The following is a 144,179-nucleotide window of genomic DNA, read 5'->3' on the forward strand; positions in this document are numbered from 1 at the left end:
ATTCTTAGACCCATTTGTACATGCTTTCCAACCTGGATGTTTCACTTTTCTAGGTATAAACATAGTCGTTTTCTTTATGTTCCCAGGCTACCCAACCTCTTTATCCTGACTAAGAGAACAAAGAAATTGGATAGAGTTGGGTTAGCCATAACTATTAAAATTATTTAAATTATTATTGTTATTGCAATCGCCATACATTTTTTAATAGCAATTTTAATGAAATTGTCTGCCTGTTAACTCGGGTTTCACCATCTGAAAGTTAATTCTGTTTTTTAAAAGCAAGTTCCTATGCCCCTTGCAGCATTTTATTGACAAAATTATACAACTTCTGTCCCACTCCACCTGCAGTCAGGCCTGAGGGGTCCCACCTGTAAGAATGTTCTACACAATGCCTTGAGCAGAGAAAGTAAAATGAATAGTTATTGTCTAAATTTGAAGGAAGAATTTTTTCTTTACAATTCTGAGAACAGAGGAAAATTTTTCCTTCCTAACGGGTATTTAGTGGTGATATCCAAGCATGTACTATTCGAAATATCCATTTTCCCAACCTCTTCTTTCTTCGTGATTACTAGTGCCTAGTGGTCACGCTGACTCTGATTTCTTCCTTCAGGTCTATCCTCCAGACTGGCAACAGGATGTTATTTCTGCAATGTAAATTGAATCACACAATTATCTTCCTTATAATAGTTTCACCCTCCTCAGGAATAAAAGCCCAATTTCTTTGTCTCTGCACAGGTTCTTAGGGCTCCTTCCCTCACACTTTTTACACCACACCAAACTCCTGGCATTTTCAAGTTCAGCACTTCTTACTTTTGCACATGCTATTTGTCTTACCTGAGAAATTTCTTTATGCCTAGATGACACCCCGTCTCCTTTCAAGGCTCCTGAAGTATCAGCTGTCCCCCGGAGATGTCCATGAATTTGTCTGCTCAGAAAAACTTAATCACTGACAACACAGCCTTGGCTCACTCCTCTGATGCGCTACTTCGTGCACAGTCGTTAGGAAGCCAGATGGAAGAGCACACTGATTGCCGCGGAATTCCCAGTTACCGCTTACTGTGTAAGCTGTGCGACCCTGGGCAAGTTCCCTAACTGCATAGTGTCCCCGTGTCCTCACTTATCAAACAAAGATAATATAATAACTATTGCAGAAAAGACTTGGGAAGATTAAATGAGCTAACACAGGCAAAATGTCTGATGCCTAAGATGATGGATAAATGATGGCTATTATTATTACTAAGTACACTTTATATTGAGGCATAACAGGCCTGAAGTATACAATTCGTAAGAGTACAATTTGATGAATTTTCTCATAGTGAAACATACCTGTATATCCACTCAGATAAAAAGTAACAAACAGAACTTCACCAGCCCTCTAAAAACCTCCCTTGTAACCCCCCAGTCATTACCGATCCCTTCAAGGTCACAGTTCTGACTTCCATCTGCTTAGGTTGGTTTTGTTTAATCGTACCTGTACAAACAGGTACATATGATATGTAATTTTGTGTCTGGCTTCATTCCCTCAACATTGTACTTGTGTGGTCTGTCCATCTTGATACATACCATGTAGCAATAATCCATTCATTTTTACTACTGTAGACCAGTGTATAACATCCTTTATCCGAATACACCCTCAACTTCATCGTTTATTCTAATGGAGTTTTGTGGTAGGGGGTGGGGGGTAAAAAAAAAGCAAACACATAGCATGAGAGCCACCATTTTAACAGATTTTTAAGTATACAGTACATTATTGTTAGTACATTATTGTTAACCTTAAGCACAATGTTGTACAAGCAGATCTCCAGAACTTTTTCAGCTTGTATAACTTAAATATATACACATTGAACCACAACTCCCCACTTCCCTCAAACCTCAGTTCCTGGGAATTTACTTTTTGTTTCTGAGTCTGACTTCTTCAGATATTTCATATATATCTGAATATTCTGAAATATGCTTCAGATATTTCATATAAATGGAATTATGCAGTATTTGTCTTTCCGTGACTGATTGCATCTAGGATAATGTCCTGAAGATTCATCCATGTTGTCACATCTGACAGGATTTCCTTCTTTTTTTTTTTTTCTTAAAGATTTTATTTATTTATTTGACGGAGAGAGACACAGAGAGAGAGGGAACGCAAGCAGGGGGAGTGGGAGAGGGAGAAGCAGGCTTCCCGTTGAGCAGAGAACCTGATGTGGGGCTTGATCCCAGGACCCTGGGATCATGACCTGAGCCTAAGGCAGACACTAACGACTGAGCCACCCAGGTGCCCTGGATTTCCTTCTTTTTAAAAACAAGTAATATTCCCTTGTGTGTATATACTACATTTTCTTAACCCGTTCATCTACTGATGGACTCTTAGGTTGCGTCCACATCTTGGCTATTGCTAATAGTGTGCAATAAACATGGCAGCACAATAAGCAATGGATAAGTACCAAGAAGTGGGATTTCTGGACCATATGGATGGCAAGTTCTATTTCTTAACTTTTTGAGGAAACTTACTGTTTTTCATAGCGGCCATTTTCCATTCTCAACAACAATGCACAAGAGTTTTAATTTCTCTACATCTTTGCCAACACTAACCATTTTGTGTTTGTTTGTTTTTAATGATGGTCATCCTAACAAGCATGAGGTGATAGCTCACTGGGGTTTTGATTTGCATTTCCTCATGATTACTGACACTGAGCAGCTTTTCATATACCTGCTGTCCATTTGTAAGTCTTCTGTGGAAAAATGTCTGTTTGGGACCTTTGTTCACTTTTTAATTGGGTTATTTGGGTTTTGCTATTAAGTTGTAGAATTTCCTTACATATTGTGGGTATTAAGACCTTATCATCAGGGGCGCCTGGGTGGCTCAGTGGGTTAGGCCTCTGCCTTCGGCTCAGGTAATGATCCTGGGGTCCTGGGATCAAGCCCCGCATCAGGCTCTCTGCTCAGTGGGCTGCCTGCTTCCTCCTCTCTCTCTGCCTGCGTCTCTGCCTACTTGTGATCTCTCTCTGTCAAAAAAAAAAAAAAAAAAAAAAAAAAAAAGACCTTATCATCAGATAGGTAGTTTGCAACTATTTTCTCTCTCTCTGTATGTCATCTTTTCATTTTGTTGCTGGTTTTTTTTTTGCTGTGCAGAAGTTTTTGGTTCATTTTACTTTTGTTGCTTGTGTTTTGGGAGTCATATCCAGGGAATCATTGCCAACACCAATTTCATGAAGCTTTTCCCCTATGTTTTCTTCTGGTAAGTTTACAATTTCTTACATTTATAGGTCTTACATTTAAGTCTTTAGTTCATTTTGAGTTGATTTTTGTGTATGGTCTAAGAGCGGTTTGATCTCTTTCTTTTCCATGTGGACATTCATTTGTCTAAGCACCATTTGTTGAAGAGACTATCCTTTCCCCCTGCTGTATTCTTTATTCTACTATTGATGGACAATTGGCTCATTTTTAATTGCTGTTTCTGTTTCTGTTTTGTTTTTACTGGTGGTGGTGGTGGTTATAAAGAGTATTAACATTCTTGTACAAGTCTTTTGGTAAACACGTATACATTTCTCTTGTCTAGAAATAGAATTGTAGGATTTGGGGGCATTGTATGATCAATTGCAGTAATTGACAGTTTTCCAAACTGTATCTTCACTGATACTTGGTATTTTCAATTTTTAGTTTCAGTTTTCTTATATAGGTATCTTACAGTTATTTTAATTTGCATTTCCATAGTGACTAATAATGCTGATTACCTTTGCAAATTTGGTATTGATCATTTGGATATCTTTTTTGTGAACTGCCTATTCAAGTGTTTTGCACATCATTTGTAATTATGTTTTCTGGAGTATTTTTGTTATCAATGTATAAGTCCTCTGAATATAATTCTTTTCCAGATATATGTATTACAAATATTTTCTCCTACTCTGTGACTTGTTCCCTTACTGGTATCTTTTAATGAACAAGACTTCATTTTATGGGACCAATTTATCAATCTTTTCCTTTTCAGCTAATGCATTTTTTTAAGAGTTTATTTTTATTTATTTGACAGATAGAGATCACAGGTAAGCAGAGAGGCAGGTAGAGAGAGAGGAGGAAGCAGGTTCCCTGCTGAACAGAGAGCCTGATTTGGGGCTCGATCCCACGACCCTGGGATCATGACCTGAGCCAAAGGCAGAGGCTTTAACCCACTGAGCCACCCAAGGGCCTCTCAGCTAATGCTTTTGATGTCTGGTTTATAAAATCTTTTTCTACCCAAACGTAATGAAAATATTCTCCTGTGTAATTTTCTAGAAGTTTTGCTTTAATATTCACATTTAAATCCACAATCCATCTGGCATTTCTTTTTTAATATGTTGTGCGATGGTCAATTAGATAGACACTAACCCAGCACCACTTTTTAAAAAAATCTTTCACCCCCATTACACTTCTATCATTATCATATCACAGTCACTCTCATTAGCATTATCATCATCATTACCATTTGTATATAAACCTGTCTTCTTACTAAACCATGAATATCTTTGACCAAGATTGCTCTGTTCACTGTTTTTCTTCTATACCTAACTCAGCTGCCAGGTAAGAGTTTATGTTCAATAGATGTTTATTTAATGATGATGTCATGCCCATCTATAACATGGGTAGAGATACTGTGAGAAATCACATGACGATTTTCAGAATTCAGGCATTATGTCTCAGAATATTATAAGGAAAGGTGCTGACTGAATGTGGAGGGCAGTGAATCCATATTGCAGATCCAGAGAGAGGGGCTGAAATATTGCCAGTAGGTTAATGTTCTTTCGATTTTTCTCTACATTCTGGTGAGTATGATTGGATTCTCAGAAATACGAGCAAATGGATTTTAAGAACCATTTTTTTAAAAATAAGGTAAATAATCCTAAGAGCCAGTCATGACAGACTGAATTCAATTGTTCTTCTGTAGCATATTTAGCTTTGGTAGAGTAGGAAAATGTAGTTTATGTGTTTTAGAAATGTACTTGGTAAACCCTCTCATGATACCCCAGTGAATAAGAGCTGTGACTTCTAGACAGTAAGTTTCTCTGAGTGACTTTTTAACTATGTACGATGCTTGGCACCTAATGCACCTAAATAAATCACTGTTAACAAGTGACTCATAATTGAGTTTGGAGGACTTCTATAGAGCAGAGTGTCTCTGCTGAACATGAACTTGTACACAGAACTTGTACGCTATTTAATGACCTGATAGTCTAGCCTATTCGTATGAATCAACAATGCATAGAATTTTGGTGGCGTTGAAACAGAATAGTTTGAAAGACTGAGAAGATGAGGAGAACAGGGCTCAGTATGCCAGGGGATGGCTTAGATCTACTTCTTTCTGACTGAGGTCAGGATTTCAGTCCTGATGATGAGAGGGATTAAAGACAGAATTTTAGGAGATGTGTTTATAAAGGTCACTTGAAATCATGGGCACGAAGTTACTGCTCTAGGTCCAGGTGAACATTTCTCCCCAACTTGGCCATGGACCACTGAGGGGCAGGCAGCCCATGAGCCCAGGGAACCACCTTGGGACAGTCTCACAGAGAACACAGGCAGCAGAGGTTGTGGTGATGTGGCTCAAGAAGAACATAAGCCACTTGCTCCTGGTTGCAAGTGCCACACCGTGACGTCCCAGAAATTAGTACGGGCGGCTTTGACAGGGAACTGAAGAAGTCCTTCCGTATCAAAGATAGAGCCTAAGTCACTGTAATTCAGAAGTTAAGACTTCATTTTAACACGCTGGTGTTACCTGTGGAATTCTAGAACACATAGCTAAATGTCCATGTATAAAACTGCAATTTGAAATTCTTTTTTTTTTTTAAGATTTTCTTTATTTTTATTTGACAGAGAGAGATCACAACTAGACAGAGAGGCAGGCAGAGAGAGAGAGGAGGAAGCAGGCTCCCTGCTGAGCAGAGAGCCGATGCGGGGCTCGATCCCAGGACCCTGGGATCATGACCTGAGCGGAAGGCAGAGGCTTAACCCACTGAGCCACCCAGGCACCCCTGCAATTTGAAATTCTAATCAATCCCCAAATATTTGTATGCAATGTTTTATTTAAACTTTTTAATAATCCAACTAAGTTTCATTAGCAATAAATTTAGTTCTTTTTGTCTATTTTTCCCGAAAAACCTTGGAAATATATGTGTCAACTGTACTTCAATCAAATCAAAATAAACAAAAACCTTAGAAACATTTGTAAAGTTGTTGATTCTCCAATTTCTTTTGAATTTTCATTAGAATTATTTTTGCATTTGTATTTGATACTCATAATTCACTCATAATTAGAGCAAAAAATGTGTCTCCCAGTATTCCAAAGGCATATCGTCTGTTTATTTTAAAAAAAAATAGTTCACTTCATGTAATCCCTGCAATTCTTGATAAGGTTATTTCTAACTTATTTTGTGTATCTTGCTAATACCATAAGTGAGCTCTTCTTTCATTATATTTTCTAAATGAGAATTGCTGGAACAAAACACAGTTACTATTAAATGTTTTTCATATATGCCATTTCACTGAACTTTTAAAACTTACAATGCTTTTTTAAGTAGTCACATACATTTTCAGGTGTATCTTCACATATGCAGATAATAGTGTTGCCTTCACTTTTCCAAAATGTATGTCCAATTTATTTCTAGTTCAATCTTATTACATTAACCAGAACTTACAGAACATTGTTACATGATAATGTGATTGTGGGCAGAATCGTCTATTTTTAAACCCTTCCATGTGACAAAATGGAAATAATTTAAACAGTTCCTAACTCACTGATAAATTGAATTGAAAACCAGAAGAAAAATAACCCTAAGGGAAGAATGGACGGTGGGAAGGAAACAAGCATATTCACAAAGCTACATCTGGGAAACTGAGAAGGAAGGTAAAGGGGAAAGACTGTGGTCTGGTAATGTTCGCATGAAATGAGTATACCAGACCCTTCCCTGAACTCAGATCTTGCGAGAGAGAAGTAAAGAAGGAACGAGAACATTAGACCCAGTGTTGTGAATGGGATGTGAGGGCAAGGCTGCAGGTGCCAAGAAAAGAGATGGTGGATTACACGGAACAAATTTTGTCTTCCTCATGAATTCACTTGGGGTCAAGCTTGAAAACACATATGACATACTGTATGAGGCTAATTTTAAGTTTAGCCAGAGCCATGGGTTCCCATATTTGATTCTCTATCTCTTTTGAAGTAAGAGCCAAATTTTATTGTCACCATCTTTGACATGATTCATAATTCATTCTGGGAATGGGATGGACAGTTTTTCTGAGGAATCTGCCGTAAGCATAAAGGTAATGTTTAGAGTCAAAGTGACAAATAATTGGGAGAGATGGAATGAGGCTTTCCCACAAGGACAGCTTGAATTTTTTTAAATAGAGTCAATGTATTGGCAGAATTTACTGGAAGAAGAGAGTTAATTAGAATTGAGTACATGATCACACTGACATATACTTTCATAATAGATGTCAAGCTTGCAGATAGAATCTGTACCCTAGATTTCTCTAAGATGCTCCCACAATTGACACGCCTCTGGCTCAGGATGGAAACCTCTTCTTTACATAAAAGTGTTCTTTTCTAGTCAGAGGTTTTCCTTTCAGAGAATTAAATTTTAGGAAAGAGGGGGTGGGGCGGGGTGTCAAGAACGATAGGTGAGAGAGGAAGTCTTTTGGAAGGAAGTGTCAGCTTGAATCACGGCGTACCCCTTATTATATTTAAGAGGCTGGACGAGTAACTTGAAATTCTGCAAACCTCAGAAATAAAACTTTCCATTTAACAGAGTAGTGTAAAGGTTAAGCCATATATATAAATTTCATGACCTGAGACCTGACACCCTTAAAGGAAATCAAAAGTGTTGGTTCTCTTTTATCGCTATTTATATAGCATTTTGAAATATGCTATCACTTTAATATTTGTATTTTTTTTTAAATCTTTGTTCACTATCTTCGCCTTATTAGCCAGAAGTATCCATCACCTCGGAGAAGTTTAATGTCTTTATATCTGGGATACAAGCATAAACAAAAACTTTATGTCCGTTTCCGGACTTGCAAAATAGTCGCTTAAGTCCATCTGTGGACTTTCCATTATAACTTTTGACTCTTCTTTTTTTTTTTTTTTTTTAGTGTAAGCTCCATGCCTAATGTGGGGCTTGAATTCATGACCTTGAGATTGAGAATCACATGCTCTACCCACTGAGCCAGCCAGGCACCCCTGGGCCTTTTTTGGGGGGCGGGTGTTATAAATCCCAAAAGCCTCTCTTTAAATATCAAGGAACAAAAGCTTAGAGACTAGAGCACAGTGTTTTTTGTTTTTTTTTTAAGATTTTATTTATTTGATAGAGAGAGATCACAAGTAGGCAGAGAGGCAGGCAGAGAAAGAGAGAGGAGGAAGCAAGCTCCCCGCTGAGCAGAGAGCCTGATGTGGGGCTAGATCCCAGGACCCTGAGATCATGACCTGAGCTGAAGGCAGAGGCTTAACCCACTGAGCCACCCAGGTGCCCTAGAGCACAGTGTTTTTAATATAAACCACAGATCAGGAAAGACACAGGACACAGCCCAAGCGCATACCCTGCAGTGAAGATTTTAATAGCTGAAACATATGCATTTTGTATTCTAAGTACTTTAGATATGTTAAGTCCCTCATCCTCACAAAAACCTTTTGTATGGATAAGACAACTGATGCTCAGAGAGGTTAAATAACTTATCCAAGTTTACAGAGCTTGTAACTGATGGCTCTGGAATTTGACCCTACGTGACCTGGCTTCACGTGTGCTCTCATCTGTTGCACCATGGTGCTGTGCGATCCTACGAGCCTACACAGAAAACCACAAGGTGATGTCCCCTGGTGTCAGGGAGGGGGCCTGCGGCTGGATCCCATCAGCTTGCATGCCCTTCCTGGGACCCCAGTCCTCACTGGCAGGGCTCAGTCCACAGCCACCCTCTAAAAGCAGTGGCTTTCCTAGAGGAAGGAAAAAAAGAAGGAAGGAAGGAAGGGAGGAAAGGAGGGAGGGAGGGAGGGATGAAAGGAAGAAAAAGAAAAGGAAACAAAAGAAAAAAGAAAGAAAAGGGGGAGAGAGAGAAACAAAAAAAAGAAAAGAGGGAGAAGAAAGGAGGGAGGGAGGGAGGGAGGAAGGAAGGAAGGAAAGAAGGATGGATTGCAGTAGCATGGGGGGCACTTCTGCTTCCTACATCCTAAATGCCCCTGCATGTCAGTGGGGCACCGGGTGCTCCTGGAATTCTGAAACAGAGGAGGTGTGCTGAAATGTTCATGCTCAGGGAACACTGGTCCGGAGAGAGCTGGGGTCTGGGCAAGGAGAATGCAGAGTTGCTGTCCTGGGTCCCTATCAGGTTGGCATACTGCATACAATGTTCACCATTTCAAGGGGCATAGGACAACCAGATAAGGTTTACAGGGAACCCTGAAGCTTGTAGGATTTGGGGGGTTCTGAGAGAAAACAATACAAGATGATAAATATAATGCTAGGAATGAAGTGAATTTTTTTTTTTTAGTATTTGGGAAAAGAAAACAAATGTACAAAAGCTAACAAATATAAGTACCATAAAATCTAGATAATAACAACTTTTAAAAATTACTTGTTAATATCTCAGTAAGACATTCCACATAAATTATTTGGTGCATACTCTGGTCATTTCTTCATATGATAATTATTTTACAATATTTTCTACAGAGGGAGTGAAAAGGTAGATATCCTTCATTAAGGATAGTTGATTGACTTTTATTTTATTTTATTTTATTTATTTGACAGAGAGAGAGAGCACAAGAAAGGGGAGCCACAGGCAGAGGGAGAAGTAGGCTCCCCGCTGGGCAAGGAGCAGACCCAGGACTCAACCCCAGGATCCCGGGATGATGAACTGAGCCGAAGGCAGAACCCAACCAACTGAGCCACCCAGGTGCCCCAATTGACATTGTTTTTTATAACTGATAGTTGGAAAGCATGAATCATGTGGCCACACACACAGTTGTACCTCCTGTTTGTGTCTGTACCTTACAAACGCAGGAATTCTAAGTTCTATTCTGCATTATTTCCATCATAAAACAATATTTGTATATCATAATTATCATTGTATATGTTGCATTACTGAATGTATTTCTGACCTGGAAAATTCCTATGTTGAGTTATCAACAAGAATTAAATCCTGTTTACCATTTTACCCATCTTGTAACTGGAAAACTCTTCCATAGGCTTCTTCCCAAGGCATTTTTCTCTTCCACGCCCCATTTACTTCTAGTGCCAGGCATGGCAGGCACATATCCTGATACCACTCCAGCCCTGCGAGATTTTGACTTGGTGCAGCAGATGTTAGGGATATTTCTGGAGACCATTCCTACCCCAGGTTGACCAGCATACAATTTAACTATTCATAGAAGTCACTATAAACCACATGAATACATCACACTAAATACAAACCGGATGTATCCTCATCTCGACTTTCCCTTAGTTACAGCCCCAAAATTCCTACCACCACTCCAAAGCCCCTTTATATGAAGGAGAGTTTGGTGGAGTGGAAATCAAGTGGCAAGCAACAGTGGTCTTCCTTGCTATTAAAATATTTTAATTCTGCAAGTGTTTCAAAATCAAAGACAATGTGAACCCTTCACTTCATCCTTTCTGAGGGCTCAGAAGAAGTTCTGTGAATGAGAAGCCCTGAAGTTTAAGCTTCATGTACTGTATTATGTATCCAACACCTCAGGTGACACCAAGGGAGACAAGATGTCAGAACAGGAACCCGTGGTCTTCCCTGGGGATCTGATCCCATCCTGAGGGCAGGGAAGGGAGCAGCAACACCGACTTACCCTGGAAAAGAGGAAAATTTGAACTGAGAGTGACCAAGAAAACAAGACAGGGCAACTTAAAGTCTGCCCAGTTCCCGACAAGACTAGGGAGCTCATGGGCAAGTTGAGTTCAGTCACAGAAAATAACATTACATTTCTGCGTTTCTAAGCGGTGACTTTAAATATAAATCCCAGGATATATGAGAAGAAAATGACCAAAACAGAAAAGCCAAAGAATTTAACCCTCGGTCCTAAAAGGATTGTGAGTTAATATGAAATGCTAAAAGAAGGACCAGATAACAGCTTGGACGGCTTTAAATAACTTCATGTGGTAACCTCTAAATCCCCAAGGTTTTGAATGATTTTGACAGAGACACGGGCCCAGAATGAGTTTATCTGGTCTTGGTTTGAATGTGATATGACTTGTGACTGCTCCTGGTTGAGAACACCACCTGGTGACTGGCAAGGACCCTTCTGAGTTTACCCCTCTCTCATCAGGAAGAGTGACAGACACAGTTGGATCAAATTACCCCACAAAAAAGTCATGTAAAAGAATAAATTCAGTCAGTCCCTGTTACAGGCTGACTTGTATTCCTCCAAAATTCTTGTATTGAAGTCCTAACCACCAGTAACTCAGCAGGTCACTGTAACTGGAGATAGGGCTTTTAAAGAGGTAATCAAGTTAAAATGAGGATGTAGGAGAGGGCCCTAATCCAATATGGCTGCTGTTCTTATAAAAAGAGGAGACTGATAAGAAAACAAAGCAGAGGGAAGACCATATAAGGACACAGTGAGAAGTCAACTGTCTTTGTGAGCCAAAGAGAGAGACCTCAGAAAAAACTTACCCTACCCACACCTTGATCTTGGACTTCCAGGCTTCAGAACTGTGAAAAAATAAATCTTTGGTGCTTAAGCCACCCAGTCCGTAAGTACTTTGTCATGGCAGCACCAGCAAACTCATGCAATCCCCAGTTCTGGGTAGAATAGAAGGTACCCTTTATGCTCACAGACGACCGTGCTATTCATGAAAGTTTGTAAAAACAGTTTCACATCTATATCTACCGTCCCTACCAAACTTTTTTCCCTTATCTACCAATCCCTGTAGGGCACTGATGGACTACTGTAAGGGGGAAAATGTCCTAAAAACTGACATTGAAATAGGACCTATACCCCTGCTATTGGGTGTCTTAAACACACACCATGGATCCCAGGGACTACTGACAATTTCTATATAGGAATTATCCTTTTTCTGTGATTTCTCTTGCTTTCTCTGCAATTTAATTTTTCTCTAGGAATTTAATATTTTTATCTTTGAAGTAAATTTCTGAGCCTACATTTGGGATGGGTTTTCTTCTATTTGTTAAAAAAAAAAAGTGTGTGTTTTGTGTGAGTGCATTTTGTATAAAATATTAACATTTCAATTTATGGCCAAAAAGAGTTGTCAGCATTTGAGGGTGGATACATATTTTAAACACCCTAAATCCCGTATTTTGCAAGATTTTGCATAACATGAAGTCTCCTTATCTAGAGGTAGGGTTATGATTTAAGCACAGTTAGTAGGACCATGGCTCCATATGCACTATAGAAACAATAAAGATTCTCACTGGTAAAAACCTATGCGGCCAGGCTATCTGTCAGAGCCTGCTATGTTTCCCTGCTTGAGCTTGTCCTGCTCCACAAAGCAGGAAAGAACGACCTCCCAAAGGAGCCTACATCTCAATCCCTGGGACCTGTGACAATGTTACTTAACATGGTAAAAGGGACTTTGCAGAGGTGATTAAGAATCTTGAGATGTGGGGGTGCCTGGGTGGCTCAGTGGGTTAAGCCTCTGCCTTCTCCCAGGTCATGAACTCGGGGTGCTGGGATTGAGCCCCACATTGGGCTCTCTGCTCAGCAGGGAGCCTGCTTCTCCCTCTCTCTCTGCCTGCCTCTCTGCCTACTTGTATCTCTCTCTGTGTCAAATAAATAAATAGAATCTTTAAAAAAAAAAAAAGAATCTTGAGATGCGGAAATTATCCTGGATTATCAGGTTGTATGATGTGATCACAAGGGAAAGAGGGAGGCAGGAGACTCAGAGATGTGACCATGGAAATAGAGGTCAGGGAGAGACACAGAGAGAGGCAGAGAGACAGGATTTGAAAATGCTGCATTGTTAACTTTGAAGATGGAGGAAGAAGCCCAAAGCCAAAGGACACAGCTGGAAACGGCAAAGGGATGGATTTTCACGGACAGCCTCCTAAAAGGACACAGCCCTGCAGACTTATTTTATACTTCTGACCTCCCGAACTGTAAAATAATACATTTGTGCTGTTTTCAGCCATAAATGTGCGATAGTTTGTTACAGCAGTAATAGAAAACTAATACTGATATACTGCAAGATCCCCCTGCCAGCCCGACCCCTTACCTGCCCTGAAAACGACATGGAAAGGCCCGGAAATGTGCTAAGACCCTCAGTTCCACTCTCTACCAGAACATGAATTAAATCGTGCCCTCAATGTGACCTGTTACAAGCTCACTGGAGAGAAACCCTATGATTTTATAGGCTTTGAATCCACAGCACTTCCTACACACTCCTCTCCCTCCCCTAATCCACGTGGCCCTCTTCTAAACCCTGAGCTATCTTGACCCCCATTGGTCCTGTCTTGATCAAGGCCCCCAGCTTTCAGGACCACGACTGCCATAACTTGCATAAACCTAGCCACAAAGCACCCTGCAAGAGAGGACCCCACAGTACATGCACGAAAGAGGAATGGACAGATATGATTGTGATGGGCCTTCTGCATCGAACCTTGCCCAGAAAACCTTTGTGTTACTGAGGTTAAAAACTGAGCTTTAAAGTCTAAAAGTTCCCAAGAAATGCGGTATTTTCACATTCTTGTCTCCCTGTAAATGGGAACAAATTAATATGTGTTAAATGGAGGGAAAAAAACCCACAAAAAAATAGTGCACTGAAAAAAGCAGTCTATAATTCATATATGCTAGTTAAAGGGTCAAAGAAGTCAGATGACTGAAATTTACATATTACTTCATAGTTTCTCAGAATTCTTAAAGTGCATGAAATAGGAACAAGGAAACCCTTGCCCAGAATCCTGGGAAATTGCCAATTCCTCCATCACTGAGGAGTCTTCTTCATATTTTTATTAGATTTTTGTTTTGTTAATTCCCAACTTAATATTGTATTTAGGAATCAAATACAGTCAGAAATTAAAATTTTTATTTCTTTGGTGGGGGAGGTAATAAAAATGTATTCAATGTATCTGATGTTAAAATTTAGAGAATATTTAATGTAAAAAATATATTGACATTAAAATGGGGAAGAGATTTAATGTTAAAAAAAAACTTTATATTAACTGAAAAATATCTCCATGATAAGAAGTACTATATTAAATATAAACTATTTTTTTTTTTTTTTTTTAAAGAGAGAGAGCACTGACCAAGAGCAGGGTCTGAAAAGAGATGAACAGAGAAGCTAAACCCTTTTAGGGAAGGACTGACATCACAAGCCACAAAGCTGGACTTCTTACGGTCTGGTTTCATGGAAGGACATAAATAATAGCGAACATTTCTTTGCTCAGTTTATGCCAGGAAGTTGACCTGTATCATCTCATCTGATCTTTGTGGCAATGTTGATGAGTGGGTATTTTACTAGCTTCATTTTACCAACGTGGAAACTGAAGATTCGGGAACATAGTTACTTGGCCTAACAGTACACAGCTGGGACTTGAGCGCAGGGAAATCGAACCAGACCGTTTGCAGAGACTTCTATCCAGCAGTGCAATGAGGTCTTGGGCAGTTTGTTTCAAGGCTACATGAGTAACAGTGTCAGCAGTTATCACTTCCCAGGGGAGGGAAGCTTTAAAAAGCTAAACGAAGAAAAGGTGAGAGTTTTAGGGCCCTAGCTAATGGGGAGAGAGTCGAGGACAGGGTTCCAGTCCAAGAGAAACAGAGAACAAAGGCAGAAGAGGAAGCCACAGAGATGCCATCTACAAGAGCACTGGGAGTAGAGTGAGGCTGCAGCCCAATGCTCACCTGGGAACCCAGGTAAACTAAGCTCTTCCAATGGGACCAAGGGGGAGAGAGGTTGTGGGAGCAGCAAACTGTGAGATTTCAAGTACAAGAGAAAAGGAAGTTCCCCCTCTATTTTCAGTGCTGTTTTCATTGACATGGGGCTCAAGAGGGGCTGAAGCTTTTGGTGTTTGGCTAGTTTCTGCTGGCCAGAGGAAAGGGCTAGAATAGGACAAGGTGAATAAAGAGGTATATGGTATAGTGATGATGAGGGAGGACAATGGAGCCTCTCTGCCTGGGTTCAAACTCTGCCCTACTGCTTACCAGCTGTGAGACCTTGAGCAAGTCAATTAATCTCTCGGCCTCAGTTTCCTGACTGCAAAATATAGAGGTATTACGGAACCTACCTGAAAAAGCTGTGGAAGGATTAAATGAGAAGATATATATAAAACGTTTACAACTGGGTACAACACGTAATATGCTTGCTCTGAATGTTAACCGTTATTATTACCTGCCTTTTGGAATGTTTCTTCTTCCTTACCCACCCTCCTTATTTACGTGTGGGATATCCCTTACCAGCAAACTCCTCCTCCTAGGTGCAGCATGTAAGATCAGGTTAATTCTCTCAAGCTCTACCCCCCATCGGGTTCTAGATTCAGCAAGGCCAGGCCCAGTTTCCATCTTTTCAACACCTGTGTTCACCAATCACCCACACATCGTGTGTATTTAGGTAGCATGCTTCTCCAGATTCCTCATTAACAAGGCTAGTCCCAGACAATAGAAGTGATATGAACTCTCAGATCTAGCACCTTGAGCTAAGGATTTGATTGGCAAAGTGCAAACAACCGCATCACATTGCTTGATTATAGCATGGGCTAGGACATCCCAACAAGCCTTAGGGAACATTGGGTTAATCTATCACTTTAGGAATCCTTTGGGGGGGGGTGTAGGGGGTGGGGGGTTGTTGATGTGCAGGAGAATTTCCTCTGTCCTTCAGCCTTTAAAGAAAATCTGAATAATAATATAAATTATTTTAAGTGCATTTGCCAAGATGATTCTATGGCAGAAGATCCTTACACTCTGCCCAGTAACACTGGGTAAAAAACTCCCCTCCTGGATAGCTTATATGCTTATGAAAATCCTCTGCCCCAAAAACACATATACAAACGTATGCTCAAAATTTTGCAGAGAATGTTAGAAATTTCATGGCACCCCCTGAAACTGGCCATGGACCCCAGGTTGATTTCTCATTGTTAGTTTACAATCATTTTCCTTTTTATTATCATTCTCTAATATTTCCTTCATTTTTCTCCCACCCCACTTCACTTATACTTACCCTAACTTTGTAACCAAACCATATACAAACATATATGCGTATTCCACATCCTCACCTCTAAACAAGTATCCTAGAAATTTTTAGTGAGCTGCTAATTGTAGGCTCAGCACAGGGCTACTGGACAGATAAAACAGTGAATAAGAAATACCCCATCCCATTAAAAAACTTACAGACATCTGTAAGAAAGAGGGGATCGAAAAGAGAGTCACACAGGTTCAGGAGCCTATCCATCCTGGCTAATAAAATGAAATTTGATTTAATGGAGAGCAACAGAGAAAGAAATCTTAGAAGGATGCAAATTTCGTGTTGACAACATTGCTAGTCTGACCTCGCTTTGCCTTTGGTTTATGTTAAATTAAAATTAACTTCAAACAGCATCAATACATTTAAAACTATTGGGGTTTTCCACAGAGCTGAATCAATAAGAAGGTCTAATGGCTTCAGAACAAATTGATCAAAATTTCATTTAAAGTCTGGCATTGAAAGTAGAGCATTACAGGTAGCTTACTTGCCCTCAAGGAAGACTTAAATGTAGAAGTGCTGCAACGTAAACTGTTCTTCTGTGAGAAAACTGTGAGAAAGGTTGAGAAAGGTTGAGGTTTTTTAAAATGATGATGATGACAGTGATATCTGCCATTCATTGAACATCAGTGAGATGCTGGACACTGTGGTGGGTTCTACACATGCCTTCTCTCTCATCCCTGTAACAACTCGCTGTTGGGGGGACTATTTATTTTACGTTTGAGAAAGGAGATTAAGTAATTTGCATAAAACCGTACAGATAATATATGGAAGGGTGCACATAAACATGCAATATTTGCATGGAAGTTAAGTCACTTCGATTTATGCACATATTTTATAATACACATCGTATAAAGACCACCTACTTCTGTTTTTTTCTTTTTTCTGCAACTTCTATTTTAATCTTTAGATTTTAAATCTCTATGTGGTATTTCTCCAACATTCTAAGAAAAAAGGGTAGACATCTGTTGTTTTTGCCTGCCCAGCATTCACACCCCCCGTGAGCTTCAGCGCCTCCATCTACGCTTGGTCCATGTGATTAAGTGGGCCTGACCCCATGCTTCGCCAGTCGAACACTGAATTATCCTGACGACAGCATACCTGGTTCCAATCTTGGATTGGTCATATGACCAAACAGAGTGTATGAAGATTATCTCCCAAACTTTTGTTGGAACTCTTGAGAAAGAGAACTTTACTTTCCACTAGGTTGCTAGAACGACAAGGCAAAAGCTTAGAGACAAAGGAACAACCTGCCTGAATTTGTAACTAGCAGAGGAATGACCTATCACATGATAAAGAAAGGCAAATTCCTGGATCCATCTGTATCTGAAGCCATTTGGGTTTTTCCATTTAATGATCTAATGAATATCTTTCTCTCCCCCTTATCTCTCTCTCTCTCTTAATTCAATCGAACGACTTTTAATACAGAGCATAATCTGAGTCTATAACTTTCTATTAGATGTTAGTCAAGGTTTTGGAAACACCAAGACAAGAAGAATCACTGAGCAGATCCTGTGGTAGGCAGAATAATGACCTTCCCCCAACGATGTGCACATTCTACTCCCTAGAACCTGAGAATATGTTATTTTCATATTCAAAGATCTTTGCTGATGTGATTAAGGATAAAGACCTTCGGATTCGATGGCCCAATATCATCACATTAAGTCCTTAAAAGCAGAAGAGGGAGGCAAAGAGTCAAGAAATGGAGTGAAAGAAGAATGAGGAAAAATTCTAAGTGTGAGGAGGAGTCACCTCTGCTATTAACTTGGAAGATGGAGGAAATGGGCTATGAGCCAAAGAATGTGGTATCCTCTAGAAGCTAGAAATGATCCCTAGCAGGCAGCAAGAGAAGGAGAAACTCAGTTCTACAACTATAAAGAATTGTGTTAGGTCAACAGTCTGAATAGACAAGGTGTTCTCCCCTAGAGCGTCCAAAAATAAACATAGCCTGCTGGTGCCTTGATTCTTGTCTGGTAAGATCCATGCCAGATTCCTGACCTATGAGCTACAAGGTGATAAGTTTGTGTTGCCTTGAGTCCCAACATTTGTGGTAATTTGTTACAGCAGCAGTAGGAAACTAATAAAGACTCTGATCACTCTATTGTCCTTGGAGAGTCTGGAAAGTCAGACCATACCACCAAAAGTTCCTTAGCAGGACCCGCTGGGCATTAGGGGAGGAATCTGTGGGCCTAATCTTCAGGCTAATTATGGTAGCACACCCATGCAAAGAGGGAGGATAGGAGGAGAGAAATATAGCATAAGAGAAGGCAGAGATACTAAGCTAACAAAATATGTGCCTCATTTTGTGTGGCTGAGCAATCATGGGGCAAGGAGTACATTTGCTGTGCTACGCTTGGGCTCTGGTCATCATGTTCAAATTTCCTAATTCAGCAGTAGTAAGGTTGAGTCTTGGGGATCTAGAAAACAGTAATCCATGATGGAGAAACTTCTCTCCATCACTGTTAGTACCCATGACAGAGATTCTGACAACAAGGGAAAGTAGTGACCGGAATGGAAATCAATGAGAAGGTTGAATGAGAACCACAGGCGCAGTCACACCGATGGGCTTAGAATGATCTGGTTTCTGTAGCAGGAAAGTACAGTACTTACAGCATTTATAGCAGTACTTATTGCAGCCACTGGGGAGGAAGAACATGAAGTCCCCAGATCCCTTAGTGAGGGTGGAAAGAGGGCCAGGGTCCCACTGAGAATTCTGGGGCAGGGCAGAGAAATCAAGGAGTAATAATTGGAGTTATTATACAAGTCCTCAGTGCTCCCCCAAAACCCCTCAGCCCAGCTGCATATGGGTTTCCACACACACTAGTTTATATTTACAGAACCTTCTCAGAATATTCTAAATGAGCTCATGCCCCTTTTTTTCAATGATATCCTTCCCTTCGGATGTCTTGGAGGCCTTCTCAGGGTCCAACAATCAAGGCTTTGTTAGTAATGGCTTTATGCTGCAAGGGCGAGACAGACAGGTTTCCAGCTCATGACCCATTTATGCTGATTTGACACAACGAGCAGAAGGCCTAGCTGCTTCAGGCAGGATGTTTGTCCACTCTCAGTTTACCTGGCTTCAGATGTGTCTTCTGAAGAGCATTCATCAGGGAATGATTTGGTCATAAATCTCTGAAGAAAGTACTGGAGAAAAAGACACCAAGTTTATGTGGAAAGTGGAAATCTTAAGCAATATTTTGTTCATTCAAGGAAAATAACTTTTGTTGTGAAAGCATCCAAGCCACCTTTCTCTCTTAGATAAATCACGATTTACCTAAAGATTCTAATCTTAAAATGAAAGGATATGTTATATGAAAAAATGACACTATATTTGAAAAATCCTAAGAATTTTGAATTTTTCATTTACACTTTTAAAAAATATTGAGACCCTACCTACAGACACTTCTAGCAATTTGGACTTTGATGTTAATGGGCAAAGAACAAAACAACAGAGAAATTAACAAAAGTAATAACAGCAAGAGTTCCTTAGACCAGTGCTTGCTATATGCTGAGGAATCATAGGAATTTATAGCAAATAAATACCATATTTTAAAAAGTCATACCCTAGAGATTTTATCCATGTATTCTTTTGTTTATTTACTCCCATATAGATACAATGTCTTTATCCACTAATGACTCAATTGAGCTGATCCCAGATAATCTATAATGGGGACTAATGACTTCTTGATACACAGTTTGGAAGAAAGCATTCAAGTTTCTATTTCTTACAGTAGTCTAAGCTTGGGAAATTTTAAAGAAGACAACTGGAAAGTGTTGGTTGTTTTTTTTTTTCTATAAAGCTATATTTAGTTTTATTTGTTTATCTTCCTTCCTGCCTAATTGAAATATGAACATAAAATAATCTGGTTTCTGGTTACCAATCTCCATCTACTCAACAGAAAACAATGGCATGTCCTTTCTAACCTACAGGATTTTCTGAGTTGGGAAAGGCAGTTAATTGCATTCATACAAATTACTTCATGGTAAAGAGCAATGCACTGCCTTTCTTTAATCATTAAGGTGAATTTTTCTCTGTAATGCTCAGAAATAGCAATCTGTAATGTTAATAATATACAGTAACACAATGTGGGTTTTTCTGCCCTTAGTTGATCTTAGCAAATAGGGGCCAATTTGAAGTAATGTTAAGTGAGTGTTGCTCGGTAAACTCATGCACTTAATACAGGTGAAAAAGAAAATAATTTTGTGGCTAAATCCTGTTTTTCTATAAATCACTTTGATTCCTGGCTTGTAATAAATCTATATTATCAGGAGACTGGATTTTTAAAATACTTTTAGGAATTATGTTCTTTTTACAGTCAGTCTTCAAAAAAACAAACAAACAAAAACTAATGGAACAAAACCCAGGAATTTCGTTTCCATAAAATCCTCATTTTAGCTTTACTTCAGTAATGGTAGACAAAATGTCTATGATAACTCAGAGAATTTAAGAGGTAGAAAGAATCTTGACATCATCTACTCTATGCTCTTCCCTACACCCCTCAGCCCTGCTCTGTGGGCAAGAAAGATGCCTGCTTTGCTTTCTGCTGAACCCCATTTCAGAAAAGAAGGTGAAGGCCCAGAGAGTGGTGACCATTATCACCCCACTAACCAGTAAAAGAGCAGGACTCCTAACTTCCTGTCCAGTTTTCATTTCCTGAACCCAGAGTCCCTGGAGGATGTGAAGGGTCAGAACAATAATTCAAATAATGATGTTGATATAATGTTAGGGCAAGAAGGAATGCAGTCATCTAGTCCAACTCCCATATTTTCTAAATGAAAAATATGAGACCCAGATATATTTTGAATTGTCTGAAGTCATATTCATTGTCAGAGGAAAAGCAGAACCCAGTGGTGTTGCTCGCTCACCCCCACCGTCATCAGAAACCAACAAGCTCCCTATCGTAGGACCTGGGAAAGCAAGGCCAACTGTTGGGGACTCAAGGTCTCTTTCATCGCTTTGTCTTTCATAGATGAGTCCTGTGTAAGCAAATTTCTCCAAATGAAGTGAGTAAAACTATTTCAAGATGAAGATCCCCAAGACGTTTCTAAATTCCTTGAGTTAATGATGACCATATAATTAATTGGCCTTTCAAAGAAAACACACTAACCTACCTCTCACTTCTCCCTCCCTGTTGTACATCAAGGAACAGAGCCATATTCTGCCTTAATTTGGCGTTTAATGTCATAATTACATCCTAGATACTCCAAGTGAAAATAGAGATTATCAGGTGCTGTTGGTGCATAGCTCTAACATGTCACTCTTTAGCTAAAAAAGAAAACATGTCCTAGGGGAGGAGCAAGTAGTGCTTAATGGATCAAGAGAAAGCAACTGTTTCTTTTAGTTGTATTTTTTACTTGCCCTATCTGCAATGGACTGAATATTTGTTTCCCCTAAAATTCGGATGCTGAAATTTTAATCCCCAATGTAATGGTATTAAGAGATGGTGCCCTTGGAAGGCAATTAGGTCATGAGGGCCTTTTGCAAATGGGATTAACGCCTTCATACAAGGGACCCCCAGAGCCTCCTTGTCTTCTCCACTGTGGAAGGATACAGCAGGAAGATAGCTGTCTGGAAACCAGGAAACAGGCCCTCACGAAGCATGGAATCTGCCAGCACCTTGATCTTGGATATCCCAGCCTCCAGAACTGTGAGAAACAATGTTTGTTGTTTAAGGCATCTCATCTCTGGTATTTATTGTAGCAGCCCAAACTAAGACCCGTGAACTCTACATTTTCAATAGAAAGAACCATGAAATCCATATTAGTAGACTCTCAGACATGGCAAGGCATTTGGAGACATTGGTGAGAAAAGCATTGAGTGGGTGTGATGACTTTCTAAGTGTGCGCTGGAAAACACATCTTGTCACAGCCAAGCCCTTGAAACTCCCTCTCACATTCACTTGATACTCCAGGATAAGGATGTGTTTGCCACAGTGTCTCCAAAAAACTTAACTCTTTCTCGATTCATTGATAAACTGTGATCTCTCCGAAGTAGACTAACAACACACACCACCGTTACATGAGCTCCACTCATGCGCTGGGTACGGCACTGTGTGCTTGCAATACATGACCCCCAGTCTCATGACAAACATACCCAATGGTTCCCATGCTGCTCCCTTTCCAGATGATAAGTCTGAGGAGGCCAGAATCTACCAACAGGTCAATGAACAGGTAAGTCAACAACAGGTAACTTAACAGGTAAGTTAAGGACCAAGATTGCTTTCACCTGCCTCTCAACAGAGCAGGTGTTCTTTACAGATTCCTCTTCTCCTCTCATCCTACTCCTAATTTTACAGTCCCCGTCCTCTCTGGAGGTTTGGAAATGAGGCCCAACCTCGGAGAGATGGCCACTGGCTCGGGGCAGTGGAGATGTTTCACTAACTTCCCATGGTTAGAGTCTCCATAACAAGGAAGAGTTGGCCCAAATGAGACTTGTTTGTTCAGTCATGCTTTTTACTCAGCCCATCGTCAATATTTCCAATAAGAAAAATGGTGAAATCCACATTACTCGACTCTCAAACTCAGCAGGGCATTTGGGGACCCTGGTGAGAGGAGCATTTGAGTGGGCGTAAGGAGATGTTTGAGCAAGGGAAAATTTAGAGATTGAATCTTGACACTTCTTAATCAGAATAATATTCAAATCCAAAAGGTGGAACAAAAATAAGTACTAACTATGGGATAGAGTGGGAGAAGGAAACAATAAGATTAAAAGGGTTTTAGAAATACTAAGTAAGAGAGAAGGAATGTAGGAGGTGATGAGGGTGATAGGGTGGTTGGCGGGGGTGGAGTTTGGCCGTGGTTTGAAGTGTATACCTGGTAAGATTTAAACATGAGCTGTCAGAGGAATAGTTTCTAGGTTAGAACAAGGTATAGACAGAGACTCAGAGGATCAGAGATTTGTTACTGTGCCTTAACTTTTGTAAAATCTTACATAATTATGTTGACTCTTCCAGCAGTAAAAACTGACCTACTCTTCATATTAACCTGGAAGTTAAATATGGTCCAGGGTTACTCAACAACCTTGTAACATTGAGATATTACCCAAAAGGAATTAGGGTTTATGTTTTTGGTGAGACTATTGATGGAATTGGTGTATATATAAAATTTGTGTAAAGATAGTATTCAGAATCCAGTATCTTTTTCCTACAATAGTGACGAATTAAACTCTCATCTTTATCCTCATAGGAATGGCACATTCTTTTCTCAAAGGCTATACTGGGTCATCATGGACAAAAAGGTGACGAGTATATACATTGTAATCTGTAAGTAAAAAATGTATTGTTTCTGTTTCCCAGGACGCAGCTATGAAGCAACATATAAAAGAAAATATCATTACTATTCACCCTATCCTTTACAGATGTCGTTACTATTGTAATTATATTTTAAAACTATACATTTTTGGCAACAACTGCTCTGGCCATTAGCTATAGAACAATACATAGGTAGATAGGTAGATGATCGATATCTAAATAGATAGATAGATGCAGGCAAGCCTATACATACGTCTCTAAGTATCTCTGTGTGATACATGCATACTCTGTTACCTTGATCAAATTTTGGTTAACTGAAATATTTCTAAACTTCAGAATTTTTAAATACCCATTACCAGGCTCATCTATGACTATTTGTGACCTTTGGGGTGGGGTGGTATTAAAGTATCTTATCAGTTACAAACTTGATCTGTGTTGCTACAATCAGAAAAAAAATCTCTCACGAAAATAAATACCTTTGCCCCGTGTCATCCTGACATACCATTCCCACCTCGAGGTAACTTCTTTGTTTTCTCACCTCTGTGTGCAGTGGTCAGCTCAGGTTGGGGGGGGGGGAGATTGTTTTTCTTGACACAGCTGATAGTTTTTAATGCTACTTTTTAGCTAGTGGCTACACAATGTGTCCCACATGTCTCAAGGCTTACAGGCATGCATAAAGTTCTAAAATTAAACATCAAAGATGTGTCTTTCCACTTCAGGAAGCCCTGTGAAAGCTTAGATTTCTCTGTCATCAGATGAGTAGAATATCAAGAAATATCTGAGTAGAATATCATCGGTTTTATGTCTTCGTCCGATGACAACGTAAAGTATGAGGAGACTAACTCTTCCAGCCAGAATCTGGGGAGGCTCCAGAAAGAGAAACATTTAAAGCCTTTGATCTCATCCATCCTAACCTGTGTGGTTAGTAATGCACTCAGTGAGACTAGAAGACAGGTCTTTCTTAGCATTACCAAGCAAGATTGTGCTGTACTCGTGTGTGTGTGTGTGTGTGTGTGTGTGTGTGTGTGTGTGTGTGTATTTTTTTAGATAAAAGATGAAACATAAAGTACCACTCCATGCTACATAGATTTTCCTTCTCTTATTATTGATTTTTTTTGTTGCTAGGCAATACACTTTAAAATCACTAAAAACACAATAGAAAATCAGCAAGTATTTTATTCTTACCCCTTTGCATAATTTTCTCTGTTGTCCACAATGCCATTTGGGGGGCTCTTTGCCCATTGGGCAGCCTCTCCTTTAATGAGCCTTGAGGCATCTACTTCTACAAAAGCTGCAGGAAGCTGCAGAAGGTATCTATTAGGAACTTCAGTCCTAGACATGGAATGCCTACAAGAAAGCCTAGAGAAGATCACAAACAGAAAGATTCAGGTCAGATATTTGGAGAACACACATCACACAAGCAACAGTTACTGAGCACACTGAGGAAGCAAGATAACCGTGATTCCTGCCCCCTCCAGAGGTCCCATCCATTATTCTTAACTTATGAAGAGTTCAACAACAGGGTGGAGGTTGATGTAAGTGGGGATTAAGGAGGAGTTGGGGAAGAATCAGTGAGAAGAGGCCATATTTAAGAAAGCAGTGTGGATAGAAATCTTTCCCATCCCACGAGATAACTTGTTGGGCATTATCACATAAGTCAACAGTTATCAAACATGTTTCTAAAGGGCAAACTAGTAATATTTTCAGCTTAGTAGTCCATAAAGTCTCTGTCACAACATCACAACTACTCCACTCTGCAACGTTCCAATTAAACCAGATACAAGCAGTTGCTGGATTTGGCCCAAGGGTCATAATGGTTTGTTGACCCCTGATACAAATTATCACCGTTTCAAACCTGGATATTGTTTAGAGGGTGATATAACCAATAGAGAAAGAAATAGAAGTATGGGTTTCATGAAAAAAAAAATGAGTTGGGCATTAATAAACATTTGATTTAAAATGACAACTATTTCCTGAGTATTTACAGTGTGATATTAGGCATAAGGGATAAGAAAATGGATAAAATACGAGCTCTGCTCTCAAGGAACTCACAGTCTGTCATACAACAGATAAGATCATGACAAGGAGTCACAGCTCTAGAGAAGTACTGGGTCCTGAAACAAGCAGGCCATATGTACAGCCTCAATAAAGTGCCTCATTCAAATCACATTAGTTCACAAAACACGCTCATGGTTCAGTGAGCTGGGCTGAGAAGGACAAACTGAAAATGTTGCAATTGCACGTTGACAAAGGATGTAAGTTCTTTGGTTTTAAATCCTGAAAAAGTGTGGTAGCTGAAAAGTGTGCCCCCTTCTGAAGACGTCCACATCCTAATCCCTAGAACCTGTGAATATGTTAACCTTGTGTGGCACAGGGACTTTCTGATGTGATGAAAGGAATACTCTTGGCAGTGGTGAGATTATCCTGATGGGCCCAGTAAAATCACAAGTGTTCTTCTATAAGGCACACAGGGAAGTCATACAGAGGAGGAGGTACCGTGGTGATAGGAGTTGGAGTGATTCAGCTGTCGGGCCAGGAATGCCAGCAACCTCTAGAAGCTGGAGAAGACAAGGAACAGATTCTCCCCAAGGGCTCCCAGAAGGAACTGGCCCTGCCAATACCTTGATTTTAACCCCCTAAGACTCATTTTAGACTTCTAATTCCCCAGAACTGTAAGATTAAATGTGTGTGGTTTTAAGCTAAATTTTTGGTAATTTCTTAACAAAGCAACTGTAGAAACTAAAACAAATAACACCAAGCTAAGTTATATGGTAATCAAATTTCATTTTTTCCTCAAGCTCCATGAGAGCAGAAGTATTTTTTAATGTATTTATTATTTATTTTTTTATGTATTTATTTTTGTATGTATTTATTTTTTTATGTATTTATTTGAGAGAGAGTGAGAGCATGAGCACAAGCAGAGCTGAGGGGCAGAGGGAGTGGAGAAAAGGAGAAGTAAAGGGAGAAGCAGACTCCCACTGAGCAGGGACCCTGATGCAGGGCTCAGTCCAAAGACCCTGAGATCATGACCTGAGCTGAATGCAGGCACTTAACTGACTAAGGCACCCAGGTGCTCTGAGAGCAAAAGTTTTATGTTCCTAGTACCTAGAAGAAAGAGTGCCAGAAGCAGAGAATATGCTCAATTAAGAAACAGTGAAACAATGAGTGTCTTAGCATCCTGTGATATTTCAGAATGATAGGAGAGTTTAAAAACTAGAGGAATGTTCCTACATGGAGAAAAAAAAAATTAAAATGCTGTTGGAAACTATAAAAATAACTATGTCTTAGCCACATGTTTATACCTGAAAGATGCAGAATAATTATTATATAAATTTTAAGATAAATTAATTATTGAGCCAAATTCTCCAATACTCTTAGACACTTCTGTTTATAAATGAGGTTGTCTAAACTTCAGTTCTGTTTAATAAATAACTAGGATTTTCTTTATCTGATCTTTTTCTGATCACTCCCACTGTTCCTCTTAGAACTGGGCAGGGAAAGAATTAGGGAATCATTTAGGGGTTGTCGTGGGAAGAAAGCTGAACCTGATGATTCCTGTAAGCCTTGAAGTTCATGTCCACATCCCTCAGCCATGCTCTGACAAAGAAGGATGACTATCTCCCATCTCTTAAAAACAAAAGCCTTTGGGAGGGTCTGGGTGGCTCAGTAAATTAAGCATCTGCCTTCAGTTCAGGTCCTGATCTCAGGGTCCTGGGTTGGAACCCAGTATTGGGCTCCCTGCTCAGCAGGAAGTCTGCTTCTCCCTTTCCATTTGCCCCTCCCCCCCTTGTGTGCGTGGGCAGCTTTCTCTCCCATAAAGAAATAAAATCTTAAAAAAAAAACAAAACCATCAGGCTGATGGCCACTTTGCTGCTTTAAAGTTTTCCTAATTTAAGGGGTGGTAGATATAAGATAAAGAATGAAGAAAAGAAAATGAACTCAAATATCAAATTCAATAGATGACTTTTTCTCGAACCCCATGAGGCACAAAGTTTTATTAGTGAGAACCAATGGCTGCTGTAACAAACTCCCAAATTTTGGTGGCTTAGCATAGTTACTTGAATTTTGTGCTTACATAAAAACAAACAAAAAATCCAAAGTAAGTGTTCCTAATCGGCGGGAAGTCTTCCGTGTGGTTAGTCGGAGGCCCAGGATTTCCCAGGGCCTTGTAGTCCCTCCATGAAATCAGCAGAAGAGAGAGAGAAGCATGCAGAACATTTATGTGAGTAGTGAGCAAGGGATGGATGGCACTTCCACCATATTCTGGGCATCAGAAATCTTTCATATGGCTACATACCTCCCCCTGCAAGGAATTCTGGGGACTACAGTACAGCTCTGTAGCTGGGAGGTAGAAAAAACTGATTTCATAAAGATAAAGGCTCTGTATAAGCCGGCCACTAGCCCCTCCCACCAACCAACAGTTTCCTGTTATCCTTTCCCTCCTCTAGTGTGTTCCAGCCCTTTTGGCTTTCTTGCTGCTCTTTAAGTAGGCCCAGGTCCTGTCTCAGAGCCTTTGTATCTGAAAAACTATCTAGTTTTTCACTAGATACACACGCAGCTTGCCCCCTAACTTCACTCTGCTCCAAACCACCTCTCAGGAGGGTTCCCCAGACCACCTCTACTCATGTAAAATAGCACCCTGTCCCTCTAGTCTCTTACTCTGGTTTTTTTTTCTCCATTATGACATTCATCACTATCTAACATTAGAATGTAAATTTGCTTATTCAGTTTTTATCTGCCCCCCCCCAAGGTGGTAAGCTCCTAAAATCAGAGACTTTCTTCTGTTTTGTTCACTGCTGTATTTGGAGCATCTAGAACAATTGCCCAATGCATAATAAAACACCAAGTATGCATTTTATTGAGTGAACTATGTTTCTTAATAAAGACTTCAAATATGTAAACACCACAGCGGCTCTGTCTGTGGGCACAGGCCAGAAAACCTTGTCTCTTCAATCTGTCTCCTACGTTCCACTTCTTCGTCCCACTACCTCCTCTCCATCTTGGATCTAAGACTCATTTCAAGGATCTTTTCTTTTCTCAAAATGCCAGCTGCCCCATGTTCCGTAGTCCCTCCTGCGTAGCTCATGCCTGTGTGGAAATTAGCTTCTTATGCATCTATCTCCCCCACAGAACTATGAATTCTTCCTGGGCAGGACTGTATGTTATTCAACTGTGTGTCCTCATTGCTCAGTATAGTGGCTACAATATAGTTGTAATATGTTGCTATATAGGTACTAAGTTGTATTTTGAGATCCCTTGAATAATTGATGTGCACATCCATAGTTTAGCTATTGTTGATAATGCTGCTATAAACATCAAGGTGCATGTACCCCACATCTTGTTGATGTCATTTTATAGAATTTAGAACATCATCTTGTTTTAAGTGCTTGTAGAGAATTTAGTGTTTGTTAGTTTTTAACTCTGAATCATTTTGTTGTTAAACTCATAATCAGAGAAATCAGGCCTAATGGTAGTTTTATTGCTATATGGAAGAAAGATCCATTTCATACTAATATGCTTTTTTAAAATATTTTATTTATTTATTTGAGAGAGAGAGATAGAGAGCACAAGAAGGCAGAGAGGTGGGTGGAGGGAGAGGGAAAAGCAGGCTCCCCACTGAGCAGAGAGCCCGATACAGGGCTGGATTCCGAAACCCTGAGATCATGACCTGAGCTGATGATAGACACTTAACCTGACTGAGACACCCAGGAGTCCCTCATACTAATATGCTTTCTGACATACTCTTAGAACTATCTTGTGTAGAAAGAAATGGAGAGATTTCTTATAGTAAATGAATCATTAGGGAGATAAGTCATCCTGGAAATTACACATAGAAACAATGAACCATTTGGTGATTAGGAAAATCAAATATTTTTCTTAACTAAAGAAGTCTTTTTTTGCATTCATCTTTCATATATATAAAGAGTTTCCAAAAAATCTGGTAACATTATCTCTGATAATCTTATCAGAGATACTTTCAAACTATAAAAACTAAAGCATATTATCTATATATCTAGGCTTTATGGATTCCCTATGTAAATGTATATATCTTCTATGATACATACACACATATATTCACACATATATACACACATACATTCTATGTATAAGAATATAATATTATAACTCTGCGTGCATGTGTTTGTGTATATATAAATATAGATATAGATCTTCATGTTTACCATGGTCAATGACCACGTCCCCCAGCAAAGGGAATCATGACTTTTAGAAGTTCTGTTCCACCACGTTATTTGCACTTTGTGGACTGATTAAGCATTTGGTCCTATCTTCCCCCATGCCAAAAGAGCAGGATTAAGACATGGAATCTAAACTGGCTGTGAATCGATAAAATGGATTCTATTTAGATCCTTCCCTAAAAATCAGTAGTTGTCTAAGCTACCACAGCATGGTGAATACCAGCCACAGAAAATTAAGTCAACTTGGTATTACAGTGTTGACATAGTTATCAATGAATATGAGTAAAAGTCCGTAAGAGCCAAATATAGCCTAAATTTCTCTGAGATCTGGAATAGGCATCAACCCAATTGACTGGTCAATTATGAGTGCTATAGGGACTTCAGGTTTTGGGAAGTGAAATGAGATACATTATAATCCTACTACCTTTAGGTGAGGTAAGAGGAGAAATAAGATATCTCTTTTTCCTTTTTCCTTTGAGGTTATAGGTTCCACTACCATTCTAGAAGACCTGTTAGATAAATCAGATTTTCCACTCTGCACAAATCCAGAAGGCATCATTTATATAGAACACAAGTTATACTCCTTGAGTTGTACAATTTTATTACTAGATCAATTTAACCAGTCTGGGAAAAAACTGAATATCCTCATCAATCCACAATGTGATTATGAGTTTATTCATTCATTTATTCATTCATTATGAGTTTATTCATTCATTAATTCATCCATTAATTCACTTATGATGAATGCCAAGTCACTGTTTATTCTTGCAAGGGCTTCATATCCATTACAGAAAACAAAATCAGGAACTCTATTTAATTTTTAATTTATTTTTAATTTATTTCTGTTTTATTTTTCTTTTGTAATGTAATACTATACATATCCATCAGGAATCCTTATAGTTCTGCGTTGAAAAACAATATTCCACCCAATATATCGTAGGTTAGAGCTGTCAAAAAGAAAGAGCAAGAGGCCAGCTGGCTGATGGGTTGGCTATTTTAGGCAGGGTCTCTTGGGGTTATAGTACCCATATGAGGCTAACACAGGCCAGGTGTTTAGCTTTGCAGTTTGCTAAAATCAATTCTATCTGTTCATCCCAATGGTGATCAAACTCTGGGGAAATTAGTTGGACTAAACTCACAAGACATGGATATGCAAACCTAAGTATGCATTTATTTGCATAGGTTGACATATTTGGCAGGATATGTATCATTGATCAAGATAATACATTAAGGAAACTGAGTTAGAGATAAAAAGGTTGCTCATGAGCTCATCCTCAGAATAACAGAAGTTAAGAATTTTTAAAAAGTATTCCATTGGGCTGAACTAGCTGTTAAAATTATATTCTAGGGACACCTGGGTGGCTCAGTGGTTTAAGTTTCTGCCTTCTGCTCAGGTTGTGATCTCAGGTTCCTGGGATTGAGCCCCACACCCAGCTCTCTACTCGGCAGGGAGCCTGCTTCCTCCTCTCTCTCTCTCTCTCTCTCTCTCTGCCTGCCTCTCTGCCTACTTGTGATCTCTCTCTGTCAAATAAATAAATAAAATCTTTAAAAAAAATAAGAATAAATAGAATTATATTCTAAATAGCTTTATTAAGATACAATTCACATAGCATACAATTTGCCCTTTAAAATTGTACAGTGTTTTTAGTATTTCCACAGTGTCATGCAACCATCACCCCTATCTAATTTTAGAACATTTTCATCACCCCAAAAAGAAATCCCCTACCCATTAGCAGTCATGCCCCATTTTCTCCTTTTCCCTGCCCTACAGACAGCCCTAGGCAACCACTAATCTACTTTCCATCTCCACAGATTTGTGTATTCTGGACATTTTCTATCAGTGGGATCCTATAATGTGTGATCTTTTGTGACTGACTTCTTTCACTTTGCATGTTTTCAGTTTATCCATATTGTAGCCTCTATCAATACTTTTTTATTTCCAAATAAAATTTTATTTTATGGAAATACGTACTACAGTTGGTGGGTATTTGGGTTGCTTCTACTTTTTAGCTGCTATGCATGATGCTGTTATGAACATTTGTGTGCAAGTCTTTGTGTGGACCTATGTTTTAGGGATATACACCTAAGGTGTAATGGCTGGGTCCTATGGTAACTCCATGTTTAACCTTTTGGAGACATGTCAAACTGCTTTCCAGAGAAGCTGCACCATCTTTAATTCCCTTTGGCAGCTATGAACATTCCAATCTCTACACATGCTTGCCAGAATTTGTTTTCTGTTGTGTAACGGTAAACATCCTAATGGTATGAGGTAGTATCTCATTGTGGTTTTGATTTGCATTTCCGTTATGGCTGATGATATTGAACTTCTTTTCATGTGCTTGTTGACCTTTTGTATTTCTTTGGAGAAATGTCTATTCAGATCCTTTGCCTGTCTTTTAATTGGAACACATATGACTTTTTTATTGACAAGTGATTTACATGATGTAGATATGCCATATAATATATATCCATTCATTGGCTGATGAGTATATGAATAATTATTTTGTTTTTATAAAGAATGTCAGTGATCTTAGCGGATGGGAAAGGGGAAAAAAATTGGACTAGGGAAACTTACTTGATTTATGGGCCTGACTCAGAAAAAAAGTAATGGTGTTTGAAAGAATCGGCAAATTTCATTTCACAGAGCTAACATCTTTAAGGTGGGAGGAAGGTAGAGCAGACTCAGAAGTGAATGAGGCAGGGCACTCAGTCTCTAGATGACGGTTATATTTGAAGCCATATGCTAGTTGCATTCTCTTCCCAGGAGGTCCACCCAATTTAGAGCTGGACTCTACCCAATTACCAGAAAAAGTTGCACCTAAAAAAATTTACCACCCAAAGGGGCAGCCCATTACCATTGGAGAAAAAGGGCTGTCAAGATCTAAGAAGGGCTAGGGTATCAGACAAGCATGTTGGAGTAGCAGCAAATGAAGCTGGACCAGCAAAAGAAGTAGGATCATATGAACCAAATAGAACATAATGAAGAACAGGGAGGAAGACTATCCTCATAGCAGATATGGTGGCCCATGGCCCACCCCAGTCATTCCATGTCAAATGTGGAAATTCAGTGAGGTTATTTCCATATGCCACCAGCTGTAGGATGTGAGTCTCCTGCCTATCTTGGTCAGAGCTGGCTTGAGGACTGAAAAGCTTGAGGGCATGCAGGGGAAAACCTGAGATAACATGGAGCAAGAGAAAGGCAAGGACATCCAAAACTCTCCAGTGAAAAGATATGTTCAACATTAGCTTATATATCTATCTATCATCTGGGTTGTTTCTTTGTTTGTTAGTTTTTTCATTCGAAGAAAGTACTAACTCCTCCTTTGGACCCTTTCTTCCATCAGTAGAACAGATTTGTGAGCCTTTGATCTAATACCAAATGAAATGGTTAATTTGTGTTTAGAAGTTATATTGTATGGGGGGGAAAAAGTGCCTTTAAATACCAGAATCATCCCCAACCTGCTACAAAGACTCCACTATGAGAGTGCCATGCCCCCTCCACCCCAGAGGGAACAGCAGGTTTTTGGCTTCCAGGTCAAATGCAAAATGGTGGAACAAGTCATGCCAAATGCATACTGCATGCATTGTTAGCTCTGTATTTTTCTCATTACCCCTTCCCAACACTGTGCATCTCTACTGACATAAGTTAAATGTGTGCATGAGCTTTCAGCACTCTACTGCTTTCTTTGTGTTAGCTATATTCTAATCCCTTTCCCTGATGTTACACCCTAGATAAATTGAGAGAACTGACTCTGGAGATCCATTGCTATTTTGGTCAATGAAAAAAAAAATTTTTTTTTAAGAATGTATTTATTTATTTGACAGAGGGAGATCACAAGTAGGCAGAGAGGCAGGTAGAGACAGAGGAGGAAGCAGGCTCCCCGCCGAGCAGAGAGCCTGATACGGGGCTCGATCCTAGAACCCTGAGACCATGACCTGAGCCAAAGGCAGAGGCTTAACCCATTGAGCCACCCAGGTGCCCCGGTCAATGAAAATTTTTTAATAGAGACTTAGGACAGACAATAATCTCATTGCCAAATATTTTATTCAGAACTTAACCAATACTGTTTTTTCATATCTGCTGTGTGCTAGGAATTGTGCCAGGTGCCAAACAGAAACCAAGAAATGATTCCTATCCACAAAGAAAGTACCATCTAAGAGTAGTAGTAAAGAGGCAGACAAGTAACTAAGCAGTGAAATCCCCAGTGGTGAACAGGTAGGTGCTTTATGAACACAAAGTGGAAGTACTTAACTCAATCCCAGGGACTCAAATAGCCTTTCCAGAGAAAATGGATTTACCTGGGACTTGAAAGTTAAATAGGTTGAGCCAAATGAAGGAGTGAAAGGGGTGGTTATAGGTTGGTAAATCATGCCAGAGGCAACAACTTGCAAGAAAGTACTTGATACGTTTAACCACTCAATACATCTAAAATACATTTAAGGGACTTTATGAAGCACTCGATAGAATGTATCAAGCAGTCGGTCAGAGAGTCTCTTTCCTGGAAAGTTTGAATCCAATGTGTGCAGAGAAAAAGAAGCGTTCAGGTAATAGTGGTATAAGCAGAGAGGCAGAAAAAAAAGTATTTAGAAGACTCTTCGGAGGCTTCAGAAAGAGAAGCAACAGCAGATGGGCTGCTTCTAAAGGGATAGTGTGCCTAAGTAACCAGAGAATTTCTCAGTGGACCAAAAGCATCACTGTCGATTATCAGTCTGCTGCTGTATCCTGAGCAATATATAAAGTTTTTCCATGCAGCTATTATAAGAGCCTATAAAAACTCTTCAGTTGTGGGAGACAAACCCAATTTGAAAATGATTAACCAATGTAAAATTCAATGGCCGAACTTGAATTCAAGAATGACTGAATGTAATCCTTTAGAACTGCTCCACTTGCTTTGCATCTTCCAGCTCTGTTTTTCTTTCCTTCATCTTCTTGTCTCCCTCATACAATCTGTCTGCAAATGGTCCCTATTAAAAGCTGCAGTTGAACACTTTACTAGCCAGGGGACCCCAACGTTCCCAAGGGTTCCAGCAATAGTTTGGGTCTTGCAGCCATCCATGAACCAATCACTATGGCCAGGGGCAGGTGGTTCTCCTATTGCCCCATCCTTAATTACATTATTTACGTCCAGGATCAGGGTCAGCTCCACCTAATCCCATGGACTGAGTAATGCATCTCTTCAATGGAAAACTGAGATGCAGTCATCAGCAAGGGGTGAATGGACACAGAGAGGACAGAAATAGCAGGTGTCTTCCTAGACAGTTCCCCATGCACCCTTATCGCCCTTTAAACCAGTTCTCAGCAGCTGAGGAGAACTGAGCATGATTTCTATTCCTCGCAGCCTAAAAGTACCTAGCAGAAATAATCATCTGAAAAATGGTCCTGTATGAAATGGACTTTCACTTGTATGTCATGCAGTTTTTAAGTAGAAGGTGAGGGTTACCTGCAAGTGTGTATGGCTAAAGTGGTCAAAGGTAAAAACCAAAGGCTTCTACATTGCACACCCATGACAAGAGCAGAGAGACAAAGCCTGATTTCCAGTGCCTAAAGCTGTTTAGGACTCCTCCTTTTTCTTAGAGTTAGCTAGAAATGTTTTGTTAGGAAATGATTACTCTGTCTTCTCTCACTTTAATTAGAGTAATTGATTTTAAAATGCCTACCACAACAGCTGGAGCAGAGTAAGTTCTTTAAAAAATTGTTTGCCTTGAATTCCACAAATGTTAACAATCAATAGGCAATGTGCTAAGTTTGATAATAGAAAATAGTATAATACAGGGGTGACTGGCTGGCTCAGTTGGAAGAACGTGCAACTCCTGATCTCAGGATCGTGAGTTCAAGCCCCACACTGGGGGTAGAGGTAATAAATAAATAAATAAATAAATAAATAAATAAATAAAATAGTATAATACAAAGACTTGATCCTCATGGAACTGTGAGTTTATTAAGGAGACAAAAGACAAAAACACAAATTATAGTGCAGTGCTTTATTAACTACAACAAAGACTGATACTTGATACAGGCATATCACAGAGGAGGAAATAATTAAATATGAGAATGGGTGGTTTTGGCAAGTGTTCCTGAAGGAGGTAAAAGCTAAACTGAATTTTGATGGATGAATAGGAATTTGATAAGTGGCTATGTTGAAAGGACATTTCAGAGGGAGAGTGGGGGTAGACCACAAAAAAAGCAAAGTCGTTGTGTTGTAAAACAATATACTAGTATGTTCTAAAAACTATTACAGGAATAGAAATGTGAGTTTAGGAAGCAACAAAAGATGATGCCAGTAGGACAAGCAGGGATTTAAGTTTCTCTTATCCAGCCAATTGAACAAGACTAGTTTAAGAATATTCAAGATAGAGACAATCTAAACATTTGGCAAATATTTAGTATTAGAAGAGGGTGGGACAAGAAGAGGTGGTTGGGAAGGAAGAGAGGAAAGAAAGAGGGGAGGGAGGAAAATAAGTAGGAACCTGACTTACATGGCTTGCTATGGTCTTCCAGAAATCCAGATGCAGTCAGGTAACATCAAAATGGACCTGAACAAAAATCTTCAGGGTTTCTATACTAATTCTCTCTGGAGGACACTGCTAAGGGATGATCCCAGAACCAACCAGATTAGAGCACCTTGATGTCTAGACTAAACAAACAAACAAACAAAAAATCAAGGCAAGCCCATTCCTCATTCCTAAGTGCTCATTTTCAGAGCCTCCTGGGTGATTTGGTGACTGAATTCTGTCCAAATACTTGTGACTAGGAGAGTGGGTTCTGGAAAATAATTTTTTTTGCATGAAAAAAAATAGACATTCTCTTTTCCACAGGAATTCTTTTCTTCTGTTGTAGAGGAGGGAAAAAAGAAATCTTTTCCCTCTACCCTCCTAGGTTCTCCAGCTGAGGCCCTACAAATTAGACAAAGGCAAATTAACAAGGGAAAAGGAAAAAGAATTTATTTGCACGTGCACCATGCGTAGATGCAATAGAAACTCAGTGGCAGGTAACTCAAACCAGTGGGCTTATCTTAACAAAGAAGAAGTTTATAGAGAAGTGACAAGACAAAGGAAAAGGGGGTATAGGCTTTTAGGGACACAAACTGTGGGGAGGTGAACATATGAGAGGAAACTAATGAAAGACCAGGGTTATTTTAGTAAGACATTTTTGCAGACCCATCTTGCAGTAGGCTCTCCATTTTCTTCACATCAGAAAACTTCCCAAGGAAAGGGGGTTTATGGCCATCCTCATTTCTCAGAAGTCTGCTCTTTGTCAGATCAGGAGAGCTCCAAGAAGGCTTTTTTCTGCATCTGTTGATTTCCATTGGCCTCCAGCTCAAAATAATCCTTATTGCCAAAGGGGCATATTCTGCAGCCTACATCGTTTTGAATGTAGTTTGGGATGACAGCATTTTTGTAGCAACGGCAGCCTTCTTGTAGCCATGCAATGGTAAGTATGTTTAGAGCCTAGTACTGGGCAGAATGCAGGGATACAAAAGAAATAGAAGTTATGGTCCCTGAGACCAAAAAGTCTATAATCCAGGGTGTCAAGACATGTACACATAAATTAACAGAGAACAATTAGAAAAGGACTTACAGTATTACTCAGTGCCAACCAACACAGCACTGAGGGCAGCCCTCCCAAATCTACTGCTGGTAACTCCGTCCCACCAGGGCTTCTTGCCAATCCAGCTAAACTGATACGTTTTTAGGAAAGATGTGACATTTAGAGAAGATTCTAGTCTCAAATTCTTTTCTTTTGAAAATACATTGCTGCCCCTGGTTAAACACTACTAACAGCTTGCACTCAGAAAGGAAATATACTATCAGATAACCACTGGGCTAGACATTGGGCTTTAGTCTTTGGAAAGGCACTTTAGCTGTTGGACATCATGAAGGTCATTTAAACCTGGAATTTGGGCTCCTGATTTGTAAATTGGAGATAATGATCCATTCAACAAATATTTCCTGAGCACTTAGTAAGTGTTGGAAACTACTTTGGGCGATAATGATATAGAAGTAAACTAGAGACGAAGTCCCTGGCCTCATAGATAGTAGATATCAATAAACAAATATAAACTCTTTGAAGATGCAGTAGTAAGCCCAGTGGAAAAACACGAAGCCGGCTGTGTGTGTGTGTGTGTGTGTGTGTGTGTGTGTGTGTGAATGGGTGGGGGAGGGGGAGGGTGGGGGACGGTGAGAGGGTGGGTGGGTAAGAAGATTAAAAGAATGAGGTTACTGCCTATGTTCTCCTCTAGGATTCTGATAGATTCCTGTCTCACGTTGAGGTCTTTTATCCATTTCGAGTTTATCTTTGTGTACGGTGTAAGAGAATGGTCGAGTTTCATTCTTCTACATATCACTGTCCAGTTTTCCCAGCACCATTTATTGAAGAGACTGTCTTTTTTCCATTGAATATTTTTTCCTGTTTTGTTGAAGATTATTTCACCATAGAGTTGAGGGTCCATATCTGGGCTCTCCACTCTGTTCCAGTGGTCTATCATCACCAGTGTTCATCAGTACTAGCCATCAGGGAGATTCAAATTAAAACCACATTGAGATACCACCTGACACCAGTTAGAATGGCCAAAATTAGCAAGACAGGAAACAACGTGTGTTGGAGAGGATGTGGAGAAAGGGGAACCCTCTTACACTGTTGGTGGGAATGCAAGTTAGTGCAGCCACTTTGGAGAACAGTGTGGAGATTCCTGAAGAAATTAAGAATAGAGCTTCCCTATGACCCTGCAATTGCACTGCTGGGTATTTACCCCAAAGATACAGATGTAGTGAAAAGAAGGGCCATCTGTACCCCAATGTTTATTGCAGCAATGGCTACGGTCGCCAAACTGTGGAAAGAACCAAGATGCCCTTCAACGGATGAATGGATAAGGAAGATGTGGTCCATATACACAATGGAGTATTATGCCTCCATCAGAAAGGATGAATACCCAACTTTTGTAGCAACAGGGACGGAACTGGAAGAAATTATGCTGAGTGAAATAAGTCAAGCAGAGAGAGTCAAGTATCATATGGTCTCACTTATTTGTGGAGCATAACAAATAACATGGAGGACATGGGGAGATGGAGAGGAGAGGGAGTTGAGGGAAACTGGAAGGGGAGATGAACCATGAGAGACTATGGACTCTGAAAAACAACCAGGGGGTTTTGAAGGGGCGGGGGTGGGGGGTGGGGGGGGGAGGTTGAGGAACCAGGTGGTGGGTAATAGGGAGGGCATGTACTGCATGGAGCACTGGGTGTGATGCCAAAACAATGAACACTGTTATGCTGTAAATAAACAAATAAACAAAAAAAAAAAAAGAAGAAGATTAAAAGAATGGCAGGTAAGTGGGGAGGGGAGCTGCAATTTTACAAAGAATGGTCAAGAACATTTCTTTGATAAGAGGCTGCATTTCCTTCTCTGTTCGTGTTTGTGCGGGTGCTTGTGGGGGGCAGGTGGGATCGCGTGCGTATGCACATGCGCAGGCCTACCTTTCTGGGGGCTTAAGGAAGAAGTCAAATAACTGAAAATATGTAAAAAGTGCTTGGTAAACTACTGGGCACTGTGTGAGCATACGATGTTATTATCATTGTTATTATTTGCAGGGGAAGTCTAAACTCCTTAGTTTGACATTTAAGACCTTGAGCAGCACAACCCTCTAACCTACCTTTCCAGTTTTATATCCATTCTCCTGCATAAACCTAACTTTCAAATTTATCCAATTCACTTGGTAATTAATCATGTACCATCTCATGTTGCTTTTCTTTTTATTTCTTCTGTTCAAACCCTTTATTATTCCACTTTTCATAAATTCTGTGTCCCAATAATGACAAACATTTCTACATCAGAGTGTTTCTATAAATGCCTTGAGCTTAAAAGTTGTTCAATAATTTTTATTGATTTTGTTTGACATATTGGTTTAATGTCTCTCATCAGTTTGAAAACTATCACTCAATTTGGAATTTGATGTCATACTTAATTTTGCATCAGTTTTGAGTTGCCTTATTTCTCCTGGGACAGTGTACACTTTGAGAAGCAGAATTTTTGAAAAATTCTGTATTGTTAAAGAGAGACTTTAATAGTGGTTAGGACTTCCCGTAAGGATTACCTAATTGTCATTCAGAGCAATAAGCATGCCCTAATCCTATATGTCCTTTTCATGACAATATTCTTATAGATCTTCATGGCCTTTTCATGTTCTTGGGGTGTTTCTTGCCACTACTCATTTATTATGGTCCCTTGAAGAACTTTCAAGTGAATTTTTCCATTGAAAGAATGTCCGAGAAGTCTGAGAAATCGAGGAGAAAAGAAGGATGTGTCAGGTATAGTAGGAACTATAAGATAAATACTAAGTGAGGCTTCTGTAGGTATCATAATGATCCTCCAAAAAATATCTACATTCTAATCCCTGGGGCCATGACTACATTACCGTACATGACAAAAGGATCTTCACAGATGTGATTAAATTAAGGATCTAGAGATGGTGAGATTATTCTGAATTATCTGGGTTGATCTGAAGTAATCACAGTGGTATTTATTAAAGGGGTGCGGGAGGATCATAATAAAAGGAAGTAAGACAATAGAAATCAAGATCTGAGTGGTGTGGTCGTAAGCCAAGGAATGCAGGCTGCCTCTAGAATCTGCGGAAAAATAAGGAAAGAAAAGATTATTCCCTCAGCACCTCCCAAGGAATGCATAACCCTGCTGATCATTTGATTTTAGCCCTATAAGATCAATTTTTCAGGCTTTAGACTTCCAGAACTGTAAGATAATACATTTGTGTTGTATTAAGCCCCCACATTTATGGTAATTTGTTACAGTGGCAGTAGGAACTAAGACAATGGTCTAGTAAAAACAACTCCTGAACTAGAAATCTGTCACAGTCTAGCCCCTTCTCCCTGTTTATTTAATTGTGATTCTCAGGAAAATCACTCTACCTCGGTTTTCTTTCCTGTAGCATGAAATTATTCCTTACAGTGTTGTTATAAGACAGAGAAAATCATTTATGCGAGCGCTTTGTAAAGTGTTTTGTGTGACACAAATGTTAGGTGTAAAAATTTGACCAAGTTTGTCTTAATGAGGGTGAGAACTAGGAGAAAGACATCTCTTCTTGGTGCACCAATACCTTAAACGAAAAAACATAAACTATAACCACCATAAAAACACAACCGCCCTTGTTGTTTCGGAAGGGGTCTGCTCCAAGGACAGCCACTCAGCCATCTCCCCATCAACCAATCTTGTCCCAACCTTCTCTCCATCAATCAAACTCTAAGGCTGTGTCTTGGTTCTTGGTCAAACCATGCAGTAATCAGTTCATCATGTTCAAATCAAACTGAACATGATGAACTGATTACTGCATGGTTTGACCAAGAACTAAGACACAGCCTTAGAGTCCTTCTTTGCCCACCTTAGAAAGTTGCTCTCAGTCAACTAGAGCTGGCATGAAAAAATTCATTTCAAAACCCTGGCCTAGTAGTTTAGAAAGTGGTCTCTTTGGCCAGCAGCACAGACATCATGGTGATCCTCTTAGAAATGCTGATCCCCTGGCCCACACAAGACCTACTGAATCAGAATCCACGTTCCAACAAGATCTTGGGTGCTTCCTATGCACTGGTTGAGAGGATATATATTTTGGAGCGGTTTGATTCCCAGTCGTGCAGGTTACTACGGTGTGACCTCAGGCAAAGTGTCTTAATCGTGGAAGCTTGCTTTTTTTGCAGTGCAGAATAACACCCCCTTCACTGAGTTGTTGTGGGAATTAGGCACATATAAGGCATTTTGCACAGTGCCAGCCCACAATATTCAGTTAATAATAGTTCTTTTCATTGTATCATTTGCACCATCTACAGCTGCTAACCATACTACACATCCCATTCATCCACACCCATGGATGGGGGCAGGGGAGTGGGGAGGAAGGACAAGAAAACTGTCTGCAATGCTATCTCCAAACACGCAGGACACTGTACATTTTGCAACACAGACTAAATGTCGGGGGGTTCCTTGCTTTCAGATCTTCACTGCATGTGGCTTTATTAGAAACCGTCTGCTAGAGTCTAGACACAGTCATGGAGTCTGGTGCTGGTGACCTGTGGGAAGGAGCAAGGGCCAGCATTCCTGCTGAGTCGCTCTTGGCCCCAGTCCTCTACCTTTATCTCTTCTTTAACTTTCTGTCTGCCTCTGATCACCTTGCAGTAGAACCGTAACCCTTCAGCCCCTAGCCAGCTACGTCCCTTGGCGCGCAGCAAGTCGCCGCTGCAAACCCTTCCCCGGGGACCTGGAAGGCTGGGCTGGGGTGCGGCGGGGGCGGAGCTCGGCGTCCTGCTGCCGCCGCCGTAGCCTCCGCCCGCGGAGCTGCAGCCCCTTCCTCCGAGGCTCTGGCCCCGGGGCGCTGCCCTACGTGGACAGGTGCGCGCATCCCGGGCCTGACGGAGGAGCAGTCGGGCACGTGAACTCCCACCTCCAATTTGGCTCCGTGCCGGGCAGCGGCGGCATCTGCAGCCCCGCGGTGGGGGCGGCCCCCGCGGTCTCCGCCCGGCTCCTGCGCGCCGCCTCTGCTCTTTGCATAGTAATATCAGCGCCTGCAAGCACCCAGCTCGCTCCCGGAACGGGTCTGAAAAGGACCGCCGCTCCAGAGCCCGCCGGAACCCTCCGTGTGCCGCCGAGAGCCGCTGCTTGGGACATGCGACGGGAAAACCCCGCCACAGCGCAGCAGTGGCACCGCCGCGCGGGGGAGAACCGGGCGAGAGCAGGTAGGCGACCGGCGGCCGCGGGAGGAGACGCCCCCCTCCCCCCGCCGCGCCCCCTTTGCCCAGCGGCCAACCCGTGGGACCGGAGCTTTGCTGTGTGCTCCGTAGTGACGGGGATGGGTTCGGTCCCACGTTTTGCCCGGTGATCGTTTTGCCTGTTGCTCTTGTCCCCATCGCATTCTGCGCTCCAGGAGGGGCCGTCTTTCTCGCAGGTGATGAATTTCTCTGCAAGGTCATTGCTCCCTCAGGTTCTGGCTTTGAAGGTAAACGGGAGAAGATACCTGCTGTTCTCGTTCTTGGGCGGGGGTTTTATAATCAATCGGGTGTGCACACTGTGAATGTACAAATAGATGTGTGTGTGTCTGTGTGTCTGTCTGGTAATACTAGCGTTTTTCTCATTTTCCTATGCTTATTCTCTTTAGGGCCAAAACACTATAGTGTGTGTGTGTGTGTGTGTGTGTGTGTGCACGCACACATTTACCTATGTAGTTTTTCCTGAAATAGGGGGGGGGGGGGGGCAGGCAGAGGTTGATAAAGGGAAATCATTGTAGAGACCAGTTCAGTATCTAGAGGTGAACTTTGGAGCCACATTAAATCAGGATAGAGACTAGAGGCTATAAATGGTTCTTGGGAGAGGGCTTTTAGAAAAGATCTGAACAGTGCCAGCCAATACACACAACAGATTTTCATCCTATCCAGGCAGATCTAAAAGATATGCAAAATTTCAGACACTGCAGTGGACAATGAAAGGGGGGGGGTCCAGGGGAAGGGGGATGCCTGGGCACTGGGAGGTGAATTTTAGGTGGTGGGGAGGCAGCAGATCTTTGTTGGATTTAAAGGGCCTCCTGAAGAAGCCTTGGGAGATATCTCTGCTTGAAGTGTAGACAGTTCAAGGTTAAGATGATGTGAATGTCCCGAAACCGGCAGAGGCAGTGGGGAAAAGGCAAAGGTTTAGAGGAGGAGGGGAGAAAGAAGCCCAGAGTCACCAAGATGCAACTCCCTTTTATTAAGGTATCTTCTTCCAGTTAAAGCAATGCCTGGATATGGCTCATCTGAGTATTTTTCACAGCACATTTGTTAAAGAACCGTCGGTCCATATTTTTATTTTATTTTTGTGAGGAATCTGGGTCATGGTGGGACTGAAAGAAACTGAGTGTTTACAACACCAGCAAGATTTGGAGAGAGAGTTGATTAAGGCTTAGCTTCATGAAATATTTACACATCTCTTGCGTGGGCTTTTGTTTGCTTTTGTTGGTGCTGCCGCATATTTTACTTTGATAATGCTTTGAGCATACTTCTCTCGAATGTGCTTATTTTCCAGTTATAAACTATTTTTTCTTTTCCATTGTGTTCACCATTGCCCTGCCCTGAGTCTGGGAATAAAGACACATGAGTCACAGCATAAAGAAGAAAATCTGCTCTGTCCCTATCTGCGAAAGACGGGAGTTTGTATTGGACAATGTTCTTTAAATAGAATCACAAAGAGCACTTTTCAAGTTTCTGTGTGTTGTTGGGGTGGGGGGGAGAGGAGGAAATGGGTTCTTGATTCATAGACAGGAAAAAAAGTAGTACTTGCCATTGCAAGTCTAGATGGTCTATCACTGGGATTTATTTTGGAAACAGAGCAGAGGAACTCATGGTGACCCATGCAGTGTGTGTTGTGTTGTGCTGAAGCTTCCCCTAATCCCTAACTAGACTTTTATGAAAATGATGAGGACGAAATCAAAAGTGCACTGCTTTGCGTGGTAAGTGGAGGCCTGAAGCATGACCTGAATCAGGTCTGTCTCAAATGGAGGTCAGGATAGGGTCCAACGAGCTGTTTTGAAATTTAGGTGTTTTTTAATTGCCTCGATACACTTGCCTTAATTATTTGACCCTGAGACATTTTCTTGATCGTGCTCAAATATACTTAAAAGAATATATTAGGCACAGCTCTTCTTCACTGTATGAATTTCCAGTCAGAAAATCTACAGCTGATGGGGAAGCATGAAAATATCAGCCATGGAATCCCAAATCCTAAAAGATTGGCCTCCAAGATTCAGGACACACAATTCCAGCCACAGCTCACACTTGGGTTCCTTCAGTGGTAACAGTTTCTGCCCTCGATGCACTTACTTATTCACTGATTCATTCATGCATTCGACATTTGTTTATCTAGAACTTAGCATGGTCTTAGACTATGGAACAGAAGAGAAGAGTGAGGGAGACACAGCCCTTGCTGGTACAACTTGGGAGGCCAGGAGTACCAGCTAGTTAAGTGCTCTGACAAGACCTGCACAGGAAGCTGTGGAAGCCTGGTCTTGGAGACAGAGAAGGCAAGGACAGTGCCTGGAAACCTGAAGGACGAGAGGAACTAGTCTGATAAAGAGAAGAGGGAGGAACAATCCTGGTATAGGGACCAACAGATGAAGAGGCCCAGGAATAATAAGTAGCTGTAGGTGGGTGAAAAACTGCAAGTAGACAAAGATGGAAAGATGAGACTGAAAGGAAGCTGATCGACCTTCAAACTGAAATCTGGCAGAGCCCCCTGACTCATCTGGTCAGTAAAAACCATTGGACCTGGTTAAGTTAGGTACATACAATTATATGGAGGTGCTGTGTTCCCCTCCCCCAACTTCATATCCTTCAAATATCTAGAAACCCCATTTACTAGTTTGTAATGACCTGATTAAAAGGGAGACGTGCCCTTGAGGAAGTCATAATTCTCTGTGCCTCAATTTCTTCATCCACAAAATGTCTACTACCTACTTGATGTATTGTAAAAATAAAAGGGAACGAGAGAATGGAGATTGGAGTTTATAGAAATGCAGAGAATCTTATTTTTATGATAACAATGCTCAGGGCAAAAAGATGGAAAATACTGTATATGCCAAGGATTTAATTGTCCCAGATGACTCCAAAAGGCACAAGTATGATGGTCCGAAAAACTGAAAGAAAAAAAGAAAGTAACTCAGAAACACACTCTAAAGAGAGCCATGTCTCATACAATTTTTAAAATTCTGTTTTAAGGGAGGGAAATATATATGGCGGTCCCACAGTAATCAGTAAGTGCCCTTCTGGAACGGGTCACAACCCATTGTGAAGTCAGGTTACTGGGTCTGATGGCATTTTTATTTAAAAAAATAAAAGTAAAGCAGAATAGAAGGATAAGTAAGTTTAGCTCATGGAACTCTTTGATTAAATATATATTTATTTATAGGTATATAGACACATCGGACTATGATTTAGGATGTATATCTGATTATGCATCATGTTCCAAAAAGTCCAAAAGCTACTTCTTTAAGTGACGAAAAGGAGATGCTTCCAATTTGCAAGACCCCAAGAGTCAACTGGGACATCTGGTACACAAGCATGTACACAGTATTCCGAAGAGCCGAACTGCCTTGAGAAAGGAAAGACATTATGACTTACCAGTAATTCATGGCAGTGAAGTTAGGAGAGGAGACCTTGTGGACTGCATTAATCCAGAAAGGCTTCAAGGAGGAGATGGAACGTGAGCTAGTTTATGAAAGGTCAGTGGATCTGGGTGGGCCGTGAGGAAGGGGTGGTGTTCTAGAAGGAGGAAGTAAAAAATGAGGTGAGGTAATATGAACTTTATTTAAGAATCATTTAGAAAAGAAAAAATGGGAATCAAGCTGGGGGGAGGGAATTGCAGCAGAAATTCTGTTTGGACTAAAATCTGACTCAAGAGTTGCAATTTATTTTGTATCTAAGATTTCTTAATACTACTGCTTTAAGAATATCTAGACAGAATGTCCATCACGTCATAAATCTGCCATTTCCTGCCTTTAAGAAGAACTCTTTCTTACAATAATTTACTAGCTAGGCCTTCTTTCGATGGGATTTAATAAACAATTGAAATCATGTGACACACCACACTGTAGCCTGAGCATTTCATTTCTCAGAACACAAGTACCATCCTTGGCACAGAGGGACGAGGGTGATCGAGTGACTGCCCCAAATTGGGCAAACCTTTCAATTCTCTTCTGTAAGTCTCCTTTCCGGCATGCCTCTTGGGTATGAATCCCCGTGCTAGGAACCGCCAGCTTCATGGAAAATGAAACAGACGCCTTGGTACTCAGAACCCAAAAATGAAGGGCAGAACCTGGCAGATTTTATTTTCTAGTTGCACTCTGACTTGCTCATCATTTTAGTTAAATATTTAAATAGGGTTGTATGCATTTTGAGAAGTTGACCTCAGTGTGTTTTGCTGCAACCTGATAGCTATTTCGAGTCGATAAAATCGGGTGAGGAAGTCTTTATTCGTGTTTTTTAACGTGTTTGGTGGGCTTCTTTCAACTCTTGCTGGCTTTTCTATGGAATCAAACAATGTTATGATATTGATACCCTTTAAAATAAGGTTATGCCCTTAACCGGAAGAAGAGGGCCAGTTAAAGTAGACTCAGGTGCCTACATTAGTTGGCTTTGGAGTAAGATTCACTTTTTATAAAGATGTCCCGGAATCCTCGTTCATCTTCCTTCTCCACATCAGAATGTGTAAATCAGTGATAACCTAAGTTTTTTGCAGAAGAGTCAAGTCCAGAATAATAAAAACATTTAGAGTCTTCATTTGAATTGAAAAGACATTTATTGAGTTTTATGGGGGAAAATGTAAATGCACGTACCATTTAGATTACTTAGTGTCTTGAATGCCAGTGACAAAAATTTTCACAGCTTTTTATCTGGGCTTATTGGAGTTGGCAACACAATAACAGCTTTCTAATTTTTCATGTGTGTAATTAGATTGTCGGTATTTTAAAGCTAGCAGCGTAAGTGGGAGGCTGAATTATTATTATCAGGCAATAGTAACTGACCCTTAGCTGGAAGGTTAAATGCTATGACCTATTGAAGCCAAATCTGAATCTGGAGGTAGGGCTTAGAAATCTGTATTTTACGATGGTCTTAAAGTGATTCCAGTAGCCAGGCTCGAACACCACTGTTTAGTCCTGCCTTTACTTACTGGGAAATAAAAACATTACAGGTAAATCCCAGATGAGTGAATAACTTGTCCTAATCCTTGTTAGGGCTGCAGCTGAAATCTAGACTTCTTTCTATTCTCTACCAATTCTGTGCTAAGGGAAGAAGGAACAGGATCTGAAGAGAGGATTTGAATGGCTCCAGAGTGGTGGGGGGAAGGGAATTCTAATTATTCCTGCATCCCTCCCTCCCATATTGAGAGTCAATGCAGTAAGCCTTTCTAAGTGACAGTGCAGTGATCTCTGTCCCTGGGATCTGGGATATGGCAGAAAAATTGTGGGCATCAGCTGTGTGATCCAGGGCAAGGCGCTCTCTTGGCCTTCCACACCAGATTCAATTTTAAAATGTTAATTCCTGGGTCTTAAGCACAGTGAATACTCAAGCCAGCCCTGGAAGGATTGCTTTAGTCAATAGTCACAGCCTGTGACCCTTGGAGACCCAAGCAAACCCTGAAAAAAGTCGAGACTAGGGAGTAAAAATTCCCAAAGTCATAGGCACCTCCAGGGACCTCGGCACTTTGCTAATTCAGTAACAGACAGCTGGACAGAGAGCTCCAGAGCTCCTTAAAAAATCATATTTGCATCTACTAATTTTCTAGAGAAAAGGAGTTCCTTTTTAAAGCCTAAATTGCAAATGGTCCAGCAAAGTGGGAGATCTGGTTTAGGGGGAATAATCAAGATGTTTTATGGGGGATACACTCTTGATTGTTCTCTCAGGATATTAATTTCTAAATAACCTAAAATTAAAACAAACATATTAGGTCTATGGGAGACTCTTCTCTTTCTTTATAATGCACAACTTTGGGTAAATTAAGAGCTTGAGGGAGTTAAGCATTTGTTTTCCCTGTATTTTCTCAGTAATCAGAGCATCTTTTTTGTTTCAATTCTTGTTGACAGTTTGTCTGAAATGTAATAGTCTGTGCCTATGCATCTGCTTAATAAGTACAATATGGCAGATATCATCAGGATTCAGAATTTTGCATCAGCTCCAGATTTTTGTTCTGAATTATGGCCATGTGGGATAGTGCTGCTGAATATAATAGAGAAATTTTAATTGTTTTCCTTCTTTTTTACTCTGATGTGAATTTGCTTTTTCCTGCTATACCTTTTTAAAACTGTTGTTCAGAAATGCAAGAGATAACTTGGTTCCTTGTGGATTCCACTTTGTTAGACTTTGGTCATTGCCTTTGCCCTTACATCATTTTGCAATGCTCAGTCCTTCATCCTAAATTAGCTTCTCAGTCCCCTAAAACATGACTTAAAAATCAGTTATTTCAGCAACCCCTCTGTGATTCTTATGCCCTGTTTTCTTATATAGCATGAGCTTTTAATTTGTACTTCGTTTTATGGTTTCCTAAGCATGTTTTTATTTGAATCCTATATATGATTTCTCCTTGAAAAATGCAGGTAAAAATTAAGTGACTAGAATTTTAATGATAATGAGAATTTTAATCAGTGCTAAGGTTAATAAATGGGTGTGCATTTCCCCTCGCATCCTTGAATGAGTCAAAATTGCTTATGACAAATGGGTGTGGAGGTTTGATCTTGTTTCCATGTTGAACATGTTCTGAAAGCAGTCAGAGAACAGAAATCTGTCAATGTCAGGGTCAGGGGTTGAGTTCTCATTAAGTGAATGAAAATGCCTATGCAGTCTCCTTTTACATGGGGATGATTTCATGTCTATACATATAGGTTCTCAGAGCAGAAGGATCCCTGGCTGCAAACATCTGAGAGACCTGATGCACTTCACTTAACCTGTCCAGTCCTCAGGCTTGAAGAAGTATGTGTGAGATCATAAGTTAAAACTGGCAGTTTGGGGCGTTGGGTGGCTCAGTGGGTTAAAGCCTCTGCCTTCGGCTCAGGTCATGATCCCAGGGTCCTGGGATCGAGCCCCACATCTCGGGCTCTCTGCTCAGCGGGGAGCCTGCTTCCTCCTCTCTCTCTGTCTGCTTCTCTGCCTACTTGTGATCTCTGTCTGTCAGATGAATAAATAAAATATTTAAAAAACAAAAAACAAAACTGGCAGTTTGCAGGACCAGCAGGAAGATCATGTTTTATGTGGCTTGTGGGTATTTCTTTTTAATAAGCCAGTATTTAAAAATCAAGAGATACACTATACAAAACAAAACACTGAAGCTTATTCTCTGGGTAGGAGCTAACTAATGGTGTGTGCTATCTCTTTATTTCACACTAGTCCCCACCACTCCCTACTTTCTATAAGTTACTTGTACTCAACAACTTCATTTAATAGGAACTGAATTTGTGAATTCTGGACTAGGTGTTTCCTAAGGATCATGGAACCCTGCAGTGCTGTACTCAATGAAACTGATCCGACTCTACAAAGTAGAGAGATCATTGCAGCCATGTAGTTAACTTCCATAAACTATGAGGGTCTAAAAAGTTTCCATCATCAAAATTGGTAGATTCTCTGAAAGATTAATGAATACAAACTGAGTTGGCCCATCTGTTAGTAAGAGAATAGTGAATTTTGTTTGCTTGTTTGTTTTACTGTCCCACATTTAGCAGCAAGCAAACAAAACGAACCGTCTGAACAATTTATTCTTCAACTAAACCTTTACCTTAACCAATAACTACAACTTTACATCAGATTGCTCTATGTATTTTTATTTTTTTTTATTTTTTAAAGATTTTATTTATTTGACAGAGAGAGAGAGAGAGAGATCAAGCAGGGGGAGGGGCAGAGAGAGAGGGAGAAGCAGGCTCCCTCTGCATCCTGTGGGCTCCATCCCAGGACCCTGGAATCATGACCTGAGCCCAAAGCAGATGCTTGACCAACTGAGCCACCCAGGCACCCCTAAAGATTTTATTAAATTATTTCTCAGAGAGAGAGAGAGAGAGAGAGCAAGCACAAGCGGGGGGGAGTGGCAGGCAGAGGGAGAAGCAGACTCCGTCCCAGGACCCTGGACTTGAGACCTGAGCCCAAGGCAGAATCTTAACCCACTGAACCACCCAGGCGCCCCAGTGTATTTTGAAATGCACCATATCTTTATGTTACGTACAACTCTTCAGGTATATACCAAACCTGCAGAGACTCCTGGAAGCCCAGAGCACGTCTCACTCTTTGAAGTAACCGGTGCATTCTATTCAGTCGGCTTGGCAGACCGTCAGAAGTAGTGTCAACGCCTGTCTCAGTTTGTGGCTCTGTCTGTACAGCTGAGAAGGGCTCACCTAGCAATGACAGTCGGCTGGGCTGTCAGCCCATCGCCCAGATCGCTGCGCAGTCTGGCCACGGGCCCGCGTGGCCTTGCTCTGCTGCTGCAGCTCACCACGAGCCGACTGTGGCAGAGTTGATCCCTTCGTGTTGTAAATAAAGACAAATGCCCTTTGGAGACAATCGGATGACAAACTCGGGCAGAGCTCTGAAGTAGAGAAAGCTCTTAATTAATAGCTCTCTGCAATCCCATTCTTTCTCAACGGCTGCTGCCGCTTTCCTTCCTCGTGCACCCTTCACTGCGTGCCATCCCCACATCGTGCCTCCTACCTCGCTTCTAAAAACATCCTCACATCGAATTATTAATCCCAGAGTGCCCTGCTTCGGCAGCCTCACTCCAAGAAGACAGCGCTGAGAATAGTGGCAGGGAAGCCAACAGACGACTCGGCTACCTCACCTCTACCGTTGCTTTGGACGGAGTGCGTTTCGTTGTAAGTATTAGGCCTCCTCTCACCCGAAATGTCTTGGTAATACATAAAAGACCACAGGTGCTAAAATTCTTTAGGGATAAAGTTCATTTTCCTTCGTGACTTTAAATAACATAGATTTAGTTACACTGAAACTTTCAGGCTTGTAGGAAGAACTCTTGTCCTAGTCCCCTGGTGGTTATTTGGATGTTTAAAATTGTAATGATGAGTTTTTAAAGATCATCCCTCTGGGGTTTGTGGCTTTTGAGTAGTGAGTCTAACTCTCAGGGAGGGATGATAAAAGTTCATAACGTGAGCTTGATGGATTGGGGATGTATCCATTACTTCTGCTTTGCAAATGCAATAAAAGCATTTCACAAACTGGAAATAGGAATTTATTTAGGAGATGAAGTATAGAATGTGAAAGAGAGCTGGCGGAAGCTCTGATTTAAGGAAGACGGACTCTTGGATCACTTAATACATTTGTGTTGAGTACTTGATGTATATGTTGGGCCCCGCGCTACGGGCTAGGGATTCAAAAATGAATAAAACATAGCCTGAACTCTCAAATAATTCCCAGACTCCTGGCCTACATCAACCTATTCATAAATATGGCTCAGCAAAGTTAGAGTGGGCTCTTTTCCTGGGAATTCCTTGGGAATTCCCTGAGCAGCCTCACGAGTAGGCTTCTTTCTCTGTCCCAGACAGACACCCCCTGAACCTCTCTCTTCCTTCCTTTAGGCCCTAGCAATTTACTTACTTTCCATTCCTCTTCACAGCTTCGCCAGCTGCTCACCACACCTGGGCTCTTTTCTTCCCAGCCAGGCCACCTTGAAAACGAGAGGAAGCCTTTGCCACACTATACTCCCTTAACATTGTCAAAAATAAAAATGCAGGCATACGTACTTTCAACTTCATTCTGCTAAAAACCAACTGAAAAACAGAGGGTAGCAAATAGGACCAAGAGGGGTCAGGTGTAAGATTAAAACTTCTAAGTTTCTGCTGGCAGCTAGTTTCTATGTTGTACAACATTTCCAGCCCATGAGTATACCAGAACGTCAATATAACTTCATTCCCTCCCTTTTTCTTCTATGTGAGAAAACATCTACAAATGCAAGTGAGATAAATGAGAGTAACATTATTATAGAAATTACTTTATCATTGAGATTAGCGTAGCTGACGGTAGAGAAAACTGCTCTAAATTAGTCTTTTAATAAATCACTTGCTGTCAGTGGCAATTTACCATTGCTCATAAATGGTTTGTAATACGCTAGTGTATGTATTTTAAGACAAGTTAAAGGCCACTGTTTTGCATTAGTGCTTAGACCCTCGAGGATCACCTCCACCCTTGGAAAATGATCTTGAATCAGATCATTATTGGGTAATGTGCCCATTTTGGGGTACTGAAAACACCAAAGTGTTTTCATAGTTCCTCCGTGAAATACCCCATGTCCTCGTGCTATCCTTTTTTTCTAAAGTGTGCTTATCCCACTTCCGTGGTCTTCCTCTTCAGCACCTTACGACCTTGGAAGGTCAAGTGGTCTAATTCCTGTCTCTGGAATGCCTGGTGAGTGCTTCCGCCTTTGTATGTTCATCTGTACTGAGAAGGGACCTTTCCTGTCGCACAGGGGAAGTAAGAGAAGAGGGCAGCCCCTAGATTTCAGAACTAATGATGATAAGCAGTAAAGACTGAAAAGCTAGCCAAACACATGGGGATGAGGAAGGAAAGTGGGGTAAAGGGAGAGCAGGAGCCCAAGGGAACCAACCACTCAGGGCACTTTTGCCATCTTGGTTCCAGGGCAGAAGAGAACCCTAGGACATTTCTCTTCATCCATCTACTTTCCCCTTTAAGGAAACAGGAGGTGGAGAGATGACAGATCTGTTTGTTAATGAGTTACAATTCTTTCAAAACTGCATTCTTCAGGCTTTTTTGTTGGTGACATCCTGCTAAACCCATTTCTTGTCTAGACTAATCTATGAGATTTGAACTATTACTTCCCCCATTGTAGAGATGAGGAAACAGATTAAAAACTTGCCCAAGGTTCCTCAGATAGAAACCAGCTGAGCTGTGTGCACATTCAGTCGTCCAGCTTCAAAGGTCACAGGCTTCATGACTGGGCCACGCGGTAGTGTATTAACATTATTAATTATTGTTACCACTGGGTCAAAAGAAGAGGAATAGTTTGGATTTTATAGATGGATTTCTTTCATCTCGGATTTTAGGTGCTGAAAAAATTGAAAGCTTCTAAATCAGAAATAAGTCATTCTTTAAGCAAACGCAGTGAGTTCAAGGACAAACATTTTAGGCTGAAACTTTACAAATCATTGTATAGGCGGTTAAGTTGAAAAACAAAAATCTTTTATCAAAATATCCAGGTAACACATACGTTCAGCAAACAGCGTTTCTTTGTTTCTCAAGAGAAGAACCAAATACTTACCAGGTAGTCACGTGCTCACCCACGCGCACTACAGACCTAGAACGAGAGCAGGAAGCATGTGCCTGTGTTCAGCCCCACGGATGGACTTTGGACTCAGTACTATTTATAGAACTAGTGTTTCCGTGATTGATGTTTTAATCATAGATACTCATTTACTTATGAAAGTTGAGCAATTCCTCATTATAGCTTGCAGCTAAGTGTTCTAGTTGCAAATTAAAGGCTGAAAAAAAGGCAGTCAGTGTACAGAAGGCTCATTTGAGACAAGTTCCTTCTGAAAACTATTTCTTATAATTAAAGACACTTGGCAGGGGGATGAAGACGTCATCTCTGTCCATTTTGAAGATGAAAATCCACTAATTGTTTTTAAAGCCATGACTTCTGCCTTAATTTATTTTTAGTTCCTTAAAAAGCAATTGATATTTTTTTCTAGTTAAGAAAAATAGGCAGAAGTCCCCTACGGGCCTTGGTCTTATTACTGGACTCGTGTCATCAATCTGGAATGTCTCTACCACTTGGTGTGGTTGCAAAATCCAAATGCTTTGTTTTGGGCGATGGCATGGTAAAGCGCTCTAGTTTTCAAAATGCAGGAGGTTTTGATCAGGACCTGTAAGATGATCTTAGGTAGCATACAGATTTGCTTTTTATTTTAATAGTAAAACATATGAATTTCGTAGTAAAACAATGAATTTGTTTTAGTATAAATATATTAAGAATACATATAACAGTGTATTTTTAAATGCTGTATTTTGAAAATACGCCATAAACCGAGTATACTATATGAAAAATAAATTACTAGCACATCAAACATGTGGTTTTACCATTTCTTAAGACTAGGCTAATGTTTTCAACTAGTGCAGCAGTTAAAGTCAATTGAATAAAAAAGGTTCAGCAAAAAATCGCGTAGATAAGAAGCACCATAAGGCAAAAATCATGAAAGTGGCACACAAATGTCACTATCTGGGAAAGAGGTACTTGAGGTCATGTCATTGCCCAAGGCACCTCAGTTTTCTCTAGAAGTGAAAAGCTTGGTCCAAAAATTCCTAAGAACAATTTTAATGTCCAAGTTTTTAGAAATGGTCTTCCTTTTTTTTTTTTTTTTTCTATCGTCGGCCTGTTTTCTGCATTTGGGGGCTCTTCAGCCTTTTCTGGAACTTAGAGATGCCCTTCTTAGCCCCTGTCTCTATCACCACCAAGAACTTATGCCTTCATGTATTTACATATGTATTCATGGAACAAACAGCCTGTGGAGAGTTTCTGTGGTAGGTGTTGTCGACATGCAAGAAAGCTAGAGGTCTGTCCTCTTTGACTTCTGTGTTAAATGAGTTTACATGTCTGTGATTCCCATTGAAGTTAAAGCCTTTGGAACCCTGGACTTCTGCCATAATCTTTTCTTTGTACTTCCTAAATGACTAAGAGCTCTTCGTTGGAAAGTCCCTTCATTGGTAAAACCCATTGTCAAGGCTCATATTAGGAATTTAAAACATGTGCGACCCAACTCCTGAATGCAATTATACATGAGAATGGACAAAAGTGGCGTGTACATTTCATAAATAGAAAGGTCTAACTCTCGGGCTCTTTTGAATACAAAGGGAAAAATTAGTACTATCATGATTTTTGAGTACAGAATAATGCATCTTTGGTCAGTTGGAAATCTTCACAAGTTTGAGTGAAATGAAAAATTTTAGCATTTATGTTTTCTTGAAATCAGTTACATTCAGGGAGGAGTTGCATTTCAATGACGTTTATTGTTTTTCTATATAATTTACCCCTTAACAAGTGGCTAAGGTATGAGTCCTGTTATGACTACTTTTTCCTGGGAATTTGTCCTTGAGAAACATTGTGGAAATGTTGCAAAGCACCTGGATGTGGTGAGTGTAAATTGTCTCCACTGTCTATGTAATGTCAATAGAGCCGTTTTATGCTTGCCAGCAATTCATAAGATTTTTCTATACTGATGAAAAGGATATAGCTGTGGTTTCCTGCCGAAGTTTCTATATAATAGTGAGAAAAGCATCAGAGGATGCAGTTGCTTGTGGTTGTTTGCTCATGCACTGCTGTTCCTTTCTTTTTTGTGAAAAACAGGAAGCTGAAATTTGCTCTTAGATCCGTCGATGTTTAATAAGGTCTTCTCTATGGGCTAAGGCGTCAGGATGTGAAGATGAAAAGATGCTTCTCTGCCTTTAAAGGCCATAAAATCTTACTATTAAGAAATATTAAAGTAAAGAAGTTAAAGCACTCATAACCGTATTGACTCTCAATGTACATACGTTGCAATGAAAATTGAGAACTTGGAATTGTTTTTCAATTTTTTAATGTTCCTGTTTTATCGTGAGTAGATGTAAGTTTCCAAATGTCACATTAAAATGTATTTTGAAGAAACAGCTAGTTAGCCAGGTGGTTTTTAAACTCTAGTAACTGCAACAAAGTTCAAATTCATTTTATAGTTTTTCTCTGTTCTGTGCTCATGGATCAGACTTCCAGTTCCCCAGCCCAGTAGTTTTGAGTGGAAGTGAGCAAAGAGCATATTCCAAGTCTCTTTCTCAAAAACAAGGTAAAATCAGATAACATGCTTAGGCTGAATAAATCAGTACTATTGCATTTGACACTGTCATCATTTTTCTTAAAAAGAAAGCCATGCACAAAAAGAATATTTGTAACCAAGTATCTATTCTGAAAATAGGGGCAATATAATGGAAGCCGTATCTATTAGGAAAGCAGAACCACTATGGTGGGTATGGAATAATGGATTTATTAGAAGTTTTACGCCTTACACAATCATGGGAGCTTATAAAAACAAGTTTGTGGGAAGCATCTGGTATTGGGCCCGAGGTCATTGTAGGTTCACAGAGCTGGCAGTGGTAAAGAAAGGCTGGGTATGAGGCAGAGCCCAGCAAGGACATACTAGAACCTGCAAAACTGGAACACATAGGACAAAACGGAATCCATGTTGGACTCCCATTTCCTCCAAACTCAGTGACCTAGGAGAATCGGAGAAGGAGCTGGCCCTTGTTTACTGAAGAGCTGTTGCTGGCCCTGAGGGGCAGAGGCTGAGGGAGAGGTTGTGGTGAGGGGCTAGGACCTGCAGCCTGGCTACTGCTGGACGTCACCACGGCGAGATGCAAGATCCATGCACAGCCACCGTTTCCCTACACCACCCTTCCAAGCATAGTCGTGCTGCTGCCCTACTTCTGCCTCCAGATCCCACGTAGTTTTCCCTTACAGCCAACTACACTGAAGAGCTGTTTAGGGAAGGGAATTCTGGGAATGGATTTCCATCTGAGCTAAGTGGACATTTAGTACAAAGCCACCCAGAGACTAGCCAATAGAAACAGAAATGTCTAAGGTTAGAAAGTCCCTTGTTTCTGAGTTTTGCAAGAGTCCTTTCTGCCATGGGACTCAGAGTCCGGTCTGCTTGTAGATGATTTAAGATATTTTCTTCTATAGACTTATATACAATTTCTTCTACCTGCAACTATAAGTTGTTGGTTTACTTCCATTCAAAAACTAAACTTTCAGGAAGAGTTATCTATAAAAAAAAAAAAAGATTCTAAGATTCATGTCATTAAGGCGCTGAGCTCATCTCCTCAAATTATATATCATCTTGCAATGGAAAAGTTCGTGAAATTGACTCTGCCCATAGCTGGGTGATGCAAGGATGAACATGCTTTCTGCCACAGTAGATTCCAAACTCCATTTTTAGATTTCTGTAGGTGCTACAGAAGGTTAATGTAATATAATGTTACAGAAAAACAAACTGCCTTCCCAGAGTTTCTTTTATTTATTTGATCTGTTCTGAAACTCTTGGGTGTGAGGATGTATGCAGTGGGGCCATATGACGTGGTGAGCTTACCAGTGGTGAAACTATTCAGCAAGATGCTATAGTCAGGATTCCTGTAATGACTGAGAGGCTGGCCTGTGGCACTTCCAAGACACATCCATTTTTGAGATTCTTTGAGTCTTTATGAGGGATGCTCAACCCCCTTACCCCCGCCCAACTCACTAGATGAATGATGTCTACAGATAGGCTCCCGCCGTAATTCCAACTTTTTCTGTCTCATCTAAAAAGTACATTGAAATGCAAGCAAATGGCAAAAAACAAAAATAAAGAATCAACCCAATTTTTTTAAAAAATGGGCAGAGGATCTGAATAGACGTTTTTTCAAAGAAGACATACAGATGACTAATAGGTGCTCAGCATCACTAATCATCAGGGAAATACAAATTCAAAACCACAATGAGATCATTTCACATCTGTTAGAATGGCTGTTTTTTTAAAAAGACAAGAAATAACGAACATTGGAGAGGATGTAGAGAAAAGGACACCCTTGTGCAGCTTTTGTAGGAATGTAAATGGGTGCAGGCACTGTGGGGAAACAGTATGGAGGCTCCTCAAAAAAATTAAATTAAAAATAAAAGTACCATATGATACAGCAGTTCTACTTCCGGGTATTTATCTGAGGGAAATGAAACACTAACTTGAAAAGATATCTGTGCTGCGATAGTCACAACAGCATTATTTGCAGTAGTCAAGTTAAGCAACTTAAGTGTCATTGATGAATGAACAGGTAAAGAAAATGTGATTACACACACACACACACACACACACACACACACACAGGAATATTATTCAGCCATTAAAAAGAAATCTTGTCATTTGCAAGAACATGGATGGACCTCAAGGCATTATGTTAAGTGAAATAAGTCTGACAAAGACAAAGTGAGATTATATGATTTCACTTATAAGTGGAATCTAATAAAACTAAAGAACACAGGGGCGCCTGGGTGGCTCAGCGGGTTAAAGCCTCTGCCTTCAGCTCAGGTCATGATCCCAGGGTCCTGGGATCGAGCCCCGCATCGGGCTCTCTGCTTGGCTGGGAGCCTGCTTCCTCCTCTCTCTCTCTCTGCCTGCCTCTCTGCCTACTTGTAATCTCTATCTGTCAAATAAATAAATCTTTAAAAAAAAAAAAAAAAAAAAAACTAAAGAACACAAACAAAAATGAGCTCATAGATACAGAGAACAGACTGTGGTTGACCGAAGTGGGGGTGGCAGTGAAATGGGTGAAAGAGGTCAAAAGGCACAAACTTCCAGTTATGAAATAAATTGGTCCTAGGGGTATACTGTACAGTGTGGGGACTCTAGTGAATAATATTGTGTTGCCATGTTTGAAAATTGCCGAGAGAGTAGACCTGAAAATTCGCATTGCAAGAAAAAGATTTTTAGCAGTATGGTGATGCCTGTTAACTAGACACTGTTATGATCATTCTGTAATACATACAAATATCAAATCCTTATGTTGTACTTCTGAAATGATTATAACGATATATGTCAGTTATAGCTCATTAAAAAAAAAAAAAAAATGCCAGTAAATGGGACGCCTGGGTGGCTCAGTGGGTTAAAGCCTCTGCCTTTGGCTCAGGTCATGATCCCAGGGTCTTGAGATCGAACCCTACATCCGGGGCTCTGCTCCGCGGGGAGCCTGCTTCCTCCTCTCTCTCTCTGCCTACTTGTGATCTTTGTCTGTTAAATAAATAAATAAATAAAATCTTTAAAAAAGAATGCCAGTAAGTGATACAATTTATAAAATAATAAAATTTATAAAATAAATAGTTCATAATCTCTTACTTGAGAACTAGTAAGAAAAATCTTGTTTTTCATGTTGCCACAAATCCGTTACTATAATATTTCACCATCCTAACCATATTTTCCAATTTGCCCCTTGATAAAGCAAGAAAACAGACATCTACAATTTAGACAAGTATCCACAAAAACAAATGAAAATGGAAATATCCAATATCCATGAAAAGGGAGGAAGGTGCCTAGTTTTGTTAAAATTTCTATGGCATAAGACAAGTGACAAACTTGGGAACATGAGATGAGGTTTGGCCACACTAGTTGTGTCAGTATGTGTTGATCTAATCTGATCACAGAGAAGCATTTATTTCAGTAGAGTGTGTTGTTTGCTACTGTAGCAAGTCTCAGCACTTGGGGTGGCGTGGCCACACATCCTACCTACAAAGATGGCTAAGACTTGTTCTTTACCCACGAAGGACTCCGTCCTCTCATGGGAAGGATAACACAAAGTTCAAGTGGAGGGGAAGGAGGAAGTATTGTGTGGCCTTAATGTGGAAGTGGAAATATTGCAGTTCTAGAGAGATGAAATGGTAAAACTGTAGGGGTGGAGGGACAGATGATTGGTTAAGAGCAGAGGAGGGTCGACACCAAAAGAATAATAGGGTGTTTCTCTAGCAGGTGATGGGACTGTCAGTATCTCAGTGACTGTGGCGGTCATACAACCATGCATTTGTAAAACTCCTAGAACTGTACACCAAAAGGAGTACATGTAACTGTATGTGATTATTTTTAATTCTTACCAAACAAATTCAGCCTAAAATCATGGTCCAGAGTTTAGCATCTTCCTGGTTCTGGAGTCAGAAAAACAGAACATATGGGAAAGATGCTAATCCTATTTCCTGCTTATTGACACAGAAAAATGTGCAGACTGAACAGATCTGTGCTCTGATGTCCAGAAATCTTGGGTTAGTTTCGGTCTCAAAACTCTCTTTAAATGGAGAAAAGCAAGTATCATGGGACCCTGGATATCAGCTGAGAAATTCTGTCGCCTAAAATAATGTTATGTTAACCGTCTGGTAGGGGTGTGCGAGAGGAGTGTGAGCTTGCTGCATCCTCTACTGACTGTGCGTGAATGCACGTGCTGCTCTCCCCAGTCTCGTGTTCACGGGCTCTGAGAGCAACTGTTAATTCCAGTATCATTTATTGACGTCTTATTATATGCTGAGTACTGTGCTACGTGCTGCGAAGGCTAAATTTCAAGCTACTTAGAGTCTTCATCAAAAATGGAGCTTACAACCTAGGTGAGAGATAAGACTCAATAACTTCCTTCAGTCAGATTATGATAAATCCTGCAATAGGTTTTCTTGCTGTACTATGGCTGTTGGGAGGAGACACCATCCCTTCCTGCCACAGGTTATCAGGAAGGGCTTATTTTGCAAAGAGTGTGGCATTTGTCCTGAATTTTAAGAACCCAGTAGATTCTAAGGTCCCTGAGAAATGGATCCTTTCTGTCTAATTTACTAGCCCCCCCCCCATGTCTGGCATAGCCCCTGATACATTGTTCATACATCAATATTTTGGAATTAATTAATGAAAGAAAGAAAAGACAGCATTTTCAAAGGCAGAGAATCCATTCCAAGAAGCCATATCCTGCTCAGAGGAACGCAGGGAAATGCTTCCAGCATGTTTGAGACCCTGAGAGTAGATCCGTTAGGCGGGAGTATAGGGGGTTGCGGGAAGCAGTGTTCCAAAACTGTGTTGAAATCAGACGGGAGGGATTCTCCGGTATCAGGCTGAGTACGTGGAACATTTTCAGTAGAGGAAGGCACTGAAGGATTTTGAGCTGGCACGAGGTGATCAGATCTGTGTTTTTCAATGAAGTCGTTTGTCAGTGATTATTAAGACAGTGACTGTTAGTGATCGCACAAGCTGTGTTGGAGCCCAGTAGAGAGACCGTGCCAGGGGGTACCTGGACCAGCTCGAGCAGAACTTGGAGAGGGAGTTGTTGCAATATTCCACCTGGAAAAGGAGTCAGAAGCCCCAGGATCAAGTCCTACTCTGCTTCTAAACTGTGAGACAAATCACATAAGTTTCTGCGTATTTTTAAAAGCTATATAATGTGAGGGGTATGTTTTTGAGTCCTGGTGATTGGAAAGAAAGTTGCAGATATTTCTAGCAGAGATGTGACAGAAATTGGGACCGCATACACATCAGGGTTGAGGGAGTCGGAGCTGTTGATGTGGCTCCACGTGTTTTGCCAGATCCGACTGGGAGAACGTTGGTTCTATTGACAGAGATGTCTCCTGACAGAGATGTCAGGAGGAAAAGTTCATTTTGGCGGAATGATTTTGAATCCTGGGTGGGACGTGGTTTGGGATACTGGCATGACATGCCCATCAGATATCTGGCCTGCAGGTATTAAAATGGAGGAGGACAGGGGTGGAGGTGATGCCTGGGTAGCTTAGTTGTTAAGCGTTTGCCTTCTGCTCAGGTCATGATCCCAGGGGCCTGGGATCAAGCCCCAAGTTGGGCTCCCTGCTCAATGGGGAGCCTGCTTCTCCCTCTCCCTCTGCCATGCCCCCTGCTTGTGTTCTCCCCCTCTCTCTCTCTTTCTCTGTCAAATAAATAAATAAAATCTTTAAAAATAAATAAACTGGAGAAGGATGGGAACATGGGGAGAGGGTGATGCCAGGAATTACAGCTATTAGATAAGCACCATTAGATATCCCAGCTGTAAAAGAGGTTTCCAAGGACAAGAAGGAAGAGGAGAGAAGAGGAAAATTCTGCTAATGCCTGGATTTAGGGGTCAGAAAAGGAATAAGTTTGATCTACGGCTACAACAGGACTGCCCAAAAGTGGAAAGGAAAGTCTCAAAGGTCAGTGTCAGGGAGAGGGGATCCATGGTAAAAACAGAGCCAGCGTTCAAGAGGGATGAGGAAGAAAATCCAGTTTCCTCATTTTAAAATTGAGAAAATAATACCGTCCTTGCTGGTGTGTTGTGGAGAGTAAATAAGAGACAGTACTTAGTCTAATACCTTACGAATAGTAGGCTTAAAAATTGGAGCTCTTATTTGTACTGTTATTGGAAATTAATTCTCATTTTCAATATCCTTTAGGAATTTTAAAAAATGTAACCCAAACCTTGTGGGTTTTGTGTGTGGGAACTGTTGCCTTTCTAAAAGATAAATCATAGGCTAAATTTGCTGCATAATAATGTCTCCTGATCTTTAAAGGGTAAGATGTAGCTCCATCCTCGTTTTAGAAGAGCTCCATACTGTTCTGACAAGAGCATAGTGTTTCTCAGCAACTCTCATTAGGGTGCCCTGCACGGAAAAACAGAATTCTCCTATCCAGGCCAATGTTGAATAATATAGCAAGTTACACGGGGTAAGAAGAACTTGCTCATCTGCTTCCTTCTGCCCTAATGAGGAATCCATCATGTGTGCGGAATTAATGCTAAATTTCAGACCTGAAGGTGGCACTGAAAACCTTGTTGACCCAGAAAATTGAGTTGGTTTGATACACACAATTTATCTTGGGAATAGGTGACCAAGACAGCATACAACCACTACCAAATCTATTTGTGTTGTATTGATTATTTTTTTTAATTTTTTTTAATCTAAGAGGCTGAGCATCTCTGCTTTGATTCATAGAAGAACCACTTGCTTTTTAAAGAGGGAAAAAAAAAAAACCTCCTTTCCAGGATCGCACCTCGTGTCTCACCTGGAATCAGTCACCTTGAAAATGTATGCAGTTAGGGACACGCAGTGAGAAAGCAGAAAAGGCTCAGGGACCACTGCAGTTGCCCTGGGGAAGCATATACAAGGCAAGGAGCAGGATTCCGTGAACTTTAAGGACCCAAGAGTCTCTGAATTCAATGGCATGTCATTCCACATGTTCCAGTCATTAATCAAAAGTGTGTGAACTCCCAAGGAAATTGGCAAAACGTCCCACCACTACCCACCCCCCACCCCCCGGTCAACTGACGTGTTTGCTGGTCCAACACTGAAACCAGAGCAAACTTTCTTCTACATTTTCAGTAATACTAGAAGTCAAAATTATCAGGAATCAGCCTATCAAATCTTTCTTACTTCAGGCTTTATTATGATTTTCCTAATATTCAAAAACACTTCTAAACACACACATTTATTTTCCCCCTTTCATTACACATTCCAGTTAATGGAATCACTCATTTTTTTTTCACTTATTTCAAGGTATAGAACTTTGAAATAATTTCTGAAATAAAATTCAATTTCTTAACCTGTTATTAAAGTCTGTTCCTTGGGGCATCTGGGTGGCTCAGTGGATTAAAGCCTCTGCCTTGAGCTCTGGTCGTGATCCCAGGGTTCTGGGATCGGGCCCCACATCGGACTCTCCGCTCTGCGGGGAGCCTGCTTCCTTTCCTCTCTCTCTCTCTCTGTCTCTTCCTGACTCTATGCCTACTTGTGATCTCTGTCTGTCAAATAAATAAATGAAATCTTTAAAAAAATAATAAAGTCGGTTCCTCATAGAGTTGGGCCTAGAGTCATGTTTCCCAACGAGTATCTCAACCTGAACCCCATTTACACCCCTACCCAGCTCTTCTCCTTCATACCCTCTGAAGCTCCAGGCAGAGTTGACCACGGTGGACCACAGGAAGTCTATGATTTCCTCTCTCTGAATCTTTTGCTTGGGCTCCCCCGCCCCCCCCCAAATGCTTGGTTTTAAAAACCTAATCTTTATCCTAGGCTAGGAATCAGTACACAGTCCAGTTTGGCCAGTTTAGATATAGTAACCACAGTAATGTAACTTCTAATGACGTATAAACCCCAAATTTCAAAGGCTTAGGGAAATAAAAGTATATGTATGTATTTTTAAGTCTTTACCAACACCTCCAAAAATCCTTTTACGTTCTTCTGCACTCCCACGGCCCTTTCCTCTCCATGTCTAGGACAAATCATTTTTAGGGAGATGCCGTCCCTAAAATGTTCAGTTTTGAAGCATATCAGCCAGCTTTGATATATTTTTATATATATTTGCATAGCCCTCACAAAACTTAGCACAACACCCAATACATGGGAATCCTCAATAAATGTTTATTGAATTCAGTTCAGTTTTCCACTGGGTTCAGCATTCCTTAAGAACTTGAGGCTGGAGTAGGAGATTTTAAAAATAACTTACTGTGTAGTATCTGTAGGTACTACTGTGCAAATCCTTGTAAAGTTAACAGTTGGATTTTTTAAAGTGTCTTTATTGTATCTAAGCTATTTATTGTGCATACTATAATGAGAGAAAGTGCAGTTTTCCTGTCAGTACGTGGTGTGACTTTTCTTCTTTGAGATTTTTATTTTCAAATCATTCTGAAAGTTAAGAAGCTTCTGGAACCAGTGACAAAAGAGAAAGACAGGAAATTAATGTATAAGAAGAGATGTACGTAGGAAATGGAAATAAATTCAAATTGGAGTCATATTCTAAAAGCACAAAGAAAAAAGACAAAAGAACTGTAATATTTCTTTTTTTTTTTTTGTGGGATTTAAAAAATACTATTGCTTTATTAACTACCAGCAGGACTGGCCTGCACGGAGGGGGGGGAGGAAGGGGAGTGGGGGGTGCTCTGGGCTCCTGGTCCATGGAGGATGTGAGGAGAACGTGATGACTGGGAGGCTGTTTTGAAGGTAAGAGATGGTCTGGAGCACAGGCCCAAAAGTCCCTCCGATTTACTTCCGGAAATGGGGAGACTTTGTAAAGGAGTCATGGCAAGCTATGGCCATGCCACCAATAAGATTAAGAAATTCTGTGAAATCTAGCTGCCCATCAGAGTTGAGGTCCAGTTTCTTCATCATGCGGTCGAGGACACCAGGGTCCTTCTGGTTCTTTGTGAAGGCAGCCAGTTCCATATTCATGAAGGTTAGGAACTCTGTCTTGGAGAGCGTGCAGTTGTTACCCTCCTTTCCAGCAAACTTCTGGAAAACAGCAATCAGAGACTCGATGCACCGCTCGGTCTCAGTAGGGCTGGACATTTTTGCCATGTGTTAGCAGCGCGGAGTGGGCGACCGGCGGCGGCAGCGGCGCAGCGAGCTCTAGAACTGTAATATTTCTAAAGTAAGCTTTCTGAATATGAGGTGGGTTCTCAGACGAAAACAAAATATATCTGATGTGATAAAAACAATATAGGAAAGCATCATTGAAGGTGAATTTGGCTGAAAGGGAAATATCAAAGCCATTCTGAAGCAACCCCAGACAGAGAATAAGAAATCAAAAAACAGTACGTGATTTGGGGATTATTATACAGGGTTTATAATGAGCATGACCCCGGGCGCCTGGTTGGGTCAGTCAGTTGAGCATTTGACTTGATTTTGGCTCAGGTCCTGATCTCAGGGTAATGGGATCGAGCCCCAAGTCAGGCTCCAGGCTCATCAAGGAATCTGCCTCAGGATTCTCTCTCTCTCTCCCCCTCTGCCCTTCCCTCTGCTCATGCATGCATGCTCTCTTTCTTTCTCTCTCTATAATAAATAAATCTTTAATAACAACAACAACAATAATAATGCGCGTCACCCACCTGATACTATCATCTGTACAACTTTAACAAGAAGGTTAGCAAAAACCATAGTTTCATTGAAGCAAGTTGGGCTTTGGAATGAACATTTTTATATTTTGCAAATTAGTGTTCCACCTAAATTCTACTTCCTCTTACTGCTCTTGTGAACACATTCAGAGAATACAGCAACCCCTCAAGCATCGTGTTCTCTTGATTTTTATGTGTGTATGCATAAGGAGAACATATTCCTTCAGTCTGAGAAAAAAAAATGAGTGTGGTTGAGCCACCTCTAGAAGAAGGAAAATGTCTAAAAGTTAAGGGAAAAAAAAAATACGTTCTGCATAAGAAAAAGGGAGAGAGGGAGAATATGAGCAACCGATGAAGTCAGGCTAGAAAATGATTAATTTAAGTGAAAAGCTCGTGTATTACTTCTTTTTCTGAAGATAAATTACTTTTTTTTTTTACTGAAGATAAATTAAGCTGTTGGGACAGCGGAGTTGCAGATTTAGGCAAAGAGTGAACATTCTAACAAGCAGCTTGTCTGTGATGATTCCCTCCTGAACACCCAGTCCTCCATTGTTCTTCTTGGATACACTGATGTACTTTATCTGCCTCTTTCCCGTGTCAGTTTCAGTTGGCACGCAGGAGAATCTTGAGTAATTTGTTTTAGGAATATCTATGGAGAAAGGAGTCAGTAAGACCTGAGAAAAATAAAAAGAAGTGAATTGTACGACAGAGTAGAAAATTAAGAGTTTTGCAAATGCAGCCCAAGGTTTTCAACACATTATTTTCAAAATTAAAATTGCAAGTTAGGGACCATGGTCCTTGGGTTGTTCCATGGTGATGGAGTGGATGGGGTGAGAAGGCAGGGATATGGCAGGGACAGGTGACTTGCAAGGTAGACCTGGTAGTAAGTTCGTATTAATAAGAAAACCCACGTAATTCTGCTGCCTTTCTCACCAGTACTGCTGCTGCCTGCTAGCTAACACTAGCACCACGTTTTCTTCTGAGAGCCTGAGAACATACAAGAACCCCATGAAGTAGGTGCTGTTTTCATGTCTGCATTGCAAGCGTTAGAAGCCTTAGGCACTGAGGAGTTAAGACATTTCCCCAAGATCACACAGCTGGTGAGTGGCAAGCTAGGTGTGACTCCAAACCATCTGATCCTACAAGCACACTCTTAACTGCCATGTCTGTATAGCCTCTCACACAGAGAAATGTTTCCAGAAGGTCCAAGGCAGAGGAATTCTGAACTGCTGACCATTCTCTAATGTATTGTTTTTGGTCTTCTCCCTCTGCTCATGCTGCTTCCTTTGCCTTGGGAGGCCTCCTTTCATCAACCCTCTCCCTCACTTGGATGACTCTACATCCTTCAGATTTCAGCTCAGGGGATCATTTTCCTCAGCAAAGCTTTCCAGAACTCCCCTCAAGATAGCTGGTTCCCTTACCTCACAGACTTATGTGGGGTACTCTGTGAATACCTCTGTTGCAGCACTGACCATATCATCCTGTTACCTTCCTGCCTCATCTTAAAGCCTTGGATGTTCCCTCTGTCTCCTCTTTCACATCTAGTCAATCACAGTGCACAGGTGATTTGACCTCTTTCATATTTCTGGATCCATCCCTTCCTCTCTTCTCCTGTGATCGCTGTCCTAGTTCTTATAGTTCCTCCTGCAGCAGCCTTCCCACAGGCCCCCCTTCCTCTGGTCCTTACCAGCTGCCCATCCAGCCCTCACTGACTGCCGGTGACCTGGGGAGAAGACATACCCTCCTAGCACAGTATCCCTTGGCTGCTGCCCTTCACCCCATCTCTTGACAGATGGCGGCTTTAAGCCATCAGCCTTGCATCTGGAGCTCTAGCAATGCTCACTTATTGTTGCAACCTTACCCCACCCACAGCCACTCCTCCCAACAGGCTGTCTCTCCCTTCTGTACATCTGCTCACGCGTTGTTGTTCATGTGCGCCTGAAGTGTCCTGTCCTTCCCACTGGCAAGCTCCTGCTGAGCTCACAAGATGGTTTTGCTGTCGTTTACACTCAGAGGCCCTGGGTGACTCCTTGTCAGATGCGCCAACACTGTGCTCTCAAAACACCCTGTCCCTTCCTCTTTTAAGGGGCCCGCCAGCTGGTTTCCAATCGATCCTTTAGGTTTCTGCCTCCGCCTCAGATGAGAGCTTCCTGAAGGGGAAGACTGGTATATTCACGACTATATCCTCGATGCCTGGGACATATAGCAACTACTCCATAAATGTTTGATGAGTGAATTAATGAGTTAGTATACATGTTCAAGTGTCACCTATATAAAATACACCTAAATAACATTATTTCCACCTTTCAGACCTGATGCCTTACTATTTCTCCTTCCTCCCCACTCTTCGTTAAACTTGCAGCAATTCCCAAAGCCCATCTTGTGTGTCCCATGATCTGTGGGATTATTTACACTGTTTTGGATGCTTTTTCCTTCTCAGTATCGTTGCAAGTCTCCGCAGGTTGCCCAGGACCACTTCCCTGACTGCACAAGGTGGACGGAGTCATTCCCTTCCTTTGTTACTGTTGAAATTTCTGGCACTGAAATTGCCTTTGACCCATGCAGATGCCAGCCCCTGAAGGCAGGGATTGTGTCTTGCTCAGCTCTGTGGCTGTCTGGTACCTACCACAGGCCCAGCACTCATCTTTGTTAAACTAGCTGACATGGCCAAAATATGTAGCCTGTTTCATGGTAGTTCATGCCCTTTGTTTAGCTGCGGAACAGTTGAGTGAATAAGAAAAGTAACTGTTGTGAAGGTCCTACTTTAATCTCTTCTCCTAGCCTTCAATTAAGCAAGATCTTCTCCAGTCAAAGTGCTAAAGCCCTTGACAACCTTTGTTAATTTTAACCACAGGTATTCTTCTGTGGCCAGAATAGATGTGGCTGATGTTCTTACCACTTTTAGGGAAAAAATGGCCTGCATCACAGCCTGAGGGAACTATAATTGTATGTATGGCAAATAATTAAATTAATGAATTCTTGAAAGTAAATGGGTCCAGCTTTTTCATATCTTTATTAGGCAGATTTCCACATATTTGTGAGGTCTGTCACATAAATGCTGAGACTGACTTATAATTCCCATAATAACAAAGTGGCGAGAGCCCACAAAGCCACTCAGGCCATGAAGAGGTCATTTTTAGTGAATAAAGTGCCGACACTTCTGACAAGTAAGACTCAGGCTAACATCCTACATACTGTGGATGGGTCCTTCCCTAGTGAGCTCCTGTACACCTGTGGGTTTACCCAGTAAGGAATTTACGCCACTGAAGCAAGCAGGGGACCACAACTGCAGGATGGTCAGACATGATGCCAAGCTTCCATACTTCCATTTATTTTATTGTTTATGAAGGATAGTTCTGTTACTTAGATACTCATATGATATTTATTGTTATTATAAGCTGCTAGTCAACTTCTAGTAAAAAATGCAGAGCAAATAATTCATAATTTGAGGTAACAAGAACACAGTTCTCATCGGTACTAATGAATAAAATTACCTTCAGTAATACAAACAGCTCTTCCTTCATGTTAAAGTAATTTCATTATCAATTCATTGCACCTTGTTGGCCTTACGTGAAATCTTATTTTTCCCATTTACTTATATCCTCTCTACTTGGTGATTTGTAGTATTCCATTTGAAGGAAATTAAATCACACTTCTTTCGAGGCATATTAACATTCACTAAATGTTAACTGCATACCTTTTTTTCTTGCCAGTACCCTGCAGGATTCTGGGGCTGCCAGGTAGGCAGCCTCTCAGTGCTCCTGGAGCTTATCACCTAACCAAGAAAACACAAGGAACAAAAACCTAATAATGACAGCATAGCAGTGCGTTATAGCAGAGAGAGATATGCACAGGTGCAACGGGAAAACAAAAGAAAGACATCCAAGGCTTGAGGGTGAGAAAGCACAAGGAAAGCTTGCCAGAGAGATGCTAAGCTGAATTGAGGTTAGCAAGGGAGAAAGAGTAGGGAGGGTGTATTAGTCTCCTAGAGTCACCATACTAAAATACCACAAACTATATGGCTTGAAACAACAGGAATTTACCCTCACACTTGTCTGTAAGCTAGAAGTCTGAGATTAAGATGTCAGCAGGCTTGGTTTTTTCCAGTGACTCTGAAGGAGAAACTGTTCCACGTCTCTCTCCTTGCTTCTGATGGTTCTCAGCGATCCTCAGTGTTCCTTGGTTTGTAGACACACTTCTGCAACCTCTGCTTGTGTCTTCATGGGACCTCCCCAGCTGTGTGTCTCTGTGTCCAAATTTCCTTCTTCTTAGGACCCCAGTCACCCACCCTAACCCTGGATGACCTCCTCTTCACTGGTTTGTATCTACAAAGACACTATCTATAGGTCAGGTCACATTCACAGGTTGCAAGTGGACCTAAATTTTAGGAGACAGTGTTCAGCCCAGTATAGAGGGCATTCAAGATACAGGAAGCAGTATGGATGAAGGTGGAGAAGCTCTGACATGTTTGGGCAACCATAGACCCTTTAATGGTTGGATTGAAATGCTCAGGATCCGACCAAGTTATGAATCTTCAGAGGTAACAGGAGTCTCATCACAAAGAGTCTGTGTGCTAAGCACAGGAATTTGAACTTCCTTGTGGAACGTGTGGATATCATTGAAGGATTTTAATTCTGGAAGCTACATGATCATATTTGCATTTTAGAAAAATCTCTCTGGCAGTAGTGTGGAAAACTGAAGAAGGTACAGATTGGAGGCAGAGAGATGATATAGGAAGTCCTTAAAACAATTCTGGCAAGAAATGCTAAGTGTCTACATTATGCCAGCGGTAGGGAGACTAGATAAGTGGTGGTAGATAGAGGAGATACTTAAAAAGAAGGATCTGGGGGCGCCTGGGTGGCTCAGTGGGTTAAGCCTCTGGCTTCGGCTCAGGTCATGATCCCAGGGTCCTGGGATCGAGCCCCGCATCGGGCTCTCTGCTCAGTGGGGAGCCTGCTTCCTCCTCTCTCTCTGCCTGCCTCTCTGCCTCCTTGAGATCTCTGTCTGTCAAGTAAATAAATAAAATCTTAAAAAAAAAAAAAAGAAGAATCTGTAAGGATTGTGGTTAGTGAGCTGTGAGAAAGGAGAAGAGAGCGGCAAGAGTGGTTTTGAAGTTCCTGGCTCAAGTGAAAAGATAGAGGTGACGTTGGCTGAGATAATTAAAAGAAGGAATATGCTTAGAAGTAAGAGTGGATGAGTTTTTGGACATACCTAATTCGAGGTCTCAGTAACCCTTCTAAATGGAGAATTGCTCTTCTGGAAATTTTGTGAGGTCTCCAGTTCTGGCTGGAGGTGAATTTGAGATTAATGAATATATAAGTAATTGTGTCCCCCAGGTTGAATGCATGAAGTGAAAACAGCAGAAGGTCTAGGAAATGCCAGTATTTAGGATGAGCTGAGGAAAAAAGAACCAAAGAGTGGCATTAAGGAGGACTTCTGTAGAGAAAAGAGGAAAACCAAGTGAGCGTATCATAGATAAGAGAGCTTCCAGAAGCACAGAGTGCTCAGAATGTCAAATGCTGTGTGCAGAGAAGTCAAGATAAGGAGAGAAGGTGCTTATTTGTTTTGGCAAAATCCAGTCTTTGGTGACTTTAACAAGGGCAGTGTTGATAGAATGCAGGAATGACCAAGGAAGAATCAAGATGATAGACTGGAGAGTAACTGTGCAGCAAGGGGCCATAGGGACTGTAGACTGTCTTAAGCAAATTGGACTGCGAAGGAGGCAGAGCCATATAGGAATTATGTAGGACTCAATAGCTGCATGGGGTTAGGGATGAGTGTTTCAGTGATGATAGATATTCAGCCATTCTGTGATCCAGCTCAAGGGGGAGAACATGAACTCTAAGTGGGCTGGGAGCAGGAGTAGTAGCAGGAAAGGAGTCAGGTCGCTCTTCTAAATAAGGTTGTCTACTGAGGGCATGTTCTCAAAGGAATTGAGGGATCTTACACAAATGCCACCATGAACTTTTTGTTAAAATGAATAAAAATCTCCTTTCCTTCAAGCTCCATGTAATGGTTTTGTTTGTTTTTGCTGCCCACTTCTCCCAAATCCCCATGCTTTTATAACAACACACCCATTTCCTCTTGGGGAATTGATTTTTCCCCTTCTCCTGCAGCCTTAATAGAACTATCAGTTAAGGTGCCCTACCCTCTCCTATATAAGGACTAATTGGGTCCCTCTCCTGGGACTTTTGAATCTGGAGTATTTAACTGACACAGGTGTTGGGGGGGATAATTAGAATTCACTTATCCCTGATGATAGGGATATACCCTGTTTTCTACTGTCTTCTGAACCTACCTTTGTAGCCTTCCCTTTCATTCTTTGACTGCCCCATAATCTTGGGTAGACTGTAGTGTCTCAGACTCTGGAGCCACGCAGCGTGGGTTTGGGTTTCTAGGAATTAATGAGCCCAGTGCGTAGAACAGTGGCTTATCAGAGTAAATGTGATAGGTGTTTGTTATTATTATCCCCACAAAGTTCTTTTCTCTGTAAGTTAGCCAGGATCATTTATTGCTATGTGCTACCAAGGAATCCTAATGGATACCTCCTTTATTTCAAACGAGTAACATTTTGTTGTACCAAACTTGAAAATGTGTATATAATTAATAATTCCATAGGGATTGGCCATTTACAGTGGTTTGAAGAGAGAAGGAAAATTGAATATATTATAGCTATGGCAAATGGATGAATGTTCTCATTTAAAAATCAAATAGAGAAGATTAGCAAGAGACATTAAATGCTCTTGTGATTGTTTGGCAATGGCTGTTGATAGAAGTGAGGTGGCTATGATGGTTTCTTTCTAAGTTCTCGGAAGACCATGGAAAAGGCAGTATGCAGGTTTAGAGGCTTACGTCACTTATGTCTCCTAGAAGTTAATTTTTCTCATAGAGCCTCAGTTTTCTCACTCTGAAAATACTCACTGCTGTCTGACACTGAGTTTCAGGGTGGTTTGTGACATAGTAATATTGCAGCAATAGGTAACTGATAAGGTGGGTAAGGTGGGTCGTAAAGCTGTGGGATTAGGTATGATCACCCAGGGAGGAAAGAGGGTAGTGGAAAAGGCCAAGGAATAAATCTGGCATTCAGAGTTGAGGACAACAAGTTACTCAAGATGGGTAAGACAGGAAAAACAACAACAACAACTAAATAGACTATGGGTCATGGAGGCCATGAAAATCATGTATTTCAAAGAAGAAAGAGGCATATGTTGAAGGTGGCTAAGAAGTCAACTAAGATAAAAGCTAGAGTCTTTTGGATCCATCCACCTCAAGGTTACCAATGATCACAGTCTGACGGTGGGTGGGATCCAGTGATGAAGGTTGGATTTTATGAGTCAAATAGTAAGCAACTGGTGACAAGATGATATATCCTGGGGCCTCAGACACCCAAGGGCAGATGATGGAAAACAGGAATTTGGAATGACCAAGCTGTCCATGTTGGGTCCCGGGAGTCAGTGGGCCCAGCAGACCTGACAATCTCCTGCAGACACATAATCTGAAAGTGAGTATTGTTGACTGACTCTACAAGGTTCCATGATAAAAGGGGCAAAGCTAAGCTGTAGATCTGATTAGCGGAGTGATAATAGGTAGGCACCCACATGCAGTGACATCAAGGTCAGCACAAGCAAAGCACAAGTGGTTCTGAATCAGGAAAGAGTTCAGTACTGCTTGCTCTGGAGGTCCTGGCCCCTCCCCTGGCCTGTCCAGTTTGTAGACTGCAGACTGACCATGGTGATGAGTGTTCTGACCCTGCAGGTCTCACCTGCCTCCCCCTAGGATCATCCTGCCCCTCACCCAGACAGAGGGCCCACAAGGACAGAATCTGACACTTCTCGCAGGGGTTTAGCTCACAAATAAAGGGAACACTGGCTACCCTAGTCACCATTTGGGCTGGGATCTAAAATTCCTGAACCATTCTCAGAACCCAGCTTTGGCCTCAAAGGCCACTGTGATGGAGAAGGGACTCTTCTGAGGCTGCAATACCCCTACTAAGTTGAATGGTTCTAGGAGAAGAATTTTTTTTTGTTGTTTGAGCTGAAGGCCCCTCCCAACATACATGAGAAGTTTATGTTTCAGAAAGAACTGTTGAACAGAAAAAAAAAAATAAAAATAAAAACTGTTACAATGGAAAATCTAAACAAGCACATTTGACACCTATCCTTGTGAGCTATCATTTCACAAACATAGTCTCCCTATCCCCACCATGGGAAAGTTTTTTTGAGAGAGAGAGAGAAAGTGTGTATGCACAGGGTCCAGGGGTCAGGGGTAAGCAGAGGGAGAGGGAGAAAGAGAATTCGTGCTCAAACCCATGATCCCAAGACTGTGAGTCAAAGTCAAGAGTTGGATGTTTAACCAACTGAGCCACCCAGACACCCCCGCTATGGGAATATTAATTATGTATTCCATCTAGAGCTGCAGGAGTCCACCTTCTGCTGGGTTTTCAGCAAGCAGAGCTCTACCCGCCAACATGCCCACTCCACAAATAAGGGTCAGAAAAACAATACCTTTGCCTTTGAACTCCCATCACAGGAATAATAGGAAAGAGGCTGGAAAACACTTTGTCAATATGTCTGACAATAATAAACTGTAACTTTTTTCCTCATTTCTTTACCCCTCAGTATACTCACATTTACCTTTTAATGCATTTATCTTTCTTTGCTTTTATCCTTAAAGGCTTTAGGTGGGGTGAAGGGAGAATATATTTCTCATGTGTAACAACAGATTACTGTGGTTTCTGTAGAGAACATAAGAGAGCGATCTAGCTTTTTAAAAGAAATTGGGCACCTGGGTGGCACAATTGGTTAGGCATCTGCCTTCGGCTCAGGTCATGATCCCAGAGTTCTGGGATGGAGTACAGAGTTGGGCTTCCTGCTCTGCAGAGAGTCTGCTTCCCTTTCTGCCCCTCCTCCCAGTCATTCTCTCAATCTCTCCCTCTCTCTCTCAAATAAATAAATAAAACCTTTTAAAAAATTAACTGTCATTTACATTAGCACCCCAAATAAGTGAAATGCTTAGCGATAAAATTAGCAAAATATGTACAATATCCATATGTAGAAAACTAACAACTTGGTGAACAAAATCAAAGAACTGATTAACTAGAGAGGTATTCCATATTCATGGATAGACTCAACATTGTCAAGATGTCAGTTCTCAATTTGATCTATAGAGTCAATGAAATCCCAGTCAAAATCCTAGTAAGTTATTTTGATATCAACAAACTCATTCTAAAGTTCAAATGGAGAGGCAAAAGACCTAGAATAGCCAACATAGTGTTGAGGGAGAACAAAGTTGGAGGACTAACTCTGTCCAAATTCAAGACTTAGTGTAAAGGTACAGTCATCAAGACAGTCTGATATTGGTAAAAGAATAGACAAATAGATCAAGGAAAATTGGTGTTGTCAGAGTCTTGCAATAGGCCCACAAATATAGTCAGTTATATTGCAAAGACAATATAATGGATCAAAGATAGTCTTTTCAAATGGTGCTGGAACAACTGGACATCCATGTGCAAAAATAATAAAGAAAACGAAAATGAATCTATACACAAACCATACACCCTTTATAAAAATTAGCTCAAAATAGGTCATATACCTAAATGTTAAATGTAAAGTACAAAATCCCTAGAAGAAAACCTAAGTGACCTTGGGTGTAACAATGACATTTTAGATATAACACCAAAAGCATCATCCATGAAAGAACTGATAAGCTGAATCTCATTACAATTAAAAGCTTCTGCTAGGCAAAAGATAATGTCAAAGGAATTAGAAGACAAGATAGAGACTGATAATTTGATCAACAAGAGACATTATTGCAAATATTTGCAAAGATACATCTGATATAATACTGTCATTCAAAATATACAAAGAACTCTTAAAACTCAACAATACAATACCAACCAGAAAAATGGGTCAAAGGGCTTAACAGACACTTCACCAAAGAAGACATACAGATAGCAAACCAGCTTAAGAGAAGATGCTTCACATTGTATGTCATCAGGAAAATGCAAATTTATACATACAATAATTAGAATGGCTAAAATCCAAAACAATGACAACACTAAATACTGACAAGAATATGGAGAGCAGTGGGAACTTATTCATTGCTGCTGGGAATGCAAAATGGCACAGCTGCTTTGAAAGACAATTTGGCAGGTTTTTACCATACAATCCAGCAGTAGCACTGTTTGGTATTTACCCAAAGGAGTTGAAAATTTATATCCACACAAAAACCTGCACATGGATGTTTATAGAAGTTTTACTCATAATTACCAAAACTTGGAAGAAGCCAAGTTGGCTTTTGGTGGGTAAATGGATAAATAAACTATGGTACATCCACACAATAGAGTATTACTTGGTGCTAAGAAGAAATGAAATCCCATGAAAAGTCAGAGGAATTTTAAATCCATATTACTAAGTGAAAGAAGCTTTAGGATTCTATCTGAAATTTTGCAAAAAACAAAATAATGGAAGACAGTGAAAAGATCAGTTATTTTCTACGAGTTGGTGGGGCAGGGGAGAGGTGAAGAAAGGAAGAAACAGGTGCAGCCCAGGTTTCCAGGACTTTGAAAATACCTTGTATGATACCATGATGATGAATATATGTCATTGTACATTTGACCAAACCCACAGAATGTACAAGGCCAAGAATGAACCCTAATGTAAACAGTTGTCATTGGGTAATTATGATGTGTCAATGTAGGTTTATCAGTTGTATATGGGAAATCTCTGTACCTTCCCCTCATATTGCTGATGGTTAATTAATCATATTTCTCAACTCGGTTTATGAGCTCTGCCCTATAAAGGACCCTTTTTTTTAGTTAATTAAATAACAATTCATTTCTCCTTATCATTCTACCTCACTTCTGTCTCTCTCCTCATGGGCCATTATGGCCTATCCTTCCATTTTTATAAAGTCCTATAAAAAAGATATCATAGCAAATGTATCTATTTCTGCTGTAAAAATTTTTTAAAAGATAGTAACTGCTGATGGCATCTTTTTCATCTAGTCTCTTAGCATACATAAATAATAAGGAAAAGGAAATCCAAATTCTAGGTAGCAATAGAAGTGGCTAGTGCAGCAGCAATTAATGAAGGGAATCTGTAATTAAGAAAGATTGCATTAAAATATACACTGGAATACCATTAGCAAAAGCTACAATACTTGAATTAAAATAAGTATTCCTAAAAGGACCTAAAGATCAGGGTATAGAAAATATGCAGAATAAGTAAAAATTGTATAAAATATAATCATACATGATCATACCTGGTGCATAATAGGTGACCAGTAAATATTTGTGAAAGAATGATTGTTGTGTTCAAAATTCATTGTTTAATATCAGAAAATACTCTATGTTATATTCTGTGCGGCCCGGGGACAAGGTAGTTCTAGCTATCAAGACTGGTCACACTGTTCATCCCTGTTCTACTGATTTAAGCAAGAATTTACTAGAATTCGATTCTCCTGAGGCAGGTAAGGCTCACAGAACTTCCCCTTGCAATTGTCTGCCTGGCCTACGTTAATATAGACGGTATTCATTATGGAGCTGAGGGCTCTACATAAAACTGGTCCACGGCTAAGACCAGTCAGACAGATTGGGGTTTTGTTTTTCCTGTTTCTTTGTGAAATGTATCTGCAAATATTAACCAGTCTGATTAGGATCCCGATTGCATTACAGTGACGGTGTCATAGTTTGTCATTCCTGGTGACGTGAACAGGAAGGCAAACAAAGGTCTATTTCATTAAGGAAGGTATAAATAACAACCAAGGAAGGGGTTGCACAATCATTTTTTCTGCAGTTCTTTGTGGAGCTGGTAGGAAAGGAGTGAGGAGGAAAAGAGGGCTGCATTCCACTCCTCCTCCAAAAGTGGATGCAATTATTATCATGTTGGCTGGGGGAGAAAACTGCCAGAGCAGATCTTATCCAACTGTCAGGGAATCTGTTCTGAGGAAGGAAGAGGAAAGTTATCCTTTAGCCTTTTATCTCTGTTTTGACTCCTTTTTCTACTGATTCCAAGATGTTCAAATACAACCAAAGGTCAAAGAATGTGCTAATTCCATCTAGCTGTTGAGTGGCTCCTGGCTCTAGGCAGGATGTTCTTATTTTGTTATTGCTTATAATATCTTGAATAGTAATATGTAGACATCATTGGTAAAAATTTAAAATTAGATATCCGATTTCTGTTGTATTATTTAAATTAGAGGGCCAACCCTGTCTTGTATTCAGGCTCTCTCCTTAGACAGCAATGCTGTTTTACTCTTCGATTAGTTGCCTTCCACCCCCACCCTCATAGCCTCATGTGTGGGTACATGCACACACATGTGCACACGCGTTGCGCACAGCTTGCCTGGTTTCTTACTGGGAAATACAGAAGTCACCAGGACATGGTGCTTGCCGAAGAGGCTACAGCTCCCATGGCCACATGTGTAGTTCCCATCCAAGGTCCAGGACCTTCTGGAGATTTAAATCTCAATTTGTAGCAACTGTTGGACCAATACTATAATTGGGATTATCCACTAACTTGAGTTTAGGAGTTGGGAAAAAATTTACTGAATTTGCAGATAAAATAAACTGAGTAAAATTGCCATGTAGTAGATTTACCAGATCTTTTTTAAATTAAGAAAACTAGGGGCACCTGGGTGGCTCAGTCACTTAAACATCTGCCTTGGCCTCAGGTCATGATCCCAGGGTTCTGGGATGGAGCCCCATGTTGGACTTCCTGCTCAGTGAGGAGCCTGGTTCTCTCCCTCTGCTGCAACCCCCACCCCGCTTGAGCTCTCTCTCTCTCTGTCAAATAAATAAGTAAAATCTTCAAAAAAAAAATTAAGAAAAATAAAAGACCTACCAAAAAAATGTGATTCCCTCCCTCTTTCTTGTTTTCATCATTTCTAAAGCTCTATTTGTTAGCTTCTGTGCTAGGCACCAGAGGCTCAAGCTAAACATGGTTATCTCTTTTATGGAGCTCTGAGTTAATCTCCCTGTTTTTCTATCTGTGGCTTTCTATGGAATCAGTTTGGTAGATTTTAGTCAGCATTTTTAAATGGAATGGAATCGAATAGAAAGTATCAGAAGATAAGTATTGTTTCTAAGTAACATTTTATTTTAGTGGTCTAAGCATTTGGATATGAATGTATGTGCTGGGTTGTGATATAATTTTTTATATTTTGGATTGTGCCCCAAAAACTTGAAATCCACTGGTACAACTGATATATTTACAGAAAAAAAATTGTAATAATCTAAATATCCCATTGAAGCAAAATTCCCATTAACCACAATTATTTTAAAATATTTAGAAACATGCCATCAAAACAGGACCAGACAGAATCAGGGCAAATGGAAGTTTGAGTTGAGTATACCCAAAATAATAGAGAATGTGAAAAGAATATCCCATTTTTATAAATCTTATCTTTTAAAAAAAGATTTTATTTATTTGAGAGAGGGCGTGAGGGAGAGAGGGTCAGAGGGAGAAGCAGACTCCCTGCTGAGCAGGGAGGCCCCATGTGGGACTTGATCCTGGGACTCCAGGATCATGACCTAAGCTGAAGGCAGTCACTTAACCAACTGAGGCACCCAGGTGCCCTCATTTTTATAAGTCTTAAAATTGTAAGTGCTATCATTATCATGACCACCATAATGGTATGACTGACCATAAAATTGAAAGAAGATTCCTTATGGGGCTAGTAGAGGTGTATGTGGTGAGGTACGACATGACCCATCTCAACACCCAACACCAGCAATTGCCATTTGTGACTCTACTGACTTCCCTTTCTATCCACTTGCTGAAGTCTTCTGTTAAAACAATTTTTACAGTCTTCCCACCAGCACCAGGTCCTTGTTTTCTCCATCATCCTCCCTAAGCAGTAAGTTCAAGTCCTGGTAATTCTTCCTTCAGAAGATGGGCTGCATCCATGTTTTTTCTCTTTCCTCTTCCGTTCTCACTGCTTGCTTGTCCACACTATTGTTTTAACCACTTATTCATCTTCTTTACTCCTCTTGGCCTAATATATTCCATATTTCCCACATTCTGTCAACTGGTCTTTGTGCTGCCATTCCTATCCTCTGCACTTCCTTCCTTGTCCTAGCATTTCTGAGAGCTGAAAGAATTTAAACTCTGAAATCAGTGGTATTGCTTATTAGCTATTGACTTTGGGTAAGTTAATTAAATTTCCCGATCTTCATCAACTATAAAATGTGAGTTAAATGAGTCCTACCGCATAAGATTATTGTGGGTTTTAAATGAGATAATGCTTACAAAGTCTTTAGATCATAGGAAAAGCTGGAGCATAGCAAGTGCTCAATAAAATACGGTTCCACATCAATAACACATCACTAACCTATATGATGGAGTATACACTCTTCAAGACAACAGTTCACCTTTCCTTAGGCTGATGTAATGTATACATAATATTAGTCAAGTCCTCTTGATTCACAGCCTGACCACTGTACCTATCCCTGAGGATTGGAGCCTCTGTAATTGTTGCCTTCTCCCTCAACTGCCATTTCCACAATGCACACATCTTTCTAAGCTGTACCTAGTTCCACCATCTGCATTGTACTCCCATGTTTCGCTTCATTCACTTGGCCCTTAGCAATATACATGATTAGTTATTATTTCTCCTGTGTGTATCATCATGCATGAGATTTGTAGGAGGGATGCCATGGTAAGCAAACATCTAAAATGCCAAATATGGTGAAATACATACAGGAAAAACAAAGTGTTTGCAAGAATAAGAGTAGATAAACCATTTGTATTCCTAGAGTTAGTGAAATACTATTTTTCTGGCAATTTGGGTAAGTTATTTCATTCCTGTTAACTCACCTTTTTTTCCTTAGCATAAAAGCAAATCACAGGGAGACTTAGTTAGTTACCAGATTTTATGTAGATCTCAGGAGTCATCAGTATTAATCCACCTTCTTCATTCCTGGGAAGCCAACTATGCTCTCCCCACTGGATAAGGAGAAGCCAGTCTATCCATATTTCTCCTACTCCTTTGTCCTTTTCATGGTGAATATATTTACCACCTCCCCTTCTTCACTTCTTTTAACTTTTTAATGTCACTATCTGTTCTATTTTGGTAATTTTAAAATGGTAATTAATCAACAAATCTTGTGAAATACTTTCTCTCCAAATGAGAAATAAAGATATTCAAGATGACTAAGAGAATGAACAAATGCTCAAGATTTCCATGCTATTGATTAAATTTATCCGATAGTTCTAAAACAGTATTTAAAGCAAAAGGGATATTTATTCCCATTGTTCCTCAAATATTTGTTTAAAGCTTCATGCGGTGGAACCCTGCAGCAACAGAAAAATACTCCTTTCTTTCCAGAAACATTTTTTGAACACCAATTATGTATCAAAGCACATAGCAAGAGAAGAGATTCTTTTGTAACACCTAATAATTTGCTTGGGAATAAATGGGAATCCCTATTGCACAGTGTGTTGTTGTTGTTGTTGTTGTTGTTTTTTCCTAATACTTGAATAGGCTTGAAGAACTGCATTTTGCCCTGGGTAGGAGAATATGGTTCTAAATAATGGGTATCTTAACCTTAATCCAACCAAAATGTCATTCAGGCATAATCACCTCTTGTACCCTGTCTGCTCTAATTAACAATTTCTGTAATGAATTTCACACTGGGGAATTAAGTGTTAGAAGTCATTCATTATAAGAAAAGTGACTACAAACTACAGTAGCCTTTCGGAGGAGGAGGAGGAGAAGACCAAGAAGTTGAGGTTGTATCGGGGTAGGGTGGATAATTTTTTAAGAGACCTAGTTCCAGAAAGGCGCCCTGAAAAAGTTTAGTGGTAGACAGTATTGAGATGATTTTCTCTTTAGTGATTGTTTCACACATTCTGCATGCTAGCCTGTGAAAAAAATTCATTATTGCTCAGTTGAATCATTAACCAGATTTGTAGAGGAAATCCAGTAGGACCGTTGCAATAGGGAGCATGAGAGCAGGAAGCATCCACAATGGTCATCTTTGAAAAACACAGTTTGTGCCGGAGTATTAAGTAGTGTTCAAGAAATTAGAAGTTTTTCCCTCAGGGAACCAGTGACTAGCTTAGAAATGTTCAGAGATCCCTCTGGAGTGGGAATAAATCCCACCATCCCACCTTTCGTGAAACTTGATGCCCATGTGTAGCAAGCATATCTCAATAATCATATGTGCTGCTCCTCTTTCTCCTTCCAACTGATAGTTTTAAATGTTGCCTTGTAATCATTTAAGAGCTTTTATAAAATTTCACTTTTTAAAAATATTTCCTAGCCCATTGCTTAAGCGAGGTATGAAATATTCAACAACAGGCTTCCAGATTTGCAGTTTGCCAATTTCTGTGGTGTGAATATTCCCTCTATGGCCAATTTCAGGCTACCTATATGATGTTCGTGACCCAGAGTAGGAAAGAGATGAACACAACCAGTTGTGTGGGCAGCTCTAACACACTTGGACTGTAAGCCTCCAATTTCCATTGTTTATTGCTCACACACCTTAGTAATGGCTCCTTGTTTTTTTTTTTTTTTAAGATTTTATTTACTTATTTGACAGAGAGAGAGATCACAAGTAGGCAGAGAAGCAGGCAGAGAGAGAAGGGGAAGCAGGCTCCCTGCTGAGCAGAGAACCCCATGCGGGGGCTCGATCCCAGGACCCTGAGATCATGACCTGAGCCGAAGGCAGAGGCTTAACCCACTGAGCCACCCAGGTACCCTGGCTCCTGACTTTTTATATAAAAGGGAATTGCAGGACCCACATAATTGGAAACGGAAGCTACGTATTAAATGCACTATTTTTATTGGATTATGTGTGTATTGGGAGTGAGCTGGAGACAGAGAGATGGCAGTGGTGAGAGTGGAGGAAGCTCCCTCGCGTGCCATTCACCCACCCTCCACACATCTTCCCTTTGGGAAGCTAGTCCCGTTTTACTCCCTATTTTGAGCCTCCCCCAACATTCTCCTAATCACTGATTTGAAATCTTGGAATCATCCTTGATTTTTTTCCTAGCCTGATGGCCTTCATGCCACCTGTCATTAGACGCTCCAGAGCCATCTCAGCCATCGTTTCATATCCCTTTTCTCTTTACATTTATTCTAACAACATCGACGGATTCCTCCTTACCTCTTACAGAGCGACGGCCTCATAACTGATCTCCTTACCTGTGGACTCTTCCTTGCTGGTCAGTACACATCAAAACCTGCTTCCTTTTTAAACGTCCTAATTGCTTCACTGGCCTGTTGCAAATCATGTAGTTACTTCTACCGCCTACCAAAACGCCTAGGTCTGTTAACAATGCCATTAAGACGTTCCAGTCTCAGCCGATCTAACATCCACAGCTTTTAGTTCCTAGCAGCCCCTTGTATAAAACTCCGAAGAGCTTCCCAACTGGTAAGTCAGGCACATCCAGGTGTGTAGTAGCTGTTAAATATTTTCAGTGATTCGGGGCGCCTGGGTGGCTCAGTGGTTTAAGCCGCTGCCTTCGGCTCAGGTCATGATCTCAGGGTCCTGGGATCGAGTCCCGCATTGGGCTCTCGGCTCGGCAGGGAGCCTGCTTCCTTCTCACTCTCTCTGCCTGCCTCTCTGCCTACTTGTGATCTCTCTCTGTCAAATAAATAAATAAAATCTTAAAAAAAAAATATTTTCAGTGATTCCCCTGCCTATGAGAACACCGTGTTTACATTTCCAAGGCAACCCCTACTCTCCCTGAACGGATGGTGTATTCTCCCCATATCTGTGCCTTTCTCTTTGTGAGTTCCTCTGAATTCCTTCCCCCTGGACAGCTCAAATATTCCCAGTCATTCAAGGTCAAAGCATGGAGCCCTTACAGACATTAAAAAACAGGGAAGATAATACTTCTTAAAGCCAGAAGTAGAAAAGAAATAACCGTGGCATCTAAATGGCTTAAACCAGATGCCAGAGACTGACTGGGGCCGCTAGGAAAGAATGTCAAGGACCAATGAGAAGCAGTGATAATCAACTCCCAGAAAAGGCATGTTAATGTTCTGGAATCAGAGCCATCACGTGCCTCGAGGTCAGGGTGATTGTTGACCTTCTAAAGCTGGTTAAGTCCTGTAAAGCAGCAACATGCGGGACTACCTCAGCGGAGCAAGCTTAACCCTAGATTTCTTCCCACACACCTAGTGGAGTCTAATTATGTACTTGGGACTCATGCAGAACTGGGTTAGGCAAAGAGCAGGTGTAATATCTGAAAACCGAGAGAGAACATTGAGATAAAACAAGATCTAAACGTGCAGCTTCAGGGAGGAACAACCTTCCCACTTTCTGCACTGTGAATATTCTTAGCAAGGGGAAGCTCAGAGATTTAACACAGTTTATAAAATGTGAAACCTTGGAGCGTTGGGATCTGATTTGGTAGGAATCTTGTTTCTCCATTCTTCTTTTCCTTGCATTTTTTGCTACATTTTACACCATTGAAATAAGACTACATTTACAAGGTTTTAAAAATACAAAACAGGGGTACCTGGGTGGCTCAGTGGGTTAAGCCTCTGTCTTCAGCTCAGGTCATGATCTCGGGGTCCTGGGATCGAGCCCCGCGTCAGGCTCTCTGCTCAGCAGGGAGCCTGCGTCCCCCTCTCTCTGCCTGCCTCTCTGCCTACTTGTGATCTCTGTCAAATAAATAAATAAAATCTTTAAAAAAAATAAAAATACAAAACAATAAAGTTTCAAAAATCACCCATAATCCCACCATAAAGCAACCCCATATATTTTAGTATATTTCCTTCTAATATTTTTTCTACATATATATTTTCTGATATTATATTAGATGTATATTTCTTGTAGTCCATAGCATCATAATTTGTTGAAACAATTGATCAACGATTAGAGAAAAATGAGGGATTATAAAAACAATACATATATTCTTAAGATTTTTTTTCCAACTTAAAACATTTGACTTTGCATCATTCACTAGCCTTTGGACACAGGGCATATATTTTCTTTGAGAATGGAACCACTGGTTGGAGTTATGTATCCTCTTTCTTACAAAAATTCATCATGGACCCTCAGTATTTTTCTACTTCAGTTTTTACAGTGACGCAAATATCCCTAATTAAGAATAAGAATGTTAAGTATTTATAATTGCTTTCCTCTTTCACAGTTGTCTCACTCACTCCTAATTCAACAGCTACATTTTTTAGTGACTCACCTTTGTCAGGTTTTTATCAAAGCATTCAACTTAGTTTCAAAGAAACAAAACACTTCTGCACTCTAGTTTCACCTTTTTTAAATGTAATGTAGTCAAATGATGTGGTGACGAGAACAAGGATGACTGGTATGAACAAGTTCAAGGAGAGCCACTGACTCTCAGTTTTCATACGGCGTAACAGGAGCAGAACCAGGCAGGCTCACCAGCTGCCAAGGTTCCATGAGTCATGAGCTCCATCAGTAAATCTTAGACTGGGAGCAAAAGCTCATCAACTAGGTGGAGGTTGTTTGGAGAGCTCCTGCTTACAACCCTGCAATGAAACCTATTGGTCATAAGCCCTTACCAGTTATTTTGTTTGCTTTCTTAGGCTCAATTCCTGGTAGAACTGGTCCAAAGAGTATAGATATTTGCAGTGTTCTTCATCAGTGTGTGCACCTCTAACATGACTGAGAATGCCATTCTCACCCCACCCTTGCAAACATCAAACATTATTTTTAATCTTTGCCAATTAAATAAGCATATACGGTGTTTTGCCTAAATTTACCTGAAAATGTTATGATATAATATGGTGGTTCTGGATATGGATATCATATATGATATCATATAGTGGCTGTAGACTTAGCAGCTTCACCTAGGAAACTTTTTAAAAATTTTCATGTCTTATAATTTTGGCTACAAAGTATTTAAGATGGTTACAATATAAGTTAATGAAAAGCAGCATATTATTTTCTTGTTATGTGATTTATTCTAAAATATTGGTAAATAAATTATATTAGATTTATACCAACTAAAAAAAAGTTGGGACAGGGGAGAAGAGGAGGGAAAAGGGAAGGAAGGAAGGTTGGTCCAATGATAGTATAGTAAATCAGCATCAGCTAAAATGTTTTTGGAAATCAAACAACATTTTTAACGTTTAAACTTGCTCAAAATCATAGTAACCTGGGATTTTAGTATACGCATATGTTCATAGCCACTATTGTTCATATTGTTCATACGCATATGTTCATAGCCACTATGAATTCACTTAGTGAATTCATCACAGAGTTTTAAGATGTTTTAAATGTTCCACAAATTATCTGAAGAGGAAATAAAAGCATTCTCTAGGTTGGTAAGACATATCTGAACCAATTGTGTTTAACGTTTGATATTTTTCTATAAATTTATTTATATATTACATATTGTCCTCAGTATTTTAAGCAAAAGAGACATTGTAATCAGTTACTTACAAGCCCCCAAATAAGATGTACCCCACCTAGGGTTGGAATAAGATGTCCATCTCTGTACACACCACAGTACGTATCTTTGGAGGAGTAGACTTTGTTGTCTAAATTAACCAACAGGAAAAAAGAACAAAAGATATATACATACCTTGTGTGTCCCTTTTTGTTAAGACCACATCTCAAATGAAAACTGAAGCATGTACAAGGATACTTATGGTGGCAATATAACTCAGTATTTTTAACTACACTCCTCCTCCAGAACATCCAGAATATTTGGTTACCTTCGCTGTATATGTATGTCCTCAAGGCAAAATCTATCTTCAAATTCTAGTAGAAACGAAATGAAAATCATAGAAACTATGGCATATGATGAAGGTAGGCTAAAATGCAGAAGGCAACATTGATTCATCCAGCGCGTGTTTGTGAGAGCTTATTATGAGCCATTCATTTCACTAGGCACTCCAGGTATAGAAAATGAGCAGAAGTAGATGAAAGTGCTGCCCTCTTAGAGCATGCATTCAAGCCCGCATGTCCAGAATACGGTCAATAACTATATGATACTCACAATACATGGGTAAATGTTTCAGTACTTTAAAAGGTGATTAGTGCTATAAAAAAAAAAAAAAACAGTAAGCAAGCATGGTAAAGCTTTCAAAGTGAGAGTAGAAGTCAGAAGACTTGCAATTTAACAGTAGCTTTGTCTAGAAGGACCTCCCTGAGAGGGTGACAGACACATGCACAAAGACCTCAAGAAGCCCTGTGTGATCCCCGCCCCTCCACCTTCCCTCTCTAATCTTCCCTCCTACACAGCTCCAGCTGTCAGGCTGAACTCTTCACTCTTCCCCTCGAGCTCCTGCCTTTTCCAGGGGCTGTGCATCCTGCCTGGAGAACCAAGAATGAGGCAAATGTCCTCAGTTCCCTGAGGTCACTAAAACAATAAACGAGTGGCTACAGTAGATGAGAGATTTGTTGCTTTTGGATGGTGTTATCAGAGAAGGTCTTAGGAAGGAATTATCTTTTAGAAGTTCTTTTCAGATTTACTCACTCTCTTCTCTTTTATCTGCGTGTATAATGAGTTCATTTTTACCTCCCATTCCCATAATCTTGGAGGCAATAGAATTTGGGAATCGGACTCACTTGGTTTTGAATTCCAGCTCTTCCACTTATTAAACAAACAACTTGGGTGAGCTAGATTTTTTGGAGCCTCAGTTTTCTCCTCTGGAAAAATGAAGATAAACCTTCTTTGAAACTTGTCAGAAGAAAAGTAACATACAAGGTCTGGCAGGTGATAATGAGAATGGACATCAGTCTTAGGAGGACATGAATCAGAGAATGAAGGACAGTTTTTTAAACTGGGCTGAGGAGAGTGTATCTTATTTTACAGGTAGTGGAGAACCATTAAATTGTTTTGCACGGAGAAGTTTCATACCTGTATGTTTGTTTGAGAAAGATAACATTAGCAGCAGGTGGAGGGCAGGTTTTGGAATGGATCCATCAAGATCAGGTAAGGTGGGCCTGACATTGCCTTGCTGTGGGATACGATCCATTCAGGGAAGCCTGGTGGTCTTTGAAGAGGTGGACTTGGTAACTGGCAACTAAAGCATGTATTCTAAACTTTGTATCTTTCCATTTAGTCAGTTCTCATCATATAGACAAAATAAATAAATAATTTTCATCGCTCTTTTGACCCAATTTCATAGAATTTGGCTTTAGGCCATTCTTGGGGGATTTACTGTTTGAGGTATATATATAATTTGAGAACCAGCTGTTAGAGCTACCAGCAATAGGAAAGAGGGTGAAAAAGAAATCAGCTGATAAACGGGAGTCAGAAAGTCTGGGGAAAGAAACTTAAGTAAACTTTTTTTTTTTGTGACCCAACAGGCATCACTTTATAAAAAGCGTTTTTGAGCTGTTGACTTTGAAAAATAATTACATTGCCTAGCTTGGAGCTTGTAGATAGCCAGGATAGATAAGGAAATTTTGGTTTCCTTTAACTCGTTTCATGGCCAGGCTAACCTGCTTGCATAGCAAAAAGCAGATGGAAAGAGTGTGGAAGGATCGACGAGCATAAATCCATCATCACTGATAGAAAAGCTTCAGCACGTGTGACTGTTCAGTTTTGCCTAGTTGAGAAGCATCAGCTTTTAATTTTTTTTATTATTTTTGAATAGGCAATACATTTATATAGTTTAGAATTCAAGAAGTACAACAGGCTATAGAGTGAAAGTCTTCCCACATACCCTGTCGCCCAAGCACCCAATTTCCCTCCTCTGATAGCAATTTCTTACTTACCCTTGCAGAGATATTTGGTGTATATACAAGCAAAATACATTCTTTGTCCCCTCTTAATACAAATGCCTATTAAACATACTGCTTTGTATCTTAAGATTTTTTTTTTAATTATCGCTGGGTGTTTGTTATTTAATTTATTTTGGAGATTGTTCTGTATGAATACATAAAGAGTTTTCGCTTCTTAAATATGAGTACTTAGTATACCATTATGTAAAAGTACCATAATTTTTATAACTGACCCTCTCCCTATTAGTGAACTTCTAGATTGCTTCTAATCTTTTATTTCATACAGTGAATAACCATGTACCTACATTGATAAGTACATTTGTTTATTTTACCCATAAGGTTAGCTCCTAATGTAGAATTGCTGAGTCAGTGTGTATGTGACCTTGTATTTTTGACAAGTGTTAGCATTGAAGTTATACTAATTTGCATTCTCATAGGTGGAATACAAAGAACACTGTCTCTGACAGGAGAGCAGGAAACGAATTCCTGCTTAGCTGGACTAGGTTCAGAATTTCTTACTTCAATGCATAGGCCTTCATTCTCAGGATGTTCTTTATTATCACAGGTGAATATGCTCACATCTTCAATCGGTGGTTCTCACCTGGCGACAGTCGTGCCTCCCAGGAGCCCTTTGACAATGTCCAGAGACATGTGTAGTCGTAACAAATGGGAGGGTGGTGGCGCGGCGGGCATCTTATGGGGAGAGGCTGGAGATGCGGTGAAACACTGTGCACCGGGCAGTCCACCCCCGCCCTTCCCTCCCCACAAAGTTATCTGGTCCAGAATGTCAGTGGTGCAGGGGTAAGCAACTCTGACCTAGATGAACATCGACTTCCTCTCCATCACCTTAAATTCATCTTTTCAACCTTAGCATTCTTCACTCTCTAACCTAAGGCCTCTGCCAAATAAAACGATGTGCTTCCATAGTAATTTTTTAGAAATTTTTCATTTCTGTTACAACATTATATGGTATTGAAATTAGGATTTGCAGGAACTTTGGGCTCCTCAAAACGTGAATATATCTTATTTATATTTGTATCCAGAATATGTGACACAAAGAAGGCTTAGTAAAGGAGGCACTGGATTTAGCAGTACTTCCTAATTGTCTCAGTGTGACTTAAGGGATTATGTTCCTTTTAATCAGACCATTCTTTTTTTGCTATTACTTGCTTCACCTTTCTCTTACTTTCAAATATCCATTTTTTGTTAGACTACACAGGCAGTTTTTTCTAGCCTACAAAAACATTGTACCAGGAAATGTCAATTGAATAAAAAGTATTGGCCTTTCCCCTGATTTGAACTACTGTGAAGTTTATTACCCCAGCATTAGTCATTTAATTACCTATCCTCTTGCTCATTTGTAACTTCTGACTGAGTTCGTCTTGTCTCGTCAAATGGATTGAAATCTCCTTCAGGGCAAAAATCAAAACTTGAAGTACCTCATGATGCTGAACACCGTGTTTGACAGACTCAAAAGCAGGAGAGTGACAGGTTGTTGATTCTTTTTTTTTTTTTTTTAAATCACAACTCACAGACCAAACCCAAAGATGCACCTAAGCATAGAGACTGTTCATTCTCAAGAGCAGAGCACTGGGGTCCTCCTTAAAAACAACAAAAAGGCAGCTCTGCAGGAGGTCCAGACGCCAGGCCCCAAGGAATCTGTACTTTCCAATCTGCCTTCTCCATGGCTTCCCTATCCCCTGGAGGAGCACGAGAGCCCCGACTGACCAGCTCCGTGCACAGCCTTTTCCGTTTCTGTTTCCTTCACCGCTAGGACTGCCACCAGGCACGTTCCCCTCGTTCGACATGATTAAAGACCCAAGTGTGGGAGGAGAGACTCCGGGCCCGTGTCTGACGGGAGCTAAAAGCAGAAATCACTAATAAGCCTTCAGCACGCAGCTGGGTAGCAAGGGTCTCCGCTTAGGTTCCCACTCCGCACACACCGGAGCTGCCTTTGCCAGAGGGAAAGCAGGTGGAGTGGAGACCTGGTTTTAATGAGATCGCCATGGTGTGTGGGGGAGGGACGGAAGGGGGCGCGGAGGGAGTGCAGCAGCCAAGGAAAAAGGCAAGGTCAGGGAGGAACGAAGCAAGGACAAGAATACTTGTTTGTAAGGCTGAGTGGTGCTAAATATATCCTGAGAAAATTGGGATGCAGGGCAGCTTTGATCATAGCTCACGCAGGATTTTAAAATGCAAATACAGAGCTGCTTAGTTTATTGCTAATAGCGTGTTGTTGAACCATCAGTTAGCGCCGTGATCCTGTTGCATTCTCTTTGCAATTAAAATAAGCTCGCAATTGAAGTCCTTCAAAGCTGAGTTGCAAAAGAAGGGGAAAACATTCAGAGTTGAGTATCTATCTGGCAAACCAAAGAAATGAGAGTCAGCTTGATTAGAGAAGAGAGACTATAGCAAAACAAATATTTTAATCATTTTCCCCTGAAGCATTCAATTAAAAAAAAAAACTTTATTTTAGGCATTTTTAAATAGCAGCTTTGATATTTAGTTATCAGCTCCACAGGTAGGAAAATGGAGCTGTTGAAGGGTTAATTTTTCAGGTTATTGAAACCTGAGTCTTGATTTTGCTAAGGACCCAAACGTTCATGTCTCGCACATGATCTAAAAAGAAAAAAAACAAACAAACCTCATTTTCGTGTTAGTTTTTGAATTAGCTAATGCTTCCTCTTCAAATGGTAGTCATTAGGGGTTTGGGAGAATATAAAAGGTAACCAGTTCCGCTGGACCATTTAAAACAGACTATAAAATATATCGCACAGTTCCCGCCTTCTTAGGTAAATTATGCCAAAATAATTTCTTAAAATACTAATAATTCATGATTATGTATCTGTTATCTTCCCAAAACTATGCTCACAGTTTAACTTATTTCCTTTAAATGCTATAACAGTAATGTGAGGCACTTAAACTGAGTTTTGTGAAATTTTTCCTTAGATAAAAGGCTATTATTAATGGATGGTCTAGGGAAGGTTTCCAGGCACGAACCCCCTAAAATTATCTACAGGTGTCTGTGTGTGTGTGTGTGTGTGTGTGTGTGTCTGTATGCACGCGCATGTCTGTTTCTAGAGAAGGGATCCCTATTTTTCATCAGCTTCTCAGAAAAGTCTGTGGCCCTTAAAATATCCAAATTATTTCTGTTTGTCTGAATTAGTAAGAGGGTCTTGGAGCGGGAGAGGGAGGTCCTTATCTCATGTAGTCGAAGAATGAATCTCACGGACAAAGGAGAGTGAGTAAAGCGATAGAGTTTTATTAAGCAAGGATACAGAAAAAGCTCTCAGGAGAGTGAAGTTTGATGGGGTGAGGTATGGAGCAGATGACCAAGAAAGAATTCTTGAGATGTCTTTGGTGCAAAAAGTGGTTTTATTGAAAGCACGGGGACCAACCCCTGGGCAGAAGGAGCAGCAGCACCCAGGGTTGGGGGGGCGGGTGGCCGATTTAATGCTTGGGAGCTGGGGGGAGATGAGGAAAGGGGAGTTTTCAAAAGAACTTTCATATGCTAAAGAGGACCTTTGAGATTCTGGAGGCCCTGCCATTGTCAAGTTGAGGTGGTTTTTCCCTCTAGCAAGGCATATTAATGTTAAGACTATGGGGAGCTTCTGCCTATCTCAAATATTTATCAGTGGGCTGCAGATTATAAGGACAGTTAATTTTATCTATATTTCCTTCGGGAAGGTAGGTCATTGATAAGAACACTTTTTACTTGTAAATCACTAAGACATCTGTGAACTGAGGGAGACTAATGTCTGGCGGGACTGTAATCTCTAGAAGTTAACCATTTCTTTTTTCTTCCTAGGGAGTGCCTGAGGAATGTCACACAGATTCCTCGGGGGTGGTGGGGGGGATTGCGGGGTATCAGCTAGTGCTTTGCTCTCAGCTTGCCTTCTGCTCCCTCATCAGTCACAAGACTATGTTTCCCGAGTCTTCTGTTGTTTTCCTTGTTTGAGGACAGTGCTTGCCTCCGTGAATAGTGCCCCGTTTCCCTCCTTGTATGGACTCTGGAGTGGGAGGGGCTGGATTTCAATCTGGTCTCTCACACTGACCGTGAATGTGGTCTTGTCTCAGTTTCCACAACTGCAAGTGGAACTCCTAGTAGGTTCCACCTCAGAGTTATTCTGAGGATCAAACACGTTCACCTCCAGAACAGCGTTTGGAATACAGAAAGCAAATCAGTAAGCGCCTGCTGAGCCCTGTGAGGCTGTTGTGAATTTAGAAGCTGCCAGGTCAGGTTTTGTGTTGGACAAAAGAGGGGGGATAAACTTGGGGTCTAAACACTTCCTAAAGCCTCGTTTCCTTCTTGGTTTTCATCCGCCCCTGCTTACAGTGGAATTCAGTGAGAGAATAATAAGCCATGCGTTTGTTTTTCCAGACCGGCGTTGAACCAAAGAGCCAAATAGGGAGAGGGATGTAGCTTATTTTCCTGCGCCTTTATTACAGGAGCCATTAGGGTTGAAAGTCTACCTGGCGCTGGGAGTGGCACCAGCAAAGCAGCCTTCTTGTCTCTGCAGCCATTCTGATTTGCTTTAGACGCAGCGCAAAGGGAAGAACCAGTGTTTTGGCGAGTATCTTTGAAGTGCATTTGAGGCAGCTGTTAGTGTGAAATTTTTTAAAGAAAGAATGAGCTGCTTTTCCCAGCTTGTGGGTGTTTCTTGGGATTGAATCACCTCTCCTTAAAACTGTGCACTGGCAGGATCTGCTGGGCTCCGAATGCAAATACCTAGGCGAAGCTTCTCGATAAAAGGGAACAAAAGAAAAAAAAAATCAGGTTGAATAGGATGTCAGATGACATTTTTTTCTTTATCCTTTTCTTAAGGAGTAATAGTCTCTTACCTCCTGCCTCCCTCTTCTTCAAGGGTCTTTGCATATCCACCTGAAGGCTAAGAGCTGCTGTGAGATGTCTGGAGACCAAGGTATCACCAAGGTCCCTGTAACACCTGCCTAAAATGTCACTAAAGAGATGCGATGACATCCTGAAGCCCTTGTTCTAGCAATGCGGCAGTTGTGAAGCAGGCAAGGGTAATTGCTGCCCACGGGATAATCGCTGTGACCTGCAGCCCATCAACATCCTGCTGGTCCAAGAGTGCCAAGCCTCTCTCCGTTCTCTCTGTCTAATGCTCTTTCCACCAGAGCAGTTTGGGAGCGAATCGCAAAGGGCTGAGATTCCCTGCTGCCTGTCTTATTAAGCGTGGGTGTCTGTTATGAAAATAGGCAGCGTGGCACGGTAGTGGAACCCACTGTTTTCAGGATGAATGGTGGCCATGCCAGCCTTCAAGAAGGCGGGCTGTTCATAAAGTGACCAGTTATGAACGTCACTGTAGTCTGTGTTAAAGCCATCCGGGCCCCTGAGTTGTAAACCCCTTGCAAAAAAGAAGTCTCTCCCCTTTGGAGAGATATATATCTATATCTGTATTTATATCTATATCTCTATATTTTTTCCCCTTCCTTTCCATTTTCTTTCCAGAGTTACAGATAATAAGGAAGCAGCACAGAAGGAGCCCAGGCATTTGCATCCATTAAAATTCAGTTCAACAGAAATTATAGGCCTTCAGCCTTGAGTAGGTTACTCAACCTCTGGGACTCAGTTTCCTTCCCTGTAAAAGGTGGATAATGTGTACCTTGCAGGCTTGCTGCATTGCTACAAGGCCTGAAATCCTTGCTCCTGATTTTAAGGGCAGAAGGACCAAAGGGACATGCTATTAAGAGTCTAGTACCCATCCAACTTAAAGGCAGATTCAGAGGTACCGTTAGGTCCTGTGTGATTCACGGCCAATTCAGAAAGAATTCATTTTGCTACAAAAGGTCTCATGGAAAACTCATATTCAGAAGTGCAAATGACAAAGACAACAAGGATTCCCTCTTGGAATGACTTTAGTCAGTCTCCTCTAAGCCCTCTTCTTCTTTTTTTCTTTTTTCTTTCTTTTCTTTTTTTTTTTTTTTATCTTGATATTTTATTTGAGAGAGAGCAAGCACGAGTTGGGGGCAGAGGGAGAAGGAGAAGCAGGCACAACCCAACAGCCCGGTGCTGCTCCTTAGTTATAAATTTCCACTTATTCTTGCAGTTGTATTTGGAGGTGAACTTGATCTTTCTCTCCTTATGCAATAGTCTTGATACCCGTCCCAATAGTCTTGAATAAAATCTTCCTTACTGTTTTCACAAATGTCAGAATAATTTTTTCTTCAATGAGATCAAAGCCTAAATATTGAGGTTTTCAAAAGAAGCTAATGCTTATCAGGTGTTTGATATGTGCCAAGATGCTGTTTGTTCTAAATGCTAAATCTCTTCTGTGAGGCGTCTGGATGGCTCAGTCCTTTAAGCGTCTGCCTTCAGCTGGGGTCATGATCCCAGGGTCATAGGATCAAGTCCCGCATCGAGGCCCCCTGCTCAGGTTGGGAGTCTGCATCTCGCTCTGCTCTGTCCCTCCCCCCAGCTTATGCTCTCTCTCTCTCTTTCTCAAATAAATCAAATTAAAAAAAAAAAAAGTCTGTCTCTCACAACATCCCAATGAAGCAGTACTATTATTATTACTATCCTCAATTTATAGATTAAAGGGGTTTCCTGAGAGGTTAAGTTACCTGCCCAAATACAACTAGAGCTAGCTAGTGGAACTGATACTCTAATCCAGAAATTCTGGCCCCATGGTCCATGTTCTTAAACACAATGCCAACCTGCCCTCAGAGGACTCAAAATTAGGTTGGGAAGTGTACTCTGTCAGTGTTCTTAGAGCAAAGTTCTCAAGTTTAGCTGCCCTCACAAGCCTAGGTAAGTAATACTAACCAGGAAAGCAAGGTAGGTGGGGAATGCATCACCTGGAAGGTCCGTGCTCCTCAAGATGGCCAGCCCTCATCATCACCACCTAGTGGTTACTGTCTAGTAATTCACACCTTCCGGTTTTTAAAGATTAACAAAGAGAGAAATCTGACTTTTTATGAAAGATCTCTTCAGTTTGAAAAAAAAAAGAAAGAAAGGGAAGGAAAAGAAAGGAGGAGGAGGAAAGAGATGGGAGGTGTGGAAGAAAGGGAGGGAAGAGAAGGGGAAACCATGCAGGACACACACCCTGCCTCCTGCCTTCATGCACACACGTGGTCATTTGCTCACTGGCTCGCTCTTTCTCTCTCTCTCTCTCACACACACACCTGCAGCAGGGATTCGTTCAGACTGTGGGCTACCTGTAATTTCACTTTTAGAGGTTATTAAATCTTACCTTAATGGACTCAGCTTAGTTTTGAAAGATACATCCTCCTTACTCAAGTACCAAGTAATTACTTTTAAAATGTCCTATTTATCTGACATATGAGAGACTATAGATTTCTGCTTTTGGTTGGAGAGGGGACATGAAAAGAGGAGATGTGGGGGTTTTTTCCTGGGTGTATGAGGATGCTGTGACAATTACTTTAGCAGATTTGTTTGAGAGAAATTTTGATTTCTTATCTACCCATGAAACAGATGAATTACAGGCAATCTGGTTTTTCTTTTTGATTCTTGAGTGGATGGATAATTTTACTTCTATTAACAATTTTTTTTAAAAACACCCTTTCAGAGTAAAACCAGTATAAGCAGTTAGCTATCTGTGGAAAATGGAAGTCAGTGCAGTGAATTCTGAGAGTTTTCCGAAATCTGTCATCTTTTTCTCCGTCTTCCAACTTCCGTTGCTGAACATTGAGCTGTTTATGTTTCACAGTCGTCTTTTGCAAACAAGGTTTCTTGGCTCCTGCTATAGAACACAGGAGATGTTCTGTACTCTTAGCTTCATGAAACCGTCCAGCTTTTGTAGCAGGTGTCCACACTACTTGCTTTTAATTGTCTAACACTGAATTACAGATAAAGTTTCATAAATAAGATACAACCATTTTCTTTCAAAAATAGCACTCTTTTAAGTTGTGTTTTGATTAATATTTCATGACCTCAGTTAAAATTTCCTATTATTTGGAAGTTTGGTGGGGATTTAATAATAGCTATTTTGGAGGGAAATGGGGTCAATTAACACCTTTTTATGCATAAGACTTTGTGTTGTCTCCTGTGGAGTGAACAGAAAAGTGTCAATAAGCTTGTCCCCTTCCCTTCTGGAACCTGAAGTCCTTTTGGAGAAATAATGACATTTATACAAGTAACAAAGGTACAAAAACAGTGCATAAGAAGGACCCAGATAACCATAGCTGTATGATTTTAAAAGAGACTTTATGACTTGAAAGCTTTAGAGGCCTTCAGAAAGAAAATGATATTTAAGTGGAGTCTTGAAGAATGGATAGGCTTTTTGAGGATGAGGAGGACAGAGAGTGGGAGGAAAGCCATACTAAAGGCAAATGAGAAAGAAGGAGAGGGGAAGATGCGTTTGGGACCCAACAAGTGATTGCAACAGAAACCTCCAATAAAGAAGACATGCATATAAGCCTGAGGAAAGGATTAGAGTGATCAGAAAACAGTCAAGACCAAGGATGGGAATATTCAATTCAACAGATTAATATGCATAATAAAGTTACAAGAAAGAGCTGGTTTGGAGGAGAAAAAAAAAAGTTGGATATACAGTTTTAAATTCAGATATACTTTTAAAAGTTTAGTCCTTTCCCACTTTTCAGTACCTCCATCTCTCCTTTTCTGTCTTCAACTCATCACATTCCTTCCATTAAGACCTAATATGTCTCATTGTAAATATTTTTAGAATTTATATATTCCTATGCAAACATGTCTGTGTGCGCACACACACAAACACAGTGCGTGGTTTAGGTCAGTGTGTGTTTAGGTCAGTGTGTGTTTTAGTGTAGTATTTTAGGTCATTGCTTGACAAAAATGAAACATACGTATCCTTTTCCTTACCTTGCCCTTCTGGCTCAGTCATACCTGGGGGAAATCCCTCCCAAGTGAAAACTTACAGCCTAGACAGCTGTTTCTTTCAGTGGTCACGTAGTTGGTCACTTCAACTACTGGAAGAGATCACGTGTTACGTGATCTCTTCCAGTATTCCCCCATTCATGGAGAGCAATTTGTTCCCAGTTTTCTGCCCCTACAAATAGTACTTCAATAAGCATACTTGTATCTCTGTCTAGGCATGCTGCTGTTTTATTTCTGTGGATAGAGGTGGGATCACTGTGTTGAGGATGTGTATTTTTCATTTTGAAAACTAAACTTCCCTCAGAAAGCTGTATCAGTACACAGTTTGCACCCACAAGTAATAAAAATACTGCCTTTCACTAAGACTCCTCAGGCCATAATGTTATAGCTCTTTTTTTTTTTTAAGTTTTTGCAAGTGCTGTTGATGTAAAATCTCGTTGTTACTTTATTTGCATTCGTTTGACTACAAATGAATTTGATCATCTTTCCATGAGCTTGCTGAGTGGGTTTCCTATCTTGCAAGCTGCATTTTTGTACTCTGTGTCCATTTTTCCAAGGAACTGTTTTGTCTCCCTGTAAATTTTTTTTAAGAGAGGACACACACACACAAGCCAGAGTGTGAGTGGGTGGGGGAGGAGGGTGAGTCAAGGAAGGGACAGAGGGCAAGTGAGAGAGAATCTTGAGCAGACTCCATGTGCAGTGCAGAGCCCCATATGGGGCTCAATCTCATGACCCTGAGATCATGACCTGAGCCAAAATCAAGAGTCAGACACTTGACCGACTGAGTCCCCCAGGCACCCCGTCTCCTGTAAATTTTTAAGAGTGTCTGCTATATTTTAGATATTTTTGTATGTCCTCTAGGGTTTTAAACATTTGTTTTTCAAATCTACCATATTTGTTTATGGTATCTTTTGTCATATAGAATTCTTGGGTTTTATTCAATTACTTAGGTTTATGGTTTTTCTTATAGTTTCTCTTATAGTTTCTGTATTTTCTCCTTTGCTAAAAGAAGCCTATTCTCTCTGCCCCTGGATTATATTTATGTTTCCTAGATTTTCTTACAGGCTTCTTATTTATTTGTTTATTTTACATTTCAACCTTTAATCCATCTAAATGCATCCAGGATTTATTTTTGGAGTTGGTGTAAGATAAACATCTAGTTTTCTTTTCTTCTAGATGCATTAACAGTTTGCCAGCTCCTTATATTAAAGAATCCATCACTTCGCTGCTAAATTGAACTGCCTCTCTTGTCACATATTAAATCTTCATTTATATGTGGATCCATCTCTAGATATTCTAGTGCATATATCTGTTTAGGCCTATTTCAATACTTACTGATTTGATTACAGTAGCTTTATAGGATTTTCTGGTAGCGGGTAAATCAGACTACACAAATGACTTTTGGGTCGTTACCATATGCTTAGGTAAATACATCAAAAACCTGTTCGCGAGACAGCAATGGGATGCAAGCAGGTACTAATGCACCAAAATAACACTTATATAATTAAAATATTCTTTTCAAAAGCTTTCTTCCCAAGATCTCTTTTTATATCAACAGATACAGGAGAAAATCTTAATGTGCTTGTAAGATCTGGCACAAATGACCGGCTGGTGTATTTTCAGGCCTTACATGCTGTACCGTATTAATGATACTGTTTCCCTCATTCGCAGATGGACCCCTCAGAGGAATCATCCCTGACTGAGTCTTCACTCTGAGCTGAGACTGCTTCCCAGAGGGAGACTGCTCTGGGGAGAGTGCTGAGGTTTTCCTGAAGAAGAATTCCATGGGGACTGTACCCGGCCCTTTGAGATCGGCTAAAACTTCCTTGCTTGCAGCTTCTGGAAAAGAAGAGGATCTAGAAGAAGCGCAGCCTGCCTCACCTCAGTCTCGACAAGCCCTCCTCTGTAAGAACACCAATGGCCTTTCTGGCCCTCCTGAAGGACCCATCCTCAGCCCCAGGGCAGCTGCTGAGGCCTTGATGCAGGCCTTTGAGCATGAGACCACCCCGCTGGACATGTCTTCCCCCAGTGTCTTCAGTGAGGTGGAAAAAGCGTGTCCTCCACGCAACTTTCCTGGCAATACCCAGCTGCCGGGAAGCAGAGAGCCCACAGCACCAGCTCCGTGTTCTGCAGCAGGAAAGGATGTTCTAGACGAAGCATTTACGATGCCAGCCAATCAACACAGCCACCAGGCCACCCCAGGCGACCAGCTCAGTGCCAGCCCCTCAGCAGGACCTGATGATACGCTGCTGAAAACCTGGAGAACCTCAGATGGGGAGCAACCTGGAAAGTCAAGTTGTCCTGTGGGCAGCACCCAGGGCAACAGCAAAGCCCAAGTGCCCTGTGATTTTCCCTCTCAAGAAACAGTCCAGGGACTGGTGCAAACTGCAAATACAGCAGCGCCTGTGTTCAGCTACACCTCCTCTCCTGGAGGCGGACCTGAAGGGGAGAGGCCGGGAGCCATTCACGACTCTCAGACAAGGTCCTGTGAGTCTCCAGCGAGAGAAGACGGCTGTTCTAGACATACAGAGCGCTCTGCCACCAGCTCGGACAGCCAGGCCATGATTTCTGTGACACCTCAACCATCCGACCTCACTATCCAAGGGTCCGCATTTCCTCCAGATCTGGGAAAGGTGCCATTGCCTGCACAGCACCAGGTGTCAAGGTTCAAAGAAGCAAGTACAATGACCAATCAAGCTGCCAGTGAGGTCCAGGACGTTGCCAGCAGGGCTCGGCAAGATGCTGAGGTGCAGGCAGTGGCAAGTGTCGAGAGCAGGTCCGTCTCCACCAGCCCCAGCATCCTCACTGCGTTCCTAAAGGAAATCCCTGTTCCTGAGCGTCGGGAACCACAGGAGCAGCTGCGTGTCATCTGCCACGGCAGCGGCCGTGGGAGCCACACGCTGGAGCTGTCTGACGACATCCTAGCCCCCCAGGAGTCCAGCCAGTGCCCTGGCATCATGCCAGAGGTGCACATCCAGGCAACTGCAGCAGTTTCCACGGCTTGCCAAGGGGACTGTAAGTTGGGGAGCCTCCCAGGGGAGGTCCTTCAAATCTCTGCAATCACTGTGGCATCTGGCAAGGCTCAAGATATGTGCAAGAAAGATGGGGGGTCAGCAGGCATGGCCCCGACGGGGGAGGAGCCCACCTCCAGACAGCTTTCGGATGTGAATTCTAGCTCCCAGAAAGCTAGCCCCACTGACCAGATTTCTGTCCGTGCAGGAAGTCAAACTGAAACAAATCATGAATTGGGAAAATTTGAAAGCAAGCCATCTGAGTTTGCAGTGAAAACCACAGATGGTCCCCAAACAAACCCAGACTGCCAACTCTCTGACTCTTGTGGCCCTGCCAGCAAAGCCGACCCGTCCGGGAGCGTGGATCCCGCTGGTAAAGGACAGGCAACAGAGCCTGCGTCTCTGCGCACAGTAAAACAGCAGGAATGTCCGGGCACCGATAGCGTCGAAGCCAGGGCAAGGGCAGAGGCCAAGACTCTGCTGCTCAACCCTAAATCTCAAGAAAGTGCAGGTGCTGGATCTGCTGCCAGCCCCACGCCGTCCCCAGTCAGGAAGAACCAGGACGGTACCTTGGAAGAAAGCAGACAGACCAAGATGGCCACCAGCCTGAGCCTGCCGGCTGACGCCATGGGGGACTCCAGCCCAGGTTCCGGCAAGAGGACCCCTTCCCGCTTGGTCAAAGCCAGCCCCCGCAGGGCCAGCCGCGTCAGCGAGTTCCTCAAGGAGCAGAAGTTAAACGTGACAGCGGCAGCGGCGCAGGTGGGACTCACCCCGGGGGAGAAGAAGAAGCAGCTTGGCGCCGACGCCAAGCTGCAGTTGAAACAGTCCAAGCGTGTCAGGGACGTCGTGTGGGACGAGCAGGGCATGACCTGGGAGGTGTACGGTGCCTCCCTGGACCCGGAGTCCCTGGGCATCGCCATCCAGAACCATCTACAAAGACAGATCAGGGAACACGAGAAATTAATCAAAGCTCAAAGCAGCCAGGCCCGGAGATCCATTTCCTCAGACACTTCTTCCAACAAAAAGCTCAAAGGAAGGCAGCACAGCGTCCTGCAGTCCATGTTGCAGAACTTTCGACGCCCCAACTGCTGTGTTCGTCCCGCCCCTTCTTCTGTGTTAGACTGAAAGGGAACATGTATGGGAACCCTCGTGCACAGTTACGGTATTCCTGAGTGTCTGTGTATGTCAGAGCTTACTTAGTTTTTTGGGGGGTTTTTTTGTTTTGTTTTGTTTTTTTTGTTTTTTTTCGAGAGACCAATTAGAGAAAGCAAGTATTAACTATAGGAAGTGGCTATGAAGCTTTGTTGGGTCCTTTGATTAGGGCTCCATGAATGAAAATAGTTCAATTTGCAAGAAAGGACAAGAGAAAAGAAGGAAGCCTTACTGAAGGTTCATGACCTTAATTAAGAGGAAGTAATATTCACTGTTTTTTTTTTTTTATTATGATGTTGCTTCTGGAACTAGCATTATCATTAAACATGTGTCATTTAGAATTACTGCCTCAATTTATCACACTCTGGTATTTCCATTAAAATCCCTGCTTAATATTAAAAATAGCAAAAACACTATAAGCGAAAGCACTGTTAGACTCTCTAGTTGTATTGCAATAAGAATGCCACTACCACACAAAATTTAAATAGATGATAAGAACTAAAAGGTAAAAAATGTGAAACAAATTTTGACTCAGTCTTAGGCCAGATGACAGTAAGTAAAAGCATTTAGATGCATAAAATACCGAACATGAATTAATACTTGTAAACATCTGCAGACAGCTGTTTTTGTAAACCTTGTTTTACTGTTAATAAATGTAAGAAAGTTACGTTAGGAAAATGAGCTAAGTTTTGACTATGAATACCGCCCACATAAAACATGAATTTGTATATACAGATTTCCCTGCACGGAAGGCAAGGGGCAGCTCTATGATTCTGACTGGATTAAATTCACATCTCTTTAGAAGAAGTACATTGACCAAATTCTTGGAAGGAGTCCTTGAATTATTAATAATACAGAAGTTTGTGTTGTACAGGTGGCCTCCAAAAATATCCTACTGAGAGTACTAAGGTTTCAGTGAAGAATTATGAACAGCCAGTTTACCAAACACTCTCTTCTCTGTGTTGAAAAAAAATAACAAAAGCAATACATTTAATTTCACCTCCTGAAAACAGGCTGTATTAATAATACAGAAGTTTGTGTTGTACAGGTGGCCTCCAAAAATATCCTACTGAGAGTACTAAGGTTTCAGTGAAGAATTATGAACAGCCAGTTTACCAAACACTCTCTTCTCTGTGTTGAAAAAAAATAACAAAAGCAATACATTTAATTTCACCTCCTGAAAACAGGCTGCAGTTTCTGTCTTTCTTTTGACTTGCTTGGTCAGTAGCTGCTTGTTCAATGGTAGTGTCTAATAGAAAATGTAGTCAACACCAAATAGAACAGAAGCTTCCGCACAGTTTTTGTTGTGTAGACGAATATCATGTAATTGCCAAGTTTCTAATCCGTAGTAAAAAGGTAGCCTGTGTGAACTTACTGATTTTAAGAGAAATACCATCCTATCTCATGCTTCAAATCCAGTAAAAGAGGCCTTCACTAAAACAGGGTCTGAGCGTCAGGTGGTCTATAGTTTTTGAGAACATAGGCATGTGTTTGAGCTCAGCCCGCACCTGTTTCCAGAGGAAGAGCACGTCCTTCTTGCCCACGACTGTCTTGCAGGGCACCGGGCTGGGCTGGACGATCAGCAGTGGCTTGAGAGCAGAGAGAGTGTGGAAGAGGGAAATGAGATAGGGCGCTGGAAAAGTTTCCCCTCCTAGATTCACTGCAGGGATATCACTGGTGTCCACCTTGCATTAGAAAGTCAGATTGTTTAGCGTGGAAGGGGTGCTCGCTGGTTGCCTTGCCTGAGCTTGTTCCCCGCGATGAATCCGAAAAGAGTGTCTGGCCATGTATCCCCTCTCTCTGGAAACTCACAAATGCCATTGGTGCAGGGAACTCACAATCTCTGTTTCGGCCTCTTTTTTTTTTAATTTTTTTTTATTATTCTCTTGCAGATTCTGCCCATATAGGGCAAAATCATACCTGAACTGTAACACCTACATGCTAAACTGGACACAGACAGCCCAAATTAGTATATAGCCATTGGTCTCTTGCAAAGCAATTGGAGTGTATATGAAGACCGCCTAAAAGGCTCCAGTCCCAGTGCTCCCGGGGCCTCAGAAATAAAATTACAGTTGTTATGCTTGGAACTGATAATGAATTTTTTTAATGAGGTGCGTTTTTCTGTTTCTTACCAGTTGGCCTCTATTAAGAACACTACCTGAAATAGAAATTGCCATCAAATTAGCAATCACATTACTATTAATGATGAGAGATTTAGTCTAAAACTCTCTTTGGGCCTTGAATATCCATTCGTAGTAGTGTTCCTGTGGCTTTTGTTGGAGATCCCTCTGCCAGGCTATAGTCTCGCTCCGAGCCCGTTCTCCCTGCCTGTCTCCCTCACGCGTTGGCCTACATGCTGTACATGCACGGAGAACACCCTGTGTACACAGTAGCAGCTGTCAACAGTACCCGCTCCAGATGGGTGGGCCCCAGGTAATCCTCGCCGGGACGTGGCTAGAACAGGCTGTTCCTGCATTAAAATAGGAGAAAAAGAAGAATTGAAGCATCTGGCAATAATATTTATTTTCATGAGTTTGGTGTAACCACATGAATTATAAAGAGCTCAAGTTAACTTATAAATTTGTAATTCTAAATTTGTAAGTTGTGAAGTTTAAAAATTATAAATAGTTCAAGTTAAAGATGAAGCAGAGGCCTAAGAGAGTCATCGGCATTTGTCGCACATGAAACAAATTAGGAAAATTACACTGAATTACTTAAAACTAAATTCAGCGTTGCGGTGGTGCCTCTCAGGGTTAAGACTTCACGTTTGATGGAGTACTTCTAACCGGATTTTTTTGGTACTGGAACTAGCCTTTCCTTCTTAAGCTTTAATGGTTTAACTCTTCACCTTTACTTTTCCCCCACTCCAGGGATTGTCACAGAATAGGAGACCTTTGTTTGGTTGTTTATTGACTCTTAAGGAAGGAACAGCTTTTCAAAACAGTAATAAAATGGACCATCAAATGGCCAGTTAAGGAGCCTATTGAAGACAAGCCCTGCTTTTGCTACAGGATACCCTGAGTACTCAACCACATAAAACCTTGATTTGAAGATTTTCCTTCCCTTCAGTCTGTGACATGGCATTGACCCGCTGTAAGGCGTTCATGATGCTGTAGGTTCATCCAACAAATGAACGTAGAAAACGGTTTTTGTGGCAGATTCTTTGAGCTTGTTTGGCTCTATTCTCAGCTTACCTGTATGACACATACCAGGTTGAAAGTTGGTTTTATCCTTAATTTCTTTTAGATGTTTTCCTCCTCCTGAATGCTTTTTAGTCATTGAAATATATGGAGGAAATGCCTTATTGGGTAGATAAATATAAAATATTTCTTAAGCCAGTAGCATAAGAGAGATGAGTTAGAACACAGTGCCTGGAAGATAATGAGACATTTAAGATGTTGAGACGCTATATGGCTTACCCAGTAAATACTAGAATTTTTTTTTTAAATACTAGAATTTAAATATTGATTTTTTTTTTCTATTTTAATGACCACAAGAAATATGTCATTGCTTCAGCTATCCTATGTTTATCTTCAGTGCTTTCCTAATTATCTCTTTCTGGATTATTGGCTTTGATGCCACAGACCAACTGCTTTACACATAGTAAAATCCTCATTTATGTTTGTGTTTTGGACCAATGGCATAAGTTGAACATTTTGTTAGGTCAAAGAAACCTTTTCATTTGCATCCAAAATGAAGTATTTATAAAATATATTGGTATATTTTCCTACCTTGACAAGTTCAGCTGCATTGAATATAACTCAGTTTTTGATGATTTCTAAATCTTTAGAATTGTCTGATAATTCTTATTTTGCATACCAGTATTCTTCATGTTACTGCTTACATAGCAAAAGTTAAATAAACTGTAGTGAATATGCATGTGTAACATATACCCTAGAGGTTGAATTTTGGAACCAAATCCTTGATAGGAACTTGTCATTTTAAGATAGATAACAGAAGAAGAAATGACTTTGGGTTGCATCCGAGAGTTTTGAGATTTTATGGTTCCTAGCTTATTCCAATGTTATTCCTCTCATTTCTAAGAATTCCCATCATTCCGGGAGTACCTGTATATACCACATGAAGATTATAATATAATGTGACTTTAAAATGTGTTTACAGAGAATATATATAAGTGTGCTGTTAAAGTAAATTGTTTGGCCTTTGCTGTATCCACTCAGTTACTGTTTGCTGCCAAAATGTGAGAAAATATCTTCTATTCCTCCTACATATTGTGCAAGTGTTAAAAAATTTGTCCATTTCTAGTACCATATAATTCACCACTTCCCTTGTCTACTTTTTAAGAATCAGTATAAAGAAAACAATACCTTAGGATAAGGTTTGCATATACATATATGTGTTTTTACTGAAAATTGGGCCCTTGCAGCCATGTGTAGGCCTCGACCGGTCTGATTTACTCATTGTCTACAATGCTGCCATGGAAATGATGCTATTTACTCTCTCCTGCTTTGTCCTGAGTGGTATTTGAGAAATGAGGCCTGTGAATTTCCCTTTGTGATAATAACAGGGTGAACTCAGCAGTATCTTGGATAAACGAGCTGACCATCTTGTCCCCACCCCTGTTTTGTCTACACAGTGAATCAGAAGTCTTGTCTGTGTCTGCTTCGGTGTTTGCTATTTTATATTGATATCTGAGCATTTTGTTTTCTGTTAGCAATGTTCTTTGATGCTGTGTGTGGCCCCTTTGGTTGAATCTCTCCAAATGTGGGTCAGCTGCTGCCACCTGGCAAGTAACAGGTGATACACTGAATCTCCTGTCCATTCTTGTAACTATATCCTTCTTCATGAAATTCTGCAACTGGCTGAGTAATTACAACCATCATCTGTGCAGACACATGGGCTTAAGGATGTCTACAAAATTTTAGACATTTTTGCAAAAGGGTAAAAATATAGTCTTGTAAATACTGAAACATTTCCATGAACTTTATCCTACTCTTGGGGGAAAAAAAAATTCTCCTTGGCTACAGAAATAAGATAAACTTGATTTGTGGTGACCAAGGACATAAATGAAGATGGATTGAGGTGGAAAAAATCTGTCTCACAAGTAATCAGTGATATCTGCCGGAGGTCATTACAGCTACTCTTAACTGTGAACATTCACCAGCTAAACTACTTACTTGCCACAACCAAATAACCTCTCTCAAAGTAAATCCAGTATATCTGTATATAAGTGTAGATAGAAACAACAAAAAAAAAATCCTGAAAAATTACTGTCGACTGTCAGTTAAATCAAGGTGATAATAATTGTAAAGAACATTTAAATCACCATGGGCCTTGGTGAAAATGACCTTGGAGGCCAGAATGGTGCAACAAGATGTTATTCACAAGTTTGGTGTTTTGTTTTTGTTTTTTTTTTTTTCTTTTAAGACCCAGATATCTCAGATACTCATCTTGAGAATAAAGACTGTTGAAAACGAAATTAAAGCCAAGCAATAATGTGCCAAAAAGAGGCAGTTAATACCAGCAAGTGCATCTATATGGGCACTCCATCCTAGAATATGGTTTGCTCCATGAAGACTGACTGTAACCCATAGGATAAAATAAGCAAAGGCATAACTTCTGCTTTCTTGCTAGAAATACTTGTTTAGGAGCTCCATTACAGAGGTACGGCACCGGTGAGCATTAGTAGGGATATGGTCGACATCTCTGTCTTAGCGCTATCGAAGACAAAAAGGAGTCAAAAAGTCTTGCCAGCTTAGAATTCAAGACAGCTCCAAACCGAAACCTCATTGAAACAGAGCTTAGACACATAGTAATCACTCTTCCTGGATATTTGGGTGTAGAAAAGCAATTCATTAACTCTACCTAGAGGATTACCAGCCTTAGCTATGAAAAAAATGGGTTCCAAATGTAAAATAACTAAAACATGAGTACTCACTTCAAAAGGGGCCTCAAATTAATGCCTTACAGAAAATGGTGTTCCAGATGGGCATTTCTAAGTACTAATCCTTCATCAAGTCTTTTTTCAATTCAAGCTCAATCGATTGGCTGCAAACCTGTAGGAATAAGTCACATATTTTACACTTCAGAAAAAGATTCTGATGACCAGTCAGCATGGTGATAATTACGATTCGAAATACCCTAGTGATTTAAGTGTGCTAAGGAGAAAAAAATGGGAGAGAAGTGCTAACTTCCTTCTGGATCTCTTATGATGAGGAGATGTCATCCATTTATTTGCAGGGTGAAAATTAGAGCTTTTTGACGTTGCAGCTAGCATTGCTCTTTGTTACTTTAAAAAATTAAAGTGTCTATTCTTTAACAAAGCTTTTAAGCACGTAAATATTTTTTTTCTGATTTGTATCATTGCTTTAATATCATGTAAAGACTACAGATAGAGCCAACTGTGCTGAATGGGTAGAAGGGGCATACCCATGTTTATCAGGATCTCATGATTTTAGTTGAGATTCTTTAGCATTTGTTTTAGGCCACATCTTTGAGAGAATTGTTTTTCATAATGTTTTTCCATCACCTCTTGACATGATGTTGGTAAATCCAAAGACAGCAGTATTATAGTCACGCTCCGCCATCCCTAGAGGAAAGGAGAGACTAATTTTTGTTTTCAGGACATCTGGCGATCGCTTTTCCTGAGGCTGAGAAAGGTCAACAGGGCCTGAAAACTCAAGAAAGAAATATACTCATAATTACTAAATTTCCAAATGTACTTATCTCTGCTGTTAACGTGCGAACAGTATGTTGTGAATAATACTGTAGCTGGTCGTGGTGCGTCAATACATTTTGTAAGTGTGTACAGTCTGAGTGGTTGGTTTTCTCTTTTTATGTGTAGAAAAAAAAATCACATGCTGTGTCCCATTTCAAAACCCAGTTCTGCCATCAAGTAGACACATGTACAAACATGAATAAAGCCAACAGAAGTGTGCGTATGTATTCAGTAACAGAATTTGTCCTTTCATTTTTGAAGGTCAGAAAGGGCTGTTTTGCTTGTTTCTTTTAATCATCTCTGAAAGTCGATAACGTACTTATCTCAAAGGCTGAATACGTTGGCTGTACACTGGCATGTTACTAAATACGCCGGCTTAATTAACCGTGTCATTTGTCACAGGTAAGGTCAGTTCTTTGACCTCTGGGATGATTTACATTCCTCACACATCCTCTCTGTGTTAAGTGTGTGACTAGGATGTACATACTATGGGTGTGATTGTGTACATACCTTGTATGAATTATCTAAATCCTCAAGGAGTCGTAGGAAAGCAGGAAAAAGAAACAGTTGTTCAAAAGCCTCACAAGGGCTAATCAATGAGTATTTTCATTTTCTACACATAAAAATGTATACATGGCATAACTGTAAATAGCTTACACACACACACACACATATACACACACACACATAGAAGCATTTTATTCATAGTGTTAATATCTAAAACTGCAAAACAACTTGTTGGAAACTGCATCTTTCCATGACTGTTCTGTTTTACATACATTAATATTGAATCAAATAACTCCCCATTAAATGGTGTTCTACTCCCAGGTAGCAGATGTGGTGCTTCAGAAAGCTGAGCCTCACTATGAAAATCTAGTCAGTGTCTCACTCAGGCATAGACTGGTACCTGAGCAGCTTCAAAGGTTTGATGCTACTGTTCAAGCACCTAATTTTATATCTGGTAAAGACAAACACTAGGGAAAATTAATGTTTTGTAGGCTCCATTTGTACATTTATTTGCACAGGCTGGTAAAAGCCCTACCTTTTTTTAGAGAACTGTCCCTAGATTTCAAAACAGTGTATAATCACTCAGAGTGGAAAATGATTGTAGGCATTCTGTTGAGACTGGCAAAATAATGTTTAGCAACACCAAAGAGAAGTCAGAGTGAAACTTTTTTAAAAACTGCAGACGATGTTGGTAGGATAATAGAATATGAACAATCAGGAGTTCCTTAAATGAACTCAAATAAGTTACTATTATTGATAACAGGCAATGCTGTGTCAACTAGATAACGAGATGAGAGACATTAGCCAGGAAACATCAACACTGGACATTTGTCAATTTACCGCAATTCTAGTTGGCAAACTGATGTTGTTTGAGTTTCTCTCATTTTTTCTAAAAGGAAATACTCTATTGGAGATCAAAAACTGATCTGGTTCCTAAAATCTAATCAAATTTGACCCTGATTCCCTGACATTAAAAATTTGTTGGCTGGGTATTAGGTTGAAGATCGAAATGGATATAGGAGAGTTCCCGTTAATAGAGAATTCTGTGTGGCAAAGTGCAAAAATAACCACTTCTCAGTAGAAAGTTAATAATATTTAATACAAATCTATGTTTTAGAGAATGAATGTGCCACCTTTATACCATAGATAAAAATAAAAGGTTAACCAATAATAACACTACAATTATAACTGTAGCTAACTGCGTTTTTTAACTGCTAAAAACATACTTGTTTATAAGAGCAGGATACCTAAAGTCTTCATGTTTGTCAATATTTCCTATTGCTTAAAAGATAAATTCATGTAATTATTTTGGAATATGTGTATTAACTTAAATGCCACCCAGAAAAACTATATAGTTGTCAGTGTGAAAATCACTTATGTGTATAAATGCTCAACTGAGAAAGACCAAAAGTATAATGTTAAGTCTCTGAAGAAACAGTAATATTCAAAGTGAATTCCATTTATGAATGTATCAATATTAGAATCTAAATCTATGTCTTTTCATGATGTCTATATATGAAAGTCATAAAATGGTTTATTCAAGAAAGCCCCCATCCAGGAATTGACCTACAAATAAAATTTCATTTCCTAGGGAAAAGATGGAATCTTAAGATTTATATAAGGATAAATCAAGATTTTGTAATTATATACACTTCTGTTCTCATTTTGGATTTGATTTTTGAATGAAGGAAGGAAGGAAATTCAATGGATGACTTAGTTTTACCCTGAAAAAATTTTAAGTATGATTTTTTGCATTTCATTTTCCATAATAAACATAATATAGATTAAAATTTACTGACTTTTTTTGTTGTTATTGCTTTTGCCACTGCTGTCAAAAAATGTTCTTTTAGCTCTGGATGTTTAGAATCAACTGATTTTCAACAGGATGCACATCTTTTAGAAACCTGCAGTGGATCTGAAAGTATTTACAATGAAAGCCTTTATCCCCCGCACCTTTAATTAAAATAGAATCCCCCTACAGATTCACAGACCTGTACCCCTGGGGATAAAAATACATTATATGTTTATAAAAAAAAAAAAGTGGAAGGGGAGGTGAACCATAAGAGACTATGGACTCTGAAAAACAACCTGAGGGTTTTGAAGGGGCGGGGGTGGGAGGTTGGGGGAACAGGTGGTGGGTAATAGGGAGGGCACGTATTGCATGGAGCACGGGGTGTTGTGCAAAAACAATGAATACTGTTACGCTGAAAAAATAAATAAATTTAAAAAAAAAAAAAGAATCCCCCTACAATCAACAACACCTGCAGGTCATCAGAAGCAGTGATTTTTTTTCCTGCTCTTAGTGCGTGCGCGTGCGTTAGTGCGTGCGTGTGCGTAGGTACTTCTGATCTTGCTTGGTGACAGTGATGAGAGCTCAATATTTGTGGATATTTACAAGAGGGGGTGGAGGTACATGGCACGTCTGCTCTTGCGGCAGCATGGAGCACCTATATCCAGGCTGACACCATCTTACAATTAGATGTAGCTGCCTCTTGCCCAGAGCCACCCAGAAACGCGCTATGTAATTCCAGGCTTTCTGCTTACTCCTGCCTAAACAAGTTGGGTTCCTGCAGTCTAAGTTCCTAGAAGACAGAAAGCCCAGCCACATCCTCCAATCTAGCTTAACCATCATTAAACTTTAACACTATACTTAGATCACTTTGTGCCTCCTCGAATCTATCTTTACCAAGGAACTGTAGAGTGGGAGAGATAGAAGATCTATGAAACTCAACTCTCAGAAAACGATTTAATAAATTTTCTATGAACTTTAAACAATGATTGTTTTCAAAAGCTCCAACTACTCTGTGGATATAAGTATATACACTATTTTGGCCTAAAATAGGACTGCTATGATGTAACTCTGGTATACAGAGACATTCCTTCTTGGCAAAATTAAAGCCCATGCATCTCCAAAGATCAAGGACTACTTGGGGAAAAGTTGGACCACACAGAAGTCCTCAGAGGGGCCGAGAGAATTTGTCTTCTGCCTGTAGCTGTTTCTGTCCCACCAACCGGGTGTTTGTGTCATTAGGTGTCATTTCCAGCCAACTGTTCTCACCCACCCACATCTTTAATGCTGAGTAGTGAACACAAGAGCAGCCTTCTTAGCATAGTCTGGCTTCACTGGACTGATCGTGAACTCAAGATATCTCTTGTTTCCTGTGAAGAATCTGCCTTTGCAAACCACATAGGATCACATTCAGTCTACCACGTTCTTAATGAACTCATAAATACCAACACTGTTGAGTTTTCCTCAATGCCATCCTAGACCATCAGTGAGCTAATGCACAGAGTTCTCAAATCTTTAGGCCCTTAGAACTATCTTAATGTTCCACAGATAGTTTTTCTAAATATATCACAGAGGACTAACATAGTTGAAATTCAAATTGTCAGGATGGAAGCTAAAAGTGCTCGAAAGATTTCTGGTGGGAGTACTGGCATCTCAGGGATGATTATTTCCCTACATCTTTTTTGGAGTCCCACTTGACACCTCTCAATCAAACCGCACAGAAACCTTGCCTGCCATTTAAAAAAAAAAAAAAAAAAAAAAGCCCTACGCAGAATGTCATTGTCCAAGATATTATAGGCGTTTAGAAGCATGTTAAGATTTCTTAAACGGCTAGAAAGTATTTGCCTGTCAGCTATAGCTATGTTCTTTTTTTTTTTTTAAGATTTTATTTATTTATTTGACAGAGAGAAATACAGCAAAAGAAGGAGCACAAACCCGGGGAGTGGGAGAGGAAGAAGCAGGCTTCTTGCTGAGCAGGGAGCCCAATATGGGGCTCCATGCGGGACTCGATCCCAGGACCTCAGGATCATGACCTGAGCAGAAGATAGACAGTTAACTGACTGAGCCACCCAGGCACCCCTATCTATGTTCTTTTTTGCCCGAAGTCAATACAAAGAATAATAGCTATGTGCCATTCTGCTGGGCACTTTCACATAGGTCTTCACTCTTGGGAGGCATTGTATATAAATAAATGCACACTGTTTTCCAGTCAATTATTTTTCAGATTAGATACATGAGACATATAAATTGGATGTTCAAAGGGATATAGTGGTAAATACCCAGTCTTAGAACCAGGAAATCTGATTTCAAATTTCAGCTTTAAGGCTAAATTCCTTGGCCAAGTCATTTAGTCTTTGTGAGGCTCAGTGTGTTCATCTGTAAATTGAGGGTAGCAGTAGATACTTGGCAAAATTGCATGGATGGAATAACAAAGGCAAAACAACTGGAAAGAAGTAAAATAAAATAAAACAAAAATAAATAAATAAATAAACCTTTACCAACTAGAAGAAAATGGCAAAAATGCCAGCCTTTTGGGGCGCCTGGGTGGCTCAGTGGGTTAAGCCGCTGCCTTCAGCTCAGGTCATGATCTCAGGGTCCTGGGATGGAGCCAGGCATGGCATTGGGCTTTCTGCTCAGCAGGGAGCCTGCTTCCCTCTCTCTCTCTCTCTCTCTCTCTCTGCCTGACTCTCTGCCTACTTGTGATCTCTCTCTGTCAAATAAATAAATAAAATGTTTAAAAAAAAATGCCAGCCTTTTTACATTGAATGATAAAGTTGAAGCAAAGAAAGAAAACTGGGAGGAGAAGGGGAAGGAACTCCCATTTGGGGTTTTTTTTGTTGTTGTTGTTTTTTAATGAGGATAATACATTCAAGCATTGAGAGTTGCCAGATCATTAAGATTTAGGAAGATCTCTGATTCAGTTTAACTTTTTCACATTAGATACGATTTTTAAAATATAAAATTAAATGCTAATAAAAACATCACCAATTCAAAAAAGGAAGGAAAAGGGAAACAATTGGTAAGTTTACACTAAAATTTAACATTTAGATAACTTAGATTCCATATGCAAATTAAGTCATGTGTCTAACAAAGTACTAGAATCTAGAAAAATAGGAGGAGCATCTCCAAATCAGTTACAAAAAGATGAACATGACAACAGAGAGATTTGTCAGACTCTCTAAGCAAGCATCATAAATGTATGAAAATATGCTCAACAGCACTAACAAATCTCTATCCCCCACAGCTGAATGCTGTTGGAGGAAACCCGGAGCTTTATGTCCAAGAGCTGGAAGATAGTATCTCAGCCTGCACTAGGAGATCAGCAAGTTGGAGGTCCCCGGTGATGTGTGTAGGTGAGTGAAGAAGGGAGGGAGGGAGTGTGTGCACTTGAGCCTGCACACACACATTTAAAGGAAAAGGAGAGACCCGGCGGGGCGTTCTCTAAAGAATCTTCAGACGGCTCAGGAGAGAGGTTAGATGTAAACACCTGCCAGGGTGTGCCATACTAAGGACCTTCTCAGGTCCACTCTGTTTCTCTCTCTCTCCCTGGTCTTCAACCAGATTATTTGGCAGAATTAGAATCTCAAAGGGGTGGAAAGAAACAAGAATCCCAGTCACAACCCCTTCTTCATACGGATCTGTGGGGCTGACAAAAGGAGAACTTGAAATTACAAACAAAATAAGGATGACTCCATGAGACTGGACATTTTAAATTTCAGTTGAGACTGCATTTCCAATTTGGAGTGACCTGTACCTGCTGAATCTAGGTGGGGTCCCCCAAAAGTGAAATAAACGATGTCCTTCTAATAATGAAGCTTTGTGTGAACAGAAAATACAGCTTGTAGCAGGAAGTCGCAGGTGATTCCACTTTGATTTTTTTGGGCCCACAGTGGTAGGCAACATTCCAGGACGATCCTCAAAATCCTTGACCCCCCGGTGTACACACACCTTCCCCCCGTGATTCAATCAATCACTGGTGTGAAGTGGTTTTATAAATGTCATTCAGATCCCAAATCCCTTGACCTTGAAATAGATTATCTGCATGTAGCAGAATCACATGAGCCCTTTAAAAGGGGAGTTTTCCTCCAGCTCCTCCCGGAAGTCAGAGAGACCCACTCCAGCAGGTCTGTAAGGAAATAAGAATTCTGTGTTGCCACGGCTGAGGTCGAAGAGGTTGCTGCCTGCATTCTCCTCAAGGATTTTGATGGATTCCTTTCTCACATTGAGGTCCTTCATCCATTTGGAGTCTATTTTCGTGTGTGGTGTAAAGAAGTGGTCCAATTTCATTTTTCTGCATGTGGTTGTCCAATTTTCCCAGCACCATTTATTGAAGAGGCTGTCTTTTTTCCATTGGACATTCTTTCCTGCTTTGTCGAAGATTAGTTGACCATAGAGTTGAGGGTCTATTTCTGGGCTCTCTATTCTGTTCCACTGATCTATGTGTCTGTTTTTGTGCCAGTACCATGCTGTCTTGATGATGACAGCTTTGTAATAGAGCTTGAAGTCCGGAATTGTGATGCCACCAACTTTGGCTTTCTTTTTCAATATTCCTTTGGCTATTCGAGGTCTTTTCTGGTTCTGGAGGCCACGTGGCAAGGAGCTGCGGACACCTTGTAGGAGCTGAGAGAAGTCTCCAGCTGGTAGCCGGAAGAGAAACAGCTCCTCGGCTCTACAGCTACATGGAAATCAGTTCTGCCAGCAACCAGGGAGCGCGGGCAGAGAAGCCCCACGCTCGGGTGAACACCACAGCCCACCTCCAGCACCTTGATTCCTGTGAGGCAAGCCCCACGTCGGGATCCCGGAGAATCCAGAAATGCTGCACCCATACTTCACCACCCAGAAATTGTGCCGTGACAGACACGCACCGCTTCCATTCACTGACTTTCTGGTGACTCGTTACCCAGCAAGAGAAAACAAATACAGCCCCCAGTGAGGGATTCAAAATTGCCAAAGATCAACTTTGCTGGCAAGAATTCGTTTCTATGCTGCCCGAACCAGGACGCAGGAACCCTTTCACCCTGAAGAATCACTTTTCCTGAAATGTCAGGTGGGAGTTTAGCGGGTAAGTACTTAGTCACTTGAATGTCGGAGCAGACGTAAATGCGAGTCGATGTGCCGGACGGAGATCTGCGGTTTGCTCTCGCCCACCGCCTGCAGCCTTTCCGCGTCCTCCGTGTGCACTTACCAGCTGACTTGCGGAGACCCCAGGCCCCCTTGCCGAGCTGCCATGCCCATTGCTTTCCCCCGTCAGAGGTGCAGGCTGGAGATGGGTGGCAGCGACGAGTAAGGTTGGGACATTTATGTCCCGGATACCCCTCCTTGGGTGCTTTGTGTTGTCTGCGTCGTGTTCCACAAAGCCAGAACCCCTACTGGGCACATCTTCCCTAGGCTGGGTTGTGGTTACTCCACCTTCCCTGGACTCCTCAGGCCTTGGAGTGACATACATGACCCCAACCTGTCACTAGACCCATGGCACTACTTTATGATCGCCCTAAAACCTACCTACGCCTTTATATACAAGTTCTTTATAAAATTCTTCTCAGTTACCCAGTTTGAAAATGCCAGGTGTTTCCTACCAGAATGCGATTGATACAGGAGTCAAAGGACACATTCACCATTTTTATTTTTATTATTTTTTTTTATCATGGAAAAAACTGTATTTAGATTTAGCCAGCTGGACCCAGCTTAGATTATCCCAGTTTTGTTGGCAACATCCAAAGCATCATAGTCAGGGGCCAGTCGAACATATGCCTTCTTCTCTCCATCAGGCCTGATCAAGGTGTTGATCTTGGCTACCTGAGTGTCCTAGAGCTTCTTCACAGCCTGTTTGATCTGGTGCTTGTTGTCCTTGACATCCACAATGAATGCAAGCGTGTTGTTGCCTTCTGTTTTCTTCATGGCTGACTCAGTAGTCACGGGGACCTTGATGATGGCATAGTGATGAAGCTTGTTTCTCCTGGGGGTGCTCTTCCGAGGGTATTTGAGCTGCCTTCCGAGACGCAGAGTCTTGGGTCGTCGGAACGTAGGTGATGTGCGGATCTTCTTTTTTTTTGTGACTGTGGACGCTTTTCAGCACTGCTTTCTTGGCCTTCAAAGCCTTTGCTTTGGCTTCGGCTTTGGGAGGGGCAGGGGCTTCCTTCTTACCTTTAGGCGCCATCTTTGTAAAAGGGATTTACAAGTGGGTGCCTGGGTGGCTCAGTGGATTAAAGCCTCTGCCTTCAGCTCAGGTCATGATCCCAGGATGATCCTGGGATCCTGGGATCAAGCCCCGCATCAGGCTCTCTGCTCAGCAGGGAGCCTGCTTCCTCCTCACTCTCTCTCTCTGCCTGCCTCTCTGCCTACTTGTGATTCCTCTGTCTCTCTGTGTCAAATAAATAAACATTCACCATTTTTAAATGATAAAACATGAGATTTCAGATAAATTTCTCTCTTTGGGCTGGCTTCTACTAGCTATGCCCCTTCAGCTTTGGGTATTACTGCTTTATTACTCTCACCTACCTTCAGAGATGGTATTCTAATCTGAAAAACATTTCCTGGTTAAATAATATGGATCATATGCATATAATATTTTCTTTACTGTATGATATGGTGTCATTTTCAGTAAAGGAGAAGCCTTCTGGTATGAAATAGGCTGGGATAGGTTTTATGAGATGTCTCCAGGTCCTAGTATTTATCTCAAGGCTTTTAGGATAAACATTTGAAGATATTATAGACTCAATTTCCCTACTCACAAAATGGAATAGTTGGAATTATTTGGCCGTTACTCACAATTAAATTTGTATGTAAGTGATTATATTCGTATTCTAGACTGTTTCTATCAATAATAATAACTAAGGTATATTGTTTCCTATATACTAGTCATTATTCTAAGTTTCTTATAGATAGTGTATATACTGCTCTTTACAGTACCCCTATGATGTCAGCGTTACTATTTACCTTTCCATTTTACACATGAAAGCTGAAGTGCAGAGAGGTTAATTACGTATAGCTAGTTAGTGATGGCAGCATGACCAAAGGCCATTCAAGCCCGGTGTCATCATCTGTTTACCTAACTAGTTCACTATGACCGTTTTACTGTACATGACATGCTAATGACAGGATATGGGATACTACTTCAATAAAGCTTAATGGTTTTCTCATTGCGGCCTAACTCATTCTTCCATTAGCCCTTAGGAAGTTTTTTTAACTCTGCTACTGGAAAATTTTTGCTGCATCACTAATAAAGTAACAAATCTTCCCACATCAAGGGTGGAGTATTAAAAAAGGGAAACAATTACTTCTGGAAGAAAACGATTTACTCAAATATATCTCCTCTAAATAGTATAATGGGAGGAAGAAAAAATAAGTTATGTTATCAAAATATCCATTTTCTTTTTTCTTTTTTTTAAAGATTTTATTTATTGAGAGAGAAAGAGAGAGACAGCATAAGCAGGGTGAGGGACAGAGGGAGAGAGAGAAGCAGACTCCCTGCTGTGCAGGAGCCCAGCTCTGGATTCAGTCCCAGGACCCTGGGATTAGGACCCGAGCTAAAGGCAGACACTTAACTGACTGAGCCATTCAGGTGCCCCAAAATATCCATTTTCTTTTCAAATCTCATATTCACAACAACAACAATTAGTTGTACACCAAGGCTGCAAAAAAATAAGAATACTTACTGAAACTATAAATTTACTTATCCTTTTCAGAGGACAAAAAAAAGATCTCAGTGTATTAAGGCATTATTTTATGTCACCTGAAGTACTGTTGTACAAATTAACTAAAAGCTGTTTCTTGTTTGGGGGGAGTTTGTTTGTTTTACTGGACAGTATTCTTTTTTTTTTTTTTAAGAGTTTATTTATTTGACACAGAGAGAGAGAGATCACAAGTGGGCAGAGAGACAGGCGGGGGGGAAGGGGGTAGCAGGCCCCCTGCTGAGCAGAGAGCCCGATGCAGGGCTCGATCCCAGGACCCTGGGATCATGACCTGAGCTGAAGGCAGAGGCTTAACCCACTGAGCTACCCAGGCTCCCCAACTGGACAGTATTCTTAATTGTTGGGTTCTGCAGAATGCTCTGTGATGCTTCATCATTTTCACTATTTTAGTAATAATATACATATTAACTTAAACATTTATGGAGTGTTATAAAGATAGTACTTTGCAAATTAACTTATTAGGTCTGTCCACATCTACAACAGGTTATTAAACTTTCGCAGAGGAAAAATGTGAGGTTCATACAGAGGAAATGTTTACCCATAAACAGAATTATATGACGCAGACAATGAACATTATTTGCTTTGTTATGAGCCTCTGATTTACTTGAAATTGATATTCTCAAGTTCAAAACTTAATAATATACTATATTATATTTATCATTCTGGAAGTGAGAATTTTCACTTTATTATGGAGTCCTATGTTTCCTTGCTGATCTTTGCTCTAGTTTTTCTATTCATTATTGAAAGTGGGGTATTGATGTTTCTAAATATTATTATGGAACTATCAGTTTTACCATTTTTCTTCATGTATTTTGGACTGCTTTATTATACACATATACATTTATTATTTTTATATCTTCCTGATGAATTTTTCAATTTCTCAGTATATAATGTCCTTCTTTATCACTTTAATTTTTTTGAAGTATTGTTGACACACAATTCGTCTCAGGTGTACCACACAGTAATTCTACAAGTTTGTATGTTCTGCTGTGTTCGCAAGTGGAGCTACCATCTGTCACCATATAGCAGTATTACCATACCATTGACTATATCCCCAATGCTTGTACCTTTCATCTCCATGACTTACACATTGCATAACTGGAAGCCTGTACCTCCCACTACCTTTTACCCATTTTGCCCATCCCACCTTCTACCTCTGGCAACCACTAGTTTATTCTCTGTGTTTATGGGTCTGCTTCTACTTTTCTTGTTTGGTGTGTTTTATTTTTTTTAGATTCCACAAGTAAGTGAAATCATAGGGTATTTGCCCTTCTCTGTCCCACTTATTTCAGTTGGCTTAATACCCTGTAGATCCATTCATGTTGCCACAAGTGACAAGACTTCACTCTTTCTTATGGCTGAGTAGAAGGCTATTGTATATATACACCACATCTTCTTTATCCTTTTATCTCAGTGGACATTTAGGTTGCTTCCACATATTGGCTATTGTAAATAATGCTGCAATGAACATTAAGGTGCAAATATCTCTTTGAACTGGTGTTTTCATTTTCTTCAGATAAATACCCAGAAGTGGAATTGCTGGGTCATATGGTATTTCTATTTTTAATTTTGGGGGGGGAACCTCAATACTGGTAGCACCAATCAACATTCCCAGCAACAGCATACAATGTTTCCCTTTCTTTAACGTTCTAGCCCCTCTCGTCATTTTTTGTCTTTTCGATTAGTCAGTCTGATCAACGTGAGGTGATATCTCATTGTGGTTTTGATTTGTTTTCCAAGACCATTAGTGAAACCGATGATCTTTTCATGTCCCTAAGCCATGTGTGATCTTTGGGAAAATATCTGTTCAAACCCTTTTATTTATTGTTTCGGTTTTTTATTTTGTTGTTGTCGTTTTTTAATTTTTTTCAATTTTTTATGGGGTGGTTTGGATTTTTTTTTTAATTGTGTGAGTTTTTTATATACTTTAGATATTAACCCCTTCTTGGATGTATGATTTGCAAATATTTTCTCCCATTCAATAGACTGTCTTTTCATTTTGTTGACAGTTGCTATTTCTGTGCAAAAGCTTTTTACTTTGTAAACCCCATATAATCCCATTTATTTATTTTAGCTTTTGCTGCCCTTGCCTGAGGAGATTGAGTCAAAAATATATTATTCAATCTATATTGTCAGAGTTTACTGCCTGTTTTCTTCTAGAAGTTTTATGGTTTCAGGTCCTATATTCAAGTCCTTATCCATTTTGAATTTAATTTTGTGTATGGTATAAGATAGTGATTCAGTTTCTTTTCTTTTTTTTTTTTTTTTTTTTAAGATTTTATCTATTTGAGATAGAGTGAGAGAGAGTGCAAAAGCGGGGGTGGGGGGTAGAAGGAGAGGGAGAAACAGATTTTCCCCGGATCAGGGAGGCTGATGCAGGGACTGATCCTAGGACCCTGGGATCATGACCTGAGCTGAAGGCAGATACTTAACCAGCTGGCCACCCAGGCACCCCTCCAGTTTTATTCTTTAGCATGTAACTGTCCAGTTTTCCCACCACAATTTATTGAACAACACTCTTTTCTTCATTGTATTTTCTTACCTACTTTGTCATAGATTAATTGACCATTTATGCATGGGTTTATTTCTGGGCTCTCTATTCCATTCATTCAAGTGTCTGCTTTCCTACTAGTACCATACTGGTTTGATTATTATAGTTTTGTAGTATAGTCTGAATTCAGGGAGTCTGATACCTCCAGTTTTGTTCTTTCTCAAGATTGCTTTGGCTATTTAGGAACTTTTGTGGTTCCATAGAAATTTTAGGGTTCTTTTTTCTAGTTCTGTGAAAAATACCATTGGTATTTTGATGGGAATTGTATTGAACATGTAGGTTGCTTTGGGTAGTAAGGACACTTTAGCAATATTCTTCCAATCTATGAGCATGGTTTATGTTTCCATTTATTTGTGTCATTTCACTTTCTTTCATTAATGTCTTAGAGTTTTCAGAGTACAAGTCTTTCACCTCCTTGGTTAAATTTAATCCTAATCCTAGGTATTTTACTCTTTTTGATGAAATTATAAATGGGTTTTTTTCCCCCTTGATTTCTTTCCTGCTACCTTATTATTAGTGTACAGAAATGCAATGAATTTGTTTTGCATCCTGTAACTTTACTGAATTCATTTATTAGATTTAACACTTTTTTGGTAGAATCTTTAGGGCATTCTAAATATAGTATCATGTCATCTGCAAATAGCAACAGTTTTACTTCTTTCTTTTCAATTTGGATCCATTTTATTTATTTTTCTTGTCTAATTTCTGTGGCAAGGACTTTCTAATACTATGTTGAATAAAAGTGGCAAGAGTGGGATCCTTGTCTTTATCCTTTGTTTGGCTAATGTGTTGTGTCATACTGATTAATATGCAGATGTTGAAATATCTGAAATATCTGAAATATTGCATCCCTGGAATAAATCCTACTTGATCATGATGAATGACCCTTTTAATCTGTTTTTGAATAGAGTTTGCTAATATTTTGTTGAGGATTTCTGCAGCTATGTTCATCAGTGCAAATACTGGCCTATAATTTTCTTTTTTGTGTGGTACCTTCATCTGGTTTTGGTATCATCTTGTTTGGGACTCTCTGTGCTTCCCGGACCTGGATGTCTGTTTTCTTCTTCAGATTAGGGAAGTTTTCAGTCCATTATTTATTCAAATAAGTTTTCTCCTTCTTTTTCCATCTCATCTCCTTCTGGGACTTCTATTATGAGAATGTTAGTACACTTAATGTTTTTATAGAAGTCCCTTAAGCTATCCTCACTTTATTATTTTTCTCATTGCTGTTCTAATTGGGTGATTTTTACTATCCCGTCTTCCAGAATCATGGATTTATTCTTTTGTTCATCTAATCTGCTATTGATTCCCTCTAGTATGTTTAGTGTGTTTTTCATTTATTTATTCTGTTCTTCTAATCTTCTGATTGGTTCTTTTCAATATTTTCTATCTCTTTTTTTTTTTTTTTTTTTAAAGATTTTATTTACTTATTTGACAGATAGAGATCACAAGTAGGGAGCGAGGCAGGCAGAGAGAGAGAGAGGAGGAAGCAGGCTCCCTGCCAAGCAGAGAGCCCGATGCGGGGCTCGATCCCAGGACCCTGGGATCATGACCTGAGCGAAAGGCAGAGGCTTTAACCCACTGAGCCACCCAGGCGCCCCTATTTTCTATCTCTTTGTTGAAGTTCTCACTGTGTTCCTCCATTTGTCTCCCAAGTCCAGTGAGCATCTTTGTGATTATTAACTTTGAACTACTTAATCAAGCAAATTACTTTTCTCCATTTTATTATGGTCGTTTTCTGGGGTTTTATCTTGTTCTTTTGCTTGGAACATATTCCTTTGTCTCCTCATAATGTTTTACTTTCTGCATTTGTTTCTATGAATTAGGCAGAATAACCACCTCTCCAAGTCTTGAAGGAGTGGACTTCTATAGGCTCATTCCCTGTGTAGCCTGCATGAACCTGGCAGCTTTGGCAAGGCAACTGGAACTGCCGTGGGCAGAGGTCAGGGGGTCCCCAGGCATGCTGTACTGGCAGGGTGGCTGGAGCCAAAACAGATGTGGCTTGGAGAGGATCTAGAACCCACTACCACTGCCTTGGTGGGACAACTGGGTCCAGAGCAAATAGAGACTGAACATGTCCCAAGGCATGCTACTCCAGTGGTGCCCTGACGGGAGGGCTGGAGATAGAGTGAGCTTGGGCAGGGTAGACTAGGGCACCTGTGCTATCAAGGTGAAGGGGGAACTAAAAATGGTGTTTACCAGCACCTCCAAGCCCAGAGAGAAATCTAACAGTTCTCCATCCTTTCAGCAGATACTCTAGGGTTAATAAACGGTTTTCCTTCACTTATAACCTATCTGCCCTTTAGACTGCTATTTTTTCAGTTTGCCTCAAGGCAGGCAAGTCTATGTGTGGGCCCATCAGTGATATCCCTCTCTACTACATGTCGTAGCATTAGGGTTGGGGTTCTAATCATTACCTTGTCTCCATCTCTTCTCCTTTTCATGTGGGCCCTCTGTTGTTGTCATGCAGAAGCTGTTGAATCAGACTTTGGTTCTTTCTAAGAAGGACTTGCTCCATTTGGATGTGTAGATTTAGTGTGTCTGTGGGAGGAGGTGAGTGAATGGTCTTCCTACACCACCATCTTGGATCCGCTTCCCTGAAAGATATTTCTTATCTCTTGTAGAAATGGGATTGCTGGGGCACCTGGGTGGCTCAGTGGGTTAAAGCCTCTGCCTTTGGCTCAGGTCATGGTCTTGGGGTCCTGGGATCAAGCCCCACATCAGGCTCTCTGCTCAGTGGGGAGCCTGCTTCCTCCTCTCTCCCTGCCTGCCTCTTTGAATACTTGTAATCTCTGTCTTTCAAATAAATAAATAAAATCTTAAAAAAAAAAAAGAAAAGAAATGGGATTGCTTTCTACCCTTAATAGTATTTTAATAATTAATTATAAAATTTTTATGAACTTTGCAAGTATAACTCATAAAATATATGAACAAGCCTTGAGCATATTTTAAGAAAATTTAAAAAATGATTAGAAGGTATAAATTTTGTAATTATAACTTCCTTTATGAAAGAATAAAGCTTGGTGTAAATTTTTCCCCCTTTAAGGTGAAATGCTCATCTAAAGATACTAATCCTCATAATATTGGCCAGATATATGGACTAGATACTTAAAGTCATTCTGAATTTATATGTAATGTGATCATTTACTTTTGAGAAGGTTTTAGATTTATCTTCCAGGAGTTACATTGTAATAAAACATGTTTGTGGGTAAAGAAGGAAAGGAAGCACAGACACAGTATATTTATACTTCCTCTCAGAAAAATAATAGAAATTCTAGAAAAATAAGCACAGACACAGATGACTTGGCAGATAAATTCTCAATTTATCTGCTTTTTTATCTGTAAAAGCAGAAACAGATTATATCTACTTCTGAGAACTTTACAGAACATACCAACTCCGCTTCTAATTGGGAGAATTTTTCTACACTAGGTTAAATGTCAAATGGAATCTTCATCTAAGAACCTAAAAATAGATTTAAGCAAAATGACATCAAAAGAACCATGCTGTCATTCAGTAGACATAAATTAAGCATCCGCACCAAGCACATATGTGACATGCAGGTGTTAGAAACATGAATGATCCGCAGATCTTACCGTTCAGAGGTTCCCAGATAGGAAAACCATAAAACACCACAGTATATATAAATCAATAACAACAACAACAACAACAACAACAAACAACACACAGAAAAAAGCAATTATCAGTTACTATAGGAGCCCAGAAGATGAACTGCTAACCCCTGCTTATAGAGTTCAGTCAAGAAGATAAAAAATAAAAACAGGAAAAGACAATGGATAAAATGTTAGACAGTGTATTTGCCTTACGGTGTGCATAGAATATCACGTATTACAATGTCCCACATTATTTGCCACTAGATATATAATATATCACCATACTGGTAAATTTTAATGTACTTTTTTAAGTCACACATTAATTGGTGAGATCTAATAGTTTTAAGTGATAGTACCACAAGAAATTATTGTGTGAACACTGAAAAGAAAAATAGTGTTACATATATTGTATAAAATGTGTATATACGAAATATGAAGTGACAATGCACGATGACTTACGATATGAAGAGTTAGATGAAACTTCATTATGCAAAGCTCCTAAACTATGTTTGGAAGCAGTAGTTGAGGAAGACTTATCTGGCCCAAAATAATATCTAAGTGTTTCCTTTTTTTTTTTTTTCCTGTAAAAAATATGGTACCTATTGTTTTCTTTCACTTTTACCTGTTCTGTTTGAGATTTCTGGAACGTAAGTATAACAATGAATGCCAGATGTCAGTACAGGATTACAAAAATGACCTACCAGTGTTTATTAATACAAAAACAATAAATACATGATGTTCTCGAGTGAAGAAACCATGCAGGTCAGCACAAAATTGATGTGAAACAGAAAGTTTACTTCTCATTGTGCTCAGCTTTAGGGTTCACTAACATAATTTACCCCAAGGTGCTCAGTATGCTCCCTAGGAATTACAGGACCTGCTCAGTATGCCAGCTGTCCACACACAGCCATCAAGAATATGGTATGTGAAGATTTATGGCAGGAGCAATTTAATGACTATGCTCATGTACTAAAAGACACCAGTGCATGTCAGCAGCCCCTTCAGATGGCAGGGCTTCTCACTGTCTATGTCCTTCTTGTTGATGACCCTCAAAACTGGGAGTTTCCAAGAAGCAACAGGAATAAATAAAAAATTATGCCATTAATTGAACACTTTCTAACACGTTCTTTCAAGTTCTTGGGAGACATTGCAGTTGTTTTCTGACCTTGAACTAAATGGTCATCGTTTGCACAATCCTATCTCATGATGCTTATCTCATGTGTTTCACATTTTAGTCACTGAGAAAGACAAGGTTACTGTAGCATGGGTTTTCTTTCTCAGTCTTTACTTCTGCTCTTGGGATATTGGAGAGTCTTCAAAATGAAAATTCTCTCAGTTTAATTTAAAAGGGCTAGGGAGGAGCAAACTTCCTCTTCTCACTACTTGACTAATCTGTAGATTTCAGAGAGTTTTTGCCCTCATAACATGAATAGGATTAATACCAAAGTCCTTTGAGCTCCTATGCTACCTACAGTATAAACTGGCTCCTCAAAAATGTTGGAAATTTTAGCTATTATTACCACTCCTCTCTCAATACCCCTTATACCCAGGCACACAACTCCTGTATTCTTCCAAGAGGCGGGGGGGGGGGGGGGGGGGGATAAACTGCATCCTTTTTATGATTTAGGATTAGAAATCACATAACATCCCTTTTGAAATAATCCATTAATCGAGGCGGTCGTAAACAAACCCTGCTCAGATTCAAGGAGAGAAGGGAGCATAAACCCCACGCAGAGGAGTGGCAACCACTTTGTAAGAAAAGCAAGAGACTGAATATAATCTATAATCTATAATCTGTCACACCCTCCATCCAAGGCATGGAGGGTCCAGTCCATAGAAATACAATGGCCTTTCTCTCCTACTCAAGGGTACGAAAAATAGTCATATTCATCCTCTTACAAGAATAGACTAAATGTTTCCTCTAAAAAAATATAAAATTGTATTGTTTATAACCAGCTGGAGGTATATAAACTTGTTTCTGCCAAATCCATTAATGGGATCTTTAAATCAAGGTTAATGTTAGGAGTTGTCAGGTTTAGGATATAGATTGTAGTCTCAAGTTTCTAATTGGATTATTGTGATTCCGTGATTTATAAGAGATATATACAGTTCAGCCATGGACAACATGGGTTTGAACTGCTTGGATCCGCTTACACACGCATTTTTTCCAATAAATACAGTACAATACTGAAACTTACTTGCTCTAATGAATTTTTAAATAGCATTTTTTTTCTCTACCTATTTCTCTATTTCATGTAACATGCAAAATATGACTAATTGACTGTTTATCTTATCAGTAAACCTGGTCAATAATTCACTATTGGTAGTTAAATTTCTGGGGAGTCAAAATTATATGCAGATCAACACCCCTAGCCCCCAGTATTATACAATGGTCAACTGTATTTTGTCTTCACCCTATTCCAGAGACACAGCTCCTAAAACCCTCGAAATTTCCAAAAGGGATGAAAGATATAGGGGTTTCTTTTTTATGTTTATGAGGACTTTCAGACGCAACTTGTAAGGCCAGGGGACCCAACCATGTGATTAGAGAGTTGAAATTTTCAGTCCCACCGCCTGACCTCTTGAGAAGGAAGAGGCTCTAGAATTTGGATTAGTCATCAGTGGCCAATGATATAATCAATCATGCTTAAATAATGAAGCCTTCATAAAAACCCAAAAGGACAGTTCAGAGAGCTTTCAGGTTGGTGAACACAGGAAGTTCCAAGGAGAGTCATATACTGGAAAAGGGAACGAAATCTCCACCCTCTCCCCATACCTTTCTGTATGTGTCTCTAACATCTGGTTGTTACTGAATTATATCTTTTTATAATAAACTGGTGAAGTAGTAAGTAAAAGGTTTCTCTCAGTTCTGTGAGCCACTCCAGCAAACTAATAAAACCCAAGGAGAGAGTATTAGGAACCTCTGATCTGTAGCTAGGGTCAGAAGCACAGGTGACAAGCTGGACTTGTAATTCATAACTGAAAGGGGAAGGGGAGGGACAGTCTTGTAGACTGAGCCCTTTAACCTGTGGGATTTGATGCTATCTGCAGATAGTGTCAGAATCGAGTTGAATTACAGAGCACTCAGCTGGAATCCCAGTTGCTTGGTGACATAGGGAACAGCCTCCATACACGCACACAGAGGAATTGAGTGTAGAACCCTTGAGATATATTATGACTTGGAACCAAGTTGTAATATCAGTAACTAGTAACTTTATATCTTTCCTGAATGTATGGCAAGAAATGAATAACATTTAAATGTATCTAGTTAAAAAGGCTATAGTTAAGGCTTTATGATAAACTGCTTGGCAGTTTACTAGGAGGTGAGTCTCTTGAATTAATTTCCCTTTAGAATCAGAAAGAAGTTTGAATAATTTGTCTAAAATACACACAAAATTCAAATAAGAGAAAGAAACAGCATTTAATTGAAATATTTTATGTAACATAATGATCTAAACCCTAATTACTGGTAAGAATAGCAAAAATTCCATTTTCTTATTTTTAAGTAAAAATTAATAGAGTTGTAGAGTATGGACTTAGGTAAATTGTTGTAGGGAAGGAAAAGTAACATTCCCTCTACTTTTCTGAGTTCTTAGCTGAGACCCCTTTAGTAGTAGACAGATCAACAAGAAAAAAAAAAGTTATTAACACATGTACCTCATGTGTACATGGAAGAAACCCAGGGGAAAATGAGTAACTCTCCAAATTTAAATCTTAAATTCAGATTTAAATATTGTTTTAATAAGAAAAGAAAAAGAGGGAAGTAGACTTTGTAGGGAAGAGTGAAGTTCCCTTAGAAGAATAGATGGGAAATCTGATAGTTGATGAGAAAGCTAGTTTGGGAGTCATATGGACTTCTTGTCTCCTCTCACATGATCAGACTCCTGGGAGAAGACCACTGAGTCCCTTTCGTAAGACCTGTCTTTAGGCAAACAAGAAGAGTCCTGAGAAAGCCTTTCCCTACATTTGCTGTTTTTCAAGGGCCCACAGTTCAAAATAATCAATACACTAAAAGTGACATATTTTGAAATAGCATATTCTGCTACACTTCATTATCAAGAATCACAAGCAAAGTACTTTTTAAAATAAAAAACACCACCTTCTGGGTGTTTGAAGTCTTCAGCAGGTAGGGTGATTTGTTCCCCTTCATACATTTTTAAAGATCTGTTAAATACTTATAATTTCCACCTTCAAACATCTCTATATTTTTCTCCCTTGCAAGACACATTCAGTTAAGCAACCATACCTTCAGTCAGGCCTTTGTCTAAAACATACTGAAGTCTGAATGGACATACTCCAAATAGAGAGCTGATCAAACTTGAAGGAGGGAAGCAAAAGGAGAGTCTCTACAGGTGGATCCTCAGTTGGGGTGCCCTGCACAAGACAATGTAGCTAGATTTCCACCAAGATCCTCTTTGGAATTTGGGGACCCCAATAAACATCTTTTTCCCTCTCTACAGATTAGGGAAGCCCCCACCCCCCTACATGAAAGGGAGCTATCCTTCACCCCGTCCTGGGACTCCAGAGTTTGCTCAACTTGGCAGTGAAAGCCAAGGAATGAAGCCAAGAGCAGCCTGAGAAAAAAGAGGCTGTGACTGCCCTCTGCTGGAAAGCCCTGCATGACCGGCCTGTCTGAGACTCGGTACCTCCCAGAGGCCAGTTCCCCACCGCTCTCGCTCACCCAGCTAAACCCATAAATATTTCCTCTAGGCTAGTTGCCATTCTCTGCTCTCCCGTCCCAACTTGTCACCATGCTTGTTCTCCCAAGATCTGTACTGCGGCTTCTTAAGCAGCTCTAAGTAAGGAAACCTTGGAATTCCTGCTTGCCCCACTTACCAATCTCGATGACCTTCTGCCACAAGCCGGCTCCATCTCACCCTCCCCCACCTCCATCCAAAACAACAAAATACTTCATCTTTACAGCTGAGTTGAGTGGAATGGACTACCACCAGCATATCTGACTGCTGGACAGTTTGGTAATTGCTCTATACATTTGCTGAGTTACTTTCTTGTAACAGACAGCTATGGGCTATGAATATTAAAAAGGGTGAGAAGAAATAGTACAAGATGAAATAAAGCAAAAACAAAAAAACCCAGCACTGAGTTAGAAAGAGAGTTGAGTTCTAATACTAGCTTTATCATTGCCCTATTTATCCCTGTCCAAATGGAAGCTCTAGCACTATTCCCAATTGAAGGTCCTTAGACCCCCTAGAGATTCTAGAATGTAATAAAAAGATTTATGAACTCCAAGGGCCTATGCATGAATGACAATGCGTATGCTAACTAAAACACTATAATTCTGGAGAACTTAATTGCAATTATCTAATTTTTAGTAAAAAATATATAATTAAAATAATTTTATCCTAGATTAATACATTTGGTTATTTTTGTTTTAATTTGTGAATTATTATTTCAAAAATTCAAAAGTCTTAGAGCCTCATCTATCTGTGGATTTAAATGACTGCATGTTGTCAATGAAGCCAAAAATTATTTGATTTGTCATCCTCATCTGTATAGCTTTCAGCTACCTCCTTCATCACCTCTCTGTAGTTACTTCTGAGATTACCTGGGGAGTTCCGCAAATGCCCACAAACCAGTGAAATCCTATTCTTATCCTCCTGTCGAGTAGATGGTGTCTGCTGTCTGCAAATCTGTCTGAGATTGCAAATACCGACACCCCAGTTGCAAACTCTTCCTAGGGATGTCTGCCAAGCTCGAGAGGTTGTCTCCTTGAATTGCTGACAAGCTCGTCTACCTTACAGATTTTACTGCACTTCGGCTAAGCAGATTCAGCACAGAAGGAGGAGGAATGGCTTCTCTGTATAATAGCTCAGATGGAGCTATGGACCCTTGCCAAGCTGAGGGCTAGAGAAGAGTCCCCATGCTTTCCGTAGTCTCTGAGGCCCTACCCCACCCCTTCTTCATTCTCTGGAGAGGAGAAAGGGGAAAAAATCATTCTTCTCCCTAGACTCCATTCACCCACACAAATTAGTTAATTCACTGGCACATCAAGTCTCTTGGTGAACCGATTTACTCAATGGAGTCAGTAGAGGAAGAAGTAATAAAAAAAAAAATCTTGGTAGTGATAAAATTTGAGAATTCTGAGCTGGATAATGCTAAAGCCCCATTTCAGGACTCTCTTGATGGTACAGTCCTCCTGGCATCAATTTGTCCTCACTAGGAAGTGGGAGTTTTCCTGATCCGGCTTTCCTGAAATACTTCTTCCCTATCACCATTTCTGCCACTACCACCTCCCACCATCCAAAACTTGTTCTTGGTACTTCCCTCTCTTGTCCTAACAAGCACTACATATCTATGAAGTACAGTCGTTATTGTCTACACTGTTTTCGGTTTTCCTACTCTCCAGTATCAGCAAAGAGCAATTTGAGGGCTTGATATTGCTGATAAGCTTCTTTAATATTAAAAAAAGATGATAATATCCACCAATTTACTGAGTCCTTACATTAGGTGTTGATAGAAACCCTCTTATTTTTTGTCCTCCTGTGAAGAACACATCCCTGTCCTCATTAGAAGATAAAGAAAATGGAGTCATTTGTTCATAGCTGATAAAAGGGCAGAGCAAGGATTCAAAACCAAATCCAACTTCAAACCTATACCCTGAAAACTTTCCTCAGAAAAAGCTAAGAAGGAAACAAAAAGAGGACTCAGCAACCAAAATATGTTTCACATAATCTATGCACTAAAATGTATTAACCCATCTCCAAAGGAGTCTCCCAGGCTCTTAGAACCTAAATATTGAATCTAATTCTAGATTATGTTTTTTAAATCTATGTCCAATTAGAAATGTTGAAAGCAGTGAAAGGACTAAAAGATGAGATTATCAGATTCAGAGAAAAAGAGAGATGAGAGAACTATAAAAATTCATCCCACAAACTGAAAAATTCCCAGGAGGACAGGACTATTTAGAGGCAAATAGCTCTAAATTCTAATAACAAATTGGTACAGTAGTTGATGTTCATAAATTCTGAGAGCATCTGGGGGCAACTTTTGTTATTTACAATAACCCTTTTAAATCTTCCAAAAGACAAGAATCAGCTGCTACATGTTCTCATTTATACTTGGGGTTTTTTGTTGTTGTTGTTTTGTTTTTTGTTTTTTACTTAAAAATAACTTTTGGGTGTCTAGCTGGCTCCATAGAGCATGCAATTCTTGATCTCAGGATTGTGAGTTCAGACTTCACATTGGACTTGGAGCATATGTTAAAAAAGAAAGGAAAGAAAAAGAAAAAACCTTTCTGTCTTAAGCTAGAAACTTAAGACTGTTAGAAAACAATTGATTTTACCCAACATGAAAATTGAACTTCTAAGAACATTCAAGATTCTATTAATGAAGACTATATACAACATAAATCCATTTTTTTTTAATTTAAGAGGAAGCCAAACAATGTTTAGGATTCCATGATAAAACAATTTTCTCAATACAATACATTATGAAAACAATATTTTAGATGTGAGGGGGAAAATAGCCCTAAAAGTTGAGATAGGGCTTTCATCCAGGAGGAGATAGGGAGATGGAATAAGCAAATAACCCAGTTTTAAAATGGACAAAGAATTTGAATAGACACAGAACCAAGGAAGCTACCGCAATAAACTGTACCAAGACACCAACAGGAACGTGAGAGGATGCTCAGCATCATTAGTCATTTGAGAAGTTCCTATCAAAGTCATAATGAGATAGCATTTCTCACCCACTAGGATGAGCATACATAAAACCCAAACAGTAAGAAGGGTTGCCAGAGATGTGCAGAGACTGGAATCCTTGTACATTGCTGGTAAGAATGTAAAATGAAGTAAGCCAGTTTGGAAAACATCTTGACAGTTTCCCAAAAAAGCTACACTTACATTTAACTTAGCAAGTTCACTCTTAGGTGACTACCCAAAAGAAATAAAAACATAGACCCACACAGAAAAGGTGTGCACAAATGTTCGTAATGGCATGATGCACAATAGTGAAAAAGTGGAAGTACCTCAAAGGTCCATTACGTGGTGAATAGATAAAATGTGGCAAACCCATAGAATGGAAAACTATTCAGCAATAAAAAAGAATGAGGCTTTGATGTGTGCTGCCACATGCACAAAACCCAAAATGCTCTGTGACAAAAGCCAGACACAAAAGAGCATCAGTATGCATGATTCTATATGTGTGCAATGTGCTAAAAAGGCACATGTAGAGAAAGTAAACTAGTGGTTTGCTAAGGGTTGGGGGTGGGGAAAATGGAGGGGCTAAATGGACACAAAGTCTTTTGTTAGAGCAATAGAAATGTTGAAATTTAGATTCGGGAAGATGATTGTACAACTCTGTAAACATACTACTGTTCATCAGATTATCTCCTTAAAATGGGTGAATTCTCAGATATATACATTACATTTCAATAAAACTCTTTTTCAAGGCAGAATAGATTTGAACTTTTTCCTCTTTAACAGTCCAGTAGACTCCCCGTGTTATTCAAAGTCTTTGTGAAATTTTTCCTACTTGAAGCAATGCATGACTATGCTGTTCCTGTCCTTGCGGTTTGCATAACTGACAGGTGGAAAGAGAGGCTTAATCACCCACAAATTACTCTCATTATCTTTCCTTCCAATTTAAACAACCATAGTGTGGTTATGAGTAATGTCACTAAAAATGTGCCCATTTGTGATTTCACCAACAACAGGAAATAGTGATGTCTGCTGACCTTTGAATCATTGTCCATGATAACATGGGCACACCTAGCTCGCAGCCCGGTTTCTGCCTTGGATCATGCCAGAATATGTCACACATTTTAAAGTCAAAGAAGGGAAGTTGACAGTAGCCCTTTCATTTAAAAAATAAACTTTTCTTGATTCACCTTTGCAGTCATAGAAACTGATGATCCATCTCCAGGGCAAAATGGAAAAGTAGCTAAATGTGCCTGAAATGCATCAATAAGAAAAAAGGAAGTTAAGTTGGAGCCTTATTTGTCATTTCTCTGAGAAAGTACCCTTTGGGTTCTTCATGTAGAAGTTGGCGAAGTTGAGAGTTCCTATCATTTATATTTTCCCAGAGACTTAGGTGAATGTTTCTGTCATAGTTGTTTTCAACGGAGACACGTTCTTTAAATTCATGACTAGGGTATAACTGCTCTATGGGGCTTTTAGTTGTTGTTTTGTTAATATGGCTGTTTTGAAAGCCTTTTAAAAGACCTACAATGAACTTAATAACTTTGCTTATCCTTCTTTGTAGAGCAGGTTCCTTCTACCCTGCAAAATGAGAAAGTTATTTGGGGAAACACAGCCTAAACGGGCGTATTTCTCCCAGATCTATGGTATGTTGCCATGAAGCCCGAGCTGTCAGAAGAAGACAGAAAAGCCACGGAGAGTGCATTAACACAGAAATGTGCACAGCCTAATTTTGCATTACTGGTGATGCAAAAGGAAAGTATAGCAGTACAGCAAGGGAATAACACAAATTATTTTCCTCTTTATTTATGTCACTTTATGTTTAGCTGGACAGAGCTGACTGACAGGAAGGAAAACAGCAATGGGGAATTCTCCCACTTGCTAGAACAGTAATTTAGATTTAATAAATGTTATTGATGTCTTAGAAGAAGTACCTGGACTGTTTCAGCTCTCAATGTTCAGGGCCGTCTCCTTTCTTGGAATATTTTCCTCTTCCATCGTCCCCTGATCAAATTCTATTCCTTGGAGTCTGGAACAGAAAGGGGACTTTAGTGGGGAAAATCTGAATAAAAGGTGTAGTTTAGTAAATAGTATTGTATCGATATTAATTTACTAGTTTTGATCATTGTGCCAAGGGTGAGGAAAATGTTAACATGGGGAAAATTGGGTAAAGGGTACCAAGAAGCTCTAAGCTATCTTTGCAACTCTTCTGTAAAAGATTTTTTATTTCTTTATGTAACAGAGAGAGAGATCACAAGTAGGCAGAGAGGCAGGCAGAGAGAGAGGGGGAAGCAGGCTCCCTGCTGTGCAGAGAGCCTGATGTGGGGCTCGATCCCAAGACCCTGAGATCATGACCTAAGCCGAAGGCAGAGGCTTAACCCACTGAGTCACCCAGGCACCCTGCAACTCTTATGTAAATCCAAATATATTTCATAATAAAACCAACTGAAGGAAAAAAAAAAAAAACTTGAGGAGAGCTACTAAAGTTAGAACAACAAAATTGTACTCTACACGTAGGAGCTGAATCAGATCTCTTCCCCATGATGTCTACTTTGATCCCCTACCCATCCCTGGCAACGAGGGCCAAAACTTAACGTTATGTACTCTCATGGCCTTCTGTTTCCTTACAGCACATATCACATTTTAACTTTTATCACTGCTGTATATGTTTAATGTCCCCTAGTAGGAGGGCACAAAGGGTTATAGCAATAACAACTACCAAAAAAAGAGAGAGAGAAATTTAAATCCTAGTTCTATCACACTTGGGCAAATGCCTTAATCTCCCCGAGCCTTAGCTTCTTCATGGAAAAAAGCAAAAATAATTAGTTAACCATAGATCAGATGCTATATACGCATGAAGATCTTTGGACAAAGCCTTTCACGTAGTAGATGCTCAAACAATCTATTCATGTTACTGTTCCCACTACCATTATTAATAGACTAAGTTTCTTGGTGTCAAGGACTTTCTTGTTCAAGTTCACAGAAGCCTGAAAGGCAGATGCTCAGAAATGGGTTAGTGAATTGAACTGTTTTCAGAATGTGTTTCTACAGGTTGATAAGCTTGTCATTCTAATTTTATTCAGTATTCTGCTCTAAATTGTTACTATCTTCTTTGCAGTGTTTTCAGTCCTCGAAAGTACACATTCGAGTTCTATCATATCTAGCCCAACCCACTGAAGTTTCTCATCAAAATGATGAGGGAGCAGAAGGCTGGCTGAGGACAAAGCAAAAGCTGGCACCTTACACCCCTTCTCCCCACCCCCACCTAGGTGACTTGTGTGACATCCCTCAGGCGCTCCTGGCTGCCCTAAAGGAAAACAAATAGTTAACTTGTAGAGATCACAATCCTGCAAGACAGGAGTCTCCCTCCGTTTGCAAATGTCCTAGTGATTAACAACAAAGAAGCCATCTTATCAATAGTCCAACTTCCAGAGACAAGGAACTCAGTTCCTAAAGTCCTAACATCGCCCTCTCCTCAAAACTGCAGGAGGGTGAGATGAAAGGAAATACAAATAAAGTTAAATTTCTTCTAAACCTAAAGCGCATTGACAAGGAGGCTTGATAGGAGGAATGTGACATTCCACCAGGAAACTCCCCACTGTCTTCATGTTAGTGCCTCATTAGAGGTAAAAACAGCCTTGGCTTGACAATAACCAGGCCTCCAGTATCCTGACAGTCTTCTGAACACCCCTTTGTCCTTACCTACCTAACTCCTGTGTATATAATCAGCCACTCCTCAGGATAGCAGGGCAGCAGCTCTTCCTGCCTACGGGTCCTGTCCCCGAGCTTTAATAAACCACCATTTTGCACCAGAGATGTCTCAAGAATTCTTTCTTGTTCATCGGCTCTGGACCTCACCCCACCGAACCTCACCTGTGTTCTCAAACTTCATCAAAAGGAGGAGAAGAGCGTGTTGTTGTTGTTGTTGTTGTTTCCCCTACAAAGTAATTGAGTAAACCCTGTTTCCCTTTTCTATTTCTGTCTTTGAAGCCACTTGACTTCCCCCTGCCCTGCTCATTAGCCTGTGTCATATGCTTGGGCCTGTCAGCACCTCTTTGAGGGGACCCTAGAAATCCGCCATGCTTGCATTAGTTTGTTAAGACTTCCATTCCTAATCATAAAGCAAAACATGTATTCTAACCCTACTCATGCCTGTGTGCTTTGGGACTTAACAAAAAAGTGGATAGTGTGGGAGTAAAATGAGATGAGAGTTTCCTTTTTATATGAATATTCTTCTGAAAATGCTCGCTCACATTGGTTGTTTCTCATTCATCCATTCATAAAGAGTGATTGATTGTTTAGCACCTACTAGCCATTAAGCTAAAAACTGAATATACAAATTTGAAAAAAACCACAGTTCCTGCCCTTGAGGGGCTCCTATCTTCTAGGGAGACAAACTTGTAAATAGCTCGTTAGAATGCATTGTGAAATGTGCAGTAATAGAGATATTACAGAACATTAAGGGATCGTAAAAGAGCATTTCAATCTGGAGAGAACAGGAGCATCGTGACTCTGAAGCAGTGTTCTCAGCCTTCGCTGCCACAGAAATCACCTGGGGAACTTTAAAAAATACTCCCTCCTGGGAGCCATCACAACAATTCTACTGTAATTGGCCTGAGGTATAGCCTAGGCATTAGGAGGTTTTCAGACTCTGATGTTCTAAAGAATAAGCAGAGATTAACCAGGCTGAAAACAAAGAAAGTGGGAACAGGCCAGCATGGAGAGAAGGTATATCAGGTAGAGAACAGCTTGGACAAAGGCAAGAATGAGTTCGGTATGTGACGCCTAAGACACAGGTTTCGGTTTTGTGAGAGGGCAGCATTGTAAGCATGCTTTCTGTGTTCTGAGTGCAGTGGTGGAAAATGGGGCCGGCGGGCAGAACAAGGAGGCCACGTGCTCCTGTCAGGATAGCAGATTTGGGGCAAAGATATAACATGGTCAGATTTGTATCATAGATAGCTTTCTCTGCTAACAGAGTAGAGGGGGAGTTTTATACACACACATATATATTTTTTATTGTTATGATAGTCACCATAAAATACATCATTAATTTTTGATGCAGTGGAGGATGTGGAGAAAGGGGAACCCTCTTACACTGTTGGTGGGTTGCAAGTTGGTGTAGACACTTTGGAAAACAGTGTGGAGATTCCTCAAAAAATTAAAAATAGAACTACTCTATGACCCTGTAATTGCACTACTGGGTATTTACCCCAAAGATACAGACGTAGTGAAAAGAAGGGCCATCTCTACCCCAATGTTTATTGCAGCAATGGCCACAATTGCCAAACTGTGGAAAGATCCAAGATGCCCTTCAACAGATAAAGGATAAAGAAGATGTGGTCCATATACACAATGGAATATTAGCCATAAGAAAGGATGAACACCCAACTTTTGCATCAGCATGGATGGGACTGGATGAGATGATGCTGAGTGAAATTTTCTTTCTACTTTCTCAGGCAGAGAGAGTCAATTATATGGTTTCACTTACTTGTGAAACATAAGGAATCACATGGAGGACATTAGGAGAAGGAAGGGAAAAGTGAATTGGGGGGAAATTGGAGGGGGAGATGAACCATGAGAGATGGTTCATCTGAGAAACAAACTGGGGGTTTTGAGGGGAGAGAAGTGGGGGTATGGGTGAGCCTGGTGGTGGGCATTAAGGAGGGCACTATTGCATGGAGCACTGAGGGGGAATTTTAAGTAGGACCAGAGGCAGGGAGATGAATCAGAAGATCCAAATGAGACATGATCAAGGCCATGATCTTGAAACATTAGAAAGAGATTCCTAAAAACTGCTAAAGAAGCCATATTAGCCATCCTCGGATACTCTTTGGATGTGGCAAGAGAGGTAGAAGGAGAAATCTGGGGAACAGGTGGATGGAGATTAATACCCACTGAGACAGAGACAGTAGGAATGGCGGTAGGTTCAGGAGGAAATATGATATGCTCAGTTTGGAATATAATGTTTTCAAGATGCCTGTGGAGTGTTCAGGTGGAGATATTGTACTGGGCCACCTGTCCAGGTTTAAGGATGGATGAGAATATTGACTTGGGCACATTCAAGGTTGATGTTGCATTGGCATGCTCTGGAAGCAGCAAGTAATCATTGCAAAAATAAGAATGAAAATGGCTGATACAGTTCCTCCTTGTCTCCTTTTGCCTCCAGGAGATACAGTGCAAATGCAGAGTCTTAGCAATCCATATGGATGCTTGTCCACAAGGACAAAAGCATTCTGGATCTCTGGGCTTACGGGCACTTTTACTCCCAGCCATGTCAGCACCTAACAGCTTATAGTAACATCTGAAGCTATAATTCGGCTATTCCACAACCACATTGCACAGGCGTGATATCTAGGTACTGAGCTTTGAAATCCTGGCTCTGTTAGCCCTGGAGAAAATGCCTTCTCTCCTCAACTCCATCTGGTCACATACAATACTTAGGTTCTTTTTGTTGTATCTCCATAGGCCACAATATCTGGAAGTGGGTAGCTGAGAGCTAAGTCTCCCTACTACTTCAACAACAGTTTATAAGGAAAGCAAGTCTCAGACCAAATTCTGCTGTAAATGCAGGCGTTAGCGTGAGGCTCTCAATTCTCAGACTGGCTCTAAAACTTAGGGGGCTGGAAAAACAATCTTACTATTAATCTCTCATGGTTCTGAGGTATGACTGATCTCAGCTGGGTGTTTTTTTTTCCTTCGAGCCTCTCAGGAGTTCTCTCTCCTGGGGTTCTGGAGACAGATGGATTGAACATCCGAAGTGGCTCTTCATATGGCTGGTTTTGATGCTGGCTTTGGTTGGGAGCTCGGCCAGGCCAGAACACCTGTGCATATCCTCTTTATGTGCTGTGGGCCACCCACAGCATGGAGTCTGAAAGTAGGGCAACCCAGGGCTGTACCCAGGCACACAGTCCTTCCTGCCATATTCTATCAGCAGTGCTGTCACAGGGCCTCTCCATAGTCTAAGGGGTGAAGAAATAAGCTCCTATAACTTGATAAAGAAGTGCCAAGGTCACTTGACAGATTTTTTAGTCTTCCATGGAAAATACAACCTACCACTGATTAGCAAACCAGCCCCACTAAGATAAGCAATCTGTTCTTTAAGAATGGTGAAGTCTCGGGGCGCCTGGGTGCCTCAGTGGGTTAAAGCCTCTGCCTTCGGCTCAAGTCATGGTCTCAGGGTCCTGGGATCGAGTCCCACATCGGGCTCTCTGCTCAGCAGGGATCCTGCTTCCTCCTCCTCTCTCTCTCAGCCTGCCTCTCTGACTACTTGTGGTCTCTATCAAATATATAAATAAAACCTTTAAGAATGATGAAGTCTCATCCTAAGCAGTGACATCCTGAGGGTCTTCTGTCTACCATCACATCGGTTTTTGACTCTGTACATTGAGTCTGTGACTCTCTGACTTGCTCTGTTTTTCTTAGTGTGTCTTTTTGTTTGTTTGGTTTTTAACAGCTTTATTGAAATATAACTTCTCTGCTTCCCCCTACCCTTGTCCCCATGGGTTCTCTGTCACTATAGATTCATTTGTGTTTCCTAGACTTTTATATAAATGGAATTATAGTATGCCCTTTTTTTTTTTTTTTTTTTTTTTTTGACTATCACTCAGGATACTTGTTTTGGGATTCATCCTTATTTTGTGTCTTACTAGTTCATTCTTTTTATTGCTGAGTGTCATTCCATTGCATGGTTGTTTTACATTTTGTTTATTTACCTGTGGATGTGCATGTGTGTTTCAGATTTGGGCCATTACTAATAAAGTTGTTATGAACACACACAAAGAATGACGGATTCTCAGCTCTTTGTCCTTTTCGTTGCTCCAAAAATACTTTTCATAAAAAGCTTCACCTGAGGCAATGGTAATACCATCCCAGAGATAGGGTTGGCTAATTATTATTATTATTTTTTAATATATGGTTTCAAAGAATCTGGACTATCTGAAGTCCATGGGCCACTTTAGACCTTTAACTTAGAATGCCATCCCAAAAGTTACAGTTTGGGGGCTTATTAAACTTAGATGCTCTGTTTATGAAAGTTTTGTGAAGATCTCTAAGATATTCAGCATATATATACTTTCACAGTGTCTATGGCACAGTATTTTAAAGTAATATACCAATATCATCATAAGGCACTAGGAATTTGCCACATATGTCTACAAATGGGTTTCTGAGAGTAGGTTTGTTCCTCACCTAACACAAATGTCCAGAGACCACTGGAAATGAAAGTCTGAAGCTTTGCAGAGAACTCAGGCTTGGATATTTTAATTTAAAAGACATTAGATAAACCATTTTTTACCTACTTAAAAAAAAGAGAGAGGGAGAAAATGGATAAAGTCACCCAAGAGGAGCAAATACAATGAGAAAAGCTGTGATTCTTGATCAATTCCTGGGACTCACCAACATGGTAGGGGTCCCCCGAGGAAGACAAGCCAGCAAAGGAGTCAAAGAAAGATTATAGACGTAAGTAGAAACAGTATAGGCGATTCCCAGAAAAAGTGCTAATCAACAAATTCCAATGCAGTGTAGTAGTCTAGTCAAATCAGAATTAAAGTGTTCTTGCTGTCATTGGCAACTGGAAGTCACAAGTAAGCTTAGCCACTGCACTTTGAATCAACTGTGGTCCGAAGACAGCTGGTATTAAGGGGTGGATAGAAGCGTAAGCAAGTGAAGACTGACGTTTTGAGGATGTTTGGATATGAGAAGAGAAGTGGACCATGCTCAAAAGGACATGCAGTTGGAGGCCAGTTTTTAGATAGAGTGAGACTAAGATGTATTTCTAGGATGAATAAAGAAGAGAAAGCATTGAGGATGCTGCAAAAAAAAAAAAAAAAAAAAAAGGAAACGCATTCCAGATCAAGGTTTCATGGGAGGAAAAAAAAAGATAAAAGTCAGGTTACTCCATTACCTTAAACCTAGAGAAAGGAAAGCAGGATGGCTATAGATGCAACTAAGAGTGGCCAAACACACAACTAAGTTATGAATTTGTGCTTTGTTCTTACTGGATTTTCCTCCCTTCCAAAGAAGTGGCCTCTCTTCCCCCCCCCCTTTAAACATAATGTATTTTGTTCCTGAAATAAAAGTCTCATACTTTAAAATCTGATATATCCTTATTAAGGAAGTGACACAATAATAGTGAACCGTATTGGAATACAAATGTGTAGCTTCACAGTGAATTTTCACCAAAGAATTGAGAGCAATGTATTTTTCTCATACTTAGAAGTAAAACGTTTACAGTAATTTAAAAAATAACTCACATAAATGAATGGCATGGATTACAGTATGAGCTAAATTGTGATAACAGAGATCCTGAAGTGAAGCAGCTCAAACCAGGCCACATTAATACATTAAATCTCTTTCTTTCTTTTTTTTTTTGGAGGGAGAATATAATTAACACGTAACTTTACAGTAGTGTCAGGTACACAACATAACGATTCAATATTTGTATTTGTAAAGTGATCACCACAATAAGTTTGCTTTATATCCATCTCCACATAAAGTGTGGAGGGAACTTTTAAGATCTACTCTCTTAGCAACTTTCAAATATTCTCTACAGTCTCATTACCTACACCATGTTGTATGTTATATACCCATGACTTAATTATTATTATTTTTTTAATATTTTATTTATTTGACAGACAGAAATCACAAGCAGGCAGAGAGGCAGGCAGAGAGAGAGGAGGAAGCAGGCTCCCTGCGGAGCAGAGAGCCCGATGTGGGGCTCGATCCCAGGACCCTGAGATCATGACCTGAGCCGAAGGCAGAGGCTGAGCCACCCAGGCGCCCCATGACTTAATTATTTTACAACTAAAAACTTATACCTTTTGATCCCCTTGACCATTCTGCCTCACCCTAAGCAATACCAATCTATTCTGTGTATCTATGAGTTCAGTTTGGTTTTGGTGGGTTGCTGGGGTTTGATTCCACAGAACAAGTGAGAGCATATTGTATTTGTCTTTTTCTGTCTAATTTATTTCATTTAGCCTAATGTCCTCCAGGACTATCCATATTGTGCAAATGGAAAAAATCCTTCTTTTTAATGGCTGTATATTGTATATATGTACCACTTTTTCTTCATCATTGGACGCTTTGGTTGCTTCTCTATGTTGGCTACTGTAGATAATGGGCAGTGAACATGAGGGTGCCTATATCCTTTTGAAGTAGTGGTTTGTTTTCTTCAGATAAATATCCAGAAGTGGAATGGCTGATCATATGGTGTTTCCATTTTTAATTTTTTGAGAAACCTCTACACTGTTTTCAATAGTGGCTTCACCAATGAACATTCCTCCAATGGTGCACAGAGGTTCCCTATGCAACATTCCTGCCAACATTTGTTATTTCTTATCTTTTTAACAATAGCCATTCTAACGGGTCTGAGGTTATCTCACTGTGGTTTTGATTGGCATTTCCCTGATGATTAGTACTTTCAAGCACATTTTCATGTACCTATTAGCCATCCGTATGTCTCCTTTTGAAAAATGTTTATTCAGATCCTCTGCCCATTCATTAATTGAATTGTTTGCTTCCTTTGCTATTGAGTTGTAGGAGTTCTTTACCTACATATTTTGGATATTAACCCCTTCTCAGATAAATGGTTTACAAGTATTTACTTTCATTCAGTAGATTGTCTTTTTAAAAAAAAATTCTACATTTATTGGTTGAGCTGAAGATTGAAATCTAGGCAGGGCAGGAAGAAAAAAACTCAAAATGCAAGTCATTCTTTTTAATTTTTTTTTAATTCCAGTATAGTTAACATACAGTTTCAGATACAAAATGTAGTGATTCAACAATTCTATACATTCTAGACATAAGCAGTGCTTATCACAATAAGTGTACTTATAATTCGTTTTACGAATTTCACCCATCCCCCCATCCACATTTTCTGGTAACTATCAGTTTGTTCTCTGTAGTTGAGAGTCTGTTTTTGCTTTGTCTCTTTTTTTCTGCATCTGTTTCTTAAATTCCACATGTAGTAAAATTATATAGTATTTGTCTTTCTGTGAGTGACATATTTCACTTAGCATTGTACCCTCTAGACCCATCCATGTCATTGCAAATGGCAAGTTTCCTTTTTTGTGGTGACTATTCCATTGTAAACACACACACACACACACACACACACACACACACTGTATCTTCTTTATCCATTCATCTTCTGATGGACACTTGGACTGATTCTGTGTCTCGGCTATTATAAATAACACTATAATGAACATAGGAATGCCTATATCTTTTTGAAGTAATGGTTTTGTTTTCTTCAGATAAATACCCAGAAATGGAACTGCTGGGTCATATGGTTGCTCTACTTTTAATTTTTTCAAGTAACTCCATATTGTTTTCAACAGTGGCTGTAGCAGTTTGCATTCCCACCAGTAGTGCACTAGGTTCCTTTATCTCCACAACCTCATCAACACCTGTTGTTTCTTGTGTGCTGGTTTTAGTCATTCTCACAGGTGTGAAGTGATATCACATTGTGGTTTTGATTTGTATTTCCCTGCTGATGAGTGATGTTGAACATCTTTTCATGTGTCTGTTGGCCATCTATATGTCCTTTTTGGAGAAATGACTGTTCACATCTTCTGCCCATTTTTAATTGGATTATTTGGGGTTCTTTTGTGTTGAGTTGTATAAGTTCTTTATATATTTTAGATACTAACCCTTTATCAGACATACCATTTATAAATATCTTTTCCCACTCGGTAACTTACCTATTAGAGTTGTTGGTTGTTTCCTTTGCTGTGCAGAAGATTTTTATTTTGATATAGTCCCAATAGTTTATTTTTGCTTTTGTTTTCCATGCCTCAGGAAACACATCTAGAAAAATATTGCTATGGCTAGCATCAGAGAAATTACTGCCTGTGCTCTCTTATAGGATTTATATGGTTTTAGGTCTCACATTTAGACCTTTAATCCATTTTGAGTCTATCTTTGTGTATGGTGTAAGAAAGTGGTCCAGTTTCATTCTTTTGCATGTGGCTGTCCAGTTTTCCCAACACTATTTGTTAAACAGACTGTCTTTTTCCATTGCATATTCTTGCCTCCTTTGTTGAAAATTAATTGACCATATAAAGGTGAGTTTATTTCTGATGTTTTTCGTTGTTTGTTTTGTTTTGTTTAAGTGGAAAGAGCAGTGTTTCAGTCACTGTCATCACAGTCCAATATGGTAGAGACAACTTTCCCTCAAGGGTCTCTTCAAGTGACCCATGGACCTGAAATGCTTCTATCTTGTACTTCTGCCATCCTAGAGAACTTTATATCCAATTAACAGGGGGGAAAAAGAAGAGTGTACGGAACCCACACCTACCTTAAACTGTCTCAAGTGGGAAGTGACACATTATATCCACTCATATTTCGGTTGGCAAGAACTCAGTTTCAAAGTAAATACAAGGGAAACGTAACTTTCTTTGTCCCAAGAAAGAGAAAATTGTGTGGCAAATATATATTAACTCAGGTAAAGATTTCCAAGGTGAAGCAAGTCCACACACTGAAAAGTTACCCTGGAATGCTTTGAGGTTGTTAAAAGAATAATGCTTGAAGAACTAAGGG

General features: G+C 40.4%; 2 protein-coding genes across 6 annotated transcripts; one reads left to right on the forward strand and one right to left on the reverse strand.

The window, feature by feature from the left end:
* Positions 1-41,873: 41,873 nt before the first annotated feature.
* GPRIN3 (GPRIN family member 3) lies at positions 41,874-108,066 on the forward strand. 5 transcript variants are annotated; one of them, XM_045995301.1, is made up of 4 exons: positions 41,874-42,315; positions 45,512-45,824; positions 87,240-87,359; positions 98,661-102,128. In XM_045995301.1, the coding sequence occupies exon 4, from the start codon at positions 98,774-98,776 to the stop codon at positions 101,123-101,125; it is 2,352 nt and encodes a 783-aa protein (XP_045851257.1). In that variant the 5' UTR covers positions 41,874-42,315; positions 45,512-45,824; positions 87,240-87,359; positions 98,661-98,773; the 3' UTR covers positions 101,126-102,128. The 5 variants fall into 5 exon arrangements, 4 of the variants coding, with proteins under 4 accessions (XP_045851257.1, XP_045851267.1, XP_045851244.1 ...); XR_006816859.1 differs by lacking the exons at positions 45,512-45,824; positions 87,240-87,359 and adding an exon at positions 102,201-108,066 and having other exon boundaries at positions 98,661-102,026; XM_045995311.1 differs by lacking the exon at positions 87,240-87,359.
* Positions 64,520-65,023, reverse strand: LOC123934984 (protein S100-A11-like). The gene has a single exon (XM_045995331.1). It carries the CDS (start codon positions 64,943-64,945, stop codon positions 64,634-64,636), a length of 312 nt encoding a protein of 103 aa, XP_045851287.1. The 5' UTR covers positions 64,946-65,023; the 3' UTR covers positions 64,520-64,633.
* Positions 108,067-144,179: the final 36,113 nt, after the last annotated feature.

The sequence above is a fragment of the Meles meles genome, chromosome 2 (assembly GCF_922984935.1).
Source record: "Meles meles chromosome 2, mMelMel3.1 paternal haplotype, whole genome shotgun sequence".
In the NCBI taxonomy this organism is placed as follows: Eukaryota; Metazoa; Chordata; class Mammalia; order Carnivora; family Mustelidae; genus Meles; species Meles meles.

Coding starts and splice junctions, on each gene's coding strand:
- LOC123934984 (XM_045995331.1), bottom strand. CDS start 64,945: ATGGCAAAAATGTCCAGCCCTACTGAGACCGAGCGGTGCATCGAGTCT.
- GPRIN3 (XM_045995301.1), top strand. CDS start 98,774: ATGGGGACTGTACCCGGCCCTTTGAGATCGGCTAAAACTTCCTTGCTT.